Source organism: Saccostrea echinata, unplaced genomic scaffold, assembly GCF_033153115.1.
Source record: "Saccostrea echinata isolate AGI-Se365-2 ecotype Australia unplaced genomic scaffold, CSIRO_AGI_Sech_v1 ptg000024l, whole genome shotgun sequence".
In the NCBI taxonomy this organism is placed as follows: Eukaryota; Metazoa; Mollusca; class Bivalvia; order Ostreida; family Ostreidae; genus Saccostrea; species Saccostrea echinata.
Window position 1 is genome coordinate 1,524,921 of NW_026889773.1, and position 144,179 is coordinate 1,669,099.

General features: G+C 34.0%; 6 protein-coding genes across 7 annotated transcripts in view; 3 read left to right on the forward strand and 3 right to left on the reverse strand.

The window, feature by feature from the left end:
- Positions 1-4,504: 4,504 nt before the first annotated feature.
- On the reverse strand, positions 4,505-8,432 carry LOC133191800 (mitochondrial import inner membrane translocase subunit Tim9-like). Its single transcript, XM_061327535.1, has 4 exons — positions 8,379-8,432; positions 7,001-7,066; positions 5,974-6,069; positions 4,505-5,071 (listed from the first exon to the last, which is right to left on the reverse strand). The coding sequence occupies exons 2-4, from the start codon at positions 7,049-7,051 to the stop codon at positions 4,943-4,945; spliced, it is 276 nt and encodes a 91-aa protein (XP_061183519.1). The 5' UTR covers positions 7,052-7,066; positions 8,379-8,432; the 3' UTR covers positions 4,505-4,942.
- Positions 8,433-8,862: 430 nt separating this feature from the next.
- On the forward strand, positions 8,863-79,686 carry LOC133191698 (TALPID3 protein-like). The gene is made up of 31 exons (XM_061327433.1): positions 8,863-8,992; positions 13,717-14,690; positions 14,896-15,179; positions 15,488-15,630; positions 15,801-15,966; positions 16,319-16,513; positions 17,335-17,611; positions 19,061-19,148; positions 56,346-56,448; positions 58,311-58,355; positions 59,374-59,439; positions 65,904-66,118; positions 67,395-67,467; positions 67,671-67,931; positions 68,285-68,450; positions 68,647-68,754; positions 68,970-69,187; positions 69,965-70,192; positions 70,773-70,987; positions 71,695-71,837; positions 72,392-72,618; positions 72,864-73,110; positions 73,326-73,483; positions 73,611-73,810; positions 74,728-74,948; positions 75,256-75,344; positions 75,509-75,692; positions 76,053-76,649; positions 77,887-78,060; positions 78,220-78,345; positions 78,745-79,686. Exons 1-31 carry the CDS (start codon positions 8,925-8,927, stop codon positions 79,059-79,061), a joined length of 6,576 nt encoding a protein of 2,191 aa, XP_061183417.1. The 5' UTR covers positions 8,863-8,924; the 3' UTR covers positions 79,062-79,686.
- On the forward strand, positions 38,216-40,890 carry LOC133191696 (probable E3 ubiquitin-protein ligase IRF2BPL). Its single transcript, XM_061327432.1, has one exon. The coding sequence runs from the start codon at positions 39,061-39,063 to the stop codon at positions 40,864-40,866; it is 1,806 nt and encodes a 601-aa protein (XP_061183416.1). The 5' UTR covers positions 38,216-39,060; the 3' UTR covers positions 40,867-40,890.
- A 12,891-nt stretch (positions 79,687-92,577) lies between the features above and the next one.
- LOC133191801 (microtubule-associated proteins 1A/1B light chain 3C-like) lies at positions 92,578-99,595 on the reverse strand. Its single transcript, XM_061327536.1, has 4 exons — positions 99,466-99,595; positions 95,264-95,319; positions 94,289-94,395; positions 92,578-93,434 (listed from the first exon to the last, which is right to left on the reverse strand). Exons 1-4 carry the CDS (start codon positions 99,518-99,520, stop codon positions 93,269-93,271), a joined length of 384 nt encoding a protein of 127 aa, XP_061183520.1. The 5' UTR covers positions 99,521-99,595; the 3' UTR covers positions 92,578-93,268.
- Positions 99,596-110,421: 10,826 nt separating this feature from the next.
- LOC133191699 (uncharacterized) lies at positions 110,422-119,665 on the forward strand. 2 transcript variants are annotated; one of them, XM_061327435.1, is made up of 8 exons: positions 110,429-110,512; positions 111,044-111,096; positions 114,343-114,466; positions 115,355-116,514; positions 117,115-117,351; positions 117,529-117,611; positions 117,904-118,238; positions 118,580-119,665. In XM_061327435.1, exons 4-8 carry the CDS (start codon positions 115,377-115,379, stop codon positions 119,484-119,486), a joined length of 2,700 nt encoding a protein of 899 aa, XP_061183419.1. In that variant the 5' UTR covers positions 110,429-110,512; positions 111,044-111,096; positions 114,343-114,466; positions 115,355-115,376; the 3' UTR covers positions 119,487-119,665. The 2 variants fall into 2 exon arrangements, with proteins under 2 accessions (XP_061183418.1, XP_061183419.1); XM_061327434.1 differs by lacking the exon at positions 111,044-111,096 and having other exon boundaries at positions 110,422-110,512.
- An 18,727-nt stretch (positions 119,666-138,392) lies between these two features.
- The window catches only part of LOC133191802 (hemicentin-1-like), a 7,113-nt gene continuing 1,326 nt past the window's right edge, over positions 138,393-144,179 (reverse strand). Inside the window, exons 5-6 of the mRNA XM_061327537.1 lie at positions 140,371-140,505; positions 138,393-138,879 (exon numbers count right to left, since the gene is read on the reverse strand). Of these exons, the coding sequence (XP_061183521.1) occupies positions 138,491-138,879; positions 140,371-140,505 (524 nt within the window). The 3' untranslated portion in view covers positions 138,393-138,490. The remainder of the gene's footprint in view (positions 138,880-140,370; positions 140,506-144,179) is intronic.

Below are 144,179 nucleotides of genomic sequence, written 5' to 3' on the forward strand. Positions count from 1 at the left end.
CAATATAACTTGGCACACAAGTAGACTACACTAAGATTCATAATTATATGTATCGGTTTTTGATTTCGATGAACGGTGTTGCCATGGTTTCTAAAAATAGAAATTTCTGTGAAATACATTCTAAATGCTACTCCTCCTGCAGTTTTGGTCTAATTTCAATATAACTTGGCACACAAGTAGACTATACTAAGATATGTTATTCTGTATATCGGTTTTTGATTTATGGTGAACAGTATTGCTATGGTTACTAAAAATAGAAATTTCTGTGAAAAACTTTAAAAATGCTATTCTTTCCACAGTTTTGGTCTGCTTTCAAAATAACTTGGCACACAAGTAGACTACACTAAGATACATAATTCTGTCTATCAATTTTTTTGATTTTGGTGTAGTGTTGCCATGGTTACAAAAAAAATGAATTTCTTTGATATACTTTCGAAACATTACTTCGTCTACAGTTTGGTCTGATTTTAATATAACATGGCATGCAAATAGACTACACTTAAATACATAATTGTCTTGATTGTTTTTTGATTTTAATAAATAATGTTGCCATGGTAACTAAAATTGAAATTTCTCTAAAATTCTTTTAAAAGGCTACTCCTTATACAGTTTTAGTCTGCTTGCAATTCATCTTGCCACAAAAAGAGAGTAAAACAAGGATTACTATTTATTTATTGCTGTTGCAAAGTTTCAAGTCCAAATGCTACTTTTCTCTTCCTTTATTGTTCTAAATACAAACCAGTAGAGCTACAGTCTCGGCAGAGACTTCTGGTTCTTTGTTTAGTTTAATTTGATAAAGTCAAGATAAGCTTATGCTATACCCTGTCTTGTTAAAGTTTAAAGAACAAGTCCATTCCCAAGTAATTTCATGTATAAGCTAGCCTGATGGGACTAAACTTGCATGAATGAATGAATTTAATTGACCTTTAGAGAAAAAAAAAAAACGTCTTAATCTCATTGTCCGTATTCCAAGTCTAAATGTCAAAGAACTCTCAAGTTATCACCTGTACATTTTCGTTGACTTTAAGAAATGAGTCAAGGTAAAAATAAGACATTGATTTAGTGCATCTCATCTTTCTATGTTCCATGTATGAAGTACTTGTGTCCAAGGAACCTCAAGTTATGGCTTGGACACTATTTCTATGCATAAGAATAGGAAGGAGAAGAACATGGTGTCTTTTTGAAAGCCTGATGCCCCTGTTTGACAGCTCCTGGACAAGATTAAAATTTCTGAAAGCAAGCAAAACTCCAAGGTCAAGAGATCAAAATATTGGTACCCAAAGGATCTTTTCACAAGGAATATACATATGAAATACAAGAGGTCCATGGGCCACAATGCTCACCTGAGTCAATATGGCACTCCTGTTCTTCATCAGCAGATTTCTTCTCCTATATATTCATATGTAAAGCTTTGATCGCCTGTTCTTGGCATACCCTTAGCCTACCCCCAGGTGCCATGTTTTGAATGAAATTGAATCTAAACTTTCTGAAGATGCTTCTATATTCAAATAACTGTTGCCGTTCAGGGGTTTTCTCCCTTATGCAACTTGTGGGTCTCCCAAGTCTGTATATTGGACAAAAGAACTCTAAGTCAGGATTAAAATGTATAAAAATTTATTATTTCTTGTTGTATTTAACTTGTAATATCTCTTTGAATGATTATCCCTATTTCTTGCTCCCGTAGAAATATTATTTCTCTCCCAATTAGAAATGGGAATAAAATATTTTCAAATGGGAGAATTAAGTTTTAGGGAATTATAAATAAATTTACAAAAGTATAAAAGTATTTCCCAAAATACTGGGAGTCCCTTCACAATACAATTGATACTTATGGAAGAGTTATTTCACCTCCCAATAATTTTCTCCCACAGAACAATTCAATATAATTATTAAAAGTAAAAATAAAATATTATCTCAAAATTCATCAGCTCCCATAAATGTATTATTTTTCAATATGAGTTATCCATTGACTTTCACTCCCAGATATTCTGGAGATGTGAGCTGTAACAACTTACAAACTCGCAAACTGACTAGTCGATCGATCTGCGCTGGCTTATATAGGCATCGGGCTCGACTGTCGTGACGTCACGACAAAGTGAAACTACCCGCCATCTTTGTTATTGCAAAGAAGCTTTGATGTGCTGCCATGCCGATCGGATCGACGAAAGGAATCACGCACCCTAGGGCGCGGATAATATACTGTTTGGTACATTTGGGACTTATTGCTGATGAACTTCGTAAAAATAAACAAAAGCAATCGTAAACAGTTAAAGCGTGACTTGGGAATGTAAGATGTCGAGGAATTTCGGGGTAACGCTAATTACCGACCTCGTCCCAACTTGGTAACTATACAATTGATGATACAATAAATATACAATTAATTAAACATATAATTTGTCGTTTTATAGTGCAATATTTTACAGGGAGTATTGTTTAACTTGTACTGTGTATTTCCACAGAAATGTTTCCCATAGTAGTGGGAATAATTAGAGAACCGTAACATAACTAATCATTGTTGTTCTTGAAAACAGAATTTTAAAGATGTCTGCCACCCTACCCTGGGAGAAGGGGGGGGGGGTCATGATTTGAACAAACTTGAATCTACACTACCTGAGGATGCTTCTGTATCAATATGACTAATCATGGCTTTGTTGTTCTTGAGAAGAAGATTATTGAAGATATTTCCTATATATGTTCTTTTGTAAAACTTTGATCACCCATTATGGCCCCACCCTACTACTGGAGGATGCCTTGAACAAACCTGAATCAACAAAATTTTGGGATGCTTCCATATCAATATGATTAATTATGGCTTTTCTGTTTCTGAAAAGATTTTTAAAGAATTTTCCTATATACTCCTATGTAAAACTTTGATCCCCCATTGTGGCCCCACCCTACCCCCAGGAGTCATGATTTGAACAAACTTGAATCTACACTACCTGAGGATGATTCCATATCAATATGACTAATTGTGGCTTTGTTGTTTTTGAGAAGAAGATTTTTAAAGAATTTTCCTATATATTCCTATGTAAAACTTTGATCCCCCATTGTGACCCCACCCTACCCTCGGGGGTCATGATTTTAACAAATTTGAATCTACACTATGTAATGAAAGTTTCACTTAAGTTTCAACTTTTCTGGCCCAATGGTTCTTGAGAAGAAGATTTTTAAAAGATGACACCAAATTTTCACCAATTCTTAATTATCTCCCCTTGGAAGAGGGCATGGCCCTTCATTTGAACAAACTTGAACCCCCTTTACCCAAAAATGCTTTGTGGCAAGTTTGGTTGAAATTGGCCCAGTGGTTCTGGTGAAGAAGTCGAAAATGTGAAAAGTTTACAGACAGACAGACAGATGGACAGCTAGACAGACTGACGACGGACAAAATGTGATCAGAAAAGCTCACTTGAGCTTTCAGCTTAGGTGAGCTAATAAAAGCCCTTGCACCAACCATTTAGAAGTTATGGCCAAGGTTTAAGTTTTTCAAAAGTAGGTAATACTCCAAGGTCAAGGTCAAAATTGCAGGTATCCAAGGGAAGTCTTGTCACAAGGAATATACATGAAACATTAAAGCCCTAGCACCAACTGTTCAAAAGTTATGACCAAAGCAAAAAATTTTCAAAAGTAGGTCAAACTTAAAGGTCAAAAAGGTCAGTACCTAAGCGAAGTCTTGCATAAGCCCCATCACAAAATGTTCAAATATTATGGCCAAGATTAAAGTTTTTTCAAAAGTATGTCATACTCCAAGGTCAAAGTCATGAGGTCAAAAATGTTGGTACCCAATGGAAGGTCTTGTCACATAGAATATGAAAGCCCTAGCACCAACCATTTGAAAGTTATATGTATGTCCAAGGTTAAAGTTTTTCAACAGGATGTCATACTCCAAGGTCAAAAGGTCATAAAAATAATAGTACCCTGCGGAAGGTCTTGTCACAAGGAATGCACATGTGAAATATAAAGCCTTAGCTCCAACCAATCAAAAGTTATGGGCAAGGTTAAAGTTTTTTAAATTTTCAAAAGTGGGTCAAACTCCAAGGTCAAGGTCAAAATTTTGGTACTAATGAAAGGTATTATCAAATATGAAAGCCCTAGCACCAACTACTCTAAAGTTATTGCCATTGTTATTAAAAGTTTTTCAAAAGTAAGTCATACTCCAAGGTCAAGGTCAAAACTTCATTAATGATGGCACCCAACAGAAGGTTTTGTCAGAAGGAATATACAAGTGAAATATGAAAGCCCTAGCTCAGACCATTCAAAAATTATGGGCAAGGTAAAAGTTTAATAAAATTTTGCAAAAGTGGGTCAAACTCCAAGGTTAAGGTCAAATATGTTGGTACTCCATGAAAGTTCTTGTCACAAGAAATACAAATGTGAAATATGAAAGCCCTAGCTTCAACTAACCAAAAGTTATGGGCAAGGTTAAACTCTTTGCAGACGAACAGGCAGACAGACAGATCAAACACTATATGCTCCCAAATCATTGAATACAGAGGCATACAAAAAATGACAAACACAATATATTTCACTTTTCCATGATTGAGAGACATAATTCTTTGAAGAGTTACTAAAATGTCCAATTCATGAAGGTCAACAGTTAAAAAAAAAACAGATTAACATAAATGTAATACTTTAATACATATTTTTGTCATTGTTATATCTCAGTCAATTTACCATCCCAAAAAATCATTCATAAGGTCATCTATTTCATTTCTCCATATTTTAGTGTACTTTATACCATGACCTTGCAATTTTCTAAATGACTTCACATATCTATATATTTAAATTTTCATAATTAAGTCAACTGTACATCCAACAAGAATTGTATAACATGGTGTTGATATCCCATCTCTCTGCAGTTGACATTATGGACACAATGATCCATAAAATGGATCTTAACTTGAAAAATTTAGTTTAATGTCCTCCTTCGTTAAAATGGCCTTCATCAACTTTTTCCAGCCATTGTCTTGTATGGTGAGTCATCTGTGTACTGTAAGTGGTGTTCCTGAAATCGAGTAGATATTCTTTGTGTGGACTTCAGATATTTCTCTAAGCAATTTAAGGAACAGCTATTCTGAAATCAGAAATGAACTTTGATAAATGGTGAATGGATCAAAATTTAGTTTTCAAATATTTCATCAAATAATGGCAACAATAATTGAAATTGAAATAATCTTGACACCTTATGCAAAACAGTGTGTCTAAAGTTATGATGATCTTTCGAGAATATTATTTTTTTTTCTTTATGCTTGTATATATGATTTCAAAAGACCCTATTACTTCTGCTAAAAGTATAGAATTCAAATAGTTCTAGGTGTACTACACACTATACACTACCCTACACAATATAATTAGCATACTTCTCATGAGTATATCTAATACGTTGGGGAAATAAGATGACTATTCTACATGTACGTCAAAAATTGTTCCATCAGTTGGCCCATATTTAATGAATTTATAGATCTTTTATAATCCAAAGAAATTTTTACTTTTATTATCTTCCATTGTATGAGAACATGGCCCTTCATTTAAAGAGATACTGTAAACCAACTATTAGTCACATCTCTTTTATTTGTGATTTGTCAGTTGTAAATCAATCCGCGACGATAACTTTCGTGACTAAGGAAACATTCTGTACAAATAGCGCAAAATAAATGGTTCGCAATGATAAATATGTGTGAGTTAGAGTAGGTTGCAAAACTCACAGATATTTCTCACACGCGAATAAAAGTTGGTTTGCAGTAACCTACAAATGCTTTCTTTTAATTTGGCTTAAAATATGTGTTGAAGAGGAAATGTATACCACTTTGGAAGATTATTATAAAAGAAAAAAAATGTACACCAGCAACAAACTTGAGTTTTAGACAATCTGATTAAAATCAGATCATTTGATTCGCTCACACAGATCACTACACAAGGTGTGTAGCTACATGTTATGCTCATACATCTTATTTCAATGTCATGAAAATTACATACCTCAGCATTTGAAATTTTTCTTGTTGTAAAATCATGAATACAGTCTTTAAAACACATCTGTGTTATTTTATTATATGCTCCAATAAACTCTTTAAACTGAAAATCAAAATATCTACATATTAGTCCAGCTGGGAGTGAAACAAATAATACATACTGTATTCTACTTGAACACAAAGGGCACAATTACTTTAGAAATAACAAAAATATTCTGTAGTTAGATACACTATGTAGTTAGATACACTATATAAATAGTGCACGTTTTTGAGGGTAACAGTTGAAATTGACACCCCAAGGAAAACCATTGTCAACCGACGCGTCAGCGGAGGTTGACAATGGTTTTCCGAGGGGTGTCAATTTCAACTGTTACCCTCAAAAACGTGTACTATTTATTTTATTATACTGAATGTCTTATTGATTTCGGATGTCATAAAAAAAATTCGGAGATCGTCGTTAAGTTCACGCTTAGAAAGCTTTCAAACTCCCCGCTTCTATTTTTCTCAATAAGAAAGCTTCGGAAAAGATTTACCAACCTCTTTATTGTTTGTTTGCTACTCAAAAAGTCCTTTATCATCTAAAGTTTGCACTCGCAAGGATGTTTCGTCTGTCGTTTGTTGTTTTCAAGTAAGCTACATCGGACGCAAGCTTTTATTGACGTCGTTTATTCGGCTTCTTTCAAACGCACAACCGACGTTTTGAGAATTCTACGGTGAACCGTACGCGCATGATTTGAACGCATGTGATATTTTCGTAATGTTACCCGTTGTCAAGTCTGTTGCTAACGCTGAGGGTAACATTACGGATTGTTAAATGCGTCTAAACCAATCAGATTTTAGTATTTAACATGAAAGTATAATAAAGTATAATATTGCCTGCCTCTGCTCAAAAACATGGAAAAATCAAGAGATATTTCATACATAATTGGTTTACTTATTATTTGCATACACAAACTTGCTATTCAATATTATGCTAATTATAAGTCATAATAATGTAAAATTCTTCAATCATAATGTACTAGCTAGTAGCTAACCTGCTTAACTGCAGCCTCAGGATCTATTTCTTGTGTTTCTTGTGTTGCCATGCTCTATATGTTTATCTGAAAAATAAAAAAAAATAAAATAACTATTAACAGTCACCATTTGAACCTTTTTTTTTTGGGGGGGGGGGGGGGGGGGGGGCTTTTGTCAATGCTTAATACATCTGCACAGCAAGATTCAGTCATATTTATTAGATGAAAAATACTTAACCAATAGACCCAGTGATTTTTAATTTTCTTTTAAATCATCACTAAAGCAGAGTTCTCTCCCTTGTTACCCTCATACTGTGATACATTCTCTTTAAATGAATGTCCATGACTTTTAATATACACAATGCAAAAGATAGAGATCTGCCCTTAGATTATTTAGATGAGAAACCAAAGTCTAATGATGTTAAAGCTGCTGTTGATGTATCAATTAAACAAAAGCCCTCTCTCACCTAAATATGACTAATTGTGACCCTGCTGTTCTTGAGATTTTTTTAAAGATTCGTCCAATATACACTATGTTACTTTATAAATATATTATCCTCCCAATACTATGGTTCAAATAATCTCCAATCTACACTGTATAATTTCACATTAAGTTTTAATTTCTTCTGGCTCAATGGGTCACCATCTTGAGAAAAAAGAACTTCAAATGACATTATCAGTATATGCCCTGATTATCTCCCCTTGAGAGAGAGCATGGCTCTTAATTAAAGATTCTTGAATCCCCTATATAGTTAGTTTGCCTTCACTATGTTCACTCATTTTGTGGCGAGTTTGGTTGAAATTTGCCGAGAGGTTCCGGAAAAGGTTAAAAGTGTGAAAAGTTTACCAATGACACTAAAGGGGTGAGAGACAGTCTTAGACTCAGAAGGATGCCAAACATTCTTTGATCAGAAAAAAAACTAGCTTGTGTCTGGCTCTGCATCTTCGCTAGCCAAGGGTTTCCGATCCGAAATCAGTAGATTTCGGATCGGAAACCCTTGGCTAGCGAAGATGCTGGCTCTGGTGAGCTAAAACCCTTTAAAATCAAGAGCTAAAACCCTTTAAAATCAAGAATTAAATTGGTAATGTATTTTAAGGTAGGCCTAATACTTTTACAACCAGGATATTGGTTTTCCCCCGAGTTCAAAAGTATAACCTAAAATGCACTCTCAATTTCTTGCCGTATCGAAACCTTAACAAAGCTTTAAGTATACAATTAAATGCAACCTTGAAATTCGAGGAACAAATTCGAAATGACATGATTTGGACATTTTTCCTGACCTGATTATAAAATAATGCGATCTATACAAAATAGTTTCTAAATATTGCCAAAAAATGATGAACACCATTGGTGAAGTCATTGTAAGTACATCCAAATGTACGGCATGGGTTTGTTTACCTTCCCACGTGGGTCCCTTTTGACAAGTTTCAACATATACTAATTCTATCGTAAGTGAAACAGAGAAAACCGAATTTCAATTACATGAATTTTGATTGGATAATTTATATTGACATTTTATGAAACTAGAAAAATATTGAAAATTACAATATCTGTATATATTGAATAAAAATATAACATGTGCTTTATATAGATACGTAATTTTAAATATAATAAACTATTAATTTTGCTGTAAAATTGTTGATCAATATTTTACGACAAACATAAACTGGAAAATGCACCAATGAAAATCCACGTTTCATTCGAAACTCATAGAAATATTTTTGTTGACAATATGAATGTAGCGGGTGTTTGAATATAATTTTGTTAAAATTTAGCAAGGGAACTTTGCGTATCATGTGTGATAATTATGATGATGTAACAGATAAGTTTTTATGAACATGTAAATTCATTACAAAAAATCAAGCAAGATAGTGCATTTGCACTGTAGCAATATGCGTTCGAATTTCCTCAGTTCTGAAGTGCACTGTGAATAGAATATCTGTGATGGAGGGTATGCTTGAGTTGCTGTCAACGACAGACGCAGCTGTTAAGGCCTTAGACAGAACAAGCAGGTAAGTGCTTCGTGTGGAAATAGCAAGGAGAATTAACTCAAATTTAATGTCCATGTAGATTCTTACGTTTTTTTCCATTTTTTTTTTTTATTTTGAACTAGCACTGAAGATTCATTGTACTAATATGTCCAATAGACTGTTTCACGATAACTGCGGTACTACTCTTTTGCAGGGCAAATGTTATAGTTTGTTGAAAAATGATGTAAAAGCAATTGTTTAATATACATCATTTTAGTATCTGTTAACAAAAAATTTGCCAAGCCTTATTAATTTGCCCTACAGAAGAATAGTGCTGCGGTCATCATGAAATGGTTAATTGTGAAACTGTGTTAGGATGAGTGCAGTTTTCTTTGTGTAAACCTCTCAAATGATGTATTCACTATTTCCTCTTTAATACATTCATCTACGTAATGACCTCACAATTTTTAGTAAACTTCTTTGGCCTGCTGCATATTGTAATGTCATTTTTCCACATGGATTTATGACTAATAAAAATTTAAAGTTAAATTTTTTTCAATTTCAGTGTATAATAGGACCCTCAGAATCAAGATTTCTAATTCTTGAATAATTCTGACAAAATCAGAATAACCCGAGATGTTTTTAACCATGAAAAAAAGATTTCACATGCAGGCTTGTTTATGAAGGATGAATGTATTAGTATTGTGGCAGAGAGATTCCACAGATTTTTTTTTAGCTCACCTGAGCCGAAGGCTCAAGTGAGCTTTTCTGATCACATTTTGTCTGTAGTCCGTCTGTCCGTCCGTCTGTCCGTCTGTAAACTTTTCACATTTTCGACTTCTTCTCAAGAACCACTGGGCCAATTTCAACCAAACTTGCCACAAAGTATCCTTGGGTAAAGGGGATTCAAGTTTGTTCAAATGAAGGGCCACGCCTTCTTCCAAGGGGAGATAATTAAGAATTCGTGAAAAATTAATGGCATCATTAAAAAATCTTCTTCTCAAGAACCACTGTGCTTGAAAACATGAAACTTATGTGGAAGCATCCTCAGGTAGTGTAGATTCAAGTTTGTTCAAATCATGACCCCCGGGGGTCGGGTGGGGCCGCAATGGGCGATCAAAGTTTTACATAGGAATATATAGGAAAAATCTTTAAAAATCTTCTTTTCAAGAACAGCTAAACCATGATTGGTCATATTTATATGGTAGCATCCTCAGATAGTGTAGATTCAATTTTGTTCAAATCATGACCCCCGGGGGTCGGGTGGGGCCACAATGGGCGATCAAAGTTTTATATAGGAATATATAGGAAAAATCTTCAAAAATCTTCTTCTCAAGAACAGCAAAGCCATGATTGGTCATATTTACTTGGAAGCATCCTCAGGTAGTGTAGATTCAAGTTTGTTCAAATCAAGACCCCCGGGGGTAGGGTGGGGCCACAATGGGCGATCAAAGTTTTACATAGGAATATATAGGAAAAATCTTTAAAAATCTTCTTCTCAAGAACAGCAAAGCCATAATTGGTCATATTTACTTGGAAGCATCCTCAGGTAGTGTAGATTCAAGTTTGTTCAAATCATGAGCCCCGGGGGTCGGGTGGGGCCACAATGGGCGATCAAAGTTTTGCATAGGAATATATAGGAAAAATCTTTAAAAATCTTCTTCTCAAGAACAACAAAGCCATCATTGGTCATATTTATATGGTAGCATCCTCAGGTAGTGTAGATTCAAGTTTCTTCAACTCATGACCCCCGGGGGTCGGGTGGGGCCACAATGGGCGATCAAAGTTTTACATAGGAACACATAGTAAAAATCTTCTTCTCAAGAACAGCAAAGCCATGATTGGTCATATTTATATGGTAGCATCCTCAGGTAGTGTAGATTCAAGTTTGTTCAACTCATGACCCCCGGGGGTCGGGTGGGACCACAATGGGCGATCAAAGTTTTACATAGGAATATATAGGAAAAATCTTCAAAAATCTTCTTCTCAAGAACAGCAAAGCCATGATTGGTCATATTTACTTGGAAGCATCCTCAGGTAGTGTAGATTCAAGTTTGTTCAAATCAAGACCCCCGGGGGGGTAGGGTGGGGCCACAATGGGCGATCAAAGTTTTACATAGGAATATATAGGAAAAATCTTTAAAAATCTTCTTCTCAAGAACAGCAAAGCCATAATTGGTCATATTTACTTGGAAGCATCCTCAGGTAGTGTAGATTCAAGTTTGTTCAAATCATGACCCCCGGGGGTCGGGTGGGGCCACAATGGGCGATCAAAGTTTTGCATAGGAATATATAGGAAAAATCTTTAAAAATCTTCTTCTCAAGAACAACAAAGCCATCATTGGTCATATTTTTATGGTAGCATCCTCAGGTAGTGTAGATTCAAGTTTCTTCAACTCATGACCCCCGGGGGTCGGGTGGGGCCACAATGGGCGATCAAAGTTTTACATAGGAACACATAGTAAAAATCTTCTTCTCAAGAACAGCAAAGCCATGATTGGTCATATTTATATGGTAGCATCCTCAGGTAGTGTAGATTCAAGTTTGTTCAACTCATGACCCCCGGGGGTCGGGTGGGACCACAATGGGCGATCAAAGTTTTACATAGGAATATATAGGAAAAATCTTTAAAAATCTTCTTCTCAAGAACAGCAAAGCCATGATTGGTCATATTTACATGGAAGTATCCTCAGATAGTCTACATTCAAATTTATTTAACTCATGACCCCCGGGGGTCGGGTGGGGCCACAATGGGCGATCAAAGTTTTACATAGGAACACATAGTAAAAATCTTCTTCTCAAGAACAGCAAAGCCATGATTGGTCATATTTATATGGTAGCATCCTCAGATAGTGTACATTCAAATTTGTTCAAATCATGACCTGCGAGGGGTCGGGTGGGGCCACAATGGGCGATCAAAGTTTTATATAGGAACACATAGTAAAAATTCTAAAAAAAAAAAAACAATTTGTTAAGAATAGCAAAGCCATGTTTGGTCATATTTATATGGTAGCATCCTCAGATAGTGTACATACAAATTTGTTCGAATCATGACCCCCGGGGGTCGGGTGGGGCCACAATGGGTGATCAAAGTTTTACATAGGAATACATAGGTTAAATCTTTAAAAATCTTCTACTCAAGAACAGTAAAGCCATGTTTGGTCATATTTAAATGGAAGCATCCTCAGATAATGTAGATTCAAATTTGTTCCATTTATGACACCCCCCCCCCCCCCCAACCACTTTTATATTTAAACTTTTCAACCTTTCAAGATTGAAGTGATTTCTGCTTTTTCCTAGTCATAGTGCTCAGGTGAGCGATGTGGCCCCTGGGCCTCTTGTTTTGTTAAGTTGTTGCCATGCTCCAGCCATCATGTTGTTATACACCTAAAGAGGATTGGGAGTTGTAGAACTTTTTCATGTGGGTCCATCAAAATTTCTTTGCTCTTATGTGTCTATAGAGCTCATGGTACCAGCTAATATGTTTTTATGGTGCAAGCAAAGTTTTATATTTTTCACTGTATATACCAACAAAACCCTTTATATACACTTTTATAAGTGCACAATACATTTGGAAGGTTTGACTTCAGAGGTTATGTATAGTATGTAGTTTGGACTACATACATGTATGTAATTTATGGGGATTGTGGGTACTGAGTTAAGTGCCGCTTGTTGAGCTTGTTATAAGCCCATAAATGTAGTTTATAATGTATCATTATATCATAATACATCGTAGATTCATATTTCTTCTTATATAACAGGGGTAGAAACTCCCTAAAATTACAACTCGCAAATAATTGCGAGTACCAAAAAAATGAACTCGCAATTTCAAAAGACAACTCTCAATCTTAAAATGAAAGCTTTTTTTGAAAAATGCCAATGCGGCCATCTATCCATCTTCTAAAAAATTTTCGACATGATCATCGGACATGGCACATGGTCGTTCATTTAAAAATGACGGATATAAACAGTAACTAAAGAGAGAAAGATTAAAACTGGATTGAAACGGATATTTTTTCACGGTTGAAATTTACATTGAAAAAATATCAACTCGAATTATTTTGCGAGTAACAAAATTTTTAACTCACAATTTGGATATTCTAACTCGCATTTTGCGAGATGTATATAGTGAATTTCGAACCCTGTATAAGTATGTAAGCACCATTGATATACCTTATAATTGTGTACACAACTACACATAAGAGTTGTTTATGTATCGGTTATGAGTTGTAATTTCCAATCTTCTCATTGATAAAATTTAGTGTTGATGCACAATTGAAAACAAGGTAAAAAGAAGGGGTAATGAGTTGTTAATCATAGATTTGGAGATTAATTTTGTCTATCAGAATATATTTTTTTCATTTAAATAACATTGATTCTCATAAAAAGATAGGATAAAAATCATGAAAATATTTTAATATTAGTATGTTAGTTATGAGCCCCCTCTTTCAAATTAAGCAGAAAAAGATGGAATGTATTTTTATATGCCCATTTTTGACATGATATATTGTCAAGATGTGCTGCACCACTCTTTTTTACCCCCCCCCCCCCCCAAAAAAAAATGTGCAAATAGCAGTGGAATTGTTAAAAGTCAATTTTTTCCCACTTGAATATCTTCAGTATGCAGGAATCTGATAATCAGAAATGGAACATATTTAAAATTTAGAATTTATCTCCCACCAGAAAAATGAAATGTTTAACTACATTTTTATTTATAAATGATTTCCCCTAAGACTAAAATCTGCTTGCATAATATTATATTCCAGATCTCAGTCATCAATAAGCAGCAGGTCATCCTCAGGATCAAAGAAGAAAAGTACATCAGAAGTACCGGACAGTGGAATCGGTCAAACTGAAGACAGATCTCAGAAAACTAAGGCATCTCACAGTAGAGAGACTGATGAGCTTGATGTATCCCAGCACAGCTCTGATGTTAGTACAACAGCTAGTGATGTATTGATCAGGTCCACTACAGCAGCACCGGGAGAGAAAAGTATTTTAGATGATGTAACTTTTCAGAGTGTTGATAATACAAGTAACATCTCAAAGTGTTCAAAATATTCTTTTGGAAAAGAAAATTTTAACAGTTCTGGTCCTGTTAAAGTGAAGGTGTCTTCTAAACTGCTGAGAGAAATTAAGTCTCCATATGAAAGCCCAAGGGAGGAAGCGAACACAGGAGAGGAATCTCCTAAGGTTCAGAATGTACAACCAGAGATTAATCCAAGTAAATCAAGGGAACAGAGTACAAGTATAGGAATGCGTAAAATCTCAACAGAATCTAAGGCAAGTTCTAGAGGAGTAGATACCTCTAGAACACACAGTCAAGCCTCAGATGTTCTAAAACCATCTAGTCGACCAAACTCTGCAACTTCAAAGTCCTCTACTGTTAGCCAGCCTGGATCTATAGTTAGAGGGCCTACTTCAAAGTCACTTAAAGATTCAAAGACAGTTAGTCAGACTTCTGTACCAAAACCTGTAAGTAACAACCCCAAGGATATCATAACTCTACAATGTACGCCACAGAGAAAACAGACCAGTCAACCAAAGAAAGCAAATACACCAGAAAAACAAAGGAAAACCGAAGGATTCCCTCAACCTGTTTTTGTAGAGCGGCATACACCTGAAAAAGTGTACAGAGACAAGAAAATTCTACGTAATGATGATGATGATAAAGGCAGCTATATTGAAGAGTTCTGTAAAGAACAAATAGAAAGACAAGATTTGGTGCCAGAAAAATTAGGTATCACTCTGAGAAAAGAGAACCAAATTAAACTTGTGTATCAGATCATGAAAATATTAAAACAAATAGTTTTTTTCATCTTTAAAAAATAAAACTATAACTAAAGTTACTTGCCCTTGTTTCAATTTCTTCTTTTTCTATCTCTCATCATTGTTTATTCTGAGGTAAAAACAATTTTTTTTTTTCATATTATGTTCCCTAATAGTAACTGAGTCAGTAGAAACCAGCATTAACAGTGCTACGAGTAGTCAACCAGAGATTGTCACTGTACCGGAGAGGATAGTCACCATATCAACCAGGAGCTCCGTCTCCTCAGACCACTCACTCAGTGACTCGGGTCAAATACTCACTGTCCAGGAGAGACTGGTCACAATCTCGACAGCTCAGCCAATGGAGGATGAGGATTCTACTGTCAGTCACACTAAAGAAGAGGAGGAGGAGGAAAAAATCCCTCCAAGGCTGCCAGATAAATTCCATCAATATACCAAGGTAAGTCCTTGGGGAGGGGAATGCCTCATTTATCTACTGCATCAGCTAATGAAATTGTTTTTTTTTATCCTGTGGGTTTTTTGATCAGTTTAGTAGCTTTTTTATCATTTATTATCTTAAACCAATCTTTCACCCAAAATAATTTATCAATAAGATTATCCATAGTTTTGGTAATTCCTCAATAAGTTATGCAATCACAGCACATTTGTAAAACTATACATAATTAAAATCAGGAGTTTTAACAACAGAAATGGAGGTGTATGTGTACATACAAAATAATCTTACCTTCATTGAAATATATCTTACAGCACCAGAGTGGTGGGTTGAAGCAGGGATCAGAAAGTAGTGGTGTATCTGTTATGGATCATCCGTCCGATTCAGATGACATCCATGTTGAAAAGTTCCGCTTGTCAGAGAAGCAACTATTGATGAAAGAGAATTTTACTAAGAGGTAACATCTCCAAAAGATAATGAAAGAAAAACTTAAAATAAACTACATACATTACGTAGTACTGTGTAAGTTAAAAAATATCAAGGACTCAAAAGAGCAAGAAGAAAAATGCAGCATACAAATTCCTGTCTATGTGAATTTTAATTGTTGATCAACTGTTTGATTTTAAGATTGCAAGGGGGTCCTAAAAAGAGGGTTGTTCAGCCTAGACTAATTGGTCCAGCTGCCAAGTCATCAAAGAAGGAAACCAAGGAGCCGAGTATCCAGAACACAGAGGCCATTACTGCAGCAGTGGCTGCTAGTGCCGCAATAGCTGCCACACAACCATTTCTTAAGGTATATTATAGGACTTTGGATAATTTCAACTGATAAAATAAAATTGACAAAATTTATTTTGTGTTTAATTCAGAATTATAGGTTATTGACTTAATATTGGGAAATATGCCCACCTGAGATCTTTGCATGGTAAAGGGAACCAAGCTTTCGAGGTCGCCACCGCACAAAGACCAAGGGTGGATATATTTCCTGATATTAATCCACTACAAAAAATGTACATGGATGTGATGTTTGTCTCTAAAGGAATTACGATTATTAGCACTTCATGTACAATTTTATGATCAATGATGAATTCAGTTATACATTTTCTTTGCTGTCAGAAGTTTTGCAAAAGAACCATGTTTCATACTAGGCACAACAAGAACTAGAGAACAAGATGACCAACATTTTGAACCAGATTGGCAGTCTCCAGTCTGATGTGGCCCCTCCCTTGAAGGGGGAGTCAGAGTCTGAAAGGGTGGCCCAGTTAGAGAAACAACTGGCCACAGTTACAGAGCAGAGAATACAACACCTAGAAAAGTTACAAGAACAACAGGTTGCCATGCAGGTATTGTTTGTTCAAGTCTACAAGTTTACATGACTCCTATGTCAGTAGTTAGTATTGTAAGTAGAACCTGTTTAGTAATATATTGATATCTATGTGGACAGAACTAACTTTTACTTCCAACTGTTAAGGCATACAGGCATCCTTATTTGAACTACTGAGTAGAGATGTATGCTTTGATGTAAACTCAGTAATAACAGATTCACCACATAATTAATTGATACAAGATCCCTTATAAATCTGTTTTATGTTAAATATTTATGCTGGGAATGTTTGGTTATTTTATTTTCACTCATTTAGTTTATACTTATTTGGTAAATTCAAAGAAAAAAGAGCTTTCGTCAAAGCTTTGGATAAGTAAAATTATTCTGTAAATTTTCCATAACAAATGCAACAATTAAGGGATGAATATTCCTCAGCTAACAGTAATTTTAAGATACTTAGAAATTAGCCTCTGTATAATAAAAAGGAGTCACAGTCCTTTTGTTTAATCTGAGTAATACATACCTGTGATAAATTCATCAAAGACTCTAACAAATGGAACAAAATTTGGGGCATATTAACTCCATAACATGTTTGTTTAGAAATATTTTGTGACTGCAAGATTCAGATTTATAACATCCAGAAATGCTCAAAAACAAGTTTACTCTAACATGTTTAAAAATTATACATGGTAATAATACATTTACAGTATTCAGAAGATTGGTTAACAAACTGCATATATACTTTTATCAATTTTCATCAGTTAATGTACATGTATATTAAAAGCTTCGATTCATAATACAGCTTTTATATTCAGTTATTCCTAACTTCTACTGTTACAGGCAAAATTGTTATCCCTATCAAGAACACCACAAAATCGAACCGAAGTCACCAGATCCAAATCACCAACCATAAGATCTCCTTCATGGAGTCCACCTGTACAGAGGAAGAAAGAATTCCCACCAAAACCAATCATAAAGACAACAGTCCCAAAACTGGGTCATGGGGATTATAATCAGGAGCAGTTCCAGGATCACAGGTCACCAGAAACCCCCAAACCCAGGACCAATCCTCCCAAACCACTGTCTTTTGAATTTCGAAACAAGAAACAACCATCAAGTAAAGTATTTCTATCTATGATGGTAATATATGTACGTGTACTAAAATTACACTTGAGATGTTCAACATTTTTTAATTAAGATTAGGCAAAGTGTATTTAACCCCGGACTATGTTTAGATACTTGACAGTCTGTAAACAGCTTAAGTGCCATCCCTTTGATCTGGATTGAAATAAATGGTTATATTTTTTCTGTTTCGATTTATTACCATGTATACTCACTTATACATGACCATCAGATTTTTGGGAATATGACTTCTGCCAAAATTCTATGTCTGACTTATAGGCAAGTCCTAGAAATATTGGTATTTTTTAAGACGGTGAAATGTAGGGTCAAAGGATATAATTCTCAACATCTTTGGAAATGTGTTTAATTGTGAGTGCAATCTGTATCAAGGATCAATTAGGAGTCAAATTCTGAATTAAAGTATATATTTGTATTTGATATTATGCTTAAGTACTTCATTACAAAGTATGCAAACAATCTGGTTGTTCATTTCTGAAGGAACATCAATTTCGAGCAAAGCTTTATAAACAATAAGTTGCTGAAAATTACCGTCTATGCTGCATGTTTGCAAGGGATTCCAAAGAACAAAAACATACTAATTATAAGTGTTTTTCTGTTTTTCATAACCTTGATTTTGTATATTAGTCAACAGATTTGCAGCTTATGCTGTGTGTGCAAGCTAATCAAGTTAAATGTTTGTTTAGCACTTAAATGTCAAATGACATTTTTTTTCAAAACAGAGTAACAATTACAGAAATTGTAATTTGTTAATTGTGCATATTTAATATATTTTTCTGTTGATATGAAATAAAAGAGGGTCAAACAAATATTGATCTGATTTTACAGACAAAATGGTTGGCAGTTTACTTGTGGAGTTATGAATATTTCAATTTGGAAAATGTTTATGCAATTAAACTCAGAATTTCAATATCTGAAATAGGATATTTTGAAGATGTAAACATGTTTACTGATAAAATGAAGACCTTCTATTTATTCAGTGATAATTGGGGCCAATAATTGTCAATATTTTGAATTGAATCATTCTGTATTTAGTTGTATTGCTATTTTGATTATCTATCCATGTAATTATGGATATGCATAGATAGTTCGTATTTCAATTATTTTTTTTTAAATGATCTGCATGTAGAGTTTTACCATTTCAATCTAGGCTTCGTTATTTTCAAATAATTTGGTCTAGTCAGTTATTGTCTATGACACAGGGGTCCAGATTAGCAAGAATTCACCGTTTCCATCGATTGAATGCCACACACCAAACATTGGGATTTATTGTAGTATTTTTAACTGTAGTACATCTAGTGAAATTTAATGTATTATAAAAATCAAATCTCATGTTTCATCAGTATTAATGCTAGACAGACTTGTTTACAAAACTCATTATTATGTTGAAATGAAAAAGATGAAAGTTCAATGTCCTTTTTTGTAGCTCGAGGGATCCTAGAGGAAATACTGGCATCTGATGCATCCCCCCGCCGTGACGTCCCCGAGCCCACCAAGTACGAAGACAAAGACAAGTAAGTAGTGAAGTTCAAAATGAAAGATGTCAAAATAAATATGGAGAAAGCCTGAATGGAGTAGAAAAACAATAAAATTTAAGAGAAAAAAAGCTTAAGTTAAGGAGAGATAGGAGTTTTCAGGATATGAAAGCATGTAGAATGCACAACTCAAGTAAAAATGCAAGCCACAGGTGTCAATCACACACTCCAACAAAACCAATGACAATCTGTGGATTGCAAGGATTAGAGAACAAATATTTCTCCTGATTTCTACATGCCCTGAAATTATATTTTAAAATTTTGTTTGAAATTTTTGATCTCTGAATTTGTGAAAAACACTCTGTAATATTACTTTGTCCCAGTCATAATGTGGTTAGGACGTAACGTTACAACATCATCTTTTTTAACCTGGTTTTCCTTAGGAAAAATCTTGTTATTGAAATAGTGAAAATGGTGGGCAGGCGGCTGCCAAAAGGGTACATCATTTGTCCCGATTTTTCCCTGTGATGCACTTTTATGAAATTACTGCCCTTGAATTTTAAAAAAGAATAAAAGACATAAGAAAAAGAAAAGACCCAAAAAGGTTTTCAGTCTTATATGGTGTAAGTATCAGTTAAAAACCTGTCATGATTAAAGTTTTAGCTGTGTACAACTGACCTGTTTACTCTTATGATATCGCTGTATTTTGTATGGATTTTGAGTCCAAAATACATCTCATGTTTTGCTATTATGAAAATATGGAGATCAGAAATCTGTTCGTTTGGATTTTAGCAGTTAGTTTTTGTTATGATCTGTCTCAGTTTGAAGCTTTTTAATTGCTAAAAAAAGAGAAAGATTTCAAAGTTTTCGGGTTGCCAAAATACGGTGGTTTAAAAAATGACAGAAATAATAATCACAAATGTAGTAGTTCTCTTGTGATATATGTAAAATCGATGGAAAGTGAAATCTTACTGACAAATGCCAAATCTCACTGACAAATCTAATAAAAAAAATTGAGAGACAACTATATGGGTAAACAGGTCTGCTGAGGTGCATACAAAGGATTGAATGCTTACCACTGATTGCAAGTACATGAACCTACTACTGGATATTTAACTAGTCAAATAAAAATACAAGTATCCTTATCAAATGGATGAAAAATTCAGAGGATTTCCGGGTAGTATAGATTCAAGTTTGTACAAAACATAGCTCCCAGAGGCAGGGTTGGGCAGCAATAAGAAAACATGGTTTATCTTGGAATTTCTCAAGAGCTATAAGGATCTTGACATCAGACCTCAGTATTTTGTAAATTAGAATTATTGAAATGATTGACAAAGTTATTGGCAACAATAAGTGTGTCATTTATCTACACATGTAGGTAACTATTTAAATGATTGATTCCACAGTCAGTGTATTACAATCAACTCTAGTAGACACTTAGTATATTTTGCACATGTAGATTGATAGAATGCTTACTAAGAGTTTACTTGAGTTGTAAAACACATGTATGAGATATGCTTGTTTATTTCCTAGTTGAATACTAAATTATCTCCTCTTTGAACAGGACAAAGGCATTAAAATATTGTAAATGAATTCTTTTACAGACATGGTAAATTCAAGGGTAGAGGCTAAATATTTCCCAGAAATAATCTCAATAGAACCATCAAAGCGTAAAAATTTTCTATAAATTGTATCCTATGTTTTAGGGAATACAGGAGAAATGATTCTGAAAACAAAGCATAATTCTAGGATGAAGAATCAAAACCTCTGGTTTTTTAAGTAGGGATGTCAATTTTGTCAACAATTCTTAAATGAATATTCAGTGAAAATATTCATTGACAAATATATTTTAATATTCGATAAAATAAACAAAATCTCATTTATTTTCAATAAATGCATCATCCTACCCTCATGACAGATTTTGCATCAGTATTTGGAAGTAAATTGGATGTAGACATTTGTAAGTGTACAGTAAAGAATTCTTTTCATATTTGTCATTGTTTGCAATAAATACAGTTGAACTTCGGTACCTTGAATACCATGGATATGTCTAAGTGATATGGAAGTCCCATGCATTTTATCTTTAAGTATTTTACCCCCAATGTCGAGAACCCTCGGATATCTCGAATTTTTTCTCAGTCCTATCAAGTTCGAGATAACGAGGTTTGACTGTATTATGATTTGAGTGTATATAACCAAAAATATAATTACAAGCAATGAAATCTTGAAGCTCCATAAACTGATAGTCTTATACCAAGGGCAAGTTTGTTGTATACTGTTCAAATTTAAATACATATTTAATTACAATTATCTGCCTAATAAGAGATACATAATCTTCGATAGTATGTTTTAAAAATCCATAGACAACTTCTTAATTAACAATTTCCCTTATTTTCTGATACATCTGAAATGATTTAAAACTTAAGAACATGTCACATGCTGAGGAAATCACTTTAAGAGGGAAATTAAACTATAACCTTATTCACAGTTTTATCTTAGACAAAGGCATTTGAAAGTGTGAATATTTCAGTGATCAATGAAATTTAAGGCAAGCAATATTATCTAGAAATGCGGAAATGAGAGTATATTGAAATCCAACTGGTGTCAAAAGACTGTTGTTACTATGCTTAACACTTTAAAAAACATTTAAAATCTACAGCAGAAAAGCAATGCTACTGTGTGTAAAACTTGAATATGTAGACATCTTCCTTTAATGTAGACCTAAAATGCCCGAAACAGCCTCCCTGGGGAACAAGTGAGGCCATGATAAAGGTTCAAAGTTTACACTAGTACTGCTTAAGAGATTTTAGATTTTTGTTTTAAAAAAATCAAATAGTTATGAGTGTGGATGAGAGATATTTAATAAAAAGTAGGTATCTGAGGGGCAGAAAGATGATTTGTTTCTTCAATAAAAAGCAGTTGTTAATAAAAGGAAATAAGTTCCATAGTATATAATACTATATACAGACTCTTCTTTTTGAGGGAATAAAAAACTGACTAATTGACATAATTACAAATCACCTCAACTGGCATCTAGATAAGAATATTAATATAATCATATAGATCACTAGAGGCGTAATTGTTAGAATCCTAAAATGTACGTATGTCATCTATAGCATGCCGTACATCACTCCATCACCCCCAGACAGCGGGTAACTGTCAGTACACACCCACCTAAAGGCTGTAAATCTGCTGCTATAATCTTGTCGCAGGTCTCATGTGTTTTAGAGTTGACTGTGACAGGAATCACGTAGGCTGTTAAATAATTCCTGTGGACTGGTGTATGTTTCCAAGTCCTCGTGTGTTAATTTCTGCATAACTAGAAGATTCAGATCATGGAAAGAGGAGCGGTACATTTGTATGTGTCATAGAAGGCTAAGGGTAGTAAAAATCTGGCATCTCGTTAGTAAAGGACAATATTGGGGTGCTTTGCTTTATTGCTTCTATCAAGCTTTACAATCATTTAATGTAAAAAAGTTTTCAAAATGCTCTCAGTTGGTAGTTTTAAAAAACACAAATTATATATCAGATTAATAAGTAAATGAAAATCCATATTGAAAGTACAGTTGAGCTTTGGTACTTCGAACACTGATATCTCATATACCATGTGTATGTTGAAGTGATTTGGAAGTCCAAACCACATATTCTTAAAGTATTTTACACTCGATATTTCGAATCCTCGGATATCTCGAAGTTTTTTCTTGGTCCCTTCGAGTTAAAGATAATGAGGTTTGACTGTATGTACATGTATTGCTGTAAACTTACTTAATTTAGATGAAATCCTATTTTAGAGCCTTTCTTGCTGATTCTTGTCTGCTAATTCAAGTACACACTAATATAAATATAGGATTAAAACAATTACATATTGATGTTCTCCTCCAAATTATAATTTATGATTATGCTAATCAGTTGATGATTAAGACTGTACTAAATTTTGAGTGCATTAAATTATATACATTTACAATATATTTATTTTTTCTATACAGACTGCCATAAAATTCTTGTTACTAACACTCAAAAATAAAGGCAAGCTTATAAAAATTTAAATTAATAATTTATTACAAGTTTATTTTTTTAAAAAAATTACATAGGAAGCTCATGTGGATAAAAAATTTCAAAAAAAGAGGCCCATGAGCCACAATCTCACCTAGCTGAGTGACATTAGCCCTTCTGTTCTAGCTTGGAGAAAAGATTAATAAATTTTTTCCCTTCTACTTTTGTATAAAAATGTTGACCCTATATAGAACCTTCATTCTACCCCCCACCCCCCACCCTACCCTCCCTTGGCAATGTTTTGAACCAACTTTTAATTATGTCCTTTTACTTGAGGAAAAATCTTTCAATTGATCAAAGTGTTTTGTATATATTCCACTGCAAAATATTATAACCTTTTGAGGGGAGGGGGCTGGAGGGAGAAAGGGTTTTTTGAAATTTCTTGATCTGCACTTCCTGAGGATGCGTGTAAATTTAAATATGAATCATCATAATCATGGCTCTGCTATTCTTCACAATTTTTAAATATTTTTTCCCCTATGCATTCCAATGTAAAATGTGACCCCACCCTATGCTGAGGGACCATGTTTTGAATAAACCTGGATCTGTACTACCTAAGGATGCTTGCATATACAGGTGACTCTCGATGGCTCGAACTCCGATCTCTCGAAGTTCTCGATCTCTCGAAGTGAACCTCCGGTCCCGTTTTTTTCTTCTATATAACTAAGCAAATTTACTTCCTATCACTCGAACTTCCGATCTCTCGAAGTTCTCTATCTCTCGAACCAAGACCTGGGTTCCGTTACACACATTTCATTGTTTTTTACTCTCTATCTCTCGAAGTTTTGATTGCGCGTGTGCACACGCCGATCAAGCGTAAAATTAATGCAGCTTAGACTTACCTGGATAACAGTGAACGCCTCGGGCTGGCATGGAGGTGTTAATTGGGTGTTTACATAGATGACACTATACCTGTGAGCATCCGAGTGTTGATATAATTAATTGGTTACAATTGGTAAACTATAAACGAATTGCTTCACAACTTATTTTGACTTGACAGCGAGACGATAATTTTTAGAAAATAATTTAAGAGACGTGTCAATAATTTTTCATAGATTATGAAGTTTTATTAGAGTTTACATAATCCCAGCATGACAAACACTGCACAAGAAATCCTATCTGAAGAATTGAATACCCATTTATTACGAGAAATCTGTTGAAGGAGCCGATGAAACCCTGGGGGTAGCCACGCCGACGATTGCTATTCAGGTTTCATGTAATTATGAAATGAGAACAAATAAATACTGAAACTTAAAGAGATCGTTTTATTTATTCAAAATACGATCATTGTTGTTGAAATCAAGTGAATTACCTGTAAAATACGAATGAAAACGTGCAACGACATTATCGACATATACTTCCGGTATTTATAATAGTAGAACAATGATGATCGGAACTGAAAATTCCGGAGTTTATTCACTCTCAATCTCTCGAACCCCTCGATCTCTCGAACTTTTCTTGCGGTCCCTTGAACTTCGAGAGATCGAGAGTCACCTGTATCACTAATCATGGCCTTGTTGTTCTTGAGAAGAATAGTTTTATTTAAAAATCTTTTCCAATATTTTCCCTGGTAAAAGTTTGATTTAATATTCTGGCCACACTCCACCCCTTTGGCCATCATTTAAAAAAAAATTATGTAATTATATTCCAGTGTAAAACTTTGGTCCCTAAAGTGGTCCCTGGCCTTATCCTGGGGTAAGAAAAAAAATAGTTCAGCTGATGAAGAACAGAGTCAAGATGACTCAAGTTGCATTGTGCCCCATGGACTGCCTGTTTCCTACATATTCCCTTGTAAAACTCTCTTCTTGTGGCCCACCCTATCCACAGGGGCCATTATTTGAACAAACTTCAATCTACACACTAAGTCAAGCAGCTTTCATTTAATTTAAATCTTTTCTGGCCAATAGCCATGTCACAAAATTTTCACTTATTTCATTTTTCTCCCCTTGAAAGAGGGCTCTTAATTCAAACAAACTTGAATCCCCTTTACCCAAGAATAAATTCTGGCAAGTTTGGTTAAAATTGGCTCAGTGGTTCTGGAGAAGAAGCTTGAAATGACAAAAGTTTACAGACAACACAGGATAGAAGACACAAACATTTGACACTAGTACTCTTTGATCAGAAAAGTTCACTTGAGCCTTTGGCTCAGGTGGGCTAAAAAAGAAGATTAATTATACAGTATAACAAAGATCCTGATTAACTAAATAAGTACCCACCAGCAGTTAAACTGTTTGTGTATAAAAGAGGGGATGTTCTTTGGAGGAATCTCTCTCTTGAAGAACATAAGTAAAAACTTTATGTATATATTCATAAATATGATAAAGAAATCAATATGATGACTGGCTGTTTTCCAACCATACCAGGATATTTTTGACCAGATGAATCCAACATAGCCCATTTTCAATCCCCAAGTCTTTTATCTGTTTTTGCACAAATTTTTCACACATTTTACAAATTTAGTTCACTAAAGATTAGGGGAAAAATAAAATGAATAAAAAGAAATCCCAGAATGCAGTGTTAATCTAAAAAATATCATACATATTTGTTTCTAACACTGTGAATTGAAGACAGTCATGTACAAAATAAAGAAAAATTGTTTTATATAAATCACCTCCATTTAAAACTTTTATTTACTGAACTACAACATATACTTGTAACAGCTCTTAGAAGGTAATTGAATTTTTGCTTAATGCATTTATGGTTTAACATTATTAGTTTATGTCAGAGACTATGGGAAAGCCCAGTGTCTTAATAAACTTTGCTGGGCCATAAGATTCTATCATTCTTTTCTGACCAAATTTTGTCTGCCATCTGTCTGGCATCTAATATAAATCTGTCATCTGTTAACTTTTTTCATTCTGACTTCTCAGAACCAATCTACCAACGTCAATCCAAATTGTCCAAAAGCATCATATAGATATGATAGATTTAAATTTGTTCACATTAAGGACAGATGTTACAAACTTTTTTCCAAATTCATGGAAATAACATTTAAAGTCATGTTTTTATAAGTAAAACAAATAAGTTGAACCACTTATATTTTTATTTTTTGTTCAAAGTTTCACAATAATGTACTAGAAGATGATATGATAATGGTAACTGTATATCATAAAGTTTTAAAGTACAGTGCCATGAGCTCATAAACATGAGATAATGCTAATTACTAAAACCCTACGTCTACCAATTCAAAACACTTAAGTTGGATTAACCGTCTAGAGTATTTTTCAAAATAGGTCAAAGGTCAAGGTCAAGTAAACTTTTTCATAATATTTTATGACAAACTGTACACTTGCCGAATATCATATACTTATAAATATGCTGTCTATCGGCACTATGAACTATTTTGAAAAGTAAGTCAAAGGTCAAGTTGAAAGGTCATGCGGTTGGTAACCAGATAAGTTCATATTTTTATTACTGAGTGGGGTGAAATTCAGTATGGGGTTCCTCATGTCCATACCTACTACAAGTCCATAAAATGTCTAAAATCCTTATGGAAGTCCTTGTAATTATAAGAATTCTTATAGTTAAGTCTATATTTAGTTTTTTAACCTCTTACAGTCATATCAAGCTTAAATAAACCCTGTTATTGAGGGATAAACCCTGCAATTTAAAAATAACCCCAGAATACTGGAAATATGCACAGTTAACCTCACAGTGTACTTCTGGTAAAAACAGACAGACAGATACTGGGTAAAGTGATACCTAAGTGTCACTCTGCTCTGTAGGCAACACAAAAATTGTATAAATTCCTAAGTGTGATTGCAGAAACTCAGAAAGGTAGAATTTTGACCATCATAGAAAGTTTACAGTTACTTAATATTTTAGAAATTTAATATATTTACAACCAAAATAGGTCCAGCAATTTATATATCAATCCAGGGATCCATTTTTATGCCCCGCCATGAATATGGCCTGGGCATATATAGTGTGTCATGTCTGTCTTCCATCATTCCATCTGTCCTTCTGTCCCACATTGCATTAAAGGTGCTTGGACACAGATTTGAAGTTAATATTTTCTCAAATTTTCTGTATAATTTCATGACTTATATGTTGCTATAGCATTTCATACTAAAATAAAATAAAAATCTTATTTCATCTCGAAGTTACTGAAACTTCAAATTTCTGGACGCGTTTGATTGACACATCCTTGCACTTTCACAAATTTTAATTTTATTCTTAATACTTAAGAAAAGTGGCAATTTTGTTGTGTATTAATGAAAAATATTAGAACTATAATCCAGAAAATTCAGAGTAGAAATGTTCGAAAGCAAAACCCACTCACAGTATTGTCAGTCCGTGCTCAGTGGTGTGTGCAGACTTTAACAATTGAACACACCCGGTGAATCGTAAACATTAACAATAACAGAGCTCGTGCCCTGTTTACAAAAACAGTTTACGTTTCACGGGTGTATTCAATTTGTTAAGCTCTGTACACAACACTGAGCACGGGCTGACGATATTAGTGAGAGGGTTTGCTTTCGCACATTTCTACTCTGAATTTTCTGAATTATAGATGTAATGTTTTTCATTAATACACAACAAAATCGCTTCTTTTCTTAAATATTAAGGATAAAGATAAAATTTGTGAAAGTGCAATGATGTGCTAATCAAACACGTCTAGGAATTCGTAGTTCCAATAATTTCTAGATAAAATAAGTTTTTAATTATATTTTCGTGTGAAATGCTATTGCAATATATAAGTCGTGATATTATACAGAAAACTTGAGAAAATATTAACTTCAAATCTGTGTCTAAGCACCTTTAAGCTCAGTTTAAAAATTAGTTTCAAAGAAACTATGTAAGATATTTTTATCAAATTTAATATGCTGATAGATATTGATGAGGGCTATTCAACTGCATCAACATTTTTTGACCTTGACCTTTCTTTTGACCTTGACCTCACTTTTCTTAAATTATTGTTTAGCTCAGTTTTAAATAAACCATTCAAGATAGTGTTATCAAACTTCATATGCTGATACATACTGATGTAAGCTTTTCAACTGCATCAACATATTTTGACCTTGATCTTTCCTTTGACCTTGACTCCACTTTTCTTAAACTAATTGTTTATCTCAGTTTTCAAGAAACCATACAAGATAGTGTAATAAAACTACATATGCTGATACATACTGATGAGAGCTATCAATTGCTTGCAACAACATTTTTTGACCTTGAATTTTCCTTTGACCTTGACCTAACTTTTCTTTATTATTGTTTATCTCAGTTTTAAATAAACCATTAATGATAGTGTTATCAAGCTTCATATGCTGATACATACTGTTGTTAGCTTTTCAACTGCATCAACATATTTTGACCTTGACCTTTCTTTTGACCTTGACCTCACTTTTCTTAAATTATTGTTTAGCTCAGTTTTAAATAAACCATTCAAGATAGTGTTATCAAACTTCATATGCTGATACATACTGATGTAAGCTTTTCAACTGCATCAACATATTTTGACCTTGACCTTTCCTTTGACCTTGACTCCACTTTTCTTAAACTAATTGTTTATCTCAGTTTTCAAGAAACCATACAAGATAGTGTAATAAAACTACATATGCTGATACATACTGATGAGAGCTATCAATTGCTTGCAACAACATTTTTTGACCTTGAATTTTCCTTTGACCTTGACCTAACTTTTCTTTATTATTGTTTATCTCAGTTTTAAATAAACCATTAATGATAGTGTTATCAAGCTTCATATGCTGATACATACTGTTGTTAGCTTTTCAACTGCGTCAACATATTTTACCTTGACCTTTCTTTTGACCTTGACCTCACTTTTCTTAAATTATTGTTTAGCTCAGTTTTAAATAAACTATATAAGATATTTTTATCATATGCTGATATGTATTGATGGGAGCTATTCAGCTGCATCAACATTTTTTAAATCTTGACCTTTCCTTTGACCTTGACCTCACTTTTCTTAAATTATTGTTTAGCTCGGTGTTAAATAAACCATTCATGATAGTCTTATCAAACATCATATGCTGATACATACTGAACTATGCCGTTCATCTGCATCAACATTTTTTGACCTCAACCTTTCCTTTGACCTTGACCTCACTTTTCTTAAGTTAGTGTTTAGCTTGGTTTTAATAAATCATTCAAGATATTTTTATCAAACTTAATATGCTGATACATATTAGTGAGAGCTATTCAACTTCATCAAAAACTTTTGACCTTGCTCTTTCCTTTTCTTTTCCTTGACCTCACTTTTCTTTAATTTGCATTTTGCTTAGTTTAAAGAAACCATTTAAGATATTTTTATGTAAGCTTATGCACTTATCAGTCATTCTATAAAAACATAACCAATTAAGAATTTTTTATGTCGCTTACAAATTTCCCATTGTAATATCTTAATTATAAATTTAAAGGTCGATTTCAACTCTAAGACTTAACATACACACATGGTTTTGTAAATATTCACCGATATATATGCAGTTAAAGTTTTGATATGAGCATAATGTAATATTGAAAAACGTATTCCACTGCAAATCTTAATGTTGCTTCATTAAAAAATATTTACAAATTTCAAGATGAAATTTTCAGCCGTAAAATCATTCCGAAAAGACAGCAATGAATGTTAAAAAATGTCTTTTATCCTATATAAAAAGAAATCAAACCACTTCTCACAAAGAAATGCATGGATCTCCTTTCATGCAAAATCATAAGCATGTCACTTAAAATCAATTAACTTCCTTAACGATTTTGTTTTAAATTTCAGGCCTAGGATGCAGATTTCAAAAAGAACTGAAATTTATCTGAAAGTGACCACGGAACCTTATATCATCGATTCTTGTTGCGAGTCAGCTATTTTAGATGATTACATTTTCGACATAACAAAATGAATTAGACAAAAACAGTTGTCTCTCTTAAAAATTTAACTTCCATAATGGTAATTCTGGGAAGTTTTTGCATTAAAAGTATAAAAAAATTTATTATTTTAGGAGCGAAATGCTTCATACTTTTGTTTAATATCCTAAAACAAACTTTGATTTTAACTATTGAAGAGAATTTTAACTTTTATTGCTGGGAATTAACTTCCATAATGATTAACTTCCATAACGATATTTTTCCGGAAAATTTAATTTAAATTTGGATTCATGCGAGACTTTATGAATCATACTTTAGCGTTCTTTACTGAACATCAGAAACAAAAAATTGGTCAAATTCAGCTTTATTTAAAAAATAATAAGGTTTGATCAAGCATTAACTTCCGTAACATTACCTTAAAATCAATAGTATCTTGAAATTGTTGTAAAAAGTTAACGATACCAAATTTGTGGACAATTTTTTGTTTTCAAGTTCACTGATATGTCCTTTAGAGAATTATGATGTTCATTTTGCTATTTGAAACAATTATTTTTTTCATGTTTTATACTCTGAATTGGTCCATTTATCGTAGAATGACTGTAATGCATAATTTGGTGAGAATTTATCATCTTTATAAAAATTTTTAGATTTTAATTGCAATTCAAAGAAACTATTCAAGATACATGTATTCTTATCAAACTTATACACTCAGCCTGGTATTCATGTCCTATGGATATACTTATAGTTTTGTTTGCGTCATTTATTCTTAAGAGCACAATTCTTTCTAAAGGTAGATTAAGCTATAGAGGTAATTTAAGAGCTATATAGTTTGTCACTGGAACAAACAAACAAAAAGGTTACAGTTTATCCAAATGGTTTTCAAATGCATTAACTTTATTCAAATCATAGATAGAATCAGGTAGGCACTTCAGTAAAAATAAATTCTAAATACTGTAAACGTACTTTTTTCCATAGGGTCAAAATTCTGCAGAATCACAATTTCTGTTCAATCTGTGGGTAGAAGATTGTTTATTTGTACATAGCCCCTCCTGCACCCCCCCCCCCTCTCCTTAGACAAGAAGTAAATTGCCCCACAACTTGTTAGAAAAGTCACCAAGAAAAAAAGGAAATCATTTATTTACACTTATCTAGGATGGAAGAAATTTGTTCATAAGAAGAAAAGCAACTATTTTTCAAAAAATACATGATTGAATAATCATAATCATATAAATCTACAAATATCAATTTTCTATAATTCAAGGGATTATAATGGACTGCTTTACATAAAATGGCATTAAACTTTGCATGATTTATGCAAAAATCAATGTATTGCATAAGATCTCATTTTACGCATTTCTATCAGTATTACAGCATTGTAAGGGTGCAGATGTTATCTTGAATTTTCTAGAATTCTACAACAAAAGACAAAAAAAAAATCCTTGTCTCATGTATACACTACAATAGCTTCCTGCAATTAACAGAATACTTGTCTGACATTAATATCATAATGAAGACATTTTCTGGAAAAAAGGGTTATCAATTCTTAAAAAACAAATGAGTTCTTCTGTACCAGTATGTAGTATTGAAAAAGTTCAGCTCTTGGAAAATCCAACAAATAATGCAATTGCATACTTTCTTCAGTTATATTTATATATATATATATATATATATATATATATATATATATATATATATATATATATATATATATATATATATATATATTCTTTTGAAACTTGATTGCATTTTTTAAAAACATTTTTCTGTTGTTTTTTTTCCCTATAGAATTGTGTTTTGATAAAGTTCAACCTGGTTTAAATCTTCTCATTGCCCTGTTATCAAAGTATGTAATATATACATGACTAATCTATTTCCTTGTACATGTGGGTGTGTGTGATTTGTTTCATCATGAATATTTGTCTGAGGGGGTCCTTTTGTGATCCCCTTATTTTCACAATAATGATTTCTCCTTACAATGACTTCTTCACCCTTGGCATTTTATCCCTGTTAATCCCCAATAATGATAGACAGACTGCATGACTAATCATTCTTATTTGTAGTGAGTACTATTTTCTTTCTTCTCATGGGGGACATGCTCTAATTACTACTAATACATGTATGAATGTGTCAGAGTACCAAATATTTATAACCCCTTATTTATTGGAGTTTGTGGTTGCAGGAAAAATTTTTTAAAAAATTGGATGAAATACCCACGGTATTAGCACTTCACGGTGGTTTTAGTATTGTCCTTCTGGCTTTATTGGTATTATATGGATATGTAGAGTGAAGAACATCTCATTGGAAGACGAAGAGTAAAAGACAAAAAGACAAAATAACTCTTTAGTATTCAACAGTTGATGCTTAATATTCTGCTGCATTTTAATTTGTTTTCAGTTTAAACTGTTTTATCAGGAAAAATACATCCTTGCACAAAGGAACAAAAAAGAAATAAAAAAAAACAAACTAACAAATAAACAGCAACAAAAGCAGGCAAACAACGAAATAAAAACTAATGTTGTTCTGTAGGCAAGGATCTGAAACGAGAAACAAGAAATGCGAAACGAGAAACAATGGAATGTCAGATTCAGCATAAAACACCTAATGACCTTAAAATGTCGTTTCGTGTTTTACACGTACCCATTATTTTTAGACAGTTACAATTTTTATTGGTGTCTGTAGTGTGTTTTGCTGCTACAGTATGTATGAAAACAAAGTAAAAGGGGGTGGGGGTCCTGTACCTCCAAATACTTTTGACAATGAGGTTTTTTAGACAAAAAAAAAACTTTTCTCAGGAGTTTTACTGTATTTTTTTTTTATTTGAACTTATGTAATAGTAAGGCAACTCGTCGTCAGGAAAGATAGTATGGGGTAGAATCTTGGCGCTTATAGAGAAGCCAACTATGTGAAAGAAATACATGTATACCAGTATTATTATATAAAGTATTAAGTATCATGCTGTTATTTGTTCTAATAATGCGCATGAAATATACTGGATATGGTTTTAAACAATTTAAGACAGGTACTGTAGTTAAATTCATACGAATCGTGAATACTGAAATTATGGTTTGTATGTGTCATTTGACGCACCAATTATATTGCAATGTTTCACATTAACCCATAAAATTACTGTGAACCTTACAGCGGTGTTATGATGTTGCGTATGGGGTATAATTGGGTCTTCTCTTAATGTAAATGTTACTGCCGGGAGTGAAATTGTGGCCACTTCCTGTTATTTTGAGCCTCCATGCTTATCTACAGCGTAGCAGGGGGTCTCAGGAAAACGTTTTGTCACAGAATTGGGACGTGTTCTGAATTCATGAATAATCAATTTCAAAGAATATGTTTTTATAAGTACTGAAGGATCTCCTTGACCTAATTAGTAAAAGGAAGTGGTCCCCCTGTAATGTCTTCTACACATTTGCTTAAAATATCTGTATCATATCTCGATCCACAGTGATTCACCATGAGGGGAAATCAAATTAGTCTTCAACACCTACAGTACTTAAATAATCCACGGCATGCGAGCTTTGACAAGAAAGCTCACTAAAAATATCCACAGTCGTTGCTTTATCTGATAATATAGTTCTGCTTTTGTCAGACGTCTTGGACAGTGTACAGTTATTTTTGATGCTTCGTCTGTCAGCCTGTTGAAAGTTATACTCTGAAAATGACAAAGTTACCTCTATAGAAAAACAGCTTCATTGCATACAATTTTATAAGAAACTTTCGAGTTCACATATAATTTAAAAGCTAAGAAATTTCAATGTTTCATTTATTCATGTCAAACGTCAACATACATTTTCATAACTGTGTGTTCACAGAAGGACTCTCCATTTTTAATATATTCGATCAGTGCATATTATCTATTCAAGATATATTACTAAAGTCAGGTACTCTTCACACAATTGCTCCGAAGAAAATAGTTCCATTCATGATCAGTAGATACAACATTACAACAAATATTAAGAATAATGATGTATATTTAATACGTTAAAGAAAACAAAATTAACATTAAAAGATTTTAAGAAAATCACTTTTTCCCCAGAAAAGCAAATAAAAAGTTTTCATATTCCTACGCTCGCTGCCTCCTCAGTCTTTTTCACGAAAATATATAGGTCACACTTCGATTGATAATTATAAATCTTTTCACCAATTATATTACTGTCATGATTATTGTTCGTTAATTGCCGTATATTTTCTTTTGAGTTAGAATGTAAATCATTAACTGTGTGTTTTTTCTCTCTTTTTTTAAATAACGGAATGGTTATTATGGTTAAACACTTTTCGGCAAAGCAACGTGATTTTCCGAGCTCGGAAAGATCTTCGCACGTGTGTAGACCTAGGCTATTTGGTCTTGCAAGAACAGGTGTGTGCACCGTTCCCTAGTGACGCTTAGATCAGTAGACTGGGTATCAGTACTTGCTACAGACATAAAGAAGTTTAGAACTATACACCAGTTTCATAACAAGTGCAGGTTTTTACTCAAGGTGAAGCCGTAGACATGGTAGACTGGGCTGGAGGGGCTGAGTTATGGTCATCGATCTAACACGAAAATGTACTATTTTTGTAAATAAAAACATTTCTAGAAACAAAAATGGAAGTTTATCTTCAAAACGTCTGTATATTCAAAATCAGTATATGGTGGAGGAATATTCAGTGATGCTCCATAGCCGCAACCGATCTCGCGCTTTCCTTTGCGTTTAACAACGGCCGTCAATGCATCAATGGACGAGTTCATTGATTACTCTAAAAGGTGACAGGTTGGACCATCTTTAACATCTGCCTATACTTTGAGTGATAGTACTTTTTAATAGCACAAAATTAAAAAATAAATTAAAATCTATCCTTGATAGATCTAAAGTTTTGTTATTTATGAAAATGGGCTATCTTTGATAATCCATAACGGCTTGGACTTGTTTTGATTTTTTTTTTTTTTACAGAAGATTCTATCATTGGAAAGTTAGATGGTACACATGTAGCACAGGCCCATAGTACGCGGGATTTTTTGGGAGTCCCCCCCCCCCCCCTTTCACTTTGAAAACGTTGCTATAGGCCTGTAACATGCTATTTGGATTAAATATTCCTGAAAATGAGTGAGGTGTTAAATACATTTTTAAAATTATACGATTAATTATATTTAGTTTATGTTCTATGTGAAATTAAAACTATTTTTATGCATGTGCAACTTTGTGATAAAGTCACTACATGCATGTAACGTTATATATGTACATTCAGTTTGTTTCCTACTATATGCATATTTTATTCAACAAAAGATGTAGAAACTCAGTAGCCTAAATATTATGTCATTTTAGGATATTTATGTATATGGCACTTTTATAGTTGACTTTCTACAGCTTGAGTATCTCTGACGTTTTGTCAGTAAATACTTGTTTTTTTTTATTAGAAATCATCTGAACACAATGAAAATTCGAATAAATTAAAAGTCGAATATCTTGGATATGGGGTAACCCATATCTATTCTTGTTAATCACTGTATTGTCCTTTTAAATGTTTATTTTAATGTCCTACTTTTATCTTCTATTTGCATGACAATATGCCATACATTTGATACTAAGCTTCACTGATATCATTGTAAACAGTGCATATGTATTTAAATATGCAACTTGCATGTCGAAGGGTGATCGAATTGCTGGAAAACTTATTAATTTCTTATCATTCGTGTCGTCTGTACCACTACTTGTCGTGTGGATCTATGGGGTTGCTAATTGTCTTCCGTGCCCGAAGCCTGTCTTTCGTGGTATTTGGAAGCGAAGTTGCGTGACTTATCGAAAATGACACAATCTGTCAGCGACGCGCCAATCCCCGTGCTAAGTGACCGTGATGCCGACTTATCTAGGAATCTTTTTTCCCCGTGCATATGCCGTATACATTACATAGTAATATGTTCAGAACAAACACATAAGTAAATGTAATCCCAGACTTACCCTTAATATATATCGGCCTGTGCACCGGGCCTCTGGGTCACTTTTTTTACGCCTTTAATAAGCGACTTCTAATTCTCAACCAAAATTTTACAGTAGTACCAGAACCTAGCACCGTAACGCCACAATTTAGTCCTTTCTTTTACCAAAGAGCTAAAATGTAGTGCTTGTAATGATAGATAGTCATACATCTCAAAAATTCTAGTATTGATGATTTCTACAATTACATGAGGTCACACTGAGATCTGAAAGTTCAATTACTCAGTAGGCACGTTGTATCGTTTTTCAAAGCAACCAAAAGAAACACACACACACCCCACCAGCAACAAAGAAATGTATGAAAAAGTATACATAAATTGCCCCCATTCGTTGTACAGCCTACAAATATTCTGAATGTTGAGCTCACTCTATTGGTGTTTGACTAGTACTTTCCACCGTAATTATTATGCATATAGTTTTTTACGGGTATGTGTAAAACACGAAACGAGAAACGAGAAACAACGGAATAAAAAAGTAACCAATGACCTCAAAATGTCAACCAAGAAGCAGTTTTTGCCTTGATTTTATTTTGTTAGAAAATAGATGAGTGAAATTAAAACATCTAACTTAGGTCAGATTTATCAGCGAGCCCGCACAGCTTATTCTAGTCTTGACAGATTTAATTAGATATCAACAAACTGACAAGTACATGATTTAATAACTGGTAAGAGACATATCACCTCATATTACTATCTGATTGTTATATAATCAAAGAATAAACAAAACATTTAATAATATATTTCAATATAAAATACATATGTAGTATTAGGAAACCTATTATTATAACATCGACATTAAATTTCACCTATAATATTACCAAAATTACTAAATCACAAATATTTTCATGGAATTATGGTAGTAAAAAAGGTAATGATCTGTAATAATTGCTTCTTTTTTGACAGAAGTATAGTTAGAATTCTGACATATTAACATAGAAATTTGAACCATTATAGAGTACCCCAGCGGAAATACATTCAAGTAGTTTATTATCACTAAAGGATCATTTGATGACAAATTTATTATCATAAACAAAAATTGAGTAAGAATTTCTTTCAGATAATAGTATTTTATTAATTAAATCTGTCAACATTTTATATTTTTTCTGTGTGAGATAGGGACCCGCTGATAAATCTGACTTCAGTAAGATGATTTCATTTCACTCTGCATCTGTTATGCAACAAAATGAAAGCAAAACCGCAAACTGTCCCTCTTTGTTGACATTTTAAGGTCATTTGATATTGTATGCTGAATCTCATTCTATTGTTTCTCGTTTCACGTTTCTTGTTTCTTGTTTCGTGTTTTACACATATCCGTTTTTTACGATGTACATGCATGTAGATGATTTAAAAAAAATATATGGCTAATTTAACCCACCCTTTCTTCAACTAAACCTCTCTAATTTAACAAAATTGAATTTCACAGTATAGACGACCTATTGCTTAAAATGATGTATATTTATCTAAAACTTAGAATTAAAACACTGAAGATTTTTATGGATTGGATTATGAATTACATGTATATATACACCCTAGTATTTTAGAAGTTTTTTTTTTTTTTTTTGAAAAAAAAGTTTGACACGCACGACGACATCCCTCGGTATAGGTCACCCGAATCATTCAGATGTCGTAAGATTTCAAATATATCAATAAAATTTGCTTCGTGGAGATGAACATGTAGTACATGTATAAATTGCTGTAAATTGGAACTTAGGTGGTGAGAGTAGAAATCATTCTCTAATCCAAAATCGTTGTCCAAGAAGCAATGACGTCATTGCTTCCATATATTCGCAGAAGTAATATACTATCTTATATATTTTAATCTGTTTGCAGTTTTCAAAGCATAGATTTTTTCACCTCTCCAGGTAATGACATAACGAAAAGAAAACAAGGACTTAATTAAAAAAAATAGATTTATGACCTTCACTGATTTTCTATGACCTTGTTTTTCTCGGATACAGTTCAACTTGCGACATCTGTAATTTATTACACAAGGGATGCAACAGTAAAACATCTAAAAAAAAAAATAACTTCAACTCAGCGGAAATCGATGGTTGATGAAAATAGAACTACTGGCTAAGTACCAATTATCTATGGCTGTGACGTCATTTTGAACATCGAAACGATTTGTTTCCATGGCGAGAAGAAAATTGGGACACACACGGCAAGGTTCTCACACGTTTCGATAGATTTTTTCGTATTGATTTTCTGTTTTGAATACAGTTTCTTTTTACAAGATATGGACCCCCTTTCTGACTTTAATGCTAGGTTATTGATGTTCCTGTCTGTGTTCCAAGTTCATATCAGGGGGAATCTGGAAATCGCGTTCCTGTCACGAACGTGAAATGACATAAAGACACGCAAGTGAACGCGATTTAATTAATTCTGTGCAAGGAAATTTGTTTGCGGCACGAACTTTCTCCATTTTTATCAACACAATTTTTCCGATTTTCATGTCGAGGCATATAATTCACGAATACACCAATTACTGCATGTAAATTTCTATCCCGGGACATGGTATTGTTGGTATAGAATGTAACAGTTATCGCGTGTTGGCCTGTTGTTTAGGAAGAAAATTGCCCGTCTTGAGCAGTTTAAATAAAAGCCACCTTCGGTGAAGACGTGTCATTTTGATTTAAAGCATATCATAACAAAATACGCCTGAGCCGATTTGATAATTATGCGATCTTTAGTCACCTAGAGATGAATGAATAGCCGAGATATTTTGTAAGTTTGCGTGACGCTGTATTATTTTTGTCCTGATGTCTCCATCGGATCTCCTCGCTAGTACATTTGGAATCCAATTACAATTGCGTGCAAGGGCTTTATGGATGGGTTTTCCGGTGAACAACGCATTGTGCAGGGAGAAGTATAATGTGTCTATCAGTAGAGTAACTGTCGACTGTGCAAGCCTGATTGAGTTTTAAGTATTGGGAAATCCGCATGCGCAAGAATGCTCTGTATTGTTGATTTTCAAGTGGATGGCGGTTTTGTTGACATTCGTGTGTATGATGTGATAGAGTGTTGACGTATAAAGAAAACTAAGTTACTTGCCTTGGGATACATTGTTTTTTTACATTCCATTTAGTGAAATTTTAGACAATGTCGATGCCTCATCGAACACAGAGACAGCAATGCTACTTGTGCGATTTACCCCGCATGCCATGGGCAATGCTGCATGACTTTTCCGAACCCGTGTGTCGAGGATGTGTCAACTATGAAGGAGCAGATAGAATAGAAATGGTGCTGGAGAGTGCACGGAGTATGAAAAGGTCACATGGATTCCACGAGAGTCGTCAGTCTATGAAACACCATGGGCTGCCACCCCAGAGGACTGCAATTGACCAGCACGGTTCATTGGACCACCCACGTGGTCACCCGTCTTTAGAACGGTACGATAGCCGCTCGAGAAACATGATGACTGACTATAACTCGCCGCCACAAAACCACTCAAGTGCAGTTATTCCTGCAAGAGTAGAAGACCAACTGCCGGAGCACCACCGTGGGCCTAACATTCCAATATCGTCTGCCCGGGCAGTTTCGGCAGTTTTTCCGTTACATCATCTTCCGGACCACAATGCTCGCTTTTGCGCACATCCACAAGGAAGACCCGGGTATGTACCGAACCCAAATGTCACATCAATGGGTGGCCATACTCTCCAGCACACGAAGAAACGTAGCGCAGATCATGATGAAGATGAGTCAACAAGCGGTCACCATGAAGATAACATCTTCAAATTCACGTCTCCAGAAGAAATGGCTAAGCGTCCACAGATTGTACGTGAAACAATTGCAGCATTGTCATCTGCAGTGCCATTTGAAATCCGCTTTAAGAAAGATCATCATTTTCTTGGCCGCGTTTTTGCTTTTGATTCCACATCAAAAAATGGAGTTGATTTTGAATTAAAAGTTTTCATGGAGTACCCTCTTGGTTCAGGTAATATTTACAACAGCGCATCGAGTGTTGTAAAACAAATGCATTTAGACAGTATGAAAGATGTAGGGAAAGGGTTATCTTCAGGTTACAAGTATTTGGAGTATGATATGAAGCATGGTTCAAATGACTGGAAAATTTTGAATGAACTTTTATCTGAGACCGTTAGATTCTTTAAAGAGCCAGTGAAACCAGAAATAATTCCATCTCCTTACCACAACCCTAGCTTACCACCCTTGCCGACACCAAATACAAGGCCCCATGTTCCTTTAGTCCATACCAGAAGTCAGGGCTCTCATGGATCGTTTGAGGGACAATCTAAGAAAAGAAAAGCTTCCCCTGAACCTGATAATGATTTAGGAGAACAGAGAAAGCGTCAGCAGTGGATTCAAAGCCAATCAGAAGCACTCAAAATGACCATGAATTCAACTGGGTATGCCTCTGCGGGATCTTCATCAACATCTCCCTCTAGTAACCATACCCCTACACCGCCAGATGGCACAAATATGAATGGTCCTTCGCCAATGGCAGCACTGATGAATGTCACTGATAATATTACTTCCGGTCCTGTTTCACCTAATAACCGGAACTCTCACCATTCCCCGGGTGGCTCACAAGGGCCATCTGCAAGACGAGGACCACCAATGTCTATCAAAGTTGGCACGCCATCATCGTTATTGGAAACCAATGTGCAGAGTTCAGAGACCTTAAAATGCACACTTTGTCACGAGCGTCTTGAAGACACTCATTTTGTTCAATGTCCGTCTGTGAGTGAGCACAAGTTCTGTTTCCCGTGCTCTAGGAATAGCATAAAGCTACAAGGGGCCGCTTCAGAGGTGTATTGTCCCAGTGGTAAAAAGTGTCCTTTAGTGGGGTCCAATGTACCATGGGCCTTCATGCAGGGTGAAATCGCTACAATACTTGGAGGTGATGTAAGATCAGATATGAATATTAAAAAAGAGCGCGATACGTGACTGAGATGATAAAAAAGCAGTTTTGAGTAGGAAAAAAACCGTAACCCAAAACGGTATGATTTTCTCTCCACTTACATTGTCCAAGCTTTGATTTGAATGCTGGAAGATGTTTGCGATCGATGATTTTTGAATTAAACGAATCGCCTTTTTCAAGTGTTTGAGGGAAACAAAAGTTTTTGAAAAAGGTGAAGGACGATTAGAAATTGATAGATCAAAGGAAGAGCTGATTGGGTGGAAACATGAAAGAATTGTAACTGGAAGTGTGTGTGCAGTATCACAGATTGATGTAGAAACATTTACCCATTTTTATAGGCTTTTTTGACACGCTTCCTACGTTTAAGTCAACAACAATTTATGAAAGCTTTTTCTGAACTTTTCGTGTTCAATTTACACAACATCAATTTGTTTTATTTGATAAAATTTTATTACGTCTTTGTTATCAAGCTTTTTAATGCGTCCAATTTGCAACTTTCAAATATGTGATGGTACCTCCACGATTACACATGATGGAAGAGCACGTGTTAGTACTTCGACGAATACACATGTACTTTTTGTCGTGATGGATGTTTTGTTTTTTAATTTGTTATTGTTATGTATGTTTATTATTCGTGAATACAAAAAAGTTACAATGGCATTAAATTCTGACTTCTGGTTTTATTTAATTTGCAATTTTATTAAATGAGAAACATTAATATTCTTCACGTGTTTGTGAAATGTCGTCTGCACAACCGTCCATTGACGAAACGTCTACGGCCTTTTCATGAATTTTGCAATAGTATCCTATATTTATTATTGTTTGTTATTTCAAGGAGACGCGTTTTCTTTGTTGCAATTTAAACAATATTAAGAGCCTACTTGAACCGTCAGAGTTAGTTATGCATTTCATAGTTTCTCAAAAAAAGCTTCATGTTTATATAAAAGGAAGTTACTCGAGCCGCGATGTCGAGACGACCCTTCCTTTCTCATGCATTACAAGGTTCCAGATTTACTTGTATTTCGGAAAAAAATACCTTCTTTATGAATCGGAAATGAGCAATGAATGTTTAGTGCATATGAGTCGTGCGGCACTGCCTCTTTGAACTTCTCGGTAGAAGATTGTAAGAATACTTCTCGGTAGAAGATTGTAAGAATAACATTTATTTTTTTAAAAAAATCGAGTGAAATGGAAGAAAAATGGGGTCTTCCCTAAAGAAAAATACAGATTTTATTAACGATTCAATATCAAAAATAAAAATTTCTTAAAATCCACAGGAACAAAAGAATTTGTATGTCTTTTAATAGAGATTAGCAGACCAATCTCGCCACAGATGTACACTTCGCCGGAGTAGTGACGCACAGTACCGATATTTATTTTGGACAATCTGAGTCATAACATTTTGTCAACAGAGGAGCGCGAATTTGTCGTCACGTCCCTTGACGATTAAAATATTTGATGGATGGGGTAACTTTTACAGTGGTGGATTATTATAAGTTTCTACGTCATTAATAAAGGAATTGCTATTAACTCATTATACATGTACACTTCACATTATATTTTTACGCTAGCATTGATATTTAGCTCACCCGAGTCAAAGGCTCATTTTTTTCAGAGTTTTTCCTGATGAAAGAGCATATATCGATAAGGCCGCTCGGCGGCCCACTTATTTTTATAAAAATAATTTTTTTTCTTCAAAATTAGTTTAGAATTCAAGATAAATATGTTAACTTTTGTTATTTGTATTTCAAATGTTAATTTAAGATGAATTCACACTATAGTTGATACATACCGGGTACCTTTAACGCGTTAACATTAGTCTTACGAGGGTGGCATTCATAAATCGATGTCTAGAATATGAATTTTACCCAGTTACTAGATATACACCTCACTCATATCTTAAAATATGATGAGTGTCGCATATGCACTTCATATCCGAAAATTGCATTAAATTTGCATATCTAAAATGGGAAGTACCTGGTTACTTGATCTGACTCGATGTTAAAATACTTAGTCAAAAGTAGCGTATCTTTTTCCAAATTAAAGAATATTTTCGATCTTCTCGATACTTATTCATCGCCAGTGTGTAACGTTAACGTCACATTTTTAGCTCACCTCAACGAATTCGGAGGAGTTTAGGTAATAACGGTGTCGGTGTTGGTATCGGCATACAAAGTTTTTAAGATTTCTTTCGAAATATACAGGCGCGGATTCAAGGGGGGGGGGGGGTCCGTCCCAGTCAAAAAATTCCATTCAAACCCGGAAATTTCTTGGACAAGCCAAAAAAAAAAAAAAAAAAAAAAAACCTAAACTCCTTTTGCAAACGTATCAAAACCCAGACAATTTCTTGACAAGAAAAGATTTTTTTTAAAAAGAACGTAAAATCCATTTCCTATTGTAAAACCTATTTTGTGGTGATGATGGTGGGGTGCACATTTTCTAGGGGTCCATTGTCATTTTTATGCCCTGCCATGAATATGGTCGGGACATATAGTGTTTGTCATGTCCGTCTTCCGTCCTTCCGTCGCGCTTTGCGTTAGCTCAGTTCAAAGCTCAGTTTCAAAGAAATTATCCAAGATATTTTTATCAAACTTCATATGCTGATAGATATTGATGCGAGCTATGCAACTGCATCAACATTTTTTGACCTTGACCTTTCCTTTGACGTTGACCTCACTTTTCCTAAATTAGTGTTTAGCTCAGTTTTTAAGATACCATTCAAGATAGTGTAATCAAAACTTCATACATTGTATATTGATACATACTGATGTAAGCTTTTCAACTGCATCAACATTTTTTGAGATTGACCTTTCTTTTGACCTTGACCTCACTTTTCTTAAACTAATTGTTTATCTCAGTTTTCAAGAAACCATTCAAGATATTTTTATCAAACTTCATTTGCTGATACATACTGACGAGAGCTATTCAACTGCATCAACATTTTTTGACCTTGACATTGCCTTTGACCTTGCCCTCACTTTCCTTAAATTAGTGTTTAGCTCAGTTTTAAGGAAACCATTCAGGATAGTGTTATCAAACTTCATATGCTGATACATACTGATGAGACCTATTCAACTGCATCAACATTTTTTGACCATGATCTTTCCTTTGACCTTGACCTCACTATTCTTAAATTAGTGTCAAACTTCATATGCTGAAACATATTGATGTAAGCTATTCAACTGCATCAACAATTTTTACCTTGGCCTTTCATTTGATCTTGACCTTACTTTTCTCAATTTGTGTTTAACTCAGTTTTAAAGAAACCATTCATAATATTTTTATCAAACTTCATATGTTAATACATACTGATGTAAGCTTTTCAACTGCATCAACATTTTTTGACCTTGACTTTTCCTTTGACCTTAACTTCATTTATTTTTAGTTAATGTTTAGCTCTGTTTTGAATAAACCATTCAAAATATTTTTATCAAACTGAATATGCTGATATGTTTTTGTGAGAACTATTTAACTGCATCAAAAATGTTTGACCTTAAATTTCTTAAATTTGCATTTTGCTAAGTTTTAAAGAAATCATTTAAGATATATTTATGTAAACTTATGCACTTATACATAATTTGGTGAGAATTTATCATCTGTATCCAACTTTTTAGATTTCAATTTTAAAGAAACAATTCAAGATATTTTCATCAAATTTCATACACTAATACAAATTTTCATGTTGCATTACTAATATAACCTCGGCGGGGCATTCATGTCCTATGGACATATTTCTAGTTTATTTGTTTCATTATATACTTTTAATAACTTTACAAGTACCGGGGGGGGGGGGGGGGGGGGGGGCATCTAGATCTGCACATGAAGTACATTTATGCCCTATATTAACCAGAGTTGCCTGCATAGTGCATATAGTGTGTTTCCTTGTCACCAGTCAGGTTTCAGATGCTGCATTTTCAGCCAAAGAATGTTCAGGCAAATTATAAAGTTTTTGGAGCAGAGTGACTATAAGCTCTTGTTGACCAAACTTGGATAATGCATCTAGGGATGCACATGTACCAGACTCTTATTATGTTATGTTACATTATCATTCTTATATAACTATAAGCCCTGTCATGACCAAACTTGCACAGATGATGCATCAAGGGTTGCACAATACCAGCTAAATCTTACATTTTCTGGATGATTGGACAGAAAAAAAGTTTTTGAGTAAGTCCATTCCATTAACATTATTTTTCATTTTTATAGCCTGCAAAAAAAGTTACTTAAGCCTTTCTTTTGAATAGAAATCCTCACTCCAACCTGCTAGAGAGGTTCCTACATACATGTATATCTCCTTGTGAGTTACAGAGGAAATGATTCTGCAGGATTTAGGATCCCACACATATCTTTGGCATTTACACATGTATTTTGAACTCACAGTGGCTCTGGTCCAGCAAATCAAATGCTTGATTTAGTCATACTGAAACTCTCTAATTGAGAATTGAATAGAGATGCAGTCAAACCTCGTAATCTTGAACTCAATGGGACCAAGAAAAAACTTCAAGATATCTGGGGATTTGAGATATCCAGGGTAAAATACTGAATGAATATAAAGGGGTTGGGACTTCCAAATCACTTTGACATATCCATGGTATTTGAGATATTGAAGTTCAACTGTATATGAGTATCTATGGAGAGCTGGGTTTTCTTCATTGTTTTCTTGCCAATTGAACTTGAAATAATATAAACTTATATACTGTTCTGATCAAACATAAACAAAATATAACTAACATCTTTCTTAATTTTATTTTGTGTATACCAGTAAATAGAGCTAGTTACTTAAAAAAATATGTCAAAAAAATGTGTATTTTTATACGATTAACCACTTAATCGGTTGGAACGTCTTGCAGTTAACCCATTGGCAATTCTGTATTTGATTGGCATCCCCATTAAAAATAGAACTATTCCATTAATCAGAATGCTACTCTTGTTGCAGTTCTGCTTCATTTAAATAAATCTTGATAAATCTGTCGATGGCATTAATTAAGTATTATTTTGAATTGATACTGATCCTAAAAGTTGCCTTGAATTGAAAAAAAGAAACTTGATTCAGATTTATACTTCATGAAGATGCAAAATTCTTTTTAATGAAATTTGATGAAAAGTTTGTTGATATTTACTTGAAGTATCAAAGTGCTTTATTTCAATATGCTTTGTTATTATGTTAAGTTATTGACAAACAAGTTGATGAAACAAGAATATCAGCAGTCTCGTTTAAAGTCATCATTTTGTAAGTTCTATGGTCGATACAATGACATTGTCAGCAAATACAATCTTTCATCAAGTCAAATGCTGACTGACTTTTTTCATACTAATTGTTAGGCCATTATTTACACACTGAATTGTCGATTGATTTTTCCGTTATTTCCCAATCATGACAAGGAGCACCCGGCAGGTGTGACCGGTCAGCAGGGGATGCTCACTCCTTCATGGCACCTGATTCCACCTCTGATGTCTTATAGGTCCGTGTGTGCTCTACTCCTATTTTGTAATGTTTAATGGACTTTTGAGCTCGAATACTGTTCGTTATCTCCACATATTTCATTTATTTCAATATGCTTTCCTTCCATTTGTTCTTTTTATTTTGAGGAAAAAGAGGTATAAATGGGCCCTTATTCAAGATACTTAATTTGAATATGGTTACTTAGGCCACCTAAGCAGCACCTCCATCATCCCACAAACCCCACATTAAGGCCTAGAATGAAGAACATCAAATTAAAAAAAAATTCTTTTTGAATTTTTGTTTTTTCCTGGACACTTACAAGATGGCAAACATGAAACTGATTATATGATTAATGAGGAATTTAATATTGTTCCTCTACCAAAATCATGAAATATCACAACTCTTGGGTCTAGAGTTTAGGTTAAGTTACAATTATGTATTCCATTTTAATTTTTTTTTATCTGACATTTTGGGGGGAGGGGGAAGTTTGTCAAGTTTGTCAAAATTTAACAGTACATCTTATTTTTGAAAAAACTTTCTGTAATCTTTGACAGACAAGCTGTTTGCCTTATCATTATAAGCAGTGAGCCCTCTATTATTTCAGAAATTCATGGTCCATGTGTCCTTTGTTCAACTATGCTCAAAGTCAAGGGGAATGTGGTAAAAATCCATTTTGAAATATTTTTTATACCCACCCGTCAAATTGTCTGCATGAGCAACAAGCCAGAAACGTAAAATCCATGACTCCTGTTTGCATAATGATAGAAAGCTAAAATTGCTCTTCACCAAAGTTGATATCCTTATTGTTGAAGGGTTCAGTATCCAGGAAGGAAAAAAGTTGATCTTAAATTGAAAATGTATTGTATATTAATACTATCCTCTTGATGTCAAAAAGATGAAGTTGTGGACAATTCATAGAGTACTATACAGTAAATCTCATCTAATCCAGACATCACTGGTTCCATAGAAATTGGCCAGATTAGATAACATTCCGGATTAGACAACATTTTAAATAATGGAATTAACTGAAAAGGACTAAAAGTTTACCTCATTATCAGCAAGATTTTGGAATACACAACACCTGGATTAGACAAGTTTTACTGTGTTTCAGTTTCTTGCTATAGAATTGGTAGATTGCTAGAGAAAGAAGTCTCCTATTTTGGTCAAAGGCAGCAATGGTAAAAAATGTAATGGACACACTATACAAAATTTTGTGTAATATTTTAGTCCTTTTGCTTATGACAGAAATATTATTTGGCCAGAGGTTCTGAAGTCCAATTCAGGTCCATACCCAAATGTTAGTTGCATAAGGTCCAAATCCAACTGTCACTTGTGCAAGGTCCAAGACAGTTCGTATTGGGGAAAAAAAAGTCATGGAGTACCTTTTGACCTTTCAGTCATATCTGCTAAAGAGGGACTATTAAGGCAAACTAAGGAAAGGGGTAGTTTGCTTGCAGGTCAGTATGCTAAAGCAGTAAGGCAATAGGTTTTTCCATTAGAGAGAACATATTGCTATGTAAGCACTTATTCTCATGCTTGATCTAGAAATCTTAAATGGCAAGAGAAAAAAAGGTCAGATGACTAATTCATGGCAATTGATAGGTGTTGATAATGTGATCATATTTAATTCCATATTTGATGATTGTGGTTCTTAGAATGAAATCCATGCATTTGTAGAAAATGCTCCACTTTTCAGTGCCTTTGTTTGATATGTAAGGGGATCACTCCCCCCTCCTCACTTCTCACCATGGGGTGTGCTGAACATGCCAATTAGATGTTGAAGAATCATTGTTAATGTTCCTGTGCCATAAGATGTCGCTGGTTTTCTTTTGTTAGATAAATTATTTTTTAAAAATTTCTTCTTCTCTTATTTTATTTTATCAATAGATAATTATTAAACATTCATTATCAACCCTTAGAGAAGTTGAAATTAAAGACCCATTCCTGTGGAAACCCAGGCCTATGTGTAACACACACTGCCATATTATATCTAAAGCTGTCAGACGATAGAAAAATTGATTGCTTGTAAATCTAACATTGGTAATTTTTTTAGAAAGTTTTATCTGTTGTGTCTGTTGAAGTCTAGCTTTTTATTAATCTAGATTTCAGAGTTTTCCCAAGGAATAGTTCTGTTGGCCAGTTTAACATTGGGTGGGTCATTGGGATGGAAGAGGCCTTCATGACACATGCACTTGACCTTTTCGTTTTATTCCATTGACTTTATCTCTCCATTAAAAAAGTTTTATAGAATGATTATTTGTTTTTATGCTACACAAATATTTGTGCAAAACAACGTATTAGAAAATGTCACAGATACTTGTTTATGTACAATGATTTTTCAGTTAGTTTATTGAGTGCAGTATGTTTAATCAATTAAGTATACTTATTTCTGAAAGGGAAGCAGAGAATGGTGCTAATTTCATGAAATTGTGTACTTATAGGTAATACTGTTTTAATTTGCTAAGGATTTCAGTTGATTTGTATGGTATTCTGTGATTTTAAAATTCATGCATGTTTCTGACATTTAAAACAGTCACAAATTAGATATTTGAAAGAATTGAAAATATCAGATATATTTTTCCTTACATACATAAATAATTTTTGATTTAATTATTATTTCCATGAATGTCAAAATAAAAAATAATGAAGAATTTGTTTTAGGAATAGACAGTCTAAGTTGATAGGGACAACTGAGGGCCACACAAAATCTTTTGCTGATATTAAGAGTGTATAACTAGCTTGCTTGTGACAGATTATTTCCCGAGAATTCCAATGTTGCTACATGCCAACACTTATCAAAATTAATCTGTTGCCTGGCATATACTGTACTTGGAATCAACATGGAGATAGAACTCAGCTTGATGATTGTTGAATGTGCACCCACTGCAAAAGAATCGACAGAAAAGACAATCTTGCTTTAATGGGATACATTACAATCTTATTTAATATGCCCAGTGCTTTCTTTATTATTCTTCTTGCTGTTTTGGAAAGTTTAATGCATTTATTATGCTGCTCTTTCATTATGTAAAATTTTAATGCATCCTCTAAAGAAAAAGAGATGAAAGAAGAAACTTTTTGAGAAGATGAAATTTAAATTGACTATGTAAGATTAGTTCATTTCGGTAGGCCGTAGTGATTTTACTTCTGTACGTTGGTCATTTCCAGAGCAATTGGCCTTACAAGATCGCAAAAATGATAAAGAAATCTGTAATTTATGTACAATGTACCTCAGAAACACTGATAAATCCATGAATTGTGATTTCAATCAATAGGACAGCATAAACATACATTTTATGTGTGTATTTCATTAGAAATTAATTAAAGTGGCATTACTTTATTAAGGTATGTATGCAGAGGCAGGTTACACATTCTTGTCCAGGTTAAAAGATAAGTCAAAGAATGTTATGTCTACCATAATGAGGAATTGAAAATGACTTAATAAGGAACTGGACATGTCATAATGAGGAACTGGACAGGTAGTAATGAGAAATTAGATATAACATGACAAAAAAACTGGACATGATAATAATGAGGAACTGGACATGACATAATGAGGAACTGGACAGGTAGTAATGAGGAACTAGACATAACGTGATAAAAAACTAGAGATGACTATAATGAGGAACTGGACATCACAGAATGAGGAACGGGACATGACATAATGAGGAACTGGACAGGCAGTTAAATGAGGAACTGGACATGACATGATGAGGAACTAGACATGACAAAATAGGGAATTAAATATGACCTAATGAGAAACTGGAGATAACGGAATGAGGAGCTGGAATGAAATTATGAGGAACTACAGGTAAACTTCGTTATCTCGACATCGACGGGACCATCGGAAAATGTCGAGATATCCGAGGTGTCGAGATATCAGAGTTAAGACTTGACATCCAAGATTTCATTGCATAGCAAAACAGACAAACTTATTATATGTACATGACTTCAATATGGACTGTAGCTCAACATATTTCAGAATTCCCTCTATTTTTATTAAAAATCTAAGAAGTTATTATAAAACGTGTTCTTTATCGAAATCTTTCCAAATTCACAAAGTTTCATTACAAAGTTACAGCATTGAGCTGCATTTGCGTGTAACGTGCCTTTTCGTCAGAACAGGATACGAAATGCGCTCTATAAACTTCGAACCGTATAAAGTCGACATCCGATATACGGTAAAAAAAAAATAAATGCAGATTATTTTTTTCTTATTTCATTCAGGAAGAATGTACATTAAAATTAATTTGTTTAAAGAGATTTGAGTATCTAAACTAACGTAGTGATGTTACAGATGCACGAATTACGGCTGAATCGGTCAACATGGTCAATCGTGTCGTTAATTGGATTGTTTCCTGTTGAATACAATTTATCTACAAAATATCATTAAGGAGGTTGGATCCTGCCATCAAAAGTAATGAGAATTTTTTATCAAGTATATTTTAAGAATTTATACACATAGCTTTATTAAAAATCAAAACAAAAAAATGGGGATCAATGCGCTTCTTTTGGCGCTACAGAGCATTTAGTTTGACCTTTTTGCACTGTAAATACGTCTTACACATAAATCAATTTTTAAAGTTTTTCCTTCAATATTTTTTGTTCAAATAAATTATGGTGAACAAACACAGTCTTATTTCATCTTAAATAGACACATTAAAATTTGTAACAACGAAGAAAATTTTGAATTACTCCGCATGTTCAATTATTTGACCTTTTTGCACTCAAACATTTTCATTTTTCTGGTATTAAAATTTCACAAGCAAAAAAATTATTTGAAAGTAATGACATTTTACTGAATTTAAGAAAAATGATTAAAAGTATCGTATATATTCAGAAAAGAAAATTAAAAGTGGGGGTCTGTGATGTTAATTTTTAGATATTACTAAAATAGTGCTAATTTTAAGCTTAAATTTGGGCTATTTTTTTTCTTCATTTCCAAAATATATTTGCTATATTTATCAAATATGATGATAGAATTCATGACAGTTTTTTTAATAGATAATTTAGGACCAGTATAAAACAGTCCTCTGCACAAAAGAACTATGTGTGCAGACTACATGTAAAAATAGGAATCCAAACTTAACATACTTTTAATTCTTCGAAAGAGAAAAAATGATCATTTTCTTCTAAAAAACCTTCCGCCACAAAATATAGTTCCTCACTTAATGCTTTTGGTATGGAATTTAATCATGGAGTTTTAACTGAATATAGTTAAATTGGCATTGTAGAATATAAATTTATTGTAAGAATTAAAACATTATGCAGAATTTTTGAAATATAGGTTAAGATAAGAATCTGCTCAAAAGCTCAGGAGCGAACCTCGTTAAAACATTTTTTTTAATTCCTTAGTTTGAATTATTCAGTGAGTTTGTTATTCATTGTAATTTAGTTTTCTTTTTCAAATTTAATAGTAATGTTAGGTTTCGGTATAAATAACAGTCTGTACATCTACGCAGAATCGTGTAGATTTAGCAATGATATTACCCAAGCTCAATTAACTTCTCAAAGACGCCGAAGGGGCTTGGGATTCACCTACAAACACAGTCTATAGAATTAATTAGCAGCATGCAGTCAAAACATGGGTGTGAAAGGTGTGAAACTTTGACGACGTCGAGGTACCTGGAGTCGTCCGTGCGTGACGAGCGACCCAATCTGACAAACAGTTAGGTTCAGTAGAGCAGAAAATTGCCAATCTCGACATATATGAGGTAAATTTGCTCTTGGGACTGTGAATATACGTCGAGATAACCCGGGTTGTCGACATTACTGAGGTCGACATATCAGAGTTTCTGCAAATCATTTATATAGTAAATACTGCCGGGACCGCAGAAGGATGTCGACATATCCCAGGTTGTCGACATATCTGATGTCGAGATACCGAAGTTTACCTGTATATAGACATGAAGTACAGTCAAACCTCATTATCTCCAACTTGATGGGACCAAGAAAAAATTTTCAATATTTTGAGGACTCATGATATTGGGGGTAAATACATCAAGGAAAAGTGGTTGGGACTGCCAAATGACTTGACATACTCATGGTATTCAAGATATTGGTGTTCAAGACTCCAAAGTTCAACTGCTGGACATGACAGATTGAGGAACTAGAAATGAAATAATGAGGAACTAGACATGACAGAATGAGGAACTACATATGACAGAATGAGGAAATTAAGACAGGACATAACGAGGCAATGGACAGGCAATATTTAGAAAATGGAATTGACATAATAAGGAACTGGGGATAACATAATAAGGAACTTGACATGACATAATGAGGAACTTGACATGGCATTAGGAAGAACTGAAAATGAAATAATGAGGAACTAGACTTGAAATAATTATGAACTGGACATGACAGAATGAAGAAAAAGACATGAAATAATAAGGAACTGGGTATGACAGAATTAGGAACTATACAAGACAGAATGAGGAACTAGAAGGCAATAATAACTAGGAAATGGAAATGACAACCAAAAAAATGATGAGGAAATAGACATGGCATAATAAGGAACTGGACATGGCATAATAAGGAACTTGACATGAAATAATGAGGAATTAGACATGAAAAATGTGGAACTAGACTTTACATAATGAGGAACTGGACATGACATAATGAGGAACTAGACATGACAAAGTGAGGAACTAGACATAATAAGGAACTGGACATGGAATAATGAGAAACTGGACATGACAGAAAGATGAACTGGACATGGAACTGGACATAAAATAATGAGGATTTTTTTAAAAAGCAGTTTTGGATGTTTCACAAGCTCCCCATTCCCAAGTTTTATTGTGGCCTGCATACCATATTTCTTGGTAGATAAATTTTTATATACATTTATGATTTACTCTAGAGGTAAAATGAAGATACAGCTTTATTTATATCAATTTCCATAGTCATTTATCAAATGTCAGCTTTTCTCTGTATTATATAGAGAGGATAGTTGGAAACATGAAATTCTTTTAGTAATTTGTCCCAACTCTTTCCAGAGTTAGAATGTATTGGACAGTTAAGGTTACTGCTAGTCTTAGTTAAGTAATCTATAAATATAATGAATGCTTACCTTTTATAACTTTGCACCAATATCTTCTTAATTGACACCTCATCAACCTGTATCATAGTCAAACTTGTTTAGTCATGGTATTTTCTGTAACAGGGAGGGCAGTCTTTCAAAAGTGATTTTATTTCTGTTAAAAAATGCATATTAAGCATTATTTTATATTGATGAAATAAAGTGAATTTTTAACATTAAGTTTCACGGGAAATGTTTATGAAAATTGGTTGCTGGCACACCTTTACAAAAAAATGTAATTGTTCAATGGTAATAAAAAATTATTTAGACATAATTAAGACACTTTCCTGACCAAGTTACCACTTTTTAATGAACATTTAATGCATATATACAAAAGATATTTAATTCAATGAAAGAAGTGTAAGGAAAAAGTGATTTATGAGCCATCCCCTTAAAAGATAGTGACAGAAGATGTCAGTCAATTGATGTTTTTATCTTAAGTAAGTGAACATATGAATAACAAGGCAAGAAAGTATTTAGTTGAAAGAGATTTATTTGTAACAATTTTGTTCAAAATGAAACAGAAAATGAAACAAAATCTCACACTTTTTGACTAGTGTTTTGTATTCTAGTCAATAGAACCAATGGTTTTATAATGTAAAAGAATTGTGATTTGTCAGGATTGTACGTGAAAAAATGTGAAGCAGATGAATGAGAAGCACTCCCTTGTTTTCAACCAAACACCACATATGGAAAAATGATCTTCCAATTTACATGCAGGACATGTTCAAGTGATTTAGAATGACAGACTGCAAACACTCATTAGTATTCAAGAGCAGAGCTTACAACAGATTTGATTCAAGTCGTACAAGCAAACTCCTTGAAGTGTTTTGGGTTGAACCTTTGCTTTCAATTAAAAAAAAATCAGCATTCATTGTTTTTTTGCAATAAAAGTATAGTTTTCTAAAAACTGCATTTTTTGGTAAAATTAGAGTAGTAGCTATAGAAGTATTTTACATTCAAAAAGGATTTTTAATAACATCATAATTCAAAGTCTGAAATAAGAATGAACACACATTTAGTTAACTGGTGCAAAAATGTTAATATTCAGGTAAATGAAGTGGTTTCTAAGTGAAAAGTGTAATTGATATTTTTAATTTACATAAAATCATTTTGAAATAACCTTTTTTGAGGAATTTCAAAATTCTGGACATGCTTTGCTCTGATTCTTAAAGTCAACACTTGGATTGCTAAATAGATTTAAAACTTTTTTTAGAATCTGCCATTCTTAGGTTGCTTTATCTTAATTAAAAACTGGTAATAAAATGTAATTCATCTTCAATTATGTGTTTTCTACATAGCTATTGAAAAACTTTCGGTAGCGAAGAGTAACTATGTGCCTCTTTCACGGCAGAAGAGAAAGTTATTTTTATACCAAAGAAATTACATCAGTTGCACAGGTTGCAGTACAAACTCAAATACAAATAAACTGCAATAAAATGTAAACAAAAGTATATTGTAAGATAATCATTCCATGCAGGCACCCATGATAAGAAAGCAGCCAGGTGTAAGGAATGCAAAGGGTATACCCCAGTGCTAAAAAAAAAAGTGAGACAGCAAAAAAAAATGGTGTATGCCTATTTACAAGTCGTGTTCAACTTTAAACTTTGACCTTGATTTAACTATTGTCTAAATGAAAAATGTCTCTGTTGAAGATGACCATTTATTTAGCTTCCAATGACACTCACAAATAAAAGAAGACATTTACTTTACTGGGGTTATAACATAAAAGGGTTTGTATTTGGCATTGACCGTAGGCTCAGAAGTTGGTAAATATGAACAAAATTATGTCTTATGAGGATTCATGACCTATTCTGATCATATAAGTATGTTTCAAAGGCAATTAGAGTTAAGTGGCCTTGACCTGACTTTTTTAAATTAAGTTAGAAATTTAATGAGAATGACCTAACATAATATTAGATCATATGTAATCCACCATGTGCATGAGCTTCACTTAGCATTGATGTCCAACTTCATTATTGATAAATTAAACACATTTGTCTCAGTAGTGAATGGCCTATTCATGTTAAACATTTTAATTCAAACTAAATTACATGTTATTAAGAATAGAAGTTCTCAATACTTGCATCAGAGTTGATGTTAAGCCCTCTTTGACATTGAAATGGCAGTGATGGACATAAACTCAGCAGTATGTTACCTATGTTAGATCAGAACTATGAGCTTTGAATTTTGTGTATGCATCAATCATGTTACAATATTCTGAATATCAACATGCATTTTTACTGTGACCCTAATCTCTGAATTGATAAACATTTTGTAAAAGAATGCTTCTTTCTCAAGTCTTCATTAAATGAGAAGATATTTTAGGACTGATCAATTAGTATGGGCATCTAGGGATACAGACTTCCAGAAATATTTCATATGTATCTGACATATACTTTCTAGATGATGGATCAGGCTGAAGTTCTTGGTGCAGATCATTTCTAAATATAAGACCTACCTGCACCAAACTTGCACTCTATCATACTTGCTTTAGAAGCTGATCTGACCTACATTTTCTGGATGATTGAACAAATTCAAATTTTCGGAGTAGGTTTCCCAAGTAATTACAAGCCCTACTTTGATCAAACTTGCATGGCTTATGAATCTAGGGATGCACACCACACCTACATTTTCCTTACTCACACAAAGTCAGTATCAGGCCCCCAGAAGATCATTTGAATGTTTTGGTTCATTTCTGAATGTAGATAACTGTGAGATGTCTGAATTATAAGATCAGAGAACTCTAACACTTGTTCATATATCCGGACGATTTTGTTCGAGACAGAGGCGTCTGGAATAACAAGGCGCCACTGTATGTGGGCAAAATTTTAGATGGGCCAAAATAAGCACTTGTGCATCAATATGTCTTTATGGTATATTGTCAAAAATGAGGCACTGCATGTACTGAAAGTAAAAATTTGCATTGAGCATATTTTGGTTTGCGTAAACTATTACAAAAAGTGTTTTTGATTTTTTTGTAGATTGAGAGGAGAGTGTGTGGAGAAGTCACCAGCCGTAAAGCGAGCAGAGAAACTCGTCCACGACATTGCAGAGGTCAAGGACAGACTACAACAGGAAGTCTCTGTAAGTATGGTGATCAGCATCTGTTACTAAAATGTCAAGTTTTTACATGTCTAAAGAACAACAGTGCAAGAAAATGTATGTTACAGTTATTATAGTGAATTCTCCGAATTATGATTTTGTAATATACAGTCAAACCTTGTTATCTCGAACTCAATGGGAACAAGAAAAAACTTTGAGATATCCAAGGATTCAAGATATCAAGGGTAAAATTCTTAAAGAAAAAGTGGTTGGGACTTCCAAATCAATTCGACATATCCATGGTATTAAACAAACAGCAATGAAAGGAAAACAAATCGTAGTTTATGTAGTTTTAAAGTTCTTGGTTTTTCTTTTAACAGGATGTAAACATTTTCCTAACATTTTTTTGCATTTTTCAAGTCTAGGATGTGAACAATTCAGATTAAGGTGACCCTGTTATAATTTTATCTTTTTTTTCATATATCCTGTGTATGGATGCAATTCTAGAAAACATGTGATGTGATTAAATTAAACATTAAAAATCCAATTAACTATTGATCAATTAAAACAAGGAAACACCTAGTTTATTCAAATATTCAATTACGAACTGATTTATTGAGATGTGCTTCAATTGTCAGGTCATATTTGGTTAATATTTGATCTCATTTTCATCAAAGATATATCACAATATCATGCCCAGCCCCGTCAGTACAAATTATGTCAGATGCAAATACCATGTCGGAATACAAAACAGCACACTGCCTGGGGCAAGTTATTTTTGAAGCATAGATAAATGGAATTAATTTTAATGAAGTATCTTTTGTTGACAATTGACCAAGTTTCTTTATATATTTTGTGTCATTACCAGGGCTATAAAGTACATAAACTCAAATGGCAGTCACAGTAGGTCATTAAACGCAACATCCTCAAGGCAGACAACTCGAATTTTATTTACGAGGAGAGTTCAATAAATAATACAAAAGGTCATTATTTTTTTTTTTAAATCACTATCAATAACAAGGTTTGTTACTGACTGTACATAGAATTTATGGGTTGTGCAAGTCCATGGTAGGTGATGAGGAGAAGCTTTGAACAAACCATAATATTTCTATGGACAGTCAGTAACAAACCTTTAAGTTAGTAAAATAAGTGTTTTGTTTTGTTGAAGACCAATAATAGTTAACAAACCCACCAAGATCAATTAAAATTAAATGATTTTCTCATCTGTGCAAATGTCATTCACTCATACTTTTGTTGTTTACTGATTATGTCACTGAAAAGGGACACTACTCTTAATTTAATCCCTTTATTGAGTTAAAGTACCCATATTATTGGTCCTTTCAAGCCCCCCCCCCCCCCAACTTTCACCCTCAAAAAATAGTTGAGGTATCTTGCCTACTTTAAAAGGGTTTTTGCAAAAAACAGATGAAAAAGCAAGCATTTTTTGGTGATTTGGCTGTTCAAAAATGAACTAAATTACTTCTATATTTAGTATGCTAGATTGCATTGCATATTAAATGCCCCTCTGTGGAGAAATGGAAAATGTATTCTTTATGCAAGATATTTTTCTTTAACCGCATGCATCAATACATATGGTTAATAACATTGAAAAGGTGTCATTGTTTACTCTTGACATGTTTCCTGATTTTGGATGTTTTAATCTCATATTTCTTGAATTGTGAAGGATATATTTCTTTGTATGATTTCAAATATATATGTTGGTAAGATATTTTCTTGTGACCTTGACCTTCTATATGACCTTAACTTCACATTTCTGCACCACATTTTACAATGCAAGTACATGTTTTTTAGGAGGTCTGTATTGGGCTTTTATGTTCTGTGAACAAAGTCTCATCTTTTTATACCTTTCTTTTTTTTAAATTATAATGATTGTTTTATTTTAGGATGGAGAAAAAGTATTAAAAGAACAGGAGGAAAAAAAAGTGCAGGTTGTTCACATAAATTGTTTTTCAATAAATACACATTAAAAACACTCTTTATTTATGAGGGCAGCTAGTCTATAAAAAGTTGACCCTGATTTATTTTTGTACTTTTCCTTGTCAGAAATGTTTTCAAATGACATGGTTAGAATTTAATATCAGCTGACTTCGAGTTTCAACTATAGCATTAATCTGTGTCATTTAAATATGTATTGAAGAGCTTATAGGATGGTAATGTCTGTGTTCCCCCAATAATTAAAGAAGAAACAGATAGTAGATTTCACTCCCGTAAGGTCAATGCTCAGTATAGCTTTTGAAATGACGTAAGCAAATGGTATCTTATAAAGCCAATCTCAATTCAGGTGCTGGACAAATTAAAAAAAAAAGACCTCTTAAAGAAAAGCTTTTGATTCTAAAAATTCTTCCAGTCTCATACAAAAAAGCTTCTCTTTAGGTTAAAGTGATATTTAGAGAAGAAACTGATAATGAAATGACCATGAATAAAATGTTTTAGGAACACATTTTGTTTTCATATACAGAAAACCAACTATTATTCGCATCATCATTTATTCGCAATTCATCAGTTTGAAATCAATCCATAACAAGTAATTTTCGTGACTAATGAATCATCCTCTACAAAGTCAAAGCAAAATAAATGATTTGCGGCAATTAATATTCGCGAGTTGAAGTAGGTTGTGAAACTCTCAGATATTTCTTGCACGCAAGTAAAAGTTAGTTTACAGTATATTGATATCAAAACAGAATAAAACCCCTGTCATGATGAAATTAACAGCTGTTACAGATAATGCACTCAAACTCTCATGTGCTTCATTTTGTTATAATTTGTTAAATAATAGTGGAATCTTATACTGGTTTATATATCATTTTCTACATGTTCAGTTATTTATTTAGTTTTTACATTATGTAGATCTATACACAGTAAAAATGACAAGATATTAAATTGTGAAATATTTCTTAAAACTTCTTATTGTAGAACTCTCATTGATATTCTTTATAATTTAACTAGGATATGAAACATGATAAAATGAAGATGGAGCAACTTCATGGACCGTCCCCACTGGATCCTTACTTGGTATGTATTTAAGAAATAAGGGTCTAAGAGATGATAAGGACACTGGGAGATGTGATAGTATTTTGCATAAGTGGCTTTATGAAAGAATGCTTTCATGGTTATCCTCATAGACACCAAAAAAGAGATAATATATTTTTATTTCACAGTCAGTATAACCCTACCTGGTTCTAAGTATAGGTATAAATACAGGCACATGAATTAAAATTATATAATTGCCCTTCATCCCCACTCTTCCTGTTAAATGTATCCCTCCTCCTAATCAATAATAATTATTAGAATATACAACTTCAAAATGTTATACTTATTTAGACTATATCAATGTTTTATCTTCTGCAGTCTAAATGTTGTTTATTACCTAAAACAGCTGAAAATTGTCTATTTTTATTACTGAAGTGGGCTGTTCTATAGACTCCCTACAATATTTACACTCCATGATTTTACTCATAAAGCAATAAAAATGTCAACTGATTTTATTATTTTATGATCATAAAAATCAATATATGATACAAATGAATTTTAAAATAACTAAAGGATATTTTAAATCCAACAAAAGTTCAAATCATCTGCATTCCATAGACGACTTTCAAATTACCATAATACAAGAGTTATTTCCCTTCAATCTGGGGTCAAGCAGCAAAAAGTACTGTTTTCCCTCTATAGCATTACCAACTTTATGGGAAAATGTCTGGCAAATGAAAACCAAAGAAAAAATCTTTTCATAAATGTAGTGTACATTCAAGTTTGTTCAAATCATGGCCCTAGGAGCTTGGGTGGGACTATGTTCTGAAGAAAAGGAATGCCAAGGTGACTCAGGTGAGTGTTGTGACCCATGGGCCTCTTGTTAACAAGTCAGATTCAGCTAATTTTCATAAAAGCATAATATCATCAAATTTGATTCTTGTCACAGAATCACATAGCTATTTTTTTCCCTTTATGTACACGTATTTGAAAGTTATATAAGTAAAATAGGGTCATCATTCTCTGTCTGTAGAATATTCCTAGAATTAAAAGTCCTTTCCACCTACCACCCTCTAGACAAGGAAATAAAAAGTATGCCTTAGGTGAAACAGACACTATTGGTTTAACATGTTCTATTCTGGATTTGTGTGGGTAGCAGGCAAACAATTTGACTATTCCTGTATTATCTTTAGATGTAACACTAATGCTTGCTGCATTTTTCAGCATATATGCAGAATGATATTGATCAATCTAGTACGTAGGGATTCATTACACCCACATATACAGCAGTGATATTAGACTTTGTTAAAACAATCCAGGGCCAGGTGACAAGAGTGTTCATCAATAACACATTGTTGTGCATTGTTAAAATGTACAAAATAGAGTTAAAATATGTCATATTGATATGATAGCTTCCTCATGTAATACATAAAGATTCTAGAGTTTAATGTATTGAGGATTACTGGGATCAAGGGGAGACCACTGTTACATTTTACACAGGAATGTATAGATCCTCACAAGAACAAGGCTAATGCAAGTACTTTGTGAAAATATGCAAACATCAATACTTTTTCTTTAATTGTCTTGTTTTTGAAGTCTATGGGCAATAAGTTGATTGGAGCATAAGAAAACATATTGAATGAGCATGTACTGATGTTTGATAATCATGCTAAAGACCCCAAAACTAAACTTTTTTTTCTATTCACATTTTTGCAAAATGATGGAAGGTCCTTGATCATCCTTTTTCTTTTGTTATTGGGCAACATATCTTTATCAGTTATTTTGTTTTATTATTATATTCTTATTAAATTATGATTCTATGGATCTTTTAAAGGGTTGTATTATACTCAGGTGACTGTTAAGGCCTTTGGGCTTCTTGTTTTTAAAATTAATATAAGTAATCTGCCACTGCACCTCAACCTTTATCTTCCAGCAATAAGTCTTCAAACTGGATTGTACAGTGTTGTTTAAAATTCAAGGATGTCTTGTAGATCCATTAAAGTGTTTTAATGGTCATTAAACAGTATATAACCCTTTTCACGTAATTTTACTCAAATAGATCTATGAAACTTACATACCGTTAATATCTCATAAAAGGTGAATCAAAATGGAGATTAGGCTTTTAGCTTAATGAAAGTCATTTACATAAAGTATAATTCACTAGTACACTTCAGAATTTGGGAAATAATTTCCTGGATAAGGATAGGAAGCATTTAATTTGAGATAGGAGGTCTTTTTAATGCTCTGACTGATGCTATTTATGGTGTCTTATATTATGATAGTACTTTTTGATGTTATTAAGTACTGCTTAATTGTACAAAACATGAAGAATCATTAATATGATAAATAAAAATCTAACAACAATGTTTAATAGACTACTGATAAAAAATATATGATATAACAGAAGACACTCATATAACTATAAGTTCATATGACCTCAAAGAAGTAAAGGAGAGCATATTCTATACCCCCATTGTTGTCTCTGGTAAAAGTCCATTCCCTAGCAACTATATATAAGCCCAGTGGTGACCAAACCTGCATGGATGATGCATTCTGGGATGCTTACTACAAGTCATGCTTTGGATATTGCATCTGACCCTTTTTTTCTGGATGAATGGCCTTGGCCAGATGCAGGTCCATTCTTAAGTTAGTTACTGTCAGCCCTACCTTGACCATATTTGCATGAATGATGCAACAATGAATGCTACCTTGGTTGCTTCATGTCCTGCAACTGACACATTCTCTGCATAAATGGCTCTTGTCCATTACTTGGTAGCTGCTTATCTGGACCAAACTTGCTTGGATGATTCAACTAGAGCCAGTTGACTTAGGTGCCGCATTTTTAGTGACATGTATTTTCAGTTGTTTAATGATCATAAGGCCTGAAATGGTGAACAGTGTGTAATAACTTATTTCAATATTTACAATAACATGACTTGGACCTTCAGATTTATGATGCTATCATTAGCTATTATTAGAATGGTTTTATTAAAACTTCTTGGTTAACATCATTGCTAGCCAAGGGTTTCTGATACTCTCCTCACAAACCCGTGGCCTATGGTTCTGTCAAAGTCGGGACTGCATATTTACATCATGTGATCTAATGCACAGATTGCATCATTGACAGAAATAGAAAGCAGATTTAAAAATTAAAGTGTTTAGAGAATAACTAACGAGACGGGATCGAGCAATGTTTGTTATTTAGGGTGCAAATCTACATCTGCAATATAGATTTCTGATCAAATTATTTGCACATCAACTTAAGATTGGATGATGCCATAGCTATTTATAGAATGACATGTTATCTTACAGATCTTTGTTTACTAACTCAAGATGTATCTCGAAAGCATATATCATCATCTACAAAAAGAATTACGAAGAGCAATTGTTGATTTGTCGAAAGATATCAATCAACTCCAATCACAACTCGAGAAAAAAATTCCAACTTTTTTTTAACACCATAGGCCAAGGGTTTGTGAGGAGAGTAGCGGATCAGAAACCCTCAGCTAGCATTTTTAGGATGCTTGGTTAAATGCAGGATACACCATCAAAAATGTCCCTAGTTCTTTAACTGTGAAATAAAAACATAGATTTTCAGAATTTAAAAAGCAAGAGTTTTTCACAAAAATGCACACACAGAAGTCATGCTCAGAGCATACTAAGGGCTGGTCCACTGAGTAAACCGAGGTTAACATAAATCAATGTCCTGCCCATAATAGTAACTAATCAATGTTGTCAAAAATTTAAAGTGAACCAACAATGAGATATGACATACATACATGTATGATGTACATTAAATATTGCAGAATAAGTTAGTTGGGATATTTAACCAGGTGCATGTGGACCAACTGAAGTATTAAATCCTGAATTTACTGAACATAAATGATTGATACCGTAATTAATTAAAACTTTCTGGAGAACTAGAGTTGGGTCATACTACTGAAACATTTCTTCGAGATATATCTGTCAGTGAGTCATGAGAGGGAGTATGTATACTAATTTTGACAGGGTATAATGTTAATGCGGTTATATGAAAAAAGAATGCTCAATGACTAATAATATTGGAACATTATGATTTTTGAAAATTGAAAAGCAATTTTTTAAAATTTCCATGAATTTAAAGATGTAACTTCCTCTTGATTCTTAAAGGTTGGAAAGTATATCTGATTATATCATGGTGAAAACATCAATGAATATTGATTTTCTTATATAAGTTTTCATGCACCAGGTGCTGCAGGCTCCTATTAAACATAGTGATTGGATATATACTGATTTTTAACCTGCTTTTAAAACATTCAGATAATGTATTATTCTGCTATAAAAGGTCTGATTCCACTAGATGTTGACTGACATGTTTATTAGGAGATTAAACAGCATGGTGAAGCAGAAGATCGATTCTTTCTCTTTGCATTCATTTTTATGTAATTTGATTGGTTGTCATGTCCAGTTAGATTTTCTTTGTATATGTAAAATTTCTTTTCACTTCAGTCACTTTCCTCACTAATTATAGACACAGTTATTGAGTCGGAAATGATGGTTTTTATCAATGAACTGAATAATTTGGAAAGTAAGTTCAAGAGACTGATATTTCATTATCATCTTATCTGATAGTGAGGTGATGTGTTTTCAATTTCAACTGTTAAGACTATCAAATATCTGTGATCGTTTCTCTGGACTATTTTCCAATAACTTGGCATGATATCATGTTTCATTTACAAAACACGTACAGGCGAGATTCGTGCCTTTTTATACACAACCAATGTATAGAAACATGATTTTAATTTGATACATATACTGTATATACAATGTACCAGTACATGTAACTATTTATCTGGATTTTCTTCGTACATTATTCAAACAATCCTTTTCAAGTATACCTCTTAAGGCCAAGTACTTAAAATTATGAACATTTTAACAATATGTGTAATGAATAAGTGAACTTGTTTGTTGTTAAAGTGCTTTGCACAGTTATACAAACCAGAGGCTGCACCCAGAAAATGAGAACAGCATCGAAATTACACCTGGTCACGTGCCACGTGCCAAACACTACAGTAGCTGAGGAAGTTCTCTGTGGTTCTACCGCTTACATCTGGAGGAAGTCTGCATCAATGCAGGGAATCAAGTTGTCATTCATTCAGTGCAGGCATTATTAGAGGAAAAATATTACATCCTATTCATAACATTGTGTCTATTCACTCAGATGACATAATCTGCACAGGGTTTTGGTCTCCTTTCAGTGGTATAATTGTATCTTTAAAAAAAACAAAACAATGAAAGCTCTGTTTTTTTTGAAAAATATTTTTTGAGTGAATTTTCAAGCTCTTTGATCCAAATTCAGTTGTGCAGGCAAAATTTTTGCTCTACTGCTCAGAGACCAAAAGAGTTTATGTGATAGTAAGATGTCTGTCGTCTGAATGTCTGTCTGTAAATAATTTTTCAAGACACTACTCCTACAGTTTAGGTCCAATTTCAATAAGACTTGGTGCAGAAGTACACTTATACTAAAGATACATAATTCTACAGTTTTGGTCAGATGTAAGTAAGACTTGATTATAACACAATTATACTATATTAAGATACATAATTCTCTTTTTTACTGTTTTTTATTTCTACAAATGGTGTTGCCATGGTTACTACCCTACTCCTCTTACAGTTCTGGTCCAATTTCAAGAAGACTTGGTGCACTGGCACACTATACAAAGATACATAATTTTTATGATGGATTTTGATTTTTACAACCAGTGTTGCCATGGTTTCTAAAAATTAATCTCTCTGAAATCCTTTTAAAAATGCTGCAGTTTTTGTCCAATTTCAGTAAGACTTGGTACACAAGCAGACTACACTAAGATGCATAATTCAATTTTGCCAAATATAAAAATTTAAATTTCTGTAAAATTCTTTCAAATGCTACTCCTACATTTTCAGTCAGATTTCAGTAAGACTTGGTACACAAGTAGGCTATACTAAGATACATGTACACCAAGTACTCGCAAGTACTCACTAGTAGAGCTACAGTCTCATCAGAGACCTGGTTACCTAATCCACCTAGAATGTTGCATTCAAAGAAGATCTGACACATGATGTTTTTTTACTTTTAAAATACATTCAGAAAATTTATTTCCTTTTAATGAAAAATGGTGTGAATTTTTCAGTATTAAATGACAGAAGGTCATTATCATTTTATGATGTCATGGTCATGAATATATTTTCTTAAGACTGCATTTCTGAATTGAAGTGACTTTGGATGATATCCTATCATAAAGTCCCCCCCCCCCCCCCCCAAATGATGAACTTTTTTAAACACTCATCTTTCTTTCCATAATGTAATCCACAAATCTAAGGTTTCGCATTACTTTACATATAATACTAAGTTGTAATTGGTTTGTTTAGAACCCTTTATTTTTACATGGAGTGGCCTAATATTTGTTTTATATTATGTTGGGTTTATATCCACAGCTGGCTTGTGAATAATCTTACTTTTACAACTAAAAATTCCTTTTTGATAGCTACCCCCACAGAAGGAACTGAGGAGTCCATACAAGTCCATGCCAGGCCCTGGTAAACATGAGGTACCGGTCCCTTCTAGTTACTGGGATGCTGCCCAGATCCTCCAGCAAGTGAAGGAGAACAGAGTCACATTGGAGGCCAATCTGGAGGCTGTGTTTAGGACAAGGCAGGAGGCCGAGGTCTATGCCTTGATGGAGAATCTTTACCAAGAGGGGTATGAGCACTGAAACTTCTTATTACCTCAACAGGAATTGCCAGGAAATCTTCTGTAGCTGTAACATAGCTACATGCAGCTTTTCATTACTCATAGCAGGAAACCTTTTCTAGCTGTAACATAACTAGCTTTTCATTAGCCATAGCAAGCAACATTCTGTAGCTGTAACCTAGCTAGCTTTTCATTACCCATAGCGGAAACCTTCTGTAGCTGTAACATAGCTAGTTTTTCATTACTCATAGCAGGAAAGCTTCTGTAGCTGTAGCATAGCTATCTTTTCATTACCCATAGCAGGAAACCTTCTGTAACTGTAACATAGCTAGCTTTTCATTACTCATAGCAGGAAAGCTTCTGTAGCTGTAGCATAGCTATCTTTTCATTACCCATAGCAGGAAACCTTCTTTAGCTGTAACATAGCTAGCTTTTCATTACCCATAGCAGGAAACCTTCTGTAACAGCAACATAGCCAGTGATTGATTCATTATTTTCTTCAAAAGATTTCTTTCAACCAAATACATTGTACACTGTATTTGCATTAGATATTTAAGAGTTCTTCAGTATGGTAACATCCAATACATAATAAATCAGTCAGGATTCACGTACTGTAAACCAACTTTTATTGTGTGCGAGAAATATCAACAAGTTTCGCAACCTACTTAAACTCGCGAATATTAATCGCTGTGAACCAAATATTTTGCTATGTATTTGTAAAGAATGTTTCCTCAGTCGCAAAAATTAATTGTCACGGATTGATTTCAAACTGATGAATCGCAAATAAAAGATGACGCGAGTAATAGTTGGTTTACAGTATTTTTTTTAATTATAATTCAAATGTGAATTCTGATTTATTATTGCAGTATATAAGGCATTGTTTTGCACAGGGGGCCAGAGTTTGAATAAATTAATTTATAGGCATTTTATATAAGCAGTTGATTGTTATTGACATGTGTACACCTTCAAGGAAAAATTAGAAAGATCAGTTTAATATATATTTAAAATGTGTTGATGACACCTGTCAAGTCAGTTTCTTCAAGTTGTTTTTAATCAATATATAGATAATAATATCCTATTTTGTCAGCTTTAGAACATTCACTTGATCAAAATGATTCAATAATAGTAAGCGATGGAGTTAATGTTCTTGAGGTACTAGACCTCAATTTTGTTTTTGTTTTTTTTTTTGAGAAAAAAAAAATCCAGTAAATGATTATGCGATTCTAAATAAACATCGCTTTTATTTAAGTAGCAATCATTGTTTTCAATTTTTCTTTCACCAAAGGAATAATGCAGATATGCTGAGAATCAGGAAAATGGTAGACAAAAAGATAGCTCTTCTGCATTCCCAGGTGGAGGTCTGTATATGATATGTACAGTTATATTTATTGTGAAGGTGATGAATCATAAGAAACTATGGTGTATCTGTATATCATCCAAATATGTGTATGTAAAATAACAACATTGCATAAAATGTTTTTATTTATAACTCTACATGTAATGTAAAGTTTTATTTTCAGCTTATCTGAAGGAACTCTATTTTTTGCTCTATATTTATCAGAGAGAAGTTACAGATGATGTGATTTTGGCTGAACTACAGAAAAAGGAAGCCCCAGTTCTGATCAAGCCCAACACCATTGGACAGCAAAAATCTGCCCCATACACCCAGAGGGCTACAGCAAGGGGCAGAGTGGGGGCAAAGATTGACACTGGGCTCAGCAAAATTAAGGGTCCTAGCTTTGGTCCACCACCCAGTAAGGTTGTGAAAGGGAAAGAAAATAAACCATCAACCACTACAATATTTAAACCACCCACTGCAAAGGTAATTTAAGGGAAAAGTTTTGCAAAGGTGTAAAATTAAGGGTACAGTAATATATATATATATAATCAGTTTCTTTCATTTTGAACATTGTATGTATTAAAAGGTCCTGAATGAGACATATATAGATGATTAATAATTAGCCACTGAGATTTGCTGATGGTGTCTGGGTCAGCCAATTATTGTCTTTCTACAGCTTTGAAAAAAAAAATGAGATCATTTAATTACAAAAAAATGAGTTATGACCTTAGAGCTAAATCTTGGTCACTGTAGGGGATTTATTTTTTGATTAATTGTTAGATAATGCCAGTATGATTCAGGTGAGCATTATGGTACACGGGGCTTTTCTTTAACAGCAGCCAAAGATAAGGTCTGTCTTTGAGGATGAGGAATACATGACTAAAGTTTATGGGAAAGCCTCTTATCAAAACAAGAGAACCACAGTCAAAGATCCATACCTACATTACCAGAATGTACCCAAACCAAAGCCAGACAGGCCTGCTGGGGCACCTGATATGTCCAGTAAGTTGTAAATAAGGACAAAAAGAGTTGGCTTAGAACTAGTGGCAACAAAGAAAATTTTAATTGAAACAACACTTCACAGATAGCAAAGGCCTTTTGAACAAGAATTAGTAAGCACAAGTTTTACATTGATAATATGAGGATGTTCATTGATACATATGTGGATTCTGATTATGGTTTTCATTGTTATTTTAAGCTGCTCATTTGGTCAAGTCATCTAAGACCCAGACTACCCCAGGGATAAAACAGTTTTACTTCAGTCCTACCCATGGTACATACATCCCTGTTACCTCAGCAGAGCATGGTATGTTTGTGGAAAAATTTTAAAATCAAACCTGACAGTAACATGTTCTATTTTTGAAAATTTTTGGATGTGACCACCATAATTCTATATTTTCTTTCCTCCTCATTTCATTATTTGGTATTATTGAAACTGCTTGAAGATTTTATGTAAGAAATATAACTGATAAATGCACACTTATGTTAATTTGAGTGACCAAATAAATTCTTTGTAATCAGCTCCCATACCAGGACAGTTGGTACCCATGGCAGTGCCCCTTGGTGGTCCTCGAATAGACAGTGGACTAACCTACTCTGCCCCACCTCCTCCTGGGCCCCTCACTACCTCTACCCCTGCCTCCCAGCCTCCAGTGTCAGCCCTGAAGAATGTTGCTGTCGTATCTGTTCCAGTAGTGGATGACCTTAGGAAGCCTCCAGAACCTGAACTTAGCAAACAGGTACGAAAAAAATTAATTTAAATGATTAATATACTCTCACTTTGAAAATGGGGGACCAGGTCATACTGTAAACGTATTACATTTAGTAGTTTTCGTAAAATCAAAAACATCACTAAATGTCTTATATATTATGTGTTTATATCTAGCACATACAGAGAGCACTAAATCAGATCTATGCTAACTTGTTGAAAAATTAATTTCTGTCAAATATTGTACATGCCAAATATATGCATTTACAGTATATAGTGTACATGTAATTCACATTAAGCCATTTGTCTCACTAGATCTGAATTGTGTGCCATTAATTAAAAACTTTCACTGAAAATTAATTATGGTTTAACTAAGTACAGATTGTAATGATAAAAGTTGAGCCAAATTGAAATTTTTACCCATTTTTTTTATGAAGTTAATATGAGAATCTCTTCTTACCTGTTCAGAACTAGCGGTAAGATTTTAAATTCCATGCTTTTAATCAAAAATGCCCACAGTAAAGTTATGATGTTTTAAATACAAGAGAAAAAATTACCTGTTTAAGATTTCGGATAATTCTTAGACAGTTAATACTGGTATTAGATTTCATACAGACCTTTCTGTCACAGCAACAATGATAAAATTAATGCAAAAATTAAAATGGAGTCATTGTTATTCACAAAGAAACTTAATGCATTTACATGTATATCCATTTGTATTTTATTTTTGGTACAGTAAGCTACTCTGTATGATGATTAGCAAATCGAAACAAAATATGCACATGTAATATAATTTCTATTTTAACAGGTTCTACCTAGTGTAGATATAGACACTGACATATCAGAAACTTCACCGATTCCAAAATCCCGCCCAAGATCTCCATCACCAGACAAACTCCGGTCCTTGTCCCCAGAGAAAGACAATGTGAGTCTGAGTCGAGCCTCCACACAACATGGGGAGGTACAGCTGAGGTCCCCCCAGAAGTCCCCCAGCAAAAGCAGGCTAGAGGTCACTTTCCACAGAGAGGAAGATGAGGTTTGAAGAACAATTATAGAGTTGTTAATTAGAGTTCAACCTGTTGATAGATTCTGTCATATTCATATGTTTTCCAAATCTTGTAATGTCCCTCTCAAAGGACTTTGGATGAATAAATTTTGATTATTTTTCTCACCCCTACTACAGCTGATAGTGTGCTTGCAAAACTGGAAATTGTGGGGAGGTTATAATTGATTTTAAATACATGTAATTACAAAGAGGTTGTTAGGGAATAGTAAGCATTAAATCAAAGTAGTTTGAATACTAAATAAAATATACAGATGCTGTGAGTAAGTTATTGACATACAAAATTGCTTTCAATATGAAATCTACATGACTGGGCATTTATTGGGTTTATGTATTTATTCAGAGAGATAAACAGTAGTATGACTAGTTTAAGATTTTGCTTGCTTAGAAAGTCAATTCTAGTTTGAATAGTTTACATTGTTACAGGTTAGTTGCCAGAAGATAAATTGATAGGTCATCTAACAATATCATTCAACATCCTAAATTTATTACATGCTTACTGATCACTACACTTATTGGTTACCTTTAATGGATTGAGAATTAATTCTTATAGGAGACCCTCACTGATGTTTCTGGAGACTTGAACCCAGAGGATGCTCCTGGCATTGCCCTGCCAGGGTACCACCCTCCCTCCCCACCCCCAATTGAGTCCAGACAACCTGTGTTCCCCCAGCAAAGGCTGTTGGATTACAATGCCCCAGTTGTGTCTGATGTTTTAGCAGAAGACATTCGAAGAAGGGATGATCTGGAGAAGAGGGCTGAAGAATGGTAAGTCAGAGTCTAAAGATGTAGCACTATACAATTATCGACTGTTTAGAAGGGAGCCATCACAAATTATCAGGTCTGAGTAGGGTTGTCACCCCAGGGGTGCTTGCATTAGAATTTATTGTTTACCATTCCCACATTTATAATTATTAAAATGTCTGAGTTATCTTGACATTTTATTGTCTTCTAAAGGGGAACAACACAGTTGTCACCCTGGTTGTGAGGTAGACATCAAGAATTGTCTTCCTTCACATGACAGCTCTAGAACGATCAGACTGACTGTATTGCTCTGAAGAAGAATAATAAATCTTTTCCTCAGAATTATTGCAGGAAATCAGGAGAATTTTTTCACATAAATTTATACAGTAAAACATGCTTACAGCAAACATGCTAATAACAAATCGACGCTTACAGCAAAGTGATTTTCATTCCCCGTAAGTTTGAAATATATTGTTAGCTATGGATATAACGAATTATGCTTATAACGAAGGAAAATCGTCCGTCCCTGGCACTTCGTTATAAGCATGTTTTACGGTAGGATTTAGGTTTTCTTCCAAAGAAGTAGGAAATACGGTATACAACATAAAATTGTTCAGCCAAATATATTTAATAATTATATCATGTAATTGATATATAAGCAGCATAGACTTTATAAGGATTTTACAAAGCAATATTGTTGTCATCAAATATGTACTTACATGTATTTACAGGCTCCAGCAGGAGTTGCTGGCAAAGATGATTTCTGAGCTCTGTCCAACTGAGGTGGAAGAGGAACCTCCTCCTGGTCTTCCACATTTTGTGGATGAGGACTCCATACAGAGTGAGGTGGAGGACAAGGAACAGTCTATGTTTGGTGAGTGACGGATTCTCATGCTTTCACCATGATATGCTATAACAAACGTGCAATTCTTTTTTTTAAAAAACTTAGCTGAGCCTGCAGAATTATTTTATTTTGCTGTTGTACAATGATGATGATGATACAGAATAAATGTAATTTTTCTTTTTTCCTTTGCCCAAATTTTAAAAGAATCATGAAATTTGAATGTTGAATTTCTTTCTAAAACTGTTCTTTAATAAGCCTTTCTTTGCAATGCTGCACCTTTACTTTTTTTTAATGTATCGGTAGTTGTATGATCTTAAGATTTGGAAATAGTTTGAATTCTGTTCCCACAGTGGAAAGGAACTATTGGGTAAAAACTTGAATTCAGAATTTTTATAAACTTGGCTGTGGGTGGGACCTATATATTATAGAAAAAAATAAAATAATACTTGAATTGGCATTGTATAGTGCAGAAAACTTTACAAAATGACTACCTGAAGCTCCCTAAGAGACAGTACAGTAAAGTTCAACATAAACTTTGTAAAAATGCATATGTTGTTTAAAGAGCTCTTTTTATTACCTGTTAGTGATGGACTCGATTGGCAGAGCTGGCATGCAGTTATTTGTGGACGTTGGTCAGCCAGTGAACACTGACCTTGTCAACAGTTTGATCCGCGAGGTCCTGGTGGAGAAAGTGGTCACCGCGTTGGGACAGCGACCATCGGATGAGAAGGAGACAGAACAGAGAGTCGTTCCCAAATTATCAGCCACTGTAGATGAGGACAAAATGGGAACCACAGAACCATCCCCAAGGGTAAGTACAAAGGTGATATCTGTCTTTGACAGAATTTGAAAATATCAGAACATTTTGTCCAAAAAAAACATTGCAAACTGTGAATATGAAAGGAATCCTTTATTTCTTAAACTTGATATAACAGTTTAAAGAATGTATGGTTCTGAATAACTAATATATTTGATTTTCTTAAAGCATTAACTTGTATATCAATAAACATTTTTGTATTAAAACCTGTTAATTAATGGATATTTTTCTATTTACAGGAGTATTTGTATAGCCCAGACCAGATAGAGACACCCCAGCCTACCCCAAAAGCCACCCCCATAGCCTCTCCAACCAGGGTTGTATCTCCTCCAGTAACACCAGAGCTCTCCCCTCTACCTTCCCCAAGGCGAGAGATGGTGAGAGTGGAACCACCCCCACAGCCTGTAAGACTTCCACCACAGCAAGAGGCCGAGTCAGAAATATCAGAATCTTTGGATCTCAGTGAAGAGCTCAGAATCCTGAGACGTACGTCAGCTATCAATAAAAAAAAACAATTCAGCTGTGTGCTGAATTTTAAACTGATTTTGATTTCATACTGAGATTACATTACAAAGAATATGAGTAGCAATGTCTGATTATTTGTTAAATGTAAGTCGTTGTTATGAATAACATATATGGCAGGATCGAAATGACATAAATCACAGAACATAGTGATGTATTTATTCTATTTTAATTCACAGAAAAATTGGTTGTCCCTGTGACTACTGAGTCAGTAGCAGAAGTGCATGAAATTGAGACCCCTGTACCAACCCCAATCCCTGAAGAGGAGCCCCCTCAAGAGATCAAGCCAATATCCCCTCCCCCACCCACTCCAAGACCCGTGGAATCTCCCCCTAAGGTAGGTAGAGCTCAGAGGTATTAAGAATGGGTGATATTGTTTAATTTTGTAGTACTGAAAGTGTTATAAACTTATGCTGTGTAAAATATTAGATCATTGAATTGATTTTATAACTTTACCATTCTAGGCTGTGGAACCTCCCCCTGTTGAGGTTAAGCAAGTGGAACCTCCCAAGATGGTCCAGGAGGAGACTGCTGTTAAGAAACCAGAGGAGGTTACTGAGGAGACAGATAAAACTCCACAGCCATGGGGAAACCCAGAGTCACCCCGTCCAGAGGAAAACCCAGAATACAGGGATGAAATGGAACCAGACCAACCAGCACCTATGTAAGTTGGCAAGATACTAAGATGTATATTCAATGAAGGTTGGTCAACATAGGGTTTGTTTGCTCTTGAAAAATAGTGCACACTTGCTTTTTCGGCTCTAAGATTTATGTAAGTTGGCAAGATACTAAGATGTATATTCAATGAAGGTTGGTAAAAATAGGGTTTGTTTGCTTTTGAAAAATAGTGCACACTTGCTTTTTCGGCTCTAAGATCAAAAGGAAGATTCATTTTGGTCTCTCCATCTGTCTTTCTCTTTGTGTGCAACTTTTAATCTTGTTAATGTTCATGTTCTTTCAGAAAGATCATTTAACGAAGGATTGAAAATTCTCATCTGGTCAATGCATTCATAATTGCATGCACAAATACCTCATGCATAGCAGGAAGTTAAGTTAGTCATGACCCTGACTTCAGGGCATTTTGACAAGGTCAAGGTCACATGAACTGGAAGTTGGTTCTGAATAATGTAGTAGAGAAACATTATTGAAGCTCATTTTTTGAGTCATGACAGTTGTTTTGAATACCAGTTGGAGAGTGTGTCATGACAATAAATCAAGGTCATTTGAAGGACACAGAAATTTATAACATAAAAATTTACTGAGACATTGGTTGGATTTTCAAACATCCATTGGTTTTAGTGTATCCTGTTAGGGCAAGTATAGGTTGGTCAAATATGTCCACATTGCAACTGGATATATGTTTCAGGGATATACATATTGTTAGAGAAGTTTTATAAACTTTTTAAATTGTCAGGCATTTAACTGTGAACGATAATGATATATAAGGATTTTCTGGGAACACCTATTTAGTTTGTGATGACCAAGATTTCTAATGATGTATAAAGGAAAATATCATTCATATTCCTTGGAAAAATTAAAAATAATTAAATATAATTATGTTTATACATGTATATGTTATAGGATTATGCAACCACCAGAGAGCAATGTAACTCAGGAGGACAGAAGATCTCCTTCTCCCAAGAGAAAAAAATCACCTGTCCGTCAGCCTAGCCCCGCCCCCTCACTTACAGAGAGCGTCTCGGAGTCATCAATCTCGGACACCATTAACCAGAGTGTGTCAGAGGGACAGTGGCTTCTTAACAAGAGCGAGGGAGAAGTGGCAGACTTTCCCATAGATGAAGGTAGGTTCTTGTAATGCTTATTTACTCTTCCCTCTGTAAGAGAAATTTTACATCCATTTCTGTTCTTACAATTTATATTTAAAACCATGCATATGCTCCTGCAATCCAAACTCCACCAAAGTCATGCACACTCGAATTAGACTCGGCCTCGTTAAAAGTGGGGGTTGTGACAATTTGGACTATTAGGATTTTCTTATATTGATAAAAAATTTGTGAAAAAGAATGGGGGGATATAAGTACACTGTACTATGTCCTCAACAAATGATTTTGCAATCGCTTTGATTTTAATTGATATCTATCATTACAGTAACAAGACAGCGGGCCTTAGAGAAAGCTTTGAGGCTGAGAGCTGAACAGAGTATGGCAAGCACACTCAAAGATACCTCAGAAATTCCTGTGAGTATGGGAACATGGTTTTCATATCTGAATTCAACTATTCATTTTTCTTTTTGTGTTTAAAATGAACAGGTAAAGGATCATCATACACAGGGTTGTACTTGCTTACTGCAAAATTTGAGATTATATTGAGTAGAAATTAATACATGTATTTTGTGAAATAGGATGAGTCGACAGAATTTCCCATTAGTGAGGGAGAATTCCAATACAACCCAGCCATTGCTCCAGAAAAGGACCCTGTACTTTTGTTACTGTCGAGACTACAGCATGGTCCTATCCACCCTGGACAGCTGGACATGACATCAGCACAGGTCTCGGATATACTGGACTACACAGGCACCAGCACTGGTAAGGGGACATTATCTAAATGTAGTGTATAAATGTGTACTATTTTTATTCATTCCATTATAAAATTATACTACCTACGAGTTTATCCATTCCTGTGTCTGTGGTAGTTAAAAGAGCAATGAAATAATTCTATTATTAACCTTTGATACTTGGACATTACCACCACAGTTTTTTACTTTAGATAAACAGTAACCTGTCTATTTATACATGTTAAGACTTTATCTACAACAGTACTGAGATTTTTTGTCAAATTTTTTCCCTTAAATTTCCTGCTGAACCACCATTGCATTTCATCTCAATTATTTTGTTTTATGAATAACTAACCACAGAAATATTTTGAATTCCTAAATCTACATGTAGGTGACCTCAGTATAAACCAGTTGAGGGCCTCAGTTGACAGGAGTATGGGAGAAGTCCGCCCAAAGAAGCACCGCAGACAACATGCCTCTCCTGAAAGGGATTATGGGAAATATGCCTCCCCAGAACGGGATTATGGGAAATATGACTACGGCAGACAATTGCGATCTCCGTCTCCTGACCAGACAGGAAGACAGTCTCCAAGTAGAGGAAGAGTGTCCCCTGGTTATCGTGAAACTTCTGGAAGAAAATCTCCCCACAGAGGACATGAATATGATGAGGGAGGTAGAAGATCTCCAAGCAAAGGAAGAGCATCTCCAGAGAGAGGGTATGGTGGCTATGAAAGAAGAGGAAGAGATTCCCCTCACAGAGATTGGCAACAAAGGGATCAGCGAGATGGGTGGTATTCCCCACAGAGAGACCAGCGAGATGGGCGGTATTCCCCACAGAGAGACCAGCGAGATGGGAGATATTCCCCACACAGAGACCAGCGAGATGGGAGATATTCCCCGCAGAGGGACCAACAGGGCAGGCGATCTCCTCTCAGATCTAGTTTAGAAAGTGGAAGAAAGTCTCCCATGAGAGTTTCATATGAAATGGGTGAGACTATCACCAAACATTGCATGTTTTTATAAGATTTTTTGTAAAAATGAAACAATATGTATAAAGCACCATTTTTAGGTGAAAACATCTACATTAACTATCATATGGTAGGTAATTATGGTAGAATGCTTATTTTGGATATGCTACAATTGAATCTAGATAAATCAATTTATTATCAAAAATAACAAGTTTTTAATAAATTTAGGATGATATTAAAACTCTGATTTCTTTCAATCATTAACTCATTTATAACATGGTATACATGTACTTTTTGACTTGAATCTGTAAAATTATCATTCACCAAAATAACTCTCTTCTATGATATTTTGAACAAGCTTAGTAATTGCACATGTATGTGCAAGAAAATTTTAAATTCTTCAGACAAAACAAAAATTTGAATAATAGACCAGGGGTGTGCAATTAAAAAAATCAAGTACTAGCCCACGGGCTAGTGGCAGCAATAAAGTTACTAGCCCCAAGTAAAAAGTTACTAGCCCAAATGTAGGTGGGAAAAGTAACAACTACGAAAAAATAAATTATTGTTGAATAAGTCAGGGGTTTAAGGTAATTCTTTTTAAAATTAAAGTTTTATTCTCACTAGTAAAATTGAATCATTTATAAATTAATAATTATGATAGAAAATAAAAATGAATTTAAATAAATTATTTTTCCCCTTTTCTCTGTGCATATTGCACTAGCTCATCTAAAACGAAGTGAAATCTTTTTTTTTTTAATCTTAAATTATTAAATACACTGGAAATATATTTTATGCACATGTAAATTACATAATACTTATCTTTTAGTTGATTGAGTGATCGTAAATAATAGATATCTGCCTTTATTTACCATAAACACATGAATGGAGGAAATTCGGATTAGGAAAAAAAACGATCGTTTTTGGAAGTAAATAAGTCAGGAAGTGCTGCAAAATGGATAAGATTATGGAGATTTACGAACAATAGGAGCATTCTGCCTGGAAATTTTTCATTGGTTGGGAATTTAATAGCAAAAAATAAGTGAAAATAACGGTAGTGATTTTCATTTATAACATTGGTATTTTTAATTTTTACTAGCCCAAGGGGCTACCTGCATGCAGAGAACAACTAGCCCGACCCCAAAAAATGGTAGCCCCGGGCGTCGGGCGATGCTAATTGCACACCCCTGAATAGATAACCTCTCCAGTACTTATGATAGTTTTCAAGATTGTAAAATTTGTCCCCCTTTCCATGTTTAGATTCTGAAGGCAGAGATGTTGAAAGATATATCGTGGAAACTACAACCACTACAACCAAGAAAACAACAAGGACCCCTCCTCATGGTACCCCCAGTAGAAGGACCCCCACCAGAACCATGACTCCAGGGGGTGTGTCCCTAGGAGGGAGCCTGACCAGTGGACGAAGGTCTCCAGGTAAAAGTCATTTTGGAAGAAAAATAGGCTGTTGAATGATAAAGTTAAAAAAGCAAACCACAGAATAGTGTAATGTGCCAAGAAAGATTTTCGTGTGAAACATATGAAACTCTTTTTGAAAATTTGATTGAAGCATTAAATAAAAATATCTCTTAACAGTGAAATCTGCCTTGAAGAAACCCCCACAAGCCACCAAGTCCCCAGGGTTACCAGATAAATCGGTCACCATGACAGGACCAAGGACATACCCACTGCCTGGGTCTGATGAACAGAGGGGCTCACAGAGTAAGATGTTTGATTATCACTGACACTATACACTGTATTTAGAGAGAAAGATTCTCAGTGTACGGAATGTGTACTTATTGAAGATATTTCCAAAATTTACAGCAAACATAGGTCAAGAACTGTACATAATCATGAATAAGTGCAGTCAGTATCTCTGTGTCATGTTCTTACTATTCACATGTATATTGCATCTTATTCTGGCAGTATTTATGTAATTCTGCACACATTGGATAACACCAATGGACATTATACAGAAATGTTTTTAAGCCATAACTATAAAAAAACTGAGTTGAATATTTTAACCATATTTCAATAACTTAAAAGTATACAAAAAAAATAAACAACACAGATAAGGGAGACCAATGAGTAACCTGTTTCTAATTATCAATTATTTGGTAGGTTTGAGTGACAAGGGAACTCGAGCCTTTACACCAGACCAAATGAACATGGAAGAATTGTTACAATCTGGGTATCTTTCCCAGACCTTCAGTCAGTCCTCCACTGGGAGAGTTCCCTCCCCTGAGCACCCCAAGAGACAGCTTAGTCCCACCCGTCTCAGCAAGGACAAGAAATCTCTAGGAATGACATACTCATTTGAATCTGAAGGAGGTGCTGCAGACTCATTCAGCGAATCGGAACTCCGACGACTCGCAGATTCTGATTCACTGAAGATGTCTGTGACCTTGCCCTCAATGGATGATTCTGAATTTCTCTAATTCTATTTTGTGTGTTTGGAATCTGAATTAATATTTATAAAAGTAAATTAGAATGCAAATTGCTTAATATATTCTGTTTTATGCTAGAGTCTCAATATTTTTTGTATATCCTGATTTATTATTTTACAAATTACAATGTACTTTATTTATTTGTACATTTTAGAAAGTTTACCTATATTTAATGCAGATAAATGTAATTATATCCGTATGAAAATTCAGATCTGATCAAATCACTCAGATTTCTGTGATGTGCGTAAATTATTATCCGTCCAGACTGTAGAGGTTTTTTTTGTGTTTTATGTTTTTTTTTTAATTGGTTAGATTCTTTTGTAGTGGTAAGAAATGTACATCATAATACATGTAATGTATTGCTGAATGTGATTAAGGAGGAAGCAACCATCAGTACACAACTGAACACAGTATCTCAAATTTTTATATTTAATAAAAGTGTGATTCTGACCAAATCATCAATTAGAATTTTAACTCTGAATATTTCAAAAATACAAATATCTTGTAGCTTTTCAACAGTACTTCCAGATATTGAAGTTTGCTTGTAATAGTATTTTAATTGTATTTAACTTGACTTATCATGTTATCAAGTTATTATGTGACCTTTTCCTGTTAAAGATTGAGCTATACATGTAGATGAAAGATACCCCAGTACAATTAGTAGTTATCTCATGTAAAGTTACTATCCTGTAGAACAGTGTACTAGTTGTTCTTTGGACCATTTATAATAAATATAAAACAATCTCTTAACAGACTATTTTTACGATATCTCTTCAACCTCATTTTGGAATATGTCTCATTATGTAAACCAGATTAGGTAACATATGAGTTGTGAGAAGATAGCCCTTCCCAAGCTGTTTATTAATTGGTAGAAGCAAATTAATGTCATTAGCAGCAAAGTATAGTTTGAACAACATTTTTAAGTTCAACACAACATGTTGATTTGACTCTACAAGACCTTTACACCTTGCCACTTGATGTTTTTGTCCACACATGGTACAATTGCTGTAAACAACCATGACCCTTGTTATAGATCTATACACTTGGACCTGTCCTTGATGTGTCATATTGTCTATGTATTCAAGTATAACAGGTGGGGGGCCCACAACTCTAAATACTAGTAGGGGCTGGTTATTGGGTAAACAAGTCTGACTGGCATTATAGCATACAAGTATAAACCTTCCTGGATTCAGTATACATTGTACATTAACCAAGGGAGGATGCCAAAAAAAATCATTGTAAAAAGCCATTGTACGTCCTCTTTCTCCTATAAAACTAAATTCTTCTCATAATTTAATCCCTCCAAAGTAGGAGTTTTGGAAACGGTGTACTTTGCTTCCTTTGGGCTGATGACGCTAAAAACCCACTGGCCTTAAGAAGGATTGGAAAAGTTGGATTGTTGGGCATATACATGTACTTGCCAAGGTATGTCACTGCAAAGCTCTCTGCACAACAGTGGATACCCCCTCCTCAAATCTTTTTAAAAAAAAAGGGGGGGTCCCTTCCGTCCTCACTCCTCTCTCTTTCCCTCTGCGATCACTGCAATATTCACTTTCCGTATGGTCACGCTGGAAAAGGCCACGAGTGTATTTTTCTGACCATGAAATGTCGGAGGGCAGTAGTACAACCTGGACACGTTCTTGTACTTGATAGTGCTATTGGCCATGGAAATACTTATCTTCAAGGCCGTGTGGTTTGCACAAATATTTAATGATAAATTGATAACTGCGTCTGTCTCTGTCTGGGTATAGATAAGGGTTTGTCAGTGTAGTCAGCATTTTTTAACCGATAAATGATTAACGAATTGGATGTTTAACAGTTCACTGACTACCCCATTACCTCCGATTACAAGTGTGCACAACAGAGTGACGGGGTACTTGGGGCAGTAAATTTACTGGTTCAGTAATTGCTAGTTTCCAGTTGCTCGTTATGTTATTGTCATAGTATAGTCTGTATTACTAATACACGGGTGGGTTTGAGGAGCTCACACCCCTGAATTTATGTAGCATTAAAAAAAACACTATTCCCCTTCTCCAAGCCCGTAGCAACGGGTTCAAAAGTGAGAGGGGGGTTAAACAAAAAAAAAACTCCGACAAGCAAAAAACAAACTAATTGACCGTCCACATCCTTGAATTTGCCAGTGCTCGACCTTACAGCAACAAAAAGTAGGAGGGCCAGCATCTAAAGGAAAATTTACTATAGCCATAGCAAAATACAAGTCTACAGTCTAAAATGACATGCAAAAATAAGATCAAGCCGTCTTTCCATGGGTTAAATTCTTTTTTCAGCGATAATAAAAGTAATAAAATGTTTATAATATGCTAACCCAAAGGGTCAGAATGAATACCAGGTTGTTAAATTCACTCGATTGATTAATATTTTATTTAACATTTAGGAGGTTCAACGTAATTTGTCCAGTGGACGTTTAGCTTTAACGTAATGCACCAAAATGCGCACAAGTGTGATTTGAGTATTTAACCAGCTTTATCATACACAAATCGAAAGCTCAGTATTTGTTCGTTTGTTTAAATACAAGTATTTTTTTGGCTCATATTTCAAGTACAGAGATCGCGATAGGGCACCAGTTATGCTAGTGGCACTATTAAAAGCATGACGTCAATACTTCCGTAACTATTGAACGCTATGAAATTGTAACATCATGCAGAAAAAGAGCCCCTCTCCTTCCCCCCCCCCCCCCGTGTTCTACGGGCCTGTTCTCACTTTGTGCCCTGGCACCTTGTAGCATTTAGCGTAGTCCGAAATATCTGACGTTTTCCAGCCTTTTTCACGATTTTGATAGCACGTAAAATATCAAAATCGTAAAAAAGCCAGGAAAACGTCAGATTTTTCGGACTACATTTAGCAACGAGCAACTAATATTTACCAAATAGCAGTGATTGAGCAACCAGCTATAAGCAACCGACAGTAAGTAAGGGACAGTACGAAAGCAATATTGATTCGGGATTTCCATTTAAGGATATACACAACGTACCTTACCTACTGATAATTTTTCAAGATATTCTTAATTTAAGATTATAGTGCCATCAGATGTTCGTAGAAAAAATAGCAGCGTGCATTACCAGGGGTTTTGAAAAGATATCAATTGATAAAAATTCTTGAATAATTCAAAGAAAAATTTACAAAAATTACTAAACATACATTCAAAATGTTTTGTTTATCCAAACTTGTTTTAGAAGAAGTGTATAATAGCATATATAGACATTAAAATGTAGCAAAGAGTTTCTTTTAGTGTTGGAACTCTTCAATTCCAGGGAAAAAGACAATAAAGTTCAAACCACGTTGCGTATGTCCTTAGCAACGTATTGTACATTCTTAGTATTTACTCAATTCGAAGACAGTGCATTCAATTCGATGTATACTAGGTTATTAATCTGCACTAACTAATTACTTGTTATGAAATCAATCGTTCGTGAAGTAGTAAGCAGTAGGAGAGAAAATCTACCAATCAGAATACGATAATTATAATTAATTGACGTCGCTACTTTGGGAAATACAAAGTTTACATCTACGCAATAAAAGAGGCGGAAACTGTGATATTTGTCTGTGTTTATCTCTACCAATAAAACAATTCACTTATTCATTATATTCTGGTAATCCCGAAGTCTATTCCCTTGCAAATAAGACAAAACAGCGCGAAAATTGCGATACTAATAGTTCCACCTAATGGAACATCAAATCACGTGCCTACGTAAAATGTGAAAAACTACATATATATTTCTACATTCTCTGAAAAGACAACTTTATAAACTCAAGTGAATATTAAGTCACAGAGCTTGCTCCTGGTGTGTGAAAAATATTCAGTAAAACAAAATATGTACGAACTACTAAAACAACACGTTTTAGTAGTTCGTATATATATTTTTTAATAAATACTCTTTACACACCCGGAGCAAGACCCTATGATTAAGTCAAGAAACCGATAACTTATAATCTAGCTTAGTTTCAGCATCAAAATAAGTACGTTTTAAAAACGGGCTTAAATGTGCACGATTCAAGGGCTGATTTTTTTTTTAATTCCCACTTCTTTCAAATAGTCGGGGGGAAAATATTATAATCATGTCTTTTGTGATGCCCATTATATCTGATCAACCCCTAGTTCACCAAACGAACACTCCAGAAACTGAATGCACAATGTTCAAGTGAGAGGCCTTTTAAATTTGACTTTTATATTATTTATATTGAAAATTGGACCTGCGTTTTAGTTGCTGCTTATCTCTCAAAAGAGCGCACACCAGACCAAATATTGTGAAAGGGCTTCTTTTTTTCTTAAACTCACTCGTGACTGTGTAATTTGTGAAGCACAGATACTCTTTGTGTAATATAAGCAATTATTGTGAGCTAATTGATGAAGATCCATCCAGTTTAAAAATTATATTTTTCAACAAACTTTATTTTCATTTCAGTATTGTTAAGTAAGTTTCTTTCCAAATACTCAGGAATTTGGTAAGAAATATAGACAGAATTTAGATATTAAAATATCTTTCAAAAGTTTTTAGTTTTGCCAACTACCGTATATATACCTACAAGTACATATTTTTTTTTTAAGTTAACCTTTCAACTTTACAGTGACAGACACGTAATTAAATTAAGGTTCATTGACCCTCTGATATGAGAGATAACTCACACTAAGATAAGTCGATATTATTCCATTTATAAAACTGTCCAGTTTAAAACTGCAAGATACTAGTATGCTGAAATTTCTAACTCTAATTACGGAAGAATAATATTGCTAATACATGGGTGGGTTTGAGGAGCCCACTCTCGTGAAATTTTCTGTGGGCAATGGATATAAATCATGAGACAAATAAGTGGGAGGGGGGGTTAAAGATTTATTTTTACTTTAACGTAGAATTAAAAACACTATCCCCCTTCTCCAGGCCCGTAGCAACGGATTCAAAAAGTGCAGGGGTGGGGGCTTACCAAAAAAAAAAACTCTGATGACAAGCTAAAATACAAGAAAAACAAAGAAAAGAGTAATTAATCGTCCACATCCTTGAATTGGCCAGTGCTCGACCTTACAGCAACAAGCATCTATAAAGGAAAATTTACTATAGCCGTAGCAAAGTCTAAAACGACCTGCAAAATAAGATCAAGCCGTCTTTCCATGGGTTAAATTCTAATTCTTTTTTTCAGCGATAACAAAATTAATAAAATGTTTATAATATGCTAATCCAATGGGTCAAAAAGAAAGTCAGGTTGATAAATTCACTCGATTAATCAATATTTTACGAAACATTTAGGACGATCAATGTAATTTGTCCATGCAGTGGAATTTGAATATTAACCAGCTTTATCATACACAAATCGAAAGCGCTATTACAAGTAGTTTTTTTTATTTTGATTTTTTAAAATCATATTTCAAAGTAAAGAGATCGCGATAGGGCACCAGTTCTGCTAGTAGCACTATAAGAAGCATGACGTCAATACTTCCGTGACGCTATGAAATTGTAACATCACGCATAACGTCAATACTCAGAAAAAGTGCCCCCCCCCCCCCACGCGTTAAACGGGCCTTTTCTCACTTTGTGCCCTGGCCCCTCGTAGCATTTAGCAATGAGCGCTAATATTTACCAAATAGCAGTGATTGAGCAACCAACAATAAGCAACCGACAGTAAGTAAGGGACAGTACGAAAGTAATTTCCATTTAACAACGTATTGTTATTCTAACGTACTTAAAAATTCGAGGACAGTGCATTCTATTCGAAGTATAATAAGTTATCAATCTGCACTGACGTGTTATGAAATCAATCGTTAATGAAGCAGTAGGAGAGAAAATCCTCCAATCAGAATACGATAATTATAATTAATTGACGTTGCTACTTTAGGAAATACAAAGTTTACATCGCAATAAAAGAGGCGGAAACTGTGATATTTGTCTGTGTTTATCTCTACCAATAAAACAATTCATTATATTCTGGTATTCCCGAAGTCTATTCCCTTGCAAATAAGACAAAATAGCGCGAAAATTGCGATACTTATATGGATATTTCCATCTATTAAATAGAACATCAAATCACGTGCCTGGCGTAAAATGTGAATTTCCACATTCTCTGAAAAGACAACATTTAAAAACTATAGAGTGAAGATTAAGTCACAGGGACTTGCTCCTGGCGTGTGAAAAATATTTATTTAAAAAAAATGTACGAACTAGTAAAACAACACGTTTTAGTAGTTCACATATATATTTTTTAATAAATATTTTTTACACGCCAGGAGCAAGATATCTTCTGGTTTACTGGTAGTAGGTCTAGCTCAGGTTCAGCATCAAAATAAGTAAGTTTTAAAAATGGGCTTAAATGTGCACGATTCAATGGCTGATTTTTTTTTTTAAATCTCCGCTTCTTTTAAATAGTCGGGGGGGGGGGGGGGTCTTATAATTACGTCCTTTGTGATGCCCATTATATCTGATCAACCCCTAGTTTACCAAACGAACACTCCGGAAACTGATTACACAAGAAGTATAGAAAATCTTTTGATATCAAAATAGCTTTCAAGTTTTTAATTTTGCCAACTACCGTATATACGTACAAGTACATAAATCACGTTTTTTTGTGAAAAGACATTCCTTTGGATACCAACAACTTTGACTCTTTGACCTTGACCTAGGAGTTTGACCTGCTTTTGAAAATCTTTAACCTTGGCCATAACTTTTGAACGGTTGGTGCTAGGGCTTTCATACTACACATATGCATTCCTTCTGACAAGACCTTTCTTTGGATACCAACAACTTTGACCCGTTGACCTTGAACTTGGAGTTTGACCTAATTTTGTAAAACTTAAACTTTGGCTATAACTTTTGAACAGTTGGCGCCAGTGTTTTAATACTTCACATGTACATTCCTTGTGACAAGACCTTCCTTTGGACACCAACAATAGAATTATAGCCCATTGACCTTGACCTTGGAGTTTGACCTAATTTTGGAAAACTTTAACCTTTTAAATATCTATTCAATAGTTGCTGCTAGGGCTTTCATACTTCACAGGTATATTCCTCAAGACAGGACCTTACTTTGGGTACCAACATACTTGATTTGCATTTGAGAAAGTTAAACTTCGCTATAAGTTGCCAGTGGACATCAGTGTTTAGCAAATACATCTTGTTTAAGTTAACCTTTCAACTTTACAGAGACAGACACATAATTAAATTAAAGTTTAATGACCCTCTGATAAGAGAGATAACTCACACTAAGATTAGTCGATATTATTCCATTTATAAAACTGTCCATTTTAAAACTGCAAGGAATGCTGAAATTGTCTGGATTTCAATTATAATTTCAGGCTGTCCAGCGCTATTTCACAAAAAAATAAAGGCAAATTTAAGGGCTACTTTAGAGTTAATAGTAGGAGCTTTATAACTAAATTAAGGCACTTTTAGATGTTCAAATCGACTTACCTTCACAAATTTGACAATAAAAAACTTACAAAAATATTTTACAGAAAGTATCCACTGGGGTCAACTGGCTTTCACTGCCTAATCTGATTAAGAAGTGCAGACTACATTAAGACATATTTTGTGTGAATTCAAAATTGCTAGAGTAGAAATATATATTAGAATAAGATATCCATTGGCAAAAAGCTCACCTGAGTCAAAAATGTGAAAAGTTTAGACAGACAGATGGACAGATGCCAGACAAGTGTTGATCAGAAAAGCTCACTTGAGCTTTCAGCTCAGTTGAGCTAAACACTTGAATTCATTAAGTTTGACAGGCATAGGTCAAATGCTGCATATACTTTTTTGCAAAATAAAAAAAAAACGTCCTGTGTTAAAATTTGACCAATAAAAGCAAGAACTAAGGACATACTTTTATCCTTATCTCAAAATTTTTACAATAAACAGAATATGAAAAAAAAATACAAGAGAAATCAAGGGCCTTGAATCGCTCTTCTAATAAACTGTACAACCTATCACTTCTATTTGAAGCCTCTAAGTATCCTGTATATTTAGATAAAGCCTTGAAATTCCAAAGGTAGGTCATCATGACCTACATTTTAGATGAAACACTCTGAGAACCCAAGACGATTGTAAGCCAATTAGTACCTGAGAGTAGGTCATGGTAACTTACTTATCACTTGTCATTCTCTGAGGACACAAGATGCATCAACTAAGTTTGATGATTCTTAGCCGGTAAGTACCTGTTATATTTAAATAAAGCCATAAAATTTGAAAAATAGGTCACAGTGACCTCCTTTTCAGTCAACTAACTCTGCAGACCCAAGATGCATCAACTGAAAAAGTTTGATGATTCTAAGCCAATTAGTACTTGAAATATTTGATTAAAGCCATAAATTTTCAAAAGTAGGTCGTGGTGACCTACTTTTCAGTCGACCCACTCCGAAGACCCAAGATGCATCAACTGACAAAGTTTGATGATTCTAAGCCAATTAGTACCCAAGATATTTAATTATAGTCATATAAATTGAAAAGTAGGTCAAGGTGACCTCCTTTTCAGTCGCTCTACTCCAACGATCAAAGATGCATCAACTGACAAAATTTGATGATTCTAAGCCAATTATATAAGTACCCGAAATATTTAATCATAGTAATATAAATTGAAAAGTAGGTCACGGTGACCTACTTTACAGTCGACCTACTCCGAGGACCCAAGATGCATCAGCTGCCAAATTTTGATGATTCCAAGCCAAATAGTATCCGAAAATATTAAATGCAGCCAAAAAATTTCAAAAATAGGTCACGGTGACCTACTTTTCAGTTGTCATACTCCAAGGACCCAAGATGCATCAACTGACAAACTTTGATGATTCTAAGCCACTTAGTACCCGAAATATTTAATTAAAGCCATAAATTTTCAAAAGTAGGTCATGGTGACCTACTTTTCAATCATCTTTCTCCAAAGACCCAAGATGCATCAACTGACAAAGTTTGATGATTCTAAGCCAATTAGTACCTGAAATATTTAATTATAATCATATAAATTGAAAAGTAGGTCATGGTGACCTACTTTTCAGTCGACCTATTCCGAAGACCCATGATGCATCAACTGAGAAAGTTTGATGATTCTAAGCCAATAAGTACACAAAATATTTAATTGTAGTCATATAACTTGAAAAGTAGGTCAAGGTGACCTCCTTTTCAGTCGATGTACTCCGAGGACCCAAGATGCATCAACTGACAAAGTTTGATGATTCTAAGCCAATTCGTACCTGAAATATTTAATTATAGTCATACAAATTGGAAAGTAGGTCACGGTGACCTACTTTTCAGTTGACGTTTTTCGAAGACCCAAGATGCATCAACTTACAAAGTTTTACGATCATAGGCCTTAAAATGTCCAAAGTATGCCTCTAAAACACTTTGAAATCGAATGACTGCAAAGTTCAAAAAATAGGTCACTGTGACCCACTTTTAATAAATATGTTTTATGGCCCCAAGACGCATCATCTTACAGGATTTAATGATTCTAAACCTCTCAGTATTCGAATTAATGACCTTAATTGATTTGAAAAAGATTAGCCATAAAATTCAAAAAGTAGGTCAAGGTGACCTACTTTTTATTCCACATACTCTGGGGACCCAAGATACATCAACTGACAAAGTTTGATGATCATAGGCCTTAAACTGTTTAAAATATGCCTCTAAATCATTTTGAAAAAGAATGGCCTCAAAATTTAAAAAAGTAGGTCACCATGACCTACTTTTGAGTCAATGATATGAGGTCCTTAGATGCATCAACTGACAAAATTTGATGATCCTAGTCCCTATAGTAAGCAAAATATCAACATTTTAATAAAATGTAATTTTTTGTCATTTTTGAAGTGACCTTGAGACCATGCCCTTTGCTCCAGGGTAAATCCCCATGCAAATTTTATTCTACAACATATCCTCATCCTTTTGTGTAAGAAGAGCTAAAAATAAAATACATAAACAAGTTCTTACATGCAGAGTGACTAGACAAGTTCTTACATGCAGAGTGACTAGATGTGATACTTGGGAATGGTCTTATCTAAGAACTTTAAACTAGTCACTCATCCAGAAAATGTCATTCAAATCCAGTATCTGAAGAAAGTTTAAGAGTGTTCACCCCCTTGATGCATCATCCATGCAAGTTTGGTTCAAATAGGCCTTATAGTTTCTTGGTAATGGACCTGCTCTAAAAACTTTAACCTGGGCACTCATCTGGAAAATGAAGGTCATATCCAGCATCTGAAGCAACTCCAGTATTGTACATCCTTAGATGTATCATCCAGTAAAGTTTGGTCAATATAGAGCTTATAGTTACTTGGAAATGAGACCTGCTTCAAAAACTTTAACTTGCTCCAAAGACTTTAACCTACTTCAAAAACATAAACCTGGTCATTCTTTCGTTAAAATTGCAGCATCTGAAACCTTGACTGGCACAATAAAACATACTAGAAGCATCCTCCATGCATCTCTGATTAATATAGGGCATAAAAGTACTTGAAGAAATCTGCTCCAAAAACTTTAACCTGTGGCACCGACGCCAAGGGTATTACATAACTTTGTTGAGGTAAGATAAAAATGCTCTTTATGAAGCCTTACTGCTCTACTTTGATATGAGCAAAGATTTTTTTTCTTCTTTATAAACAAATTTCAATCTGGTGCACATTTAGAAAATAACCTTGTGATAAAACTGTATGCATCCTGCTAAAATTTTTCTATATGTTCATTGAAATTGCATAATAAACCTTTCATAGTTTAGCGGGGGGAAAAAAAGACTAAAACGATCTTGTTAAGTATTTAGATACAGTTTATTACATTTAGTTTTGAACAATCACATTCTTTTTCTATACGAGAAATACCTTTCACCATCTACAGGCAGAATAAGTTGAATTCATAAATTAATATTTATCACAGACAAACAAGGAGCACAAACATCACTAATGCCTTTACATGAGTGGTGCTATGATTATAATATGTTAAATGCCACAGTTTTTTTCCTGTAATAATACAATAGCCTTTCTCAATAGTCAAATGAGATATAGTGCACCATGGGCAGCAAAACTATATCTACATGAAATATTTTACAATTGTTCAGAATTTTCCATTTGAGAAGGAATTCCTAATTAGCATGTCTTTCTTTGCTATAAATTGGATTTCTGGTACAGTTTGGAGATTTCAGAGTTTTTCAAAAAATCTATCTCACCACCATGAGTACATAGAAACTACTCTAAAATAAGCATATTTGGTAGCAAGAATTTGTTCAATTCAAGCAATATAGAGACTGCAAAATATTTTGTAACAGTACTCAATAATGTCATTGTCAGATACCCACAGGGGATCTCGTCTTTCACTTATCAGCCGTGGGCAAACTCGCTGAAGTATTGTCGTTTATAATGCAAATTTGTTGATTATATAGACAAACAATCAGAAAGTTGGAACTCTTCAATTTTGAAAATATGTTTATAAGTTTGCTATTTATGGTAATATCGTGACGCAGTAAAAATTTTAAAACTATAAAAGACACATTGTACATGTCACTGGCATTAAATACCATTCAGGAATGATATAAGAGTACCTTTTTCAAACTGGTTGGCGAGTGGATTTGTTTGCAATCGGTGTGTTAACTATGGAAAAGCATTTGTCATTGCCAAACGTACATATGTAATGTTAACTGTGATTCATTGACATGCCATCGCGATTCTGTGCAGCAGCCAATCAAACGACCCATTAATGATATTAATTACATAAGACAATATTTCGGCAAGTTTGCCCACGGGTGATGACTAAAAAATGAGATCACCTGTGGGTATATGATGATGGCTCAATAATGGCAAAATACATAAATAAATTGCAAAGAATTCTGTATTGCACAACATCCACAATATAAATTGAGAACATACATCTCAATCTGTTCTTTGTGAAAAAAAATCTATCACACTCACTAGCTTCTGCCCTTAATACAATTTTTTTTCTTCCTCTGTTCAAAGATTGTGGAATTTAAACAAACCCTTGACATATGCAATATGTGTTAAGGCACAATAAAATAAAACATGGACACTGCACACAGAGAGACTGAAAGTACAGTCCATATTACTTCATTATATACATAATTCATTATCCAGTTCATAATTCAACAACTCACAACAATATTGAGGTGTGTGGGTATCCCTAAGTTGTAATGTTCACCTCTAGAACTTGGAGCAAAATCATCCTCGGGAGCCATATGGCCAATCTCGGCCGTGGGTTTCCGACGATGGAGCAAAATTAAACTATAACAAAATTGAGCATTAAACAGTTTTAGATATGGACCTTACGAAGCAATTATGTAGGATTGTTGAACAAGTATCCAGGTGCAAGTCCTTTAACTGAGCTATGAACAGCATGAACATGGTAATTACTTGCAACCAATGAATACACAAAATTTTACATAATTGCTAAGACTGTGGAGTCTTAGTTTCATCATGTTCATCATAGTCAAATTCATTTATCATCTTAGACTAGAAACAGACCAAAAAGGTTTACAAAAGTTTGAATCCTGCACATTTCAACTTTACATATAGCCTTACTCAAATATCCCTATCTGAAAACAAAAGTTTTTTTTAAAGGTATCACAAAACAAGTCTATCACAATAATGTACCGATACCTTAGTAAATAAAAGGTTTATGGGCTACAAAGCTCACCAGAGTCCAATATATTCCTATGTAAAATTTAGACAATCTATTGTGGCCCCATCTTACCTCCAGCCCCTCCCTACCCCTAGGTATCATGATTTAAAGAAACTTGAGTCTGAGGATGCTTCTATACATATATGAATAATCATGGCTTTGCTGTTCTGAAGAAGACTTTAAAAGATTTTTCCTATATATTATTCTTATGTAAAACTTTGATTGGCCATTGTGGCCCCATCCCACCCCTGGAGGTCATGATTTGAACAATTTAGAATCTACACTACCTGAAGATGCATCAGTATAAATGTGACTAATTATTGCTTTACTCTTCTTGAGAAGAATTTTAAAGACTTTCCTATGTATTCCTATGAAAAACTTTGATTGTCTATAGTGTCACCACCCTACCCCCGGGGATAATGATTTGGACAAACTTGAATCTACACCACCCCAGGAAGTTTTCACATAAGTTTCATCTTTTCTGGCTCAGTGGTTCTTGAGAAGAGGATTTTTAAATGACCCCATCCATTTTTCACTATTTCTTAATTATCTTGCCTTGGAAGATGGTGTGTCACTTCATTTGAATAAATTTGAATCCCCTTTACCGAAGGATACTTTGTGCCAAATTTGGTTGAAATTGGAACAGGGGTTCTGGAGAAAAAGATAAAAATGAGAAATGTTTACAACAATGACAAATAGAGCGGAGAAATTTCGATCAGAAAAGCTCACATGAGCCTTTAATTGTAAATAAAAACAACATACATGTAAACTATCCATCCAAGTTCACACTACACTGTACTTAAAATTCTTTCAAAGACTCAAATGTTAAAGGCACGGTAATTGCCAGTATCCAGTTGCATTTAATACAAATAAACTCTGAGATATTTTCATATGAGATTCAAGAGTTCGAAGTTTGTCAAAGCAAAATAAACCTAGACATGACAGCTAAGGATAAGATTAATCCAACTAAGTATAAATCGATATGTTCACAACATGCAATACAAACCCGGATGTCTAATTTCTTAATAGTTTTACACAAAATTTTAACTTAAAGGGGAAGCAACTCTTTGCAAAACTGCAAGATGCTGTGGAAGACCTTACATAACCTACTGAAACTACAAGGCATTATCCGACATGCAAAAAATTGAAACATTTTGTATAGATGTGTTGCAAATTAAAAAACAAATGTCAATTCTTGCAAAAATCATATAGCTTTGCATTTGTTCCATTCTAAAAATGTGTTCTTAGAAAAATTATTGCTTCTGCAAAATGAATAATACAAAAGAAACAATGAGGTGTTTGACATAGGTTCAAATGTACTTAAGTTGTTCAAACAGAAGAATGAAATAAAATATAGATACATTATATATATAATTATGAATAAATCAGCATGGCAACAAAATCATTACGATGAATTGTTGAGGATGACAAATAATCATATGAATCCACTTTTATTTCAATGACACAGTGTATCAACTAATTCCATGGCACTGGCTCCAATACTCTGAAAATTCTGATTCAGAGGCAAATTCCAAGATCTGATCAAATGATCAATAACTTATTGCCCAATCACAACACTGCACTATAATATCAACACCCTCCAAACATTTCTTGAGATGCATAAGTCATGTAAAGGAAGCCATCATCATCTTTTTCATCTCTGTAAACTTCTGCCAGTGTCATTGACATGCTTGAAATACTTTTGTTGTTCACTATGAGATAAAATGCTTGATTCGAGTTCAGTGACATACGATTCCTGGAAAATATATAGAGGATATTCAATGTTTTGTAGATGAATATGGAATTTATTTCAAGAGTGGGACAGGATTATTTGATATTTTCACGAGTGCGAAGCACGAGTGAAAATATCAAAAAAAATCCTGTCTCACGAGTGAAATAAATTCCATATTTATCTACAAAACATTGAATTTTCTGTTTATTACATTTTCTTTCATTTTCCCTTTGCCTCTGTCTTTTCTTAACACAGTGTCATAGGCTTGACGTCATAGTTGAGCGGTTGAGACGTCATAGCTTAGAAGTTGTGTGTCAGATTGAAAACATTACATAGCATGGATTTTAGCAACATATTTAGGAAGGAATTTGCTGTTTTAGCTCTATCAAGATGCTTAGTTACTATCTCTATCTTATGACAGGCCAGAAATTATTTTTTACTTACTTTGATATCCTTTCACACTGTGAGAGAATAACATTTTTGGTATCCTTTCACACTGTGAGAGAATATCACTTTTATTCAATAAATAAATCACAGTATTTCACTGTTGAAAATGTAATAAATATATATATATAATCAGCTGTCACTATCCAGAAACATTTCAATTCAGCAAGCATATTAGAGTACATACATGTATACTGATTCAATTAAAATGCTCCACTGTTCATTTTGAACATGGAAAAGTCAAGATTATAACTCTCAAAATCCAATGAGTAAATTACTTAACTGCTTAATCATTTTTCCTAGAACTGTTTACTTTATCATTACAAATTTCCCAAAATATTAAATGTATATCAAAATCAGGGTTGTAAATGGATTTTTTTTTTTTACTTATAAAAGGGGCATTTTATTCATGTGTAGTCAGATTTATTGCCTACCTAATAATAGAGGCAAACTGTGACATGGAGAGCTCTTGAGGCACGAGGAATTTTGTTTTATCCAGCATCGGAAGATGCTGCTCCTTATAATATCTCTCTACGATCACCTACAAAGACACAGAATACAATGTCAATATATACCACCACACAGAGATGTAATTATTACAGCGACTTAGATAACTGCTATCGGTGTCACACAAAGTGTACAGATTTAAACAAGCTAAAACCAGTACAGTGTGGACAGATTCATATGATTATAGCTGGCTGGTGCCTGTCTTATTCCCAGTGTATACTGGCTGAAAACCATTTTCCCACAGTTGTTGTTTTTATATTCTTTGCACAAGACAACAATGAATCAAACCAAGTTGTTAAAAAAATATATTTGCAAACTTAGGTAATCTATTTAACACAGTTTTCAGGAACAGTACTTTTGTAACAATTACAAGGTTTTTTTCTGATATGCATGACCATTTTATAGCATTTTCTTAATTACTTGTTTCATATTTTTTATACAAAATAAAGAAGGCAGAACACTTCCTTTAACTGACTTCTTAACTGAAGGGAAATATTGCATGTACAACATAACACCAAAATCTTTTTTAGACTGTAATTTCCAGTGCCAATATGCTTAGTAAACTGTCGATGTCACAATGTGTTTGTGATGCAGACAAAATACTTTTAGAAAATATTGGTGCTATCGGACTGTTCAGTACCTATAGTGCTAGAAGAAAATCAGATATTAGTCGTATTTATGCAAATTGTTACACTGAAAAGTATTTCATTGTTTTAAAATCAAATACCAGGTACAAGTAATACATTACTTTCTTACAAGATGACTGTATAGTATTGCCAGATGCAGTTATGTTTATCAGCAAAAGCACACTTCAATTAATTACAAAAGACATATCAATATTCCAAGACTCTACTGTCAAAATCAAAAAAGGAGAAAAAAAAAAAAAAACATCAGTAACATACCGGTACTTTTGTAGGGAACTTTGATCTTATGCCTACAACCTCTTCCTTCCGCACAGCTGAAAATAATAATTTACCTGCAGTTAATGAACTTTAATGAAACTAAAATAACTAAAAGAGCAAATTAACTTACCAATACTTTCTACATAAAAGTAGAACAATTTTCAAAAAGACTTCCCTAGGTATTAAGAAAAAATCAATTTATTGCAAGATGCTTCAACAACTTACACAGCTGACGAAACTGCATTTATAATCAAATATGCAGTTATGTACACATTAATTTTCAATCCCCCCCCCCCAAAAAAAAGAAAGATAATAAACAAAGTGAGAGAAAGAGAGACAAAATTAATTTTCATTTCTTTAAAACATTTTCATTCAGTTTTCTTCAACATCCAGGAGCTTCTGGGATCCCAACAGAACTCCATCCTGGACCTGCTGTGGCCTGAAGTGGTCCCCAAGACCCCTTTCTAGTACATTTGTGTACACATCTTTTTTTTTTAAAGTTATACCCGTTAATTAAATTAAAATTTTTCAACAAGTTACTTATTTGTAACCCCTGCCCTTCTATCACTTTCCTCTGTATGGAACATTTGTCCAATATAACAAATGGATATTACACTGTATATCAATACTTCTTTAAAAAATACAGAAAATTAATATTTTCATACATGTATGTACCCCAAAAGAAAACAGACTGATTCTAAAGATTGAAAAATATGTCCAATTATGAAAGTAGTCCCATCATTCAAAATCCTCTCAAACTTTAAAATGTCTCTTAAGAAAAATTGATAAGAGTTTTACTTTAAAGTTGAATTCATGGTTTTTTTTTTTGTTTAAATATACCCACACAAATTTGAATTATAATCAGCTCAGGGGGTAGCAGACTAAGAATTATTAAGACACACATGGTGTATGACTAATCATCTTATACCTGGTATTATTAGAGATAAAACAAACATGTATGATCTCAAATCATTAAACTTCAAGTTTTTTGATGCCACTAATAAAGCAGGTATCAATTATTGTACCCTGATCTAAAGAATAATGACCTTAAAGAACATGACCCTATAAATGTGTCAAAATGTAAACATCCTTTAAATCACAAAATGTCAACAGGACACTGCCCCCTAATATCTAAACCACTTGACAAAGAGAAATGGAAATTCAGTTGCTACAATAAATTATGTTAGCTCATTACAAAAATGACAATTGCAGTCCATACAGAGTAGTTCTCTATTAAACCTATACATGTTCTCAAAATTAACATCATAAGACCATCACTAAAAATACTTTTGTTTGATGTACTCCAACCCAAATTTTTCAAGGTGGGTAGGTAGGTAGTTTTTTTTTTTTTTTTTTTTTTTTTTTTTAATTTTTTGGAATTATCTAACACCATGATAAATGTTATGACAATCAAAGATTTACCATGAATCTTACCCAATCCTCATCAACAGTTTATATGTTTGTTAAATGCAGCAAAACCAAAAAAAGACATATGGAACCTAAGCAAGTTAGACAATATGTATTTTCCCATTAAAAAAAAAATCAAAAAAATGAAAGTACTTAAAAAATGATTGGGTAGGGGCAATTTTGATGGGTCGGTCAGAGTACATCAAACACGGCCTTATTTCCTGTACAATCTGTGACTTTTATCATTTTGAAGTCCATAATAACATGAGCATAAACCAAATACCACAACTATGTTAAGAGAATACTTAAAATGTTCAAGGTGGCTAATAAAACAAAAATAGAAAATGCTAAAAAAAAAAATTATATAAATTAAAATACATGTATATCACCACCACCCTACTCCTAAAATAAAAATAATTAAGTCAAACCTTATTGTCTCGAACTCCAAGAGTTTGAGAAAAAACTTCAAGATATCCGAGGATTCAAGATATCGAGGGTAAAATACTTAAAGAACATGAGGTTGGGACTCCCAGATTACTTCGACATATCCATAGTATTCGAGATAGCGAAGTTCAACTGTATTATAATAAAATAAAGCAATTTATACACTTCTAATTTATTACTGTGACAGTGCACACATAAAACTTTTGTCAACACAGCCCAGTCAGGCTAGCAATGGCAAACTTTTACTAGCCTGAACAGAGTTGTCGAAATCCGTCGGTCCTGTCGGCAAGGCCGGTAAAAATTTGTCTGGACTGATAACTTTTAAGAAAACGCCGGTCCAAATGACTGTTTGAAAAAATCGAGCGTGACGGAAATTTTAAAAAAGGTCAAGATCGGGATGCGCAACTGAAGGTCACAAACACAAAAGAGATGGCCGTTTGCGCGGCGTAGTGACGATGGTCAATTTAACTTGTTACAGGAAAGACATAAAATATGTTATTTATGTCTCTTATTAAAGACTCTCTATCCTAAGAAAAGAAACTTGTGAGATTGAAGGCTGTTGAAAATATTAAAGGGCATTTTGGTGCTGTTATTTATTTTCCTTTCTCAGCGTCAAAATAAGGTACATGTATCTGGTCTGACAAAACTTCGTCCGGTCCAACAGAACATTTGACTTTGTCAGACCAAATGTCTGACAGTGATTTCAAAATTTCGACAAGTCTGCGGCTGAATCACTATCACTTTTTACTTACCCCCCCCCTTTTAAAAGTGTGAATAATAAAGTGACACAGCTTTGTTTCATTCCTTTAGATTTAATCAGCAAGGCTCATTTTTAATTTTAGGAATTAAATTTCTATGAATCGTTCTGTTCTGTCAATTTATTGTTATGGGACAATACAAAGATATTTGATCCTACATAATAAAATTGTTTTTGTTTTACACATCATGGATGCAGTCTGATGTACTAAAAAAACTTTATCTCAATATCTTTGTAACTGAGTCATGGCTCACCCCTTCCATCTATCTATTCATTTTAAAACTCACATGATTTATTATAATTCAAAGCATTTCTTGATGTCAGTGACAGTATCTGTCTCAACTTTTTCTTCACATTCTTTAGCTATGCAAATATGGCAACATGAAACAACAAATCAAAGCATGGAGAGAATTAGAAAGATAAGAAAATTAAAATCATTGAGAAAGACATAAATATTCAATCAGGATAATCTTATGTTTCAGGCAAAATTTTTAACAATCTGCAAGGAAATTTTAAATCATGTTACAATAAGAATGCCTATTTCTTTTTTGCATGTTTAGCTTTTTTTCTTTATATCACTTTCAAAAAAAAAACATTCACAGAAAAAAAAAATTATGCTGGATATTTTAATCAGCAACATGCTTGAAAGTAGTATATTTGAGTGGGTGCTGTATTTGAGCTGTATAGGTATGGACAATGAACATCACTTGTGACCTTTTTTTTTTTTTTTTTTTTAATACATGTGCAGATAAATCAATGATGATGAATTATTTGTTTAAGATACTCGGGATAATTTACACAGTTTGAGATATGTGTGCTGCATGTTGTACAGTTGTGTCCTTGCTTCTACTAGGTGTACATTAGGCTTAAATTTAGGATATGTCACATGACATTATGTACCTGAGTCAAGGTCAACATTACGCTTCAAGCGATTGATACTAATTTGTCTGATTAATCTTTCACATTAATATACCTTTTTCTCAATGCATTAACAAAATAAATCAATTTTTTAGTTAATGTAGACGAGACCATGGGAATAGTGATACTGTCCACTCCTCTGAATAATTTAAGACATACCAAAAAGAATCTATAGTTTGATAAATTAAGCAATTTATTATTTATTTATTAAAAAAAAGATTATATAGTCAAAACCCTTCAACATAAGCAGACTTATAATTATTACTCTCTTAACAATTTAAATTGGTTTTTCATCAAAATACATATTCATCAGTCATATTAGAATGCGTGCGACACTTCATTTGCAAATCTCGCCATGAATTATGCTGTAGGTCTATTATTGTTTACTGCGTTTTAAAGGATTTTTGTCCCAATTTATTCTAAAATGTTTGCTTTGAAATTGTTAATAATTTACTACAATTAACTGGATACCACTTATAGCTGAACTGCCAAGTATCGATACATACTGTATTGAAATGCACTACATGTATTGATCTACGAATATAAATAAATATCTTATGTGCCAGTTACCTACATATAAACTTATTAAAATCGCCAAACCATATGAGACCATTTGATTTGACACAACGTTCAACAGGTGATGATGGGACATATGACACAGACAAAAAATTCTTACCAAAACTTTTCCTCTGCTTAAAAGTTTTATACGTATCTCCATTTTTCTCTGGCATTGTCACCGTTAATACCTTTTACATGCAGAGACGATGTCACTGATCAGACCTTACGCTAACTACTGTTTGACACTATGTTCCTATCAGAAATGGCGCAAACAAATGACGTCGACGATATAAATCATTAGTAAGGTAAGAGGTGTTCCGAACACGAAGATGAGGATTTCCCGCGAAAACTCAAATCAAAGCACGCTTCTTGAAAAGGGAGAGTGGAGGAGGAGTTTCCTCTCTTCTGAGCCAATAATAATAATAATAATAATAATAATAATAATAAATATATATAAATAAAAAAAGAATCATTTTGATAGCTTCTGGTGTAATATAATGTTGAAGTCATTCAAATATTAAATAAAAAAGGTCTAGCTATAACGTTATATGATAAATAATTTTTTTGCTCATACTAGTTAGCCCTTGGATCAGGTGAGCTTTTCTAATCTAAGATAGTTCGATGTCCGTCTGGCGTGTGTCGTCAATAAACTTTTCAACGTCTTAATTCTCAAGAGCCACTGGGCCAATTTCAACAATTTGTCAAAGCATCCTTGGGCGAAGGGGATTTTTAAAAGCTTGTACACAGGAAGTGCCTCGCCCTGTTTCAAGGGCAGATAGTTAAAAATTAGTGAAAAATTAATGGCATCTTAAATCTCCTCAATAACAACTAGACTAGAAAAAAATAGAACTTATGTTAAAACCTTATTACATAGTGTAGATTCAAGTTTGTTTAAACCATAAGCCCGGGGATATGACAGGGCCACAATGGGCGATTAAAGTTTTACATGGAAATATTTAGGTAAAATATTGAAAAAAAAATGTTCTTTTCAAGATGAACAAAGCCCTGATTAATTATATTTATATGAAAACATTCTCATGTAGTGAAGATTGCATGAAGTTTGTTGAATTAATTACCCCCGGGGCTAGGGTGGGGTCATAATGGGCGATCAAGCTATATATCTCTTATTAGGAAAAAAATCTTTGTTCTTCTCAAGAACAGCAAAGTCATGATTATTCATATTTATATGGAAGCATCCTCAGGTAGTGTAGCTTCAAGTTTATTAGTCCCCTACCGGTGAAACCGGAGGGGACTATAGGTTTCCTCTGAGTCTGTCCGTCCGTCTGTCTGTCCGTCTGTCTGTCTGTCTGTCCGTCTGTCTGTCTGTCCCTCTGTCTGTCTGTCAGTCTGTCCCACTTGGTTTTCCGCACTTTTTTCTTAAACGTTTGCAGATATTGAACTGATTTTTGGTATGTGAGTGTATCTTGATGAGTTACAGATCACGTTTGCATTTCGTTCCCCTTCATTGATTTTTGACGGAATTACGGCCTTTTCAATTTTTACGGGTTTTCCGCAATTTTCTTCTAAACGCTTGTAGATATTGAGCTGATTTTTGGTATGTGGCTTTACCTTGATTAGTTATAGATCAAGTTTGCATTTCGTCCCGCTTCATTAATTTTTGACGGAATTATGGCATTTTCAATTCTTAACGGGAACCAGATTACACTTGCCGGTAGGGGACTAGTATTGCTAATGCAATACTCTCAGAATGCTTGTTTAAATCATGGCTAGGGTGGGGCCACCAAGGGCGATTAAAGTTTTAAATAGGAATATATAGGGGGTGGGTTAAAAACTTCCCAAGAATAGCATGACAATGATTGGTCTTAATACGGGAGCATCTTCAAGTAGTGTAGATTCATGTTTGTTAGTCCCCTACCAGTGAAACCGGAGGGGACTATAGGTTTCCTCTGAGTCTGTCCGTCTGTCTGTCCCTCTGTCTGTCTGTCAGTCTGTCCCACTTGGTTTTCCGCACTTTTTTCCTAAACGCTTGCAGATATTGAGCTGATTTTTTGTATGTGAGTGTATCTTGATGAGTTACAGATCACGTTTGCATTTCGTTCCGCTTCATTGATTTTTGACGGAATTACGGCCTTTTCAATTTTTAAGGGTTTTCCGCAATTTTCTTCTAAACGCTTTCAGATATTGAGCTGATGTTTGGTATATGACTTTCACTTGATTAGTTATAGATCAAGTTTGCATTTCGTACCGCTTCATTGAGTTTTTGACGGAACTATGGCATTTTCAATTCTTAACGGGAACCAGATTACATTTGCCGGTAGGGGACTAGTATTGCTAATGCAATACTCTCAGAATGCTTGTTCAAATCATGACCGCCTGGGATAGAGTAGGGCCAAAATGTCAGAGCGATCAAAGATTTATATAGAAATTTTAATATAGAAAAAGATCTTTAAAAATCTACTCCTTAAGAACAGCACAGCCATATTGATTGTATTAGTATGGAAACATCATCAGGTAACTACTTATAGAATGAAGTTTGTTTAATTTTTGACTCCCGGAAGTAGAGTGGGGCGCACAATAGAAGGCCACAAGAAGATCAAACTTTTACATAGGATTGTATATTAGAAAATCTATAAAATCTTTTAAAGCACTTATTAGTTCAATAGATATGGAAGTAACTTCAGTAAGTGTAGATTTAAGTTTGTTCAAATCATGCTCCTCCCAGGTTTTGATGTAATCGAGACAAGAGGCTCATAGGCCACAACGCTCACCTGAGTCAATATGACTGCTGTTCTTCATCAGCAGATTTTTTTCTACTATACATTCCTATGTGAAACTTTGATCACCCATGAGGCCCAAACCTACCCCAAGAGGTCATGATTTGAAAATACCTAAATCTACTCTACATGAGGATGCTTTCATATCATTGTGACTAATCATGGCTTTGCTGTTCTGTGGCCCAAACCCACCCCTTGGGGTCATGATTTGGAAATACTTGAGTCTACACTACCTGAAGATGCTTCCATATATATATATATATATATATATATATATATATATATATATATATATATATATATATATATATATATATATATATATATATATATATCATAGCTTTGCTGTTCTTGAGAAGATTTTTTAAACTCTAAACTATATATTCCTCTGTTAAAGTTTGATTCCTATTATGGCCTCACCCTACCCCTGGGGATCATGACTTAACAACTTGAATCTACAATACCCGAGGATGCATCAAATCAATATGTCTAATCATGACATTTTTCCTATAAACTAGTATTCCTGTGAAGATCTTTGTTCCCCTATTGTCGCCCCACCAACCCCCAAGGTCATAATTAAAAAAAAAACACACAAAAAAAACACTTGTATCTACACTAAGTATGAAGGTTTCAAGTACGTTTCAGCTTTTTTTTTTAATTTTTTATTTTTTTTTTTATTTTGGCCCAGCAGTTCTTGAGAAAATTTTTATGTGATGCGACCAAATTTTCACTGATTTTTAATTATTTCCCTCTGAAAGAGAGTGTGGCCCTTCGTTTGAACAAACTTAGATCCCCTTTACCTAAAGATGCTTAGTGGTAAGTTTGCTTAAAATTGGCCCTGTGGTTCTGGAGAAGTAAAAAAATGTGAAAAGTTTACAGACGGACGCACAGACGACAGACAAAATTTTGATCAGAAAAGCTCGTTTGAGATTTTAGCTCAAGCGAGCTAATAAGATATTATCTTAAAAACGACCAGATTTCAAGCGCAGATATCCAGAAATTATGCAGTTTAATGGTGGTGGTGGGGGGGGGGATACCCACTAAAATCCATCTCAGAGTTGTTTTGACCAAAAAAGTAAGCAATTTCTCAAAACTCGAAAAACCGGCCTCTTTTGTGCGTGTATCGTAACAAAAATTGCATAAAAATAAGAAAGTAAAATAATTTTGTGTATTGTGCCAATAGAGATAACAGATGCTAATTCTATAAATAAAAATAATGAGAGATGATGACCACTAAGGGTTTGACCTTTTCACCTATACGATTCCAAGAAAATTTCTTGGAATGCGGTGGTTTAAGTTGTTTGTCATATGATATATTTGGTTAGGAGGAAGGAGCAACCAATAGTTTTAAAGTGACCAGAGGTCAGTTGTTGGTATAAATTAGCTACATCAATTAAAATTTAAAGATTATGCAAAGGATAGAAAATGATTTTTAAAGTGCATTAGGAAATTAAAGAGTGTTGGAGGACAGAATAATGGTAATTAAAATTCAAATTTAAAGTAATTATTGCAAGTATCGAAGGAGTTACAAATATGGAGATGTAAAGCTACAAGGGTACACCTGGTATAAAATGAGCGGCCGGGCGGACACAGTTCAGTCGGAAACTGGATTGTGTCTGTCTCTGCTTACATTTTATACAGGTGAGATCATTTTGTAGACTTGCGCGTTTTTATGAAAATTATTAAAATTTTCAGAAGGCTAATTTTATTTACAGGTTAAAATATTTTATATTATAAGTAGTAATGTTTATTATAATGTTTATTATCTTGTGTAAAATTATTTCTTGTCATCATTAATAGAAAGAAATGGATTGTTTAATTTAATAAAAGTCGGACACTGGATTATGTCTGTCTCTGCTTACATTGTATACAGGTTGGGCAACAGAGCCACTCCCTAACACCTGTGGGCCGCTCTGGAGAGGAAAGGTCCTCAGATCTTGAAGGACTTTGGAATTGTAATATTCCAGAGTCATTTCGTAAAAATAAAAAGTTGACTTGGGTCACTCCGACCAAGCTCAAAGATTATGAGTTATTCCACTTGGTGTGTCCTCTCACTTGCATAGCCAGAGATCCCGGGTTATATGAACAAAATGCATGATCGGTCCAATGTCATTCGGGACCCTGCCTCCGGTTATGATTACGTTTTGGTTACGTGTGTTGGGGGAAGGGGGCGACAAGTCGATTTCTTTCATCTCTCTCTCTCTCTCTCTCTCTCTCTTTATTGTTTTAATGACTCTTCTTTCAGGGTTTGGGGGGGGGGGGGTTCTAAGATCATCTTTTCCTTAGTTTGATCCCTCGCTACATCCTCGCAAGACCACGGTGACTGGGTCAAACAAAGATAAATGTCATTGAAAGTTTTCTTCAGGTCCTGAATGAGATTATTTTCAAGTCTACAAAAATTAATGGTCCCATGGGTCAGAAGGGGACAGACTTGTGGGTCAAAATTAAATCTGAAACGGAAAATATACGGAAACAGTATTTAAAAATGTTATGAAAAAAACTCATTTTTGTTCAAATCATTCTGCGCAGATCGGGGGGGGGGGGGGGGGTAAGAGTTTTCATATTTGTATAGTAAACAAGGAGAGGATGAAAAGAAAGAATTCATCATTTCTATTCAAAAAGTCCAAAAATATGATAGCAATCCATGCATGATATTTTTTGTTTGTGTTATGTGTATATACATGTATCAATACTCGTATGTAGTATAGTTAGTGCGGTATATACCACTTTATGTGTGACGAATGTCCAAATCAAACAACGGTTTAAAATAACGGTACAAACGAATCTGAAAAGAATACGAAAGGAAATGAATTTAAAAAGATGTACAAACGACTTTAATCGAAATAAAAACCCGGTGCTTTGTGAAAATAGATCGCATCAAGGCAGTCGGAGTTATTGCGCTTAGATGTAATGCACTCCCATGCCCCACGAAATCCAACAACGTTAGATGCCTTTTTGAGGGTGAATAAGATTCGGAGACGTTTTGCTCTGTCTGTTTGTCCGCAAAAAAATTGAAACTTGTCTATAATTTTGATCGATTGGAGCTAGGGCTTTCATAATTTACATGTGTATTCCTTGTGACAAAAATTTCTTTGGATACCAACATAGTTGACCTCTTGAAGTTTGACCCATTTTTAAAAAAAAAGATTTTACCAAACTTTAAACTTGGTCATAACTTTTAAACGGTTGGAGCTAGGGCTTTCATACTTCACATGTGTATTCCCTGTGACAAGACCTTTCTTTGTGTTTAAATCTTTTTGACTTTTTGACCTTGACCTTGAAACTTTATCCTTGGCTATCAGTTTTAAATGGTATGAGCTAGGGCTTTTATAGTTCATATGTGCATTTCTTTTGACAAGACTGTAGGTACCAACAATTTTGACTTTTGACATTGACCTAGGAGTTTGCCCCACTATTGAAAAACTTTAACCTTTGCTCTAACTTTTGAATGGTTGGTGCTAGGGTTTTCATATTTCACATGTATATTTCCCTCGTGAAAAGAACTTCTTTTGAGTGTCAACAATTTCAATTTTGACCTTGGAGTTTGAATTACTTTTGCAATACTTTAATCTTGCTCATGCTAGTAATATTTAAGTGTTTGGTGCTAGGGTATTCATGTTTACCCTGGTGGTAGTATTTTCTTTGGATACCAATGATTTTGATCTTTTGACCTTGACCTTAGGGTTTCGCGTAATTTTGAAAAACTTTGACCTTAATCATATTTTCTGCATGGTTTATGCCCCCGAACTCGAAGACTCGGGGATATATAGTTTTTGGCATGTCCGTCCGTCTATCTGTCTGTTTGTCCGCAAATACTTTAACCTCTGATTGGTTGAAGCAATAGCTTTCATATAATTCGCACGTGTATTCCTTGTGACAAGACCTTTGTTTGGGTACCAACATATTTGACACCTTGAACCTGATCTTGGAGTTTGATCCACGTTTGCAAAAAAAAAAAAAAAAAAAAAAAAAAAAAAAAAAAAAAAAAAAAAACTTTAACCTTGGGCATAACTTTTGAACAGTTGGTACTATTGTGACAAGATCTTTCCTTGGGTATAAATATTTTTGACCTTTACCTTAGGGTTTGACCCACTTTTTACAAACTTTAACCATGATCATAACTCTTAAATATTTTTTACTGGGACTTTCATGTTTGTGTATTCCTTGTGTCATTACCTTTCTTTGGATGCCAACAATTTTGACTTTTGACCTTGAAGTAAGACGTATTTTTGAAAACTTTAACATTGGCAATAATTTTTGAGCAGTTGTTGCTATATATATTTCACATGTATACTTTTTTTTGACAAGACCTTCTGGTTACCATTAATTTGATATCCTTGACCTTGGAGTTTGATCCACCTTTTAAAAACTGTAACTATGGTCATAACTTTTGAACGGTTGGTACTTGGCTTTCATATGCCACAGGTACATGTGTCTTCATTGAAACAAGTCCTTTCTTTGTTTAACATCATTTTTGATCGCTTGACCTTGGAGTTTGGGTTGCATTTGAGAAGCTTTAACCTTTGTCATAAGATGCCATACGGGGGCATCTATGAGGGGCCGTTTTGGTATTTACTGGCACTAAATGATATCACCTATTCGAATAGGAGATATCACATATTCAGTTGGTGATATCATCTATTCGAATTAGTGATATCACCTGTTCGAGTTTATGTCACGTATGAATTGGTGATAGCACCTATTCAAATAGCACCTATAACAACTGCTCCCAAGACTATACATGTACCGCATACGTCTACTTTATACAGAAAGTAAAAAGTTCCCTCTCTTTGTACATAAATAATTAAAACAGAGAGAGAGAGAGTAGCGATAAATATAGCAAAACTGATTGCAAGTAAAATTTATATAGCTTCACAGGGATCGATAATATATGGTATTTTGAAATGGGCTTAAACACAAGGGGAATTGGCATCCCGAATTTGCTTAGGGTTAATGAAAATCTTTTTTTTTTAAATATGCAAATCGGGTTATTCTATGGTCTTTTTGTGTACATTGTAATATAGAAACAGTGACCCCATCTCCTCTTTGTGCCATAAATTATCTACAGTTTATTTGATGAATGCAATGCGGAATTAGTAGAGGTTATAATTGCTCAAATTAAGTACAAAAAGTAAAAAAAAAAAACAAAAAAACAAAAAACTTTATAATCTTTTTTGAAATGTTTGCTGAAGAGTAATGTAATCACTTCATCAATTCATTTTAATCAATGCTAAGAAAATAAAATTGCTCTTTGAAAGCCTTTTAAAATTTCTTCCTTTAATTTTCATTAAAGCTAGATAATCTTGAGGAAGGGAGCATTCATTATTCAATGTTGTAAGAAATGCAAATAGGTGATATCGCCTTTTCGAATTGGTGATATCACCTATCGGAAATGAATTGTTGATATCATCAATTCGAAAAGGTGATATCACCTTTTCGAATAGGTGATGTCATCTTTTCACTCGAATAGGTGATATCGCCTATTTAAATAGGTGATATCACCGATTCATTTCCAATAGGTGATATCACCAATTTGATAAGGTGATATCACAAATTCGAAAAGGTGAAATCGCCAATTCGAAAGGTGATATCACTAAACGGCAATAAATACCAAAACGGCGCCTCATAGGCATCAGTTTTTCAAAGATATCTTGTTTTGTTTATTTCTTGCTAGCTTGATTATATGTATTACAGTTTTCTATATTAAATGGGGATAAAAATGGACTAAACTGCTAAATATTTGTAAAGGAAATAGCGCAATTACAGATTAAATATATGAAACCTACTTATATATATCATGCCTGATCCAGGCATTTTTCTGAAAGGGGAAGAGTTGTCAACACCCAATACCCCCCCCCCCCCCCCCCCCAAAAAAAACTGACTCAGAATTATACATTTTTTTTAATGTGACCTTCATCTTTCCAAATTGACTTTGGTTCAAGGTCCTGTCGCACCCACTAGCATCAGAAATATTTGTGTGGAGTACACTTTCCGTGTTTTTCCTTTAAGTTTAGGACAAAACATAATACTTTTAATGCCAGTGACCTTTGAACTTGCCCAAATAATCTTAGGTCAAGGTTATAACAATTCCTTAGTACATAAGCAATCTTGTTTCAAATATGATTGCATGACTAAACGGACAAACCGATAGATAAGGTGACTCCTAACCAACCTCCTCCCCGATTTTGTTTCGTGGGTATAACTTCTTGTAGATATGTTTATGTTCATTTCACTATTCAGGAGCGAATATATTCAATCACCGGCCTCCTGAATGGTAATTCCTTTAGTTTTACAATTTTATGGCTTTTTCGACCTTTTGCCACAGAACTGGGGTTTTGTTTGATTACTGTGAAATATGGAGATAAGTCCATTGAAACAATACAAATCGGGAGCAGATCAAACGCGGACCTCCAAAAACAGCAGAGGTGGGATCAGGTCCCATGGAGGAGTGAGCATCCCCTGCCGACCGGTCACACCCGCCGTGTGCTCCTTGTCATAATCGGGAAATAACGGAAAAATCCGTCGACAATTCAGTGTGTAAATAATGGCCTAACAATTAGTATGTAAAATGCCAATCAGCATATGACTTAATGATAGATTGTATTTGCAGACAAGGTCATTATATCGACCATAGAACTTACGAAATGATGACTTTAAACGAGACTGTTGATATTCTTGTTTCATCAACTTGTTTGTCAATTACTTGCCTTGTTTAAGAAATTGTTCATACGAAGAGCATGCTCTTGCTCTTGCGTATCGAATTAACTGAGAGATATACACCTCATATGCAGGTGATAAGGGTGTACTGCTGCATTAGTAAGGGAAGTTGACGATTGAAAAGTTAAAGTCATCACGTTTATTATAAATCTTTGTTGTTAGATTACCATTAACGTCCTTTTCTAGTAAAATATCCAAATATGAAAAAGATATGTCTGTGGTATCTTCTATTTCAAGCTCACTGGGATATATCGAGTTGACATATGAATGGAAATAACTATTGTTAATTGATAATATGTTGTCGATATATCTAAATGTCGATTTGAAGGTCACAAGAGATTTCTTTTTCTCATGTATATGATTTTGAATAAATTCTGCTTCATATGAATACAAAAATAGATCTGCTAACAACGGGGCGCAATTGGTACCCATGGAAGTTCCAAGAGATTGTTGGAAGACCTGGTCTCCAAAAACCACATAAATATTGTCAATCAACTCAAGCATCTTTAAAATATCAACTTCAGAGTACTTGTGTGTACAATCAGAATGTTATTTCACAAAATAACTTTGCAAATGACCAATGACAAGGTAAGTAAATTTATTATTTTTTTTAATTCTTTTAATGTAAATTAATAAACATGTTACATGTAATTCTTATAACAAAAACTTTCTGTTGCTCTTCGTCCTGGGTTTATGATTGTGCAGATTGACTGGAGAACTTTCCTTTAGTTACCTGAGAGCCAGGTTCACCACCCCCAGGGTTAAAAAATACCGAATTTCTGAAACCCTTCTACACATCTACAGGACATTCTCAATCATATTCCAAAATATGAATGGGCTACTAGACGAAAAAAATGTAAGAGGAAATCAGGGAACCAGGATTTTGTTTCAAAAAGATGTCTTACCCAGATTTGGCCCCCAGGTTAAAAATTGAAATTTCAAAAATCTTTTTGCACATGTTCAAGGCACCATCAATCATATTCCAAAAGACGAGTTGATTCCTTAAAATGTTAAAGGAGTTGAGGAAGAAGATAATGTGACTGACGGACGGACCAGAATAACAACAGTATACCTGACTTTCTTTGAAAGTGTGGGTATAAAAAGGTGCCATGCTAAACAAACCGACACACATTGTTAATTCTTTAGTAATCAACATGGAAATCGCAAAATGATGAGATGGTTTTGCATTATGGCCTTTTTTGTATTAACAGCGCCTGTTCACTTGCGTTTTTGAAAGGCATACTGTTCCGCCTTCTACTTTGCACTCCATGGCATAACGCCTTTCAATTTTTTTTGTAGCAATTTGATCTTAATAGGCTTTCGTAGTTTCAACTTAGGAGTCAGAAGGCATGCGCACATTGCATAATATTGCCCAAAAGAATAAATAGATAGGGATATTCTCAAAGTATGTTTCGCTTTCTATATAAATACAGAATTTTCAAGTCCAAATCACTTGAATCCCACACTACCATTACCGCATTTAAAAAGAGAATATGAAGATTTTGTTAAAACAAATTGCCATAACTACAAATGAGTCATTAGAATTCAGATTAAAAAATTTTCCGCCTCAGCCATTTTGAAAATGTGCTTGTTCAAGTAAACATGGACGTGGATGTTTCATTTTAAATGAATCCTGGTGTGTCCTCATCATTTACCCTTAAAATCATATTGTTTATGGATGACTATTTATGGATATCAGGAAAGTAATGATAGGTAAATATCAAATGCTGAAAAAAGAAATGAATTCAGGTGAAATGAAACATCTGTTTTGATTGTGTTACTATTTATCTTGTTTTACTCGGTGAACTTGTCGACACTGTCTTGCAACTCATATAAGGATATTCATTGTTAAGATTAGAAATGTATCTTAGAGTTTAATTTCATATAGTTTTTGAGAAATTCAATACATTTACACAATATTATATTGCTGACCTTGGTCAAAAGTGATTTGATTGATTAAACAATGTAGTCTTTGTTTGTAAGGCTCATAATTTATAACTTGGTTTAATTCACCATCCGGTAATCAAACATTTACCCAGAGTTCCCTTCCGAAAGGTGAAGTGTTTAAACATGTTAAGCATTCCAGTCAATGGAAGTGAATTTAATTTACCGTGCCAACACTGTGTTACAAAACTTCATATAAATTCTTACAAAGATGTATTGCAGTTAAGTCTAGTAAATGTTCAACCAAGCTTCAAAAATATTAACTGCTGCTAAAGAGAAATTTCAGATTACTTCATACAGATGTCGACTCGAAATATCCCAGTGAACTCAAAATAAAAGACACTACAGAGAAGGTCAAATCCGTTTCATATTTGCATGCTTTACTGACTATAGACAATTGGGACCTACTAGTAACTAAACTGGATGAAATTATTTTAACATCATCATAACCAACTGATTCGATACGCAAGAGAATGCTCTGAATACGATCAATTTTTAAACCAAGGCAAACTACTGACAAATAAATTAATGTTATAATGATTTCATCAACTCCGATTATAATCAGCTTTACGCAAATTCTATAGTCGTTATTATAATGACTTTCTAAATACAACCTCTGACAATGGTCATTTCGTATTTTGCCTGAAATGTTTCATACCATTAATTAGGTCATTGTTTTTATATTAAATTTGTCTACTGGCTTGTCCGTCAACCTAATCAATGCATATCACAGTGGGTGTGACTGGTCAACAGGGGATGTTTACTCCTCTTAGGCACCTGATTCCACCTCTGGAATTTCCAGTAGTTTGTGTTCTTGTCCTTTTAATGATTCGAATTGTTCACCAGATTTTTAAGACTGTTTGTTTCTTTGTTTGTATAAAGCCTTATTATTTTAATCGTTTTTTAAAGGAGCTAGGATTTAATTCTGGAAATGGCAATTCATCTTATACCTATAACAACCTTTCTGGGGAGGAAATTCTTCAAAATCATATTTCAGTTTTGAAAATTTTTAATATCCCCGAAAACAAATTGAATTTGAATTACCATACTTATAATTGATTCCTAAACTACATAAATATCCTTACAAAGATACAAAGCTGGTTCCAGGAAATTTTCTATCAAGCCTCTTTCTTTGCTCCTAATTAAAATATTAACAGCCGTAAAGGAAAAATTTCATGAGTACTGTACACCAATATATTCGCAAAATAATGTTATTCAGATGTGGATTCTAAAAATTCCAAGGAAGTTTTATAAATTTGAAATTTCAAAATTTTCCCTAAATCAAAACGTATGATTTTTCAACACTTGCCAAACATTCCCCATGATATAAAGGTTTTTGACATCATAGACAGATAGTTTTTTTTCAATAAAAATGGAACTTATAAATTTACTTACCTTGTCATTGGTCATTTGCAAAATTTTTTGTTTAAAACATTCTGATTGTTCACACAAGTACTCCAAAGTTGATATTGAATAGATTCTTGGGTTTTTCATAACAATGTCTTGTAGTTTTTGAAATTAAAGTCTTCCAACAATCTGTCGGAATTCTCATGGGTTCCTTTTTGTAACTTTTTTGTATTCATGTGAATCAGAATTTATTCAAAAACTAATACAAGAGAATAATTAAACACTTGCCGTGGCCTTCAACATTTAGATATATCGACGACGCATTAACAATTAACAACAGTTACTTCCATTCATATGTCGACTTGACTTGATATATCCAAGTGAACCTGAAATAAAAGATACCACAAAGTCTTACACGTCTGTTTCATATTTAGATATTTTACTAGAAAAGACAGTAATGGTAACCCAAGAACAAAAGTTTATGATAAAAGTGATGACTTAAATTTTTCTATTGTCAACTTCCCTAATTTATTGAGCAATATACCCTTATAGCCTGCATATTGAGTTTATTCTCCCAGTTGATTCGATATGCAATTGCATGCTCTATGTATGAACAATTTCTAAAACGAGGCAAGCTATTGGCAAACAAGCGGAGGAAACAAGGATATCAACAGTCACGTTTAAAGTCAATATTTGGCAAGTTCTATAGTCGATACAATGACCTTGTCATCAAATACAATCTATCATTAAGTCAAATGCTGACAGACATGTTTATACTAATTGTAAGGCCATTGTTTACACACTGAATTGTCGACATATTTTTCCGTTAGAACTTTGCCAGATCATGACAAGGAGCACACGGCAGGTGTGATCGTTTGACAGGGGATGCTTACTCCACCTTGGCACCTGATACCACATCTGATGTTTTTAGAGGTCCGTGTTTGCTCTGCTGATTTGTATTGTTTTAATGGACTTTTGAGCTTGGCTGGTGTTCGTTATCTCCATATTTCATTGATTACTGTTCGTTATCTTCACCCTTTTCTTATTGCTATTTTCATACAGCCAATAATGAAAAACGTATATTAATCCCCTTCTCCATACATAAAAAAGTGAGTTGGACTAAACTTTACCTTTCAAATTGCGGAATGTCGTTTTCATGTGTAATATAATTATATTTGATAAAATTCCCTTTTTAGAGCATGTATATGGAATGTGCTTGCATTTGTGAGCTAGGGAGTGTGTGTGGGTGTGTGTTAGGGTGTGTGTGTACCCTGACTGAAAGTGGATCACAACGGATAAATAACACAGTTTTTCTCATCCAAAATTAATGACTATTTCTAATTGTTTCTATGACTAACGAAGTAATATCTATTCAGTCAAAAAACTTCATGACCAAGCTACATCAATTGGTGAAAAGTTGGGAAATAAACTTTACTGTTCAAAATCTAGAAACACTTTAGATTTGATACTCTTTCTGGGGACATTTTCAAAATTCTATTTTTACATTTTATACAATTAAAAATTTCCTGTGTTGATTTCAATAATCGAAAAAATTGCAATGTACGTAACTCTTCTATGTGGGAGAAAAGAACATTTACTTGTCGTATGTGTCTTTATTGTGAATCAGTTTTTAGCAACATGTTTATTTTCTTATTTCTGTTGTCCTTTGAAACTTAAGGCTCTATTTTTTCTACTGTCCCTAGTGTATTACATGTATTTGAAAAAAAGTTTAATTGCTAATGTTATGCGAGACATTTTGTAAATAAGTCACATCCTTTGCATTGGATTATTAATCTGCAAATGCAGGGAGACTCAAATATAAATTCAAGAATAGCTTGATCTATGAAAATATTTTATTGTCTGTTAAGATTTTTAATACCCAAAATATGATGTTTTTATTAGTGCAAAAGGGTCACACAATATTTACGCGCATTATAAAATATTCAAGAGGTTAATATTAAATTAATGAAATAGTACTAGTATTTGAATTATTTTGCATAAAATAAGTTTATTTTAATAATCACATCTGGTTAAATATGTTTGATTTTAAAGTGAGTGAAATTAAACTTAAATTTAAGTGCAGAAAGATCAAGTTCATTGTGTCCTTGCTCATTAATTAAGATGCACAAAATTTTGTTTGTAATTTTCAGTTACACTTAATGATTCTAATAGATGATTATATAATGCTTCGCACAAAATCTTTGATATGACTAATGTAAGGAATTACATATCTCCATGACTGATCTTTGCAGAAAATACCTGAAGGCATTTATGCTTAAGATGAAGAACTTGCTGGCAGTCAACGAACAACACTGTAATCCGAATAACACGACCAACAGAGAAAAGCTGTAGTAAAACGTCCTCAACTAAAAACAGGTATGGCTTTTGCATGTAGTGATGACTCCTCCATATGTAACAAAGTAATAATCTTTTTAAAATACTTGTTATGTTTGATCTTGGTGTAATGATGAAATTAGTAAGATATGTTAAGGATATCCGATCCTCAGCCAGGAAGGATAACTCTTAAATTTATTATTTTATTTAAAAAGCCTCAAAATGAAGCTTGAAAGTGAGATCTTTTCGTGCAACAATTTTCATTTTATGCTTCTTAATTAATATGATTCAAAGTGCTTTGAAGTCTTAGAAACGGTCTTGCAAAAAGTTGACATTTGTACCCCATAAAAGAAAAAATAAATGAATTTATTTTTTAGAGAAATCGAATTTCCTTTAGTCTAGCATTAGGTACCACTGCTTATTAGCATGATATGAAATTAGATGTGATATGTGATGTCTAGCAATGATAGCACAAGCTTTTTTACACTATGTATTATCTGACAATTGGAATAAAAAGAACTAAAATACTGTACAAGCAAAAAAAGAAAAAAAAAGATGCAATTTTCTCCAAATGCCTGAATACCTATATTTTTCTATCCTAAATCAATTTAGTTCAGAAATTGCATAACTGGTGTTTCATTCGCATTTCCTGAAAATATATTTGAGATTTGATAATTTCCCCTACATAATATGATTTAAAACTAAAATGATGACTTTGAAGAAATTCCATGGGTAAATTCACGTTACTATGTGAAATCAGACATTTTTATGAGCATTTTCAATTACTTTAAAGCTGATTTACAGAACCTGGGGATTGGACTTCCTTAAATTAACCAATATTCAATTCAGACTAACAAACTTTTTTGATAAATGTTGATTCAAATCATAGTTCTATTCTAGAATTGGTCAAAACATTTTCTTCAATTTCAGAAATACACACTTCTTCGATAAAATGGAAGAACAGTCATGTTTAGTTTGTGGTCTGGACTTTGAGCTCTTCGAACGGAAGCCCCATTTTCTGCTTTGTTGTGCAAAAAGTATATGTAGCCAATGCTTGTTAAAAATTCTTGAAAATGAAGAAATTAACCAAAGGTGTCCAAACTGTAGAGCGGATATGCCAAAAGCACTGGATGATTTCATTTTGAATGAAGGCATCATTGAGATATTGAAATTTGAACAATTTGGAGAAGTGAACTGTGAACAGTGTAAAGAAGGCAATGATCAGATAGCAGTGAAAATGTGCAAGGAGTGCGGACTGATATGTAGAAAATGTTTAAGTTGTCACGATCGCATGAAAATCTTCAGCAGTCACGAATTAAGCCCTATACCACTGAATAATTGGTCAAACAATCTATCTATGGCATTTAGAGCTCCTTTGTTTTGTGAAAAGCACAAACAGAAACCTGAATCTTTTTGTAGGCTTTGCGGGGTAGCAGTCTGCCCAGAATGTCTTGAAATTTCTCACATGGATTGTGGAAACATGATTTTTCCAATAGATCATGAATTCAAAACTGTACTACAGTCACTGAAGGATGATTTGCATAAGATCGATTTCTCTAAAATAAAATCCTGTCAAAAATTAAAGGAAACACAAGAATGTCAGCTAATGGATACAGACAGGGAAATAGAGGCCTTAAAAGAACAGTGTCTGAATACATTGGAAAAAAATTTTGATGCAGTGAGAACAGGATTCCGGGGCAAAAAACAGAGATTTGAAAAAAGTAGTAGTGATATCATGAAACAATTAGAAAAGTTGAAAAATTACCACACAGATCTGTTTAATTTCCTAGAAAGGGCATCATCACTGCAAAACAAAGTTGGATTTTTGCAGTTGGGGAAAAAAGTTAGAGATGGTACTGAGCGTCTGAGAAAAAAATTGAAGGAGGTAGATACTGTAGAAGAAATTGACTACCTAAGCTTGACCAAAGACATTTTCAGAGAATTACAATTAGCAGTAGGTGAGGACTCGTCAGTAGATTTTGCGTTAGACGTTGCTGAGAACGACAATACTTATCCTTCAATTTTAAACATTTTGAGGCAATATCGTCGCTCAAAAAGAGGGAAGGAAGAAGGCTTACAAACAATGGAAGGTAAGTAGACTACGTTATACAATAAATAGTCATCGAAATATAGGAGAAGCATATTATCTACAAGTACTGTAAGGTAAAAAAGGTGAAAATAACGAACAGTGATCGATCTCAAAAGTCTTTAAAACAATACAAATTCGTAAACAAGGCATGAAACACGGACCCTTGGAAACTCTAAAGGTGGGTTAAGGTGCTTAAGAGGGGTAAGCATCCCCGTCGACCGGTCACACCCGCCGTGAGCCCTATGTATTTTTAGGAACACGGAGTAATCCGTACTCAAACAGTATAAAAACAATGGCCTAACAATACTGTTATAAAACATGTTAGGTCTCACACATGGAAAGAATTTAAATATGTATGCCTATATAAACTTTATAACATTAACAAATTAACTGAAGATAATTACGAAATTAAGGAAGCATTGACAAACAAAAATGATTCAACTTCTCAGCTTTAAGAGAGTTACACGTTGACAAACAGGCTACAGACCATCCAGAAATTTTTATAATGTGCATTTTAAAATAGAGTTTCTAAGTGGAACAAGGTGTGATGTCCTATTTATATATGAAATATCAGAATAAGATATTTTTTTTATTTCTGCAGTGTTTTCTGGACATCCTGTTTACCGTGTGAAGTTTAAACCAGATAATTTTCCAAGGTTCGAATATCATTTTGAACTGGTCCAAAAACTAATTGACCATGAAGAATCAGTGGACAGTGAAGTTATGACACCAGATCTATCTGAGGCTCTGCGTGCTACAATTCTGGTCGCTGGAAGGGTTACAACAGACAACTTAAAACTTCTAAAGCCACTGACTGCTGATGAAAATGAATTCCCATGTAAGACTGATAAAATAATTCTTTAATAGTCTTTTGTCTTATTATTTTCTAATTTGACAACGAACTGGAAGCCCGAATATATTATTGTCACAATCATTTAAAATGAAATTATGCAAAATAAAAGTTAAATTTTAGTAGCTTGCTTTATGACTATATTTAAATCGATTTCTGTTACAGCGTCCCAGGGACTGGGCCATGCAATACTGATTTATTTTATTGGTTTCCAAGGAGCAGAAAACAGAAGCCGAAGTTTAGCAGAGGTATTAAAAAAATAAAGGTTCTTTCTCAATAACACTGATATTGTCCTACCTAAACAACAAGCTTGAAGCCAACTACATATCCAATGTTATTTAAGGAATAAACTCTCTCTCTCCCCCCCCCCTTTTTTTTTTGTTGTTGTTGTTGATTTTTTTGGTTTTATGGTGTGATCAAGCAATTGGCTTGCACAATTCTTTGAATAAACGCCGAAAGCGAAAACAGTGAAAAGTTAAACACTTAACAATATAAGAGAAAATTATTTTAAATAATTTTTTTAAATCTTTATCTTTTTAGGAAAAAATTATCAAGAGCTCTAAATGGTGTGTGTTTGTAACATCGGAGTCCGAATCACACGAAGATTACTCAAGGCTTAAGGAAGACGGCCGTTTCTCGGTTGTATTCCACGAGGCAGATGCAATATTGGATAATCTGACTTCAGCGTTAGAGCTTTCTCTTATAGACTATCTTAAAGAAGAAAAGAAATTTCCTCATCGAAAACTGAATTCACTTTTTCTAGCAGACAGTGACGCCATCATTACACGTATGCAAAAATGCTCTTCGTTTCCTGGGATAAAGGCTGGACAGAAGTCGAGAGAAATTCCAAGGGAAATTAATATCATCTTGGAAAGGTGATCTCTCTCTCTCCCTCTCTCTATCTCCATGTACTTCAACAGATGTTTTTTTAAAGTCAATAAATCTCAATACTTTGAAAGATACATACTACACTACAAGTATTTGCAAAGGATTTTTTGACCTTTGCAACCTTCTCCTGAAACCAATATTTAAACTTTATAAAGTTTTTTTTCCAGCTTTTAAAAACTGAATGTATTGCCCATAACCTATTTTCTGAAAATAAGATGTTACAATTATGGCACACAATTTTTATTTTAAATTTTATAGAAAGATTTGCTATTTCGTAAAAAAAAACCTGTACACTGTAGTAAGTTATATATTTTTATAATTCTTATAGGTTTAAAAAACATATTGTCAAATATGGCTTCCATTTCGAAGATTTTCGAGTGATTGTGGATGACAGTTACGAATCTGATATAAAAAATGCATTTGAAACAGTGACTTCAACAGATTTTTGTAAAATTGTTGTAATATCTAAACAAAATTTAAAAGAGCAAGTCATACCGTTTGCCAGATATCAAGCTCAGGGAACGAAGCTGTATCAGTCACTTTTGGAGGACAATTATGGGACTCTCGGCTGTCTAGCAATACTGAACCAGGAGCGCGTGGTTGCATTATCATGCAGACATGTATGCATAGAGAACAGTACGGTTTATATAGAACATGAATCAAATGAGCGAATACCTGTAGGAAGATGCCTTCAAAATCGAAAGGGAGAAATCCAAACAATTCAAAGCGATTTAGCAATTGTTGGAGTTAATAAAGAGGTAGAGAACGCCTTCTCTAGTAAGGGACTCCTAAATCACAAGGGAAAACCAACAAAGGCTGAAGTATCTCCTGAGGAAGACAGTTTGAAGTTCATTGACGACATTGTTCATAAGTTAGGTGCATCCTCACAATGGACACAGGGTAGAATTGTTTCCTCAGAAATCATCGGGAATGTAGACGGTATTATTGCAGTTAAGGGGATGAATGATGAAGAATTCGGTGAACCGGGAGACTCTGGTTCCATAGTGTTTCGAGAATCGTTTAATACGAGGGATAGAAAGCTTGAAGTCATAGCTGTGCTTACCGCTGGTAGATATGAGGCTAGATCTGACTCCGACGAAGAAAAGCAAGAAGAAAAGCAAAATAAACACGATTCCAAGTTAAATCTGGTTGTATGCTCGGTTTTTAAAAATGCTTTTGACATTTTAAAGAAAAACGACCCGTCTTTGGAATCCATTTCATTTTTCAACGATTGATATGTTTCATGATTTTGTAGATTTTGCATAAGTAATACATGTAAAACTTTTTATTTCAAAATAATGATGCCTCTGAAGAGAATAGAGTAGCAAAGTTTAGGCTTTCATACTATTTAGAATAAAATTTAGAGAACTATTCTCTGTAGTAGAAGCCTAAGGTTATTGCTGAATTCAAACTGTTTGTACTTGTATACCAATCATATTCCTAAACATGATTTACAGACGGGTTCTGGGAACCAGGTCGTTTTTCGACCCCAATTGACCGCCAGGATGAAAATGAAAAATTTAAAACTTAATTGAATATCTACGGGGCACCACCAATCAAATGCCAAAAGATGGATTGGCTGGCGCTTGAAATGTAAGAGTTCTGGAAAACCGGTGTTTTCGACACCCACTTAGCCTCCAGGATAAAATTCCAAAACCTTATCACGCATTCACAGGACACCATTATTCATATTTCAAAAGATGGTTTAGCTACTTTGTAAAATGTAAAATTTCTGGGAACCAGCTCATTGTAGATATACACATCGTTTTTAACCCCCAGTTGCCTCCCCCACCCCCGAAGAAAATTGGCTTTTCTACACGACACTAACAAATATTTTCCCAAATATCTTTTGCTCTTACTATAATATAAGAGCAGATTGAGAAAGAAGATTGTGACAGACGACAGACAGACCAGGACAACAGCAATAAACCTGGTTTACTTTAGAAAGTTCGGGCATGATTAAAAAATGTATTCAATTTGGATTTTTTAGGTGTCAAATATCAGTGTCGAGAGGAGGGTTTCTGCCCATAGCCAGCTTTCCAACGGAATTTGTACTCTAGAGAAGGTCTTCCCCCACAGGGGAAATCTCACCCTACAGCCAAATTTACCCCTATTCCTTTCTCAGAATAGGCGTTTCTCTCTTCTATCCATGCTAAAATCATGTCTAAAATACATGTATTTTGCTTAAAGTTTATATGAAAATCAACTGATTTTTTTAATGAAAATATGAGTGTTTTCGACTCAAGCATCTCAAATTTAGTATGAAATCTAAAAATATATGGTTCCAATCTGGCAATTAGATTTTGGAACGCAGTTCGCAAGTCGCAATTAAAAGGTGAACGTTTTTCTAGAACGCAGAACGCAATTCAAAATTTTTAATATCTGTTACGGCGTCTGAAATTTTGAGGGAAGGGTACTAGTTAGTGGTCAGTTACCACTTCTGTGAAAAATGATGATGTGTCTTTTTTTTTATATACTTTTTATGCCTACCATATAATACTAATTTAAAAAAAAACATCGGGCTCGGAGTCATTGAAGACCTCTGTCCCGGGGTCTGAAATTTTGAGGGTAGGGTACTAGTGGCGAGTTACCACTTCTGTGAAAAAATGACGATTGTGCCATCTCTAGTTTCCGAAATCGATCCCTCAAGTTTTTATGCCCACTATATAATATATAGTGAATAAATATCGAGCTCGGGGACATTGAAGTCCCGTGTCCCAGGGTCTGAAATTTTGAGGGGTAGGGAACTAGTGGTAAGTTACCACTTCTGTGAAAAAATGGTGATGGTATCATTCCCCGTTTCCGAGATCGACCCTTATTTTTTTGTCTACTATGTAATACTGAATAATTATTGGGCCTAGAGATATTGAAGTCCTTTGCCCCAGATCTCAAATTTTAAGAGTAGGATGGTAGTGGTCGGTAACAACTTCTGTGAACAAATGGTGATGGTAACCTCGTTAGTTTTTTTAGATCTGTGTTTTGTTTTGGCAAACCAAAACCGAATGCTCATGTAACCTATTTTGGTCCGTTTGTCTGTAATCTTATTGTAAGCTTCTTGACATGGTGTAGCATCTGAATTAGCCCAATCAATGCCAGCAAGGGTTAGGTGGGCGACGATAGGGAATCAAAATTTTACATAGGAATGAATCAGATATTTATATATTTATTAAAATTAATATTCTAACAAAATCTGAACAAATCTTTAAAAATCTACTCCTCTACGACGAGAACAGATGAAACACATCGTATATGCAAGCTTAATGACATATATTATTCAAATCATGACCCCCGGGGTTAGAGTGTGTCCATGATTGTGGATGATTTTACATTGAAATACAGATACATGTATATTGGAATAATGAATAATGAAATCTTCTCAGGAACAATTGGACCAGCACAGATGAAACACAATATATAACCGTTAGCTTGAAGACATTCCAAAGTTGTGCAAATTCCCTTTTTTGGACCCTGTATTAGAGTTTGCTGAAATTAAGATCAAATTTTACATTACATGCACATAGGGAAGGAATTTTCTTCTCCAGAACTTCAAGGCCATTGTAGTCACATTGATATTAATGCATGACTATGTTGTATAGATTTAGTTACCTCTTCTAGTTAAGATGGGGTCATAATAAATTTTCATGGAAATAAGAAAGAAAAAAATCTTTTTTAAAAAAATCTCTATGGACAACAGGGCTAAAGTTTCTCAGGCTTGCGATGCGGCCTAGGGCCTCCTGTTTTATGTGTTAGGAATTACATGAAGCCAATAAACTTCCGAGTTGAAAACATCGAAGAATTGTACAACAGGGATAAAATTTTAAAGTGTCGGATACTATGAAGTTAATCTCAGCGAGATCCGTAGAGACTAAAAATTTTGGTCTGGTGTCTCTACGAGATTATCTATGAAGTATATTCGAGACACATTGGATATTATTGTCAAAAACTCTTAATTAAAAAAAACATGGTGATGTCGTCGTATTTTGAATTTTAAGATCCGCCACTCGAATCTTTGATCCTTTCGCTATGATCAGAATTTTTAAACACCAGGCTCTTGTTTTTCTTTGCAGATAATATCGCAACATATATCCGCAATATATACATGTATAATACAATCTTGCCTAAATCGAAATGGGGATTAAATTTGCATGTTGCTCAAGTCAGATATTTCTATCATCTCTGTATAAGTTCTTCCTTCCACGCAAACAACTTTTGAAATGATAACAAGTCCGCGATTTTGATTTTAATGCTTAATTAAATATTTAATGTACCTAGGTAACCTGAGTTAAATCTGTTAGTTAAATCAGAAAATTAATTAGGCTTTAACTGTTAGTTAACTTTTGTGCAACCGGTTAAACTCGCTGTTAAATTTAACGTCGCGTTAACGTAAAGATCCTGACCATTAAAAATTGTGAAAGTACATTTTGTTATAAAAAAAAATTGTATAATTCTGTTATCCAGTTGACCCTACAAATACATTTACAGAGATTAATTATCATAGGTGAATAGCAAAGGGGAATAATTTCTGTCAATATAATACAAAATAATAAATTGACCAAAGGTGCAGAATTTTAAAAACCTGGTATAAATAATCTTGCTTATTACAACTTTATATACTCTGTTTCCCTCCGAGATATCCAGGTGCAGAGACGAACATTTTCAAAGAAATAAGGCATTTTCACTACAGATTTAACATAGCCCCATCCTAACACCAGAGCCTTTGACCCAGTGGCCAGAAAATTCACAATTTCGGAAGAAGCACCCTTGCTCATCATAGCCATGCATTTAGTATGTTTACTAAGTACCCATGGGCAGAGAGGGAGATTTTCAAAACCTATTGTATTTTTACTATACATTCAAAAGAGCCACATCCGAACACTGGAACTCCTGACCCAGTGGTTATAAATTTGAAACTTTTTTGAAGAGGCATCCTTTATCATCATAACCATGCAATTAGTTTGTCTACTAAATTCTAAGGAACAGAGAAGATTTTAAAAAATTGCATCTACACTATATTTCATTTTCACTATAATTCCAGCGACCCCCCCCCCCCCCCCCACCCCACACACACACACCTAAACCCCTGATCCTGGGGTCACACATTTCACTATTTTAGAAGAAGCTTCCTTGCTGATCAACCCTAACACCAGAACCCCCTAACTCAGGGGCCATCAAATTCAGTTTTTGAAGAGGCACCCTTGCTCATCATAATTATGCACTTACTATAGTGTTTACTTTGTTTAATTCCCAGTAGCAGAGAAGAAGATTTTCATAGAAATAATGTACTTTTACTATATAATCAAAAGAATCTCCCTTCCCACAGAACCCCTCACTGGGGCTAAAAATTCCACAATTTTGGAAGCGACAAGCTTACTCATCATGTCCATGCAATTGGTTTGTCTGCTAAATACCCAGGGATAAAGAAAAAGATTTTCAAAGAATTTAAGCTTTTTCATTATATAATCAATATGCCCACCGTATCACCAGGACCCCTTACCCAAGGGCCATGAAATTCACAATTTTGGAAAAGGCGCCCTTGCTCACCATAACTTTATACTACTACTTGATTTGTTTCCTTAATGCATAGAAGCAAAGAAGATTTTCACAAAAAGAATGCACTTTCACTATATAATCAATTGAGCTCCTCTCCTGCAGAACGCATCACCCTGAGGTCACAAATTTCACAATTTGAAAGAGGCACCCTTGATCATCATAACAATGCACTTAATTTAATATGCTTTATATACAGGGGGAGAGAAGATTTTTTAGGGATTTATGCATTTTCTCTATATAATCATTAGTGACCCATCCTAACTCCAGAATCCCTGACCCTTGGGCCATGAATTTCACAATTTTGGTAGAAGGTTCAAAGCATATTATAATCAGCCCCACTCCTAAGGCCCGGTGGGATCAGGGACCATGATATTTACAATGTTTGTTCCAATTCACTCGGAGATGTTTTGTGCCAAAATTGGTTGATATTGGTTCCTTGGTTTTAGAGAAGAAAGTGAAAGTGTTCAAACGTTAATGTAAGACGGGCGAAGGACGAAAACAGATAGCAATACATGAACTAATTACAACATGAAGTAAACTCGTTATAAATGACCCCCCCCCCCCCCGCTCCAACCGAACAAGTAACCGCATAGTTACACTAACTTTTCTATCGTTCTTTTTAGAATTGATACTAAAAATATTTTGGAATCTGTATGTGTGTGTGTGTGTGAGGGTGGGTGTGTGTATTACCAACTCAAAGCACAGGAAGAAAGGATATACAATTCATTCATGAGTTTAATGTTATTATTTATATTTAATATGGTAAAAACAAAAATGTTGGCAACGGAAATAATTTCTACTTATGTGTTTTTTTTTTAATTCATGCATCATGTTCTTAGTTTTACTTATGTTGGAGAATGGTTTCCCTGATACAAGTATTCAGAATTTATACATATTTTTTAAAATAACAATTAAATTTAAAATAACGATTATTTCAGTAATTTGAACCAGTTTTTAAGCGATTTTGATAAAGTTGTATACCGAAATGTGCCATATTTTTTTATGTTGACATATGCTCATGTTTATTTATGTCTGACATCTTTAAAAAAAGTTGCAACCTATAATATATTATACTTTTTTTGATTATTAATTATAATATTAAACTTTATTTGAAATCAAAGCATTTTTTCTACTTTGAACTAAAATAGTGATTGCGGAGGTACAGAGTGTTTCAGGTTACATTTCCCGACCTTGCAGTTTCCAAAAAAAGTTATGAAGATTTTATGAAAGGAATATTTAACAAGAATGTAAGGAACATAACCATACAATTTAATATTATAGCTTAAATAAAGCTGGACCATTATTCTTGAAACAGACTTTTTTTTTAAACCTCAGACGCATTTTTACGTCATTTTATTATGAATTCTAAACGGCTGCAGTGTATCTCAATCATAAACAGACTAGTGTGGGTTGTGAAGTCCCATAATGCTCGTTAAACAATCTGTTTTCTAGAAAGATGCTTCTCATCTGAGTATTTCTTTTGAAATCATATATTCATTAGTATTGGCGATTTTCTGTTTGCATGGTACAGTTTAACAATATTAATACAGAGAGATATCTTTTACCTTCCATACCGTCCTATATTTCTTGTAATAGACAGAAAATAAATATTTTTAGCATTGGTATGGAAACACGGTCCTTAATATCTTAAATGTACACGTATGCATGTGCCTATGTAAATGTACATGTAATACATCTTTTTAAGATACGAAGCTATTTTTTACAAAGCAGTTCATAAGGTAATAAAAAATTATATATATATATATATATATATATATATATATATATATATATATATATATATATATATATATATATATATATATATATATATCGTTAAACATAGATAAGCTTTAAGACAGAAAGTAATTTGGCTCATTTACACGTTTTTTTTAATTATAGTGTTGAACTAATTTGAAGCATGATGGTACCATAGAATTCTTCATAATTCGGAAAGGGACGTTTTTAATTTCCTTTATCAAATATAGATTTTTTTTCCCAATCATATTTATGGAGGAAGAATTTTAAAATTAAAAGAACATTTCGTTTTCAATAATATATATTGATATTTTCTATGTATTAAATATCATCTATACTGTTCATAAATCCTTCCTAGGGAGCTCCCCTCCTTTTTTTTCGAAATTGCTGGATTCGTCTAAACATTGTGAACCTTACCTTGGAACAACCCAAACAACCAGTATTACTTATTGTGCATATGTCCAGTCATGTATTTATTTTGAGTTGCCAGATTAAGAATTTTGATTAAGAATTGTGAAATGACTTTACTGTTTGTACTTGTATACCAATCATATTCCTAAACATGATTTACAGACGGGTTCTGGGAACCAGGTCGTTTTTCGACCCCAGTTGACCGCCAGGATGAAAATGAAAAATTTAAAACTTGATTGAATATCTACGGGACACCACCAATCAAATGCCAAAAGATGGATTGGCGGCTGGCGCTTGAAATGTAAGAGTTCTGGAAAACCAGAGTTTTCGACACCCACTTAGCCTCCAGGATAAAATTCCAAAACCTTATCACGCATTCACAGGACACCATTATTCATATTTCAAAAGATGGTTTAGCTACTTTGTAAAATGTAAAATTTCTGGGAACCAGCTCATTGTAGATATACACATCGTTTTTAACCCCCAGTTGCCTCCCCCACCCCCGAAGAAAATTGGCTTTTTCTACACGACACTAACAAATATTTTCCCAAATATCTTTTGCTCTTACTATAATATAAGAGCAGATTGAGAAAGAAGATTGTGACAGACGACAGACAGACCAGGACAACAGCAATAAACCTGGTTTACTTTAGAAAGTTCGGGCATGATTAAAAAATGTATTCAATTTGGATTTTTTAGGTGTCAAATATCAGTGTCGAGAGGAGGGTTTCTGCCCATAGCCAGCTTTCCAACGGAATTTGTACTCTAGAGTAGGTCTTCCCCCACAGGGGAAATCTCACCCTACAGCCAAATTTACCCCTATTCCTTTCTCAGAATAGGCGTTTCTCTCTTCTATCCATGCTAAAATCATGTCTAAAATACATGTATTTTGCTTAAAGTTTATATGAAAATCAACTGATTTTTTTAATGAAAATATGAGTGTTTTCGACTCAAGCATCTCAAATTTAGTATGAAATCTAAAAATATATGGTTCCAATCTGGCAATTAGATTTTGGAACGCAGTTCGCAAGACGCAATTAAAAGGTGAACTGTTTTCTAGAACACAGAACGCAATTCAAAATTTTAATATCAGTTACGGGGTCTGAAATTTTGAGGGAAGGGTACTAGTTAGTGGTCAGTTACCACTTCTGTGAAAAATGATGATGTGTCTTTTTTTTTTTTTTTTAGTTTTTATGCCTACCATATAATACTAATTAAAAAAAACCCATCGGGCTCGGAGTCACTGAAGACCTCTGTCCCGGGGTCTGAAATTTTGAGGGTAGGGTACTAGTGGCGAGTTACCACTTCTGTGAAAAAATGACGATTGTGCCATCTCTAGTTTCCGAGATCGACCCCTCAAGTTTTTATGCCCACTATATAATATATAGTGAATAAATATCGAGCTCGGGGACATTGAAGTCCGTGTCCCAGGGTCTGAAATTTTGAGGGGTAGGGAACTAGTAGTATGTTACCACTTCTGTGAAAAAATGGTGATGGTATCATTCCCCGTTTCCGAGATCGACCCTTATTTTTTTGTCTACTATGTAATACTGAATAATTATTGGGCCTAGAGATATTGAAGTCCTTTGCCCCAGATCTCAAATTTTAAGAGTAGGATGGTAGTGGTCGGTAACAACTTCTGTGAACAAATGGTGATGGTAACCTCGTTAGTTTTTTTTAGATCTGTGTTTTGTTTTTGGCAAACCAAAACCGAATGCTCAAGTAACCTATTTTGGTCCGTTTGTCTGTAAACTTATTGTAAGCTTCTTGACATGGTGTAGCATCTAAATTAGCCCTATCAATGCCAGCAAGGGTTAGGTGGGCAACGATAGGGAATCAAAATTTAACATAGGAATGAATCAGATATTTATATATTTATTAAAATTAACATTCTAACAAAATCTGAACAAATCTTTAAAAATCTACTCCTCTACGACGAGAACAGATGAAACACATCGTATATGCAAGCTTAATGACATATATTATTCAAATCATGACCCCCGGGGTTAGAGTGTGTCCATGATTGTGGATGATTTTACATTGAAATACAGATACATGTATATTGGAATAATGAATAATGAAATCTTCTCAGGAACAATTGGACCAGCACAGATGAAACACAATATATAACCGTTAGCCTGAAGACATTCCAAAGTTGTGCAAATTCCCTTTTTTGGACCCTGTATTAGAGTTTGCTGAAATTAAGATCAAATTTTACATTACATGCACATAAGGAAGGAATTTTCTTCTCCAGAACTTCAAGGCCATTGTAGTCATATTGATATTAATGCATGACTATGTTGTATAGATTCAGTTACCTCTTCTAGTTAAGATGGGGTCATAATAAATTTTCATGGAAATAAGAAAGAAAAAAATCTTTTTTAAAAAAATCTCTATGGACAACAGGGCTAAAGTTTCTCAGGCTTGCGATGCGGCCTAGGGCCTCCTGTTTTATGTGTTAGGAATTACATGAAGCCAATAAACTTCCGGATTGAAAACATCGAAGAGTTGTACAACAGGGATAAAATTTTAAAGTGTCGGATACTATGAAGTTAATCTCAGCGAGATCCGTAGAGACTAAAAATTTTGGTCTGGTGTCTCTACTAGACACCAGACCAAAATTTTTAATCTCTACGGATCTCGCTGAGATTATCTATGAAGTATATTCGAGACACATTGGATATTATTGTCAAAAACTCTTAATTAAAAAAAACATGGTGATGTCGTCGTATTTTGAATTTTAAGATCCGCCACTCGAATCTTCGATCCTTTCGCTATGATCAGAATTTTTAAACACCAGGCTCAGAAATACTGAAGACCTCCTAACCTAGGGGACTTAATTTTTTTAGTGGGGATCTGGTCGTCAAATTTAACCGACCACTTCCGGAAAGATTTCTGGAACAGAACGGCAATTAAAGGTCACCTGAGTATAATGTAACGCTATAAAGGATCATGAGACTGAATATAAAATAAATCAAAATTTAAATGCGCTGAAAAATGAAGCTATGCTACCCAAAAGCAATAGAAATATGAACAGAGTGAACAGGAATCAGCAACATAATTCATTTAGTGCTCAGTAACAAATCTTAAAAGTTAATCTATTTTCTTGCCTGTACTTGCCCCAATTGGTTACTATTCCCATGCGGACTTAACAAAAGGATAGTTCTTGAGCACTATTAGTAAACCTTTCTCATTCACTACCACACTGGTCTCTCTTAATCTTTGAAGAACATTTAATGAAGAGAGACAAAGTATTTCGTCCCATTTTTATTCATCTATTATTTAGATCTCTACCTGACCATTAAAAATTGTGAAAGTACATTTTGTTATCAAAAAAATTGTATAATTCTGTTATCCAGTTGGCCCTACAAATACATTTACAGAGATTAATTATCATAGGTGAATAGCAAAGGGGAATAATTTCTGTCAATATAATACAAAATAATAAATTGACCAAAGGTGCAGAATTTTAAAAACCTGGTATAAATAATCTTGCTTATTACAACTTTATATACTCTGTTTCCCTCCGAGATATCCAGGTGCAGAGACGAACATTTTCAAAGAAATAAGGCATTTTCACTACAGATTTAACATAGCCCCATCCTTACACCAGAGCCTTTGACCCCATGGCCAGAAAATTCACAATTTCGGGAGAAGCACCTTTGCTCATCATAGCCGTGCATTTAGTATGTTTACTAAGTACCCATAGGCAGAGAGGGAGATTTTCAAAACCTATTGTATTTTTACTATACATTCAAAAGAGCCACATCCGAACACTAGAACTCCTGACCCAGTGGTTATAAATTTGAAACTTTTTTGAAGAGGCATCCTTTATCATCATAACCATGCAATTAGTTTGTCTACTAAATTCCAAGGAACAGAGAAGATTTTAAAAAAATGCATCTACACTATATTTCATTTTCACTATAATTCCAGCGACCCCCCCACCCCCCTCACACACACACACCTAAACCCCTGATCCTGGGGTCACACATTTCACTATTTTAGAAGAAGCTTCCTTGCTCATCAACCCTAACACCAGAACCCCCTAACTCAGGGGCCATCAAATTCAGTTTTTGAAGAGGCACCCTTGCTCATCATAATTATGCACTTACTATAGTGTTTACTTTGTTTAATTCCCAGTAGCAGAGGAGAAGATTTTCATAGAAATAATGTACTTTTACTATATAATCAAAAGAATCTCCCTTCCCACAGAACCCCTCACTGGGACTAAAAATTCCACAATTTTGGAAGCGACAAGCTTACTCATCATGTCCATGCAATTGGTTTGTCTGCTAAATACCCAGGGATAGAGAAGAAGATTTTCAAAGAATTTAAGCCTTTTCATTATATAATCAATATGCCCACCGTAACACCAGGACCCCTTACCCAGGGGCCATGAAATTCACAATTTTGGAAAAGGCGCCCTTGCTCACCATAACTTTATACTACTACTTGATTTGTTTCCTTAATGCATAGAAGCAAAGAAGATTTTCACAAAAAGAATGCACTTTCACTATATAATCAATTGAGCTCCTCTCCCGCAGAACGCATCACCCTGAGGTCACAAATTTCACAATTTTGAAAAAGGCATCCTTGATCATCATAACCATGCACTTAGTTTAATCTGCTTTATATACAGGGAAGAGAAGATTTTTTTAAAGGATTTATGCATTTTCTCTATGTAATCACTCCTAAGGCCCGGTGGGATCAGGGACCATGAAATTTACAATGTTTGTTCCAATTCACTCGGAGATGTTTTGTGCCAAAATTGGTTGATATTGGTTCATGGTTTTAGAGAAGAAAGAGAAAGTGTTCAAATGTAAGACGGGCGACGGACGAAAACAGATAGCAATACAAGAACTAATTACAACATGAAGTAAAATCGTTATAAATGACCCCCCGCTCCAACCGAACAAGTAACCGCATAGTTACACTAACTTTTCTATCGTGCTTTTTAGAATTGATACTAAAAATATTTTGGAATCTCTCTCTCTCTCTCTCTCTTTGTGTGTGTGTGTGTGTGTATTACCAACTCAAAGCACAGGAAGAAAGGATATAAAATTCATTCATGAGTTTAATGTTATTATTTATATTTAATATGGTAAAAAACAAAAATGTTGGCAACGAAAATAACTTTTACTTATGTTTTTTTTTAATTCATGCATCATGTTCTTAGTTTTACTTATGTTGGAAAATGGTTTCCCTGATACAATTTTTCAGAATTTATATTTTTTAAAATAACAATTAAATTTAAAATAACGATTATTTCAGTAATTTGAACCAGTTTTTAAGCGATTTTGATAAAGTTGTATACCGAAACGTGCCATATTTTTATGTTGACATATGCTCATGTTTATTTATGTCTGACATCTTTTAAAAAAGTTGCAACCTATAATATATTATACTTTTTTTGATTATTAATTATAATATTGATTTATAGTTGAAATCAAAGCATTTTTTCTACTTTGAACTAAAACAGTGTGATTGCGGAGGTACAGGGTGTTTCAGCTTACATGTCCCGACTTTGCAGTTACCCAAAAAAGTTATGAAGATTTTATAAAAGGCAGTTTCCAAAAAAAAAGTTAAGAAGATTTTATGAAAGGCAGTTTCCAAAAAAAGTTATGAAGATTTTATGAAAGGAAAATTTAACCAGAATGTAAGGAACATAACCATACAATTTAATATTTCAGCTTAAATAAAGCTGGACCATTACTCTTGAAACAGATTTTTTTTTTTACCCCAGACGCATTTTTCGTTTTTACGTCATTTTATTATAAATTCCAAATGGCTGCAGTGTATCTCAATCATAAACAGACTAGCGTTGGTTGTGAAGTCCCATAATGCTCGTCACAATTTAAACAATCTGTTTTCTAGAAAGATGCTTCTCATCTGAGTATTTCTTTTAAAATCCTATATTCATTAGTATTGGCGATTTTCCGTTTGCATAGTTCAGTTTAACAATTATATCAATAGAGAGATATCTTTTACCATTCATACCGTCTTATATTTCTTGTACAAGAAAGAATAACAAATATTTTTAGCATTGATATGGAGACACGGTCCTTTATATCTTACATGTACATGTATGCATGTGCATATGTAAATGTGCATGTAATACGTCTTTTAAGATACGAAGCTATTTTTTACAAAGCAGTTCACAAGGAAGCATAAATTGTCCCAAGTAATTTTATATCGTTTAGCATAGGTAAACGTTAAGACAGAAGATAATTTGGCTCGTTTACACTTTTTTAAATCACAGTGCAGAACTCTTCATAATTCGGAAAGGGAGGTCTGAAGGTTTTGAACTTCCTTTATCAAATATAGATTTTTTTTTCCCCTTCATATTTATGGAGGAAGAATTTTAAATTACAAGAGTATTTCGTTTTGAATTATATATATTGATATTTTCTATATATTAAATATCATCTATACTGTTCATAAATTCTTCCTATGGACCCCCCTCCTTATTTTCGAAATTGCTGAATTCGTCTAAACATTGTGAACCTTACCTTAGAACAACCCAATCAACCAAAATACTTATTGTGCACATGTACGTGTTTTTAGTTTATTTTGAGTTGACAGATTATTTAAGAATTTTGTTAAAGAATTCTGAATTGACTTTACAAGAACATAAAATTTCCAAAGTGGATGACAAATTTTAAAAATCAAATCAAAATATCAAACAAATTGATAATCTCTTTTCTCAATGATAACTAAGAAATGTACATCAGATTGCATTTAAATGTCAATGGAGATGGGGACATAGGAGTTCATTCATTGACTTCGCTGATTAGTACCTTTGCAAAAACGAATTTTCGTTTTGTACTATTTCCTGCGGGTGTTTAGTGACACTTTTAGAATTAAGGATAAAAGTTAATAGGTCTGCAAAAAAAAAAAATGCTTAAACATATTCATCAGAAAAAAATTAAAAAGGCGTAATATCAAGGAAGTTATGAGGCTAGAGTTTACAATGTACATGTTAATGTACATATAGATTGAAATGGTTCCGAGCCCTGTGTATTCACTTAGTATTATAATAGAAGCCATAAAACTTGAGGGTGTATCTCGGAAACTAGAGATGATACCATCACCATTTTTTCACAGAAGTGGTAACTGACCACTAGTACCCTAGCCTTAAGATTTCAGTCCCCGTGACAATGTCTTAGAGTCCGATGTTTATTTACTTAGTATTATAGTGTCGCCCGCGTGGCGCAGTGGTCAGAGCGTCTGCTCTAGAGTCGCGAAGTAAGGAGTTGATCCTTACGTCGTTCGAATCCCACTGTGGGACGTGGAGACGGTCCTTCGGATGAGACCGTATAAACCGAGGTCCCGTGTCGCAGTAGGTGCTGGCACGAAAAAGATCCCTCACTGCTCAATGGCTGTAAGTGCCGACTAAAGGACAAAATTTGGAGCTCTCCACCGGCAAGTAGTGGCGTCTCCATATGAGTGAAATATTCTCGAGAGGGACGTTAAACAACATACAAACAAACAAAAAAACTTAGTATTATAGTCGCCCGCGTGGCGCAGTGGTTAGAGTGTCTGCTCTAGAGTCGCGGAGTAAGGAGTTGATCCTTACGTCGCGGGTTCGAATCCACTGTAGGACGTGGAGACCGGTCCTTCGGATGAGACCGTATAAACCGAGGTCCCGTGTCGCAGTAGGTGCTGGCACGAAAAAGATCCCTCACTGCTCAATGGCTGTAAGTGCCGAGTATAGGACAAAATTTGCAGCTCTCCACTCGGCAAGTGGTGGCGTCTCCATATGAGTGAAATATTCTCGAGAGGGACGTTAAACAACAATAAACAAACAAACTTAGTATTATATAGTATGCATAAAAACATAAGGGTTTTATTTCAAAAACTAGAGGTGGTTCCATAGCCATTTTTGCACAGAAGTGGTAACTGACCACTAGTAACCTACACTTAAAATTTCAGACCCCGGGACAGGGGACTTCGATGTCCCCGAGCCCGATGTTTATTCACTTAGAATAATATAGTAGGCATAAAAACTCTAAGGGTTTATCTCGGGAACTAGAGATGGTACCATCACCATTTTTTCACAGAAGTGGTAACTGATCACTAGTACCCTACCCTCAATCATAACCCGGGGCAGGGAACTTCGACGTCCCCGAGCCAGACGTTTATTCCCTTAACATTATGTAGTAGGCATAAAAACTTGAGGGGTATATCTTGGGAACTAGAGATGGTACCTTTACCATTTTTTCATAGAAGTGGTAACTGACCACTCGTACACTACCCTAAAAAATTCAGTCCCCGGGACATGGGACTTCGATGTCCCCGAGCCCGATTTTTATTCACATGGCACTACATAGTAGGCATAGAAACCTGAGGGGTGTATCTCGGAAACTAGAGATTGTATCATCATCATTTTTTTCATGGGTTGAGGCATCGAATCTTATAATTTTTTGAGTGACTAATTCTGCAATTTCTTATGAGCTAATTTTTGAGTAGATTCAATGATTTGAAGACAATCAGATGTTGGAACGTAATTCGAGATTCAAAACTGAATTGCATTGTAGAACGCAGTTCGCAATTAAAAAACTTATACATCAGTCATGGTGTCTGAAATTTTGAGGGTAGGGTTCTAGCGGCCAGTTACCACTTCTGTGAAAAAAAATGGTACCATCTCTAGTTTCCGAGATACAGCCCTTAGGTTTTCATGCCTACTATGTAATACTAAGTGAATAATCATCAGGCTCGGGGACATCGAAATCCGCTGCCCCGTGGTCTGAAATTTTGAGGGTAGTGTACTAGTGGTACTAGTGGTCAGTTACCACTTTTCCTCTCTCGGCGCAGCGGTACCTGTTTGTTCACCATTTTTATATGAGTATGGGGCACCTTTAGAGACTTGATAATTTGTTTGCCCTACACAGCCCAGTATTTTATTTCAATTCTATTTACAAAAAAGTTTGAGAAAATTCTAAAATTTATGTTATTGATAATTTGTCAGTATTTTAATTGAGTAGTTCTTCAAAGTGAAAAAAGAATTTATTTTTAAACAAGAGGTCCAAGGGCCTTAACGGTCACCTGAGTACAATACAACAATTTAGAGGATCCATAAACTGATGAATGAAGCTTTGTTGCCCAAAAGCAAGAAAAATAGTTTGATTAGCATCAACAAAATAATTGGTCTAGTATCTATCTGTCCCCCATTATCACTATTACCATGCAGACTATTAACAAAATGTCTATTTTTTAACCCCATATTATTACTTCTCACATTTTTGTTTCATTTTTATTCATCTATTATTTCCAAGTCTACCTGATCATTAAAACTATGAAAGTACTTTTTGTATTATACAAAAAATATTCTTGCATAATTCTCTTATTCTATTAAACTTTTAAATACATTATTTACAGTGATTAATTATCAAAGGTGAATGGCAAAAGGGAATAACTTTGCTCAGCAGAATACAAGTTAATAGAGCCCTGGCCAGGACCAGAACACTTGACTAAATGGTCCAGGTGTTAAAAATTCTGGTAAAAATACTCTTGCATATTAAAACTTTTACTCTGTTTGCCTCGGATATTCCCAGAAGCATAGAAGATTTTCAAAGAAATGCATTTTCCTTATATTACTAAATAAATAAAGCCCCATCCTTACACCAGAGCATCTGACCCATTGGCCATGAACTCACAATTCTGGAAGAAGCACCCCTGCTCATCATAACTATACACTTGTTTCTTTGCTTTATAACTAGTAGTAGAAAAAAATATTTTGAAAGAAATTATGCATTTTCACTATAAAATCAATAGAGCCCCCCCCTCCCCCCTTCACTAGAAACCCTGACCCGGGGGACATGAATTTCACGATTTTGGAAGAGGCATCTATACTTATAAATTAATAAATTTTGCAAATAAACTCCGAAACGGGTGCACCAGAGTTCTTACTTACTCCTCTAACAATGCACTAGATACAAGATGATGTCCGTAAACTATATTTAGATTTCACTCGCATAGTCGGTATCGTACATAAAATTAAAAGTCTACTTTTATTTTCTATAAAGAGCCATGAAATAGCAAAAACGTGAGTACGGTGGCGTTTCCGGTTGGCGGATCTAAGATACTGGCAATTTTTAATGAAACTGACAACAGGCAATCATTTATTTATTTAATTAAACGTCATCACTGAATTATTCAATCAAAACTTGATTTAAATGATATAAAAGAAATAAATTGTGATAACCGATTAAAGAGGGAAATATGCAAATTATTTTCGTCATTCACCGATCTTAATATTGACGGAAGCTTCTAGAACATCATATAGCATCGAGCCCGATGTTAAAAAGAAAAACGAGGCGATCATTTAAAAAAATTGTATGAATGGTCATTGAAATAATGGTAAATCATTGATAACACTATAAGTTTTGAATATATTTATATATCGAAAGACTATTTCATGTATGTAGTAGGTTTTTCTAAAAAATTTATCGATAAAATTTTATATACATGTATTCCTTACTGAGAGCATCGTGGCAACGAACCCGAAATACAATTTGTACTTCGTAATAAACTTGCTAACATGAAAAGAGAAAATTAATGAATAAGGTATTGTTCAAATACAATTAAAGCTGTGTTAAATGTTGTGCTTTAATCAATACATTTCAGGGTTTTTTTTCTGAATACAGTCTTTTATATCAAATACTCGGCCTATTCATAGGGAGTTAAAAACTAATTTTTACAGACCCCGTACTTGGGTCTTGGTTTATAAATATGTATGTACCCTAGCTATTGATATGTAAAAATAAAAAGTAAGCTACATTTTTTACGTATAAATAAGGTACATGCATATTTATAAACTAAGATCCAAGTATTTGTGAATTGCCCCCCCCCCCCCCTTCCGAAAAAAATCATGCAGTTTATCAATGTGTTGTGCCTTTGCCAATTATTGTAATTGTGTTTGCGCCAATAAATATTTGTATTTTTATTTGTTTATGAGTAAAATGTACATATTCGCTGCTTTTATCCTTGATGGAAATGAAATAAGAGCATCTAAGTACAATATCCATAACATATAGTATAACAGGTTTCACAATAAACGCCAATTAACGAAATTGTTGTTTTTCAAGTTTTTACAAAAAGGGGTAGGGTAGGGGTGAGGTGGGGGGTTGGGGTGGAGACATTCATCTACATCATGCAGGATTTTGAACAAAGTATTTCTTCCTGCTATAAGCCTATAGGCTGTCAGTAGAAACTACAATTATATATTTTCTGTCGTTAGTGGTATAAATTCGATTCCCCGCGCTTGCGCGGGATTTCATCTAGTTCTTCCTTATTATAACCATGCACTTCCTTTGTTTGAAAAAAAAAACCAGGAGCAGAGAAGATTTTGAAAGAATTTATGCATTTTCCCTACATAATCAATAGAGCCCCGCCCTAACACCAGAACCCCTGACCCAGGGGCCATGAAATTCATAATTTCTGAGAAGGCAGCCATGCTCATCATAACTATGTACTTAGTTTACTTATACCCAGTAGCAGAAAAGATTTTCAATGAATTAATGTATTTTCACTCTATAATCAATAGAGCCTTGCCCTAACACCTGAACCACTGACCCAGGGGCCATGAAATTCACAATTTTGGAAGAGGCACTCTTGCTCTTAACTATGTACTTAGTTAGTATATTTAATACCCAGGAGCAGAGAAGATTTTCAAAGAAATAATACACTTTCACTATATGATCTATATAGCCCGACCATAGAACCAGAACCCCTGACCCTGGGGCCATGAATTTCACAATTTTGGTAGAGGGCTCAATGCTTATTACAATCATGCCAACAGTTTGACTGCTTGATGTCCAGGAGTAAAGAAGATTTTTAAAGAATGCATAAATTTTAGTGGTTTTTGCCCCACCCCTTAGGCCCCAGGGGAGCAGGGACTATGAAATTCACAAATTTTGCATCCCTTCACCCATAGATGCTATATGACAAAATTGGTTGAAATTGATTGAGCGGTTTCAGAGAAGAAGCTGAAAAAGTTCAAATGCACGCCGACGGACGAAAACGGATAGCAATAGGTCACCTATGTAAACTCAGGTGACCTAAAAAAAGTTAAAAACAAAACAAGAAACACTGCTTTTGCAAGCTGAAGAAGTATGTCCCCTCGACTCTAGCGGTGTAATATTGGATTTGAAAACGTGAGTGGCCCACCTACTCTACAAGACCGATAATAATTTGCATATCCTAGCTGCAGAATCATAGCTCTCCTGGTATATTAAGCAATTAGAAAAAAAATCTTTGATTTTAGGCGACATTTTCTTTTTTGTCGCAAGTTCGAGTACTATTTTGATTCATCCCTTGCCTTAAATATGCAGTTGAAAGTTATTTCTCCATTGTATGATATAATCAGTTTATTTCTAAAACACAAAGCAAAACAGTGTTCTGGCTAAGGTTAAACAACTGGGGTTTTTTTTCTTTCATTATACCTATCAGTACTCTCGAAGCAAACAATGTAGATTTCAACAGAGCAGATTTGGGAAACCATCTTTCTTCGAATGATTTAATTTTGCTTAGGCACAACGTTTACAGAATCTTCTACAGAACCTAGTTCATTCATTACAATACATCTGTAACTAGAAAATGTATATTTAGCATCTAGAGTGAATTTTAAAGGAAAAGACAAAAATCTAGGCTCCCTTCGATTTATCTGGATATTGGACAATTCGTACACATAGTTGTTCGATTCCTTGTCGTTTCGTTTTGGTTTAGTCTCTCCTGATGAGTATCTCCCTATTTCTATTTCGTCTCTGTACCACGTGACAGTTGTTAAGGGATTGGCTAAAACGTCACACACCAATTCTACTTTGTCTGCTCTGTCACCAGCAAAAGAAGACAGAACCTTAAAATTTCCTTCGTTGAGCCTTATTTTTATTTTAACATCAGGCAAAACTGAAAAGAATTTTTAAAAAATTAATAAAATACTATAGAAAGTAAGCTTCGATACTAGGAAAATAAATCAATGAATATTATGAAAAATTATCAAGAGAAGTTAGAAACTAATTGTCATTTGTGAACACTGATAAAGGTACTTTCTACTACTAGCACTGATTGTGATACTCTCATTTTACATTGAAAGCTACTGCTAGTACTAATTTTGATACTTACATTTTACATTAAGAATAGTACTAGTACTGATTGTGATACTCACATTTTACATAGAGAGTTACTACTAGTTCTGATTGTGATACTCACATTTTACATTGAGAGGTACTACCAGTACTGATTGTGATACTCACATTTTACATTGAGAGGTACTACTAGTAGTGATTGTGATACTCACATTTTACATTGAGAGATACTACTAGTAGTGATTGTGATACTCACATTTTACATTGAGAGGTACTGCTAGTACTGAATGTGATACTCACATTTTACATTGAGAGGTACCACTAGTACCGATTGTGATACTCACATTTTACATTGAGAGGTACTGCTAGTACTGAATGTGATACTCACATTTTACATTGAGAGATACTACCAGTACTGATTGTGATACTCACATTTTACATTGAGAGGTACTACCAGTACTGATTGTGATACTCACATTTTACATTGAGAGGTACTACTAGTAGTGATTGTGATACTCACATTTTACATTGAGAGATACTACTAGTAGTGATTGCGATACTCACATTTAACATTGAGAGGTACCACTAGTACTGATTGTGATACTCACATTCTACATTGAAAGGTACTACTAGTACTGATTGTGATACTCACATTTTACATTGAGAGGTACCACTAGTACTGATTGTGATACTCACATTTTACATTGAGAGGTACCACTAGTACTGATTGTGATACTCACATTTTACATTGAGAGGTACTGCTAGTACTGAATGTGATACTCACATTTTACAGTAAGAGCTACTGCTAGTACTGATTGTGATACTCACATTTTACATTGAGAGCCACTCCTAGTACTGATTGTGATACTCACATTTTACATTGAGAGTTACTGCTAGTACTGATTGTGATACTCACATTTTACATTGAGAGCCACTCCTAGTACTGATTGTGATACTCACATTTTACATTGAGAGGTACTGCTAGTACTGATTGTGATACTCACATTTTACATTGAGAGTTACTGCTAGTACTGATTGTGATACTCACATTTTACATTGAGAGCCACTCCTAGTACTGATTGTGATACTCACATTTTACATTGAGAGTTACTGCTAGTACTGATTGTGATACTCACATTTTACATTGAGAGCCACTCCTAGTACTGATTGTGATACTCACATTTTACATTGAGAGGTACTGCTAGTACTGATTGTGATACTCACATTTTACATTGAGAGGTACTGCTAGTACTGATTGTGATACTCACATTTTACATTGAGAGTTACTGCTAGTACTGATTGTGATACTCACATTTTACATTGAGAGTTATGTTGTGTACAGCTGCTTTATTTTCCTTGTAATTATTTGTTGCTCGACATTGAAACTTTGTCGCGCAGAACCTTGACACATTCTGAATTCCAAGCATGTTACCCCGTATTCCAATATCTGAATAAAACATTTGTAACGTTTTAAATACAAATTATCTGTATGTTTTTTAACACGAGTTTTATTACAATGATACTAATTTGAGTTTGCTCCTAAAAAGAAAAGGAATCAGTCTATATGTATTTGAAATATATATTCAATTGTTATATAAGGAAATATCCCAATTTCTTAGTCGTACAGTATTATTTCTCTTGTAATTTCGCTCTAGTTATGTGCGAGATATTTCCTTTATAATAGATTTACTGATTTTAAAATCATTTGATAAACTATAAGACAATTATGCACCTTTTTTCATTCTTATGAAATCATAAATATTATGACACTTTTTGTATAATTTATGCTGGCATATCCCCCCCCCCCCCTACATGCAAGATAAATTATGTTAACATGCAACACAATTATGTAGACATGTGACTTATTTATGTCAACATGCAAAATAATCATGTTGACATACAGGCTAAAAATCTCTTTAGAGAATCTAATTTGAATGTTGGTAAACTTACTTACTAACGCCATTATAAGACATCATACAAGCAAGATGCAACAGAATTATGTTGACATGCTACGTATTTATGTTAACATGCGAGATAATTATGTAGACATGCAACTTATTTTTGTCAACATTTAACATAATTTTGTTAATATGCGAGTAAATTATGTCAATATGTGAAATATGTATGTACTATAAAATATGTATGTTAACATGCAACTTATTATCTTGGATGTTGACATAAATATCTTGCATGTTAAAATATAATTCGCATGTTGACATAAATAAGTCGCATGTTGACATAAGTTGCATGTTAACATAATTATCTTGCAACTTGACATAAATAAGCCGCATCTCTACATAACTATGTTGCATGTTAACATAAAGAAATCGCATAAGACATAAATCTTGCATGTTAACATAAATAAGTCGCATGTCAATATAACACGGTGTAGTACCTAAACGGTTGCTATCAGAAAAAAATGCGCGTACATTACTGCTATCTGAAAATTGTGCGGTTGCTATTGGAAAAAATGGACGAAATGGTAAGTATTTTTCTTCGCTGGCTCAATAAAATGGTCAATAATTCAATTATCAAAGTTTAGCTGCTTATTATTTCACCCTTACGGAACGTAACATACCTTTTAAAACTAACATGTATCTCTAATTTTTTATGAATAAAAGGATTGTTGATGTATAGAACGAAAAACTGTCGTAAGTCTCGGACACACTTACATGCACATAAGACATATATTTAATTAGCGTCAAAATGTTTAGATATTTGATAAAAATGAATCGACAGATCGGTGTATTTTTGTAAAACGTATTGATTATTTCATAGAATTACCCATTTCAAACGGTTTCTTAAAAACAAAAGCGTTTTCATGCGGAGAAACTTATGTTACGGCTACTATTAGACAACAACACCGGTTTCTATTGGAAATGTCTTAAGTTTTCAATTTTTCTTTAATACACGTCCTTAATTCACATCTATTATGCAATAGTTTAGAAAACTATATTTGAAATGTTCATTCTATATTCTTTTTAATAACTGACTTGTTTATATTACCTTGATTTCGATCCTATAACGATAAATTGATTTATTTCAATATCTCTATCTATGGTATGACTAATAATAATAGTAGTGTTTGTGAATACCCTGTACATTTATTAAGTATCCTGCACAAAATAAAATTGTTAGTCTTTAAATTATGTGCACCTTCCATTGAATTTATTAGATTTCACCTGAGTAACTACGCCAGATTCACAAATAAAGGATCGCTCATGTTTTTTTGTTTTATTTTTTGTTTTTGTTTTGTTTTTTTGGTTGGATATAAACTATAAACTTTTATTCAGTGAGTTGTGGTAATATAGTTTCTTTAGAATGGACTTGTCTCAAACACTTTTCAAAAATTGAAGGCCAGATCAGCAGCATCGGATCCTATGTGTAAGCAAGGCAACCGTAGATACACCATCCTTACAAGTTTCATCCAAGTGAGCGGCTCGCTCGAATAACAAACCTTATTATAGATGCTACTATATTATACATCCAGTTCAATAAACTACTTTTTTTAAATTCAATTTTTGATGTACGAGTACAGTATGGTCAAAGACTCCTAATGTCCAAAAAATATGTACATGTATTGAAAATAATAAAGTGGAATTGCACACAATTACCCCCCCCCCCCTTCTGTTTCGAAAAAGACTACGTTTGTCTGTAAATAATTGTAATGCCCTCTCCTTTAAATGTACATAATTATATATTACTTACTGGATAGAATATTAGCCTTTTTCCTGTTCGGATCTCCACCTATTCTAAGGGGGGGGGGGGGGGGGGTTTCAAAGCCCACTCAAAAGAGACAGAGAGAGAAATAGAAGTAAATATAAGAAAATTGAAAAGCAAACAAGTAGCTCAGTCTTCTCCATCTGAAAGACCTTCTTCTTTTGAGCGCCCCCCACCCCCGGGAGGGGGGGGGGTGATTGTCTCTTCTATCTGCATAAATTTAATAATCCAGAAAAATCATCCAAAAGGGGGAATCGGACATCCTCTCCATTCAAGATCCGATGGTTTGAATAATGCGTGTTAATTGTATTTTCTGATGCAACAGCGTACCAAAGCACTACCGTCAAAGGTTAAACTGAAAATTTACTAGATATTATTTAGGTCTAAGTATACATATAGGCTACAAAAATTTAAAAAGAAATAGTTTTCGAAAGCTTTCCAAAGCTTTTGAAGTACTGATGGAAAAGTTCTTTCATTTAATTTAAACTTACGTTTCCTTCGTATAGCTTTCTTTTTGATTTTGTACATGTATAGTGATGTTTTTCGAAGATCAGCTCTACTTGGCAGAACACAACAAATTCGAGTTAAGTTGATAAATGTCAATTGTACATGTAGACATTGTGTTCCATCTGCTCTTTGGATGTTTTAAATATATTTACTATGCCTGTGCAGCCATAAGATTTTTAATTTTCTCTTTCTTGATTGAAAAACAATTAAATTATATTTCAAATAGCAGCCGGTGCATTATATTCAGTTTATAGCCGGTGCCTACATACCAACATTTCTGATAGTAACCGTAACTTAAGAAGATCGTGTTTTGTCCAAAAATCTCTTTCAAAATACACTTTTTTATAAAAAAAATTTCATATCTACGAATTATTATAGATTGACACATCTTTACATACCAAAATGAACTCAAACTAACCTATAAATGATGAAAAAAGGCATGGAAACTTGGAGTATATTGACTTGCGAATGGGTACATGCTTCGGAAATTTTACTACATTTAAAGTTTTAGAAGGTTGTTCTACAAAATACATCTGGCATCATTTAAAGAAATCCCTTACTTGTTCCGTGCACAAGGATTTTTCTGAGTCTAAATCGATTTGGGGTCACTTTCTGACAATTTTACCTCTTGTTCCAAGTTTTCCCGACATATTTATTTCAGCTAGTAGCCGTAAAATTTACGAATAGAAACAATGAACGCTTTTTTGTTCTGATAGCAACCGTTTAGGTACTACACCGTGTATAATTCTGTTGCATCTTGCTCGTACGTAGTCGGCTAACGGCGTTAGTAAGTATGTTTACCAACATTCAAATTAGATTCTCTTAAGAGATTGATAACGTATATTTCAACATAATTATTATGTTTCCATGTTGACATACATGTTAACATAATTT

What these genes read in the sequence shown, in the direction of transcription:
- LOC133191801 (XM_061327536.1), bottom strand. Translation starts at nt 99,520, where the DNA reads ATGCCAGAGAAAAATGGAGATACGTATAAAACTTTTAAGCAGAGGAAA. An exon ending in AGTTCCCTACAAAAGTACCG is followed by an intron (nt 94,396 to 95,263) that starts GTATGTTACTGA and finishes GTGTCTTTGTAG; the next exon opens with GTGATCGTAGAGAGATATTA. An exon ending in CAGTTTGCCTCTATTATTAG is followed by an intron (nt 93,435 to 94,288) that starts GTAGGCAATAAA and finishes TATATTTTCCAG; the next exon opens with GAATCGTATGTCACTGAACT.
- LOC133191696 (XM_061327432.1), top strand. Translation starts at nt 39,061, where the DNA reads ATGTCGATGCCTCATCGAACACAGAGACAGCAATGCTACTTGTGCGAT.
- LOC133191698 (XM_061327433.1), top strand. Translation starts at nt 8,925, where the DNA reads ATGGAGGGTATGCTTGAGTTGCTGTCAACGACAGACGCAGCTGTTAAG. An exon ending in TGTTACCTCAGCAGAGCATG is followed by an intron (nt 68,755 to 68,969) that starts GTATGTTTGTGG and finishes CTTTGTAATCAG; the next exon opens with CTCCCATACCAGGACAGTTG. An exon ending in CTACACAGGCACCAGCACTG is followed by an intron (nt 75,693 to 76,052) that starts GTAAGGGGACAT and finishes ATCTACATGTAG; the next exon opens with GTGACCTCAGTATAAACCAG.
- LOC133191699 (XM_061327434.1), top strand. Translation starts at nt 115,377, where the DNA reads ATGGAAGAACAGTCATGTTTAGTTTGTGGTCTGGACTTTGAGCTCTTC. An exon ending in TGATGAAAATGAATTCCCAT is followed by an intron (nt 117,352 to 117,528) that starts GTAAGACTGATA and finishes TTTCTGTTACAG; the next exon opens with CGTCCCAGGGACTGGGCCAT. An exon ending in GAAGCCGAAGTTTAGCAGAG is followed by an intron (nt 117,612 to 117,903) that starts GTATTAAAAAAA and finishes TTATCTTTTTAG; the next exon opens with GAAAAAATTATCAAGAGCTC.
- LOC133191800 (XM_061327535.1), bottom strand. Translation starts at nt 7,051, where the DNA reads ATGGCAACACAAGAAACACAAGAAATAGATCCTGAGGCTGCAGTTAAG. An exon ending in CTGAGGCTGCAGTTAAGCAG is followed by an intron (nt 6,070 to 7,000) that starts GTTAGCTACTAG and finishes TTTGATTTTCAG; the next exon opens with TTTAAAGAGTTTATTGGAGC. An exon ending in GAAAAATTTCAAATGCTGAG is followed by an intron (nt 5,072 to 5,973) that starts GTATGTAATTTT and finishes TTCTGATTTCAG; the next exon opens with AATAGCTGTTCCTTAAATTG.